This window comes from Paramisgurnus dabryanus, chromosome 17, assembly GCF_030506205.2.
Source record: "Paramisgurnus dabryanus chromosome 17, PD_genome_1.1, whole genome shotgun sequence".
NCBI lineage: Eukaryota > Metazoa > Chordata > Actinopteri > Cypriniformes > Cobitidae > Paramisgurnus > Paramisgurnus dabryanus.
The window spans coordinates 32,770,476-32,914,654 of record NC_133353.1 but is presented as its reverse complement, the minus strand read 5'-3'; the positions used below and the strand labels follow the sequence as shown (position 1 = coordinate 32,914,654).

Genomic DNA, 144,179 nt, shown 5'->3' with positions numbered 1-144,179 from the left:
GGTGCATCACTATGAAAAACGCTTTGAAAAATACTAAGGGGACTATTTTCGGCTGCTGCGTAATATCATTGTGCCTCCTGCAGCGATGTTACAGCAGCAAAGTTCTTGATTATTACACCAGAAATTAATTTTCCGTCTATCTTAGTACACGATGTAAGTACAGAAGAGTCAAGTTTTAAATAGGAAAAATATCAAAACTTTTTGGTTATTTTTTAGCCCAATGCTAATGGTCTAATCAGATTCAGTGGAATATGCTAAGCTATGCTAAAAGTGGAATTAACATATTGTAAGCAAAGCTATTGCATAAGTTAATCAACTATTGACAAATTTTACAAAACTTTTTTGAGAATTGAGGAGCTCAGATGCAAAAGCCACTAAACGCCTCCTTTGTCTAAAATTAGATAATAATAATAATCAACCGAATGCGCTCAACACATATAAATTAGCTTACACTTGGCCTCAGGCCATTCAGAAATACCGGTTTGTTGGCGGAATCCATTAAGAGTCTGATAAAAAATGCTCATTTACAAGAAAACATGTCAGATGCACTTAAAAGGGTTTTGCATCTAAGCTCTTTAAAAACTCTCACATACAGAGATGTATTACCGTGTGCACAGAGGATGCTAACTTTTTCACAAATGGATTCAGATTCTCTGCAGCTTTCAGTCCATCCTGAAAAAAACTGAAATACCAGAAGAGTTTAGACCATCTAACAAATCAATGAAACCACAACACACACCCTCAAACCCACATAGTCATTTCATTTAAAGTCTTCTGTTGAGATACAAGCAGTATTTAAATCTTCACAGTGCAGTCACCCATATAGGGTGGATCAATGGAAATGAATAACAGAGACAAAATGTGTCCCTTAAAAAACTGAACCAACTTTAAATCTAATGTGTTAGACATACTTGAGTTGAGCGTGGTAGTACTTGATCAAACTCTGCAGCAGATCTGGACCTTGACGAACTTTAAGCTCCTGAATCTTCAACAAATACTGTCAAAACAAAGGACAAACGTCAAGGACAAAACTACAATAAACGCTAATCTGTAATAACGATGACATCATGTGCATGTGTTTAGTTTATAGGCATGCGCAAGTATAACCAAAACAACAATGGCGGCCTACAGGGCTGTGTTTGTGATGCTGAAGATACTAAGTTTATTAACGCTTTACCAACAAAATTTTGTCGCTTTATAGTCCAGGGTCACTTGTAGTAAAATTGTAGGGCCATCTTGATTATTTGTATTTATGACTTTGTAGACTGCAAATGTGCGCAGGCATAAGGCTTTCTTTACAAAGTAACATCGCCATCTACTGGCCTGACATACAAAATAGCGTTTTTAGTTGCGGAACGGTTTAAACGTATATCTTTTTGACAACGTTGTAGTGCGTATGTTTAATGTAATTAAATTGTATTTTTAACTGCATCGTTGTTGGGTAAATTTAGCCTTAAAAATAAGCAAAAGGATTTTTTACAACTTCTAGTCTAAGAGAAAATAACTTTATTTAAAAATTTAACCAGCAACTCCTGTGTATTCGGTATCATAAAAATCATTATATACGCACAGTATTTACATATTAATGGATACTGGAAGTTTCCAAAGTTAATGACAGTCACATGGTCAGTCAGTTTTTGGAAAAAAGTCTCCACTATAAAAAGAGAACAAAGTGGAGACATCTGGAGCTCTGCGGCTAGAAAAGGGATCAGTAAAGGAGACAGAAAATCCCTCCTTTCTCTCTCTCTTTTATTATTTCTCCACCTTTTTTCTTATTATTTCTGTTATCACAGCTGGGTTCAAGCGGTGTAGCCTAAATTTCCCCTGCCCCGCTTACTGCCACACGCACGTGGTATTGGAGTCGCCGTTACCGAGACGCGTGGTGTGAGGTCATCAACAGCCGTGCACAAACATGCATTGCACAAAAGTGGTCTTCAACCGGCTTGGATCTAAAACACCATCTTCAGAGAGCACCACACGCTTACTAAATTTACAATGAGTGTATTTAACACAGCAGAAAGTTTTACAATCTGAGGTAACCCAGTCATGACCTTAAGACATACACATGTGGCTGTACTAAAAGAGACATACAATTCGGTTGATTTAAGATGTTTTAACAGCATCTTTTTTTTTGAGATACCTCGCACATCTGCAGCTGAAAGTTCCTCCTCTCTCTTTCCATGTCCTCCGCTGTGTCCGACCCTTCCAGCCGGATCAACCCATGCTGTTTTTGTTTCTCTCTCTTGTCTTTCTCCAACTTCCCTCTGTAGACATAAACAAAATTAAATGAAAAACAGAAAAGTTTTATGAAAAATCGGATAAAAATGTGCTGAAATAGCACTGGCCCATTTTAAATGACACCATTTATTCGGCGCAAATATGTGACCCTCTTTTGAAATCCAGGCTATGGTCTCATAATCTAATGTTGAAAATAGGAGCATCAAATTTTGACTTCAGTCTTGAATCCACATTGATTTCGATCTTTGATATGACCCCAGCAAACAAAAAATGTTCCCCTAATGTTAGTTTTTGGTTCCCTTTTGGTTATTTTTAAACCAAATAATAACCTGCTGAAATCATTCTTTTTTTAGGTTTTATTTTTTGCAACCATAAATAATGTTTAATTTTTGTAAAGAAAACTTTCCAGGCTTACAAAAAACAAATCTTGAAAAATAATGTTCTGGAAACCAAAAACTAACGTTAGGGGAACGTCTTGGGAACTAAAAATTGTTAGCTGGGACCGTATTCACATTGATTTCAATCTTTGACATGACCCCAGCAAACACAAAATCTTCCCCTAATTTTAGTTTTTGGTTCGCTTTTGGTTATTTTTTGAGAACCAAATAATAAATGGCCTAAGACCGTTTTGTTTTTTTGCAACCATAAAAAATGTTTTATTTTCGTAAAGAACACTTTTCAGGCTAACAAAAAACTAATCTTGAAAAATAACGTTGTGGAAACCAAAACTAACGTTAGGGGAACGTTTTGGGAACTAAAATTGTTAGCTGGGACCTTAGTCACATTGATTTCAATCTTTGACTTGACCCCATCAAAAACAAAATATTCTCCTTATGTTAGTTTTTGGTTCCCTTTTGGTTATTTTTTGAGAACCAAATAATAACGGCCCGAGATCGTTTTTTTAGGTTTTATTTTTTGCAACCATACATTTTTTTTTCGTAAAAGAAAACTTTGCAGGCTAACAAAAAACAAATCTTGAAAAATAACGTTGTGGAAACCAAAGACTAACGTTAGAGGAACGTTTTGGGAACTAAAAATTGTTAGCTGGAACCTTAGTCAGTATTAAAGATATCAAAGTTATATTTTCACAGCATTTTCTTTACATTATTTTATGTAGAAAATAGTAAATCACAAAAACTGACTTTACCTGGCTTTTCACAGACTGTTACTACTTGTATTATTTAGGTTTCACTATTGTAGTTATTTGTTTGCTGCAAGTTCAGTTATATATCCAGACGTGCAGGTTAGTCAAGCGTGTTACAGGATTTTAAAGAGTTAATCCAGGTGTCTGGGTTGCAGTATCAGTATACTGTGCAAAAAAGCATTAGACTGCTATCTTTCACATCCTTACATTCAGAGTCAGCCCGCTGTGGAATTGCGGTGCACATATTGCGTTCAGTGCATTTTTTATGCAATTTGCATTATTCCTTTCATTAATGAAAACTCAGACAACATGTGCAAACTAGTAGGCAAAATTCATTCTTTGTGATTTTAAGATACCAAGCTAACAAGCTTACTAACTTTGGAAACTCACATTTTAGCATCGTAATCCTTCCAACTTTTTTCCATCTGTTTTTTCAGCTCCTAAGAGAGAAAAATTATAAAGAGCATTTCAAAACACAGCGGTGACTTACAGACATACGCACACTAAACGTAATTGCTTAACGCAATCAACGCAATGACGAAGGCCACACCACCTCATTGTGAAAATGAATTTGGTGTATATAACACTGGTAGGGTGTGAATCATAACTTGATCTTAGAGAGTTGTTCCTGTGTCACCAGTCATCATACAGGTTTAACACAGACGAAGGTGTGGCGCAGCTATTGTGTGTATGACATTACAAAATACAAGATCTCAAAAACAACTTGTTGTCTGCCACCTGTTACAACACTTTATCCATTGGGCAAAATAACGCATTGTATTTGGATTTCCTGGGCTTTATCATTTTTAAAATGATGAATTCAAATGAATGGTTATGTTTTTACATGTCCAGTAAAATGACACAGATGTCGGCCTAACTTACCAGCCTGCTGTCTCTCAGCTCGGCCTTTAACAAGTTCTCCAGAGGAAAAGAGATGATGTTGTTCAGATTTTGCACCTAAAAAAAAGACAGAAAAAATTCAGCCGGACAAACACTCAAGACCATTTATAATTGAATAAAGACAGAGGTCAAAGAACGTCAAAACAACATTACATTAGCTGGGTTTTCAGCACACATTTTATGCGCATTTTGAATTATTGCATAAGAAACAAGCGATGGAAACACCGGTTTTTTTATTTTAAAAAATTAATGCGCATTGCGCAAAAAAGTTTTTACGCTTGCTTGAGATGGAAAATTGTAAATGCCAATAATGGGAGATGGAAACGCATTTGCCGAATAAATTCTGATCGTCTAGCTGTATCAGCTGACGTTGTCTTTTCCATAAATGGGGCTTGACGTCGTCGCAATGCCCTTGCTGCTAGTGCCTGCATCAAAAATTAATAAAAACACACCTAATTCATATTTTTACCTTTTCTATGTCTAAACTTTTACAAGACCAGTTTCTGGCAAAAGGAACCGAAAAGCTGTTTGGGATTTCTCCTCCCTTCCAGTATATTAAAATGCTGAGTAGGTATAAATCTTTGATGGAAAGAATGTAAGAAACACTCAACCCAAAAAAGAGAGATGAATCAGACAGACTCGTTTAAACTAAAGGCGACTTTTCCCAAAACTGAACATATGAACGAACATTGACAATTTTGCAAACCAAGCAAGAAGACTATGGTTAATATTTAACGTGTATGCAAGTGTCTGCATACATTTTCGTACTGTACACACATCGCCGGGTTTTTGAAACTCTGCGTACGCGTAGGCCCTACCCTCCTACGACAAGTCGTGTTATTGTCACAAAATATTTGATTAATTTATTCATGTTATTGACACAATTTTCCACTCTTTTTCGTGCCACTGAAGCACGAATGTCTTTTTCGTGTCACCCAGCACGAATTTCTATAAATAGTTTTTCGTGTCTGTGGCATGACTTTCTTTATCGTATCATTTTATATATTTTTTTCTCATTGTTTTTTCCTATTTTTAAATCATTGTCGCTTGGGGTTAGATTCGGGGTTTGCGTTAGGATGTAATTTTACGCATTGGTTTCTACATGTTTTTCTTCCCCTTTAAAAACTATTCTCACCTGGAGTTGGGGTTAGAGTTGGGGTTTGGTTTAGGTTTGGATGTCGCAGAAAGTGATTCTAACCCCAACCTCAAGCGACAATGGTAAAAAAATAAGAAAAAACAATGAGGAAACAAAATATAAAATGACACAATGAAGAAAGTCATGACAGAGACACAAAAAACTATTTAAAGAAATTCGTGCTGGGTGACATAAAAAAGACATTCCAGCTCCAGTTGCACGAAAAAAAAACCCCAGAAATTTGTGTCAATAACACGAATACATTAAACAATTATTTTGTGACTATAACACGAATTTTCATGAGATTGGGTTGGCATAAGCCATACATGCGCCTACAGGAGAATGTAGTATGTATGTAGCCTAGGAGATGCATTGCGTTTTGTCGCAAGGCGCATGCATCGAACATCTGTGTGCACGTATGAGTAAAATAAACTATACTTTGCAAGGCTATGTGTCCACCGTGTGCGTACGTTTGCGTACACATAAAAAAACACAATACGCCGTGCTTAATGTACAAACCCAAGCGAACATACAACCACACTAAGACATTACGTACACTTCCCCTAAATAGTCCTACATCACTACGAAAACATATTACATAGATGACAGTCATATAACAGTGATGGGTTTATAACCTTTCACTGTTCAAGCAAGTGAAATGGAAATCATATATAAATCTTCATGAATATGATAAATGGGCCTGGCTCTGAGGGAAAGTCAAGGCCCCCACACAAGAACGCTAAATCAAACAGACTTTATTTTCATAGCAGAGTTTCTGTTGCGTTTTTTAAGCTGAGGTTCCGGTCCCTGCTGATCATTTGATTGACAGATTCGCGGTCAGATGGTGTCCATTCATGCACTCAGGTCTGGAATAAATTACCGTCACCATGGAAACTATCAGTGGGAGGGTACCGGGCTCTGGGGTTCGAGGGGCTTTCGCCTGCAGCTGTTGGACCCCTGATGACACATAACCAAATCTACCCTTCCCAGTCCCCTGTGTACCTTGACCAGCTGGAAATCTGCCGTTACTTATTCAAAAACATATTGGACACACGTGCAAAGGTGCTTTTTGAATATAACTGAAGAGTCAGACTGGAAAATCTTCACGTTTGCCTTGAATTATACAAGTAATTAAAATCTTCACCAAACTTTAGGCCGCACCTGGAAACTGACAAGCGGATGCACAATGGGTTTTTCAATTGCCAATGCCTTATCTAAAGTGCGATTTTATGGCTAATAATCTTCTTTTTACATTATATTCAGCAAAATTTCAGGTTTTTGTATGCTTACCAAGTTTTTAAAGAGCGCTGTGATCTCCCGTGTGAAGACAGCCAAGTTCAGGAAGCCTGTTGAGATCTCATTGTTTTCCTGGGTCAAATGACTGTTTCCCAGATTCTCCAGAACCTCTATGTACTGATCCTTATTCTCGACATGATCTAAAAACATTAGAAAATCAAGGTCAAGACAACCAATTCAACAGTACAGCTTTATTAAACAGTACATTCAACCGGAAATTAAAATTTAGGCTTGATTATATTCAACAGGAATTGACCTGATTATGAAAAGTGATTGGAAGGAAGGGCTGAAAAATAAGAGGGCTTGGTTATTACAATTTGATGAAAGACTTTGATATAACGATAAATTGTATTTATCTTTAAAACCGTGACCCTCACTGTATGACCAACTGAATAGAGGAAAACAGGATTTTAATCGAAAATGATAGCAGCTGAAGCACAGTGAGCTTCTGGCAAAAAGACTAAAACACCACAGGCTTAGATGCCACTACGAATCAAAAGCTTCATCTTTTAAAAAATAAGAAGGTACATGTGGATCAAAGACCACAAGCAGCAAAGTCTCGACTATCTTTGCAAGAATACATAGTGGAATGAGCATTAACATAATTTTAACTTTACTGATGAATGATCATTACCCTTTGAGGATCAGGGTTAAAGGGATAGTTCTGCCAAAAATTATATAAAACACATGATTTACTCACCCCCAAGCCATTTGAGATGAAAATGTCAATCACTTTTCAGACAAACACATTTTCAGTTATTTTAGAAAATGTTTTAGATCTTTCAGTTAATCGAATGTAAAGTTATGGGGTCCACTCCTTCAAGTCCAAAAAATGTCCATCCATCCTTCACAAAATAAATCCAAATGGCTCCACAATGATAAGCTAAGGCCCGCTGAGGGTAATCCGTGCCATTTTGTTGGAGAAATATCCATATTTAAAACTTTATAAACTAAAATAACTAGCTTCTGGTAACGACACCATCTTGGTTGGGTCCGCATTCAAGCCCTCTGAATTTGTCATACATCACCAAGAAAAGTGCGTACACTACGCTGATACTCTCTCCTGAATAGGGATGTTAACCGATGACCGTTTGACCGATGGTTGACCGTATCAACGTTAACCGGTCAAAGTTGTCGGTTGTCGGTTAAAAAAAGGATCTGTAAATTAGGCTATTATAGACAGTGGACTAAACCCTACTACAGTTAGTCATCTCTTTCTTTCCAAGATCTTTTTGTGTGAAGTGAACAAATCCCTCACACTCGGTTTTTCATAACTGGTCTGTTTGTACTTTATAAACCAATAAAAAAACATTTGGCGCGAGGTCACTGCGTTTGGTTTCGCATGCTCACAAGGTTTGCGAAAAGTAAATGCTACAGGCTATTTTTTGATAAATTCCTTTATTCGAATAGTAAATAAAATACAGCAATAAAATAATTAAAATTAAAGTCTCTCCTGGTTGTGTTCCAAATTATTAACATTTATGTCTTTTAGGCTAACAGTAAAGTGCAGAGTAAGTTTTGTTTCTGTAAATCCTTAGCCATGATTTTTACCACTTTATTAAGTTTTGCTTTGTAGAAAGCATTTCTTTAAAGTGAATTTCGTTTTGTATAAATTGTATCTTAATTTTTATAAATGTTTCATCAACCAAATGCATGTATTTAATAAATAAAAAGCAAATATAGCAGAGTATATAATTACCGGTCCGTGCATGAAGGCGTTCACTTGCATTGCATTGTTAATTAGAACGCACCTCATCATAAATAAATAAAACTCAGCGTAGGCCTATATGCCTCATACATTAGCATTAAATTTCTTTGCTGCATTTGTTCTAGAACAAACACAGTGCGAGACCTGCTTTGGTCGGTGCGTCTTTTACACATTCTGAAGGTGCCCGTTAAATCCATTGGTTTTATCGTGTTGCAGTCTATTAGGCAACATTCCGCATAAGATGGGTTTAGATTTGGAAATACATTACATCTATATTTCAGTGGTAACAGAAAAGGTGATGATGATCATCCTATGTCTTTATTATTACTACCCTAAACTAAAGCGCAGTCTCTTCGGAACTGTCATTTTCTTAAATGAGCCGCGGCAATTTTCAAAGGAGCTTCACAAACGCCTTTATTTTCAAGTTCAACGCGATCACCTAGTACCTAAACTATTTCGAAACTAAGCACGGCGCCGCGTTTGCGGGACTTATGTTTCGCGCTGTAGGGGATTTAAAAAGTGTTGTGAGGTCTGTGTGTGTGTGTGAGCCGGAGGCAGAGCACAGAGAGATGCGAGTTGCGAAATTGCAGGCGCGGCTCGAAATGGCTGTTATTTTAAATAGCATAGCATATTTTAAACTAATAGGCCTATCGGTTAACCGGTTTCAACCGGCTAATGAGGCTCGGTGGCCGGTCAAGAAAATTTTTCGTTTTCGCCATCCATACTCCTGAATACAGAGGAGTTTAAGACGGCGGCGTTACTGGAATTAAGTTATTCTTGTTTATAAAGTTTTAAATATAGATATTTCTATAACAAATAGGCACAGATTATCCTTAGAAGACGTTGGTTTATCATCATGGAGCCGTTTGGATTTATTTTGTGATGGATGGATGCACATTTTTTGGACTTGAAGGAGTGGACCCCATAACTTTACATTTGATTAACTGAAAGATCAAAGACATTTTCTAAAATAACTGAAAATGTGTTAGTCTGAAAAAGGATGGACATATACATCTCGGACGGCTTGGGGGTGAGTAAATCATGGGTTTAATATCATTTTTGGCCGAACTATCCCTTTACGGCTTTTACTGGTTGACAGCAGGGGCGGGTCTAGAGAATTTTTCATGGGGGGGCCGGACTGGGGCACAGACTTAGAGAGGGGTGGCACATTTAAATACATATAAACAGTGAATTAGTGCAACTTGCCCTACATTGAAGGTAATAATACTGTATCCTGATACATTCAGTACATTTAAACCTCCTGATGTGTTTTTGTTTTAACCTCCCTCTGGTCTCTGCATGTAATACACATACCTTGGTTTGCAGAAAAGTCAGTGGACTAATGCTGCGTCTTCCTCTCATCCCTCTCCTCATGCCTTTCTGCTTCTATCTCTCTTTTTTTCTTCAAAATGAAGAAATTCTGAATTTTTTGAGACCTTTTCATTGGTCCTATTGCCTGTATCTGACTGTCTGTCTGTCCCTAAAGAAATAATAATGCATTTTTCTCAGTTACTTTGTCAAGTCATAAACTAATTTATTTCCTAAAGTTGAATGTGGTCCGCATATCATCTTAATAAAGATATTACATTTGGTTGTATTAAATGGCATATTGCACAGAGCCCCAGTGAGTTAATGTATAGAAAAAAATAATGTTTATGTTGTTTTCTTTAAATATGCTTCTGAGGCTGTGGTCTGTTGCATGAAGCTATTTGAACAACAAACTCTTAATTTTCAAAATTCAGAGTAAGTTTGGAGTCCAGATAAATCCAAACTGGTTTAGATCAGGATCAGATGTTGGACAATGCTTGGTTTAAACTTTGTGTTTTATCTAGAGTTTGCAAAGACTGTGCACCTGAAAGTGAAACCTGCTTCATGCAACAGAAAATGTACTTAACAAAAGGAAAACAGTTAATAGCAATGAAAGTTTAGAGGCTGAGGAAATTTTAAACGTTTATTCATAGTCGTATGACATGTTAATGTTTTTGCATGCGCCGAATCAACGCAAAGCTCTCTCCGTGTGTGGACTATTGAGGGCACTCGTCTCGTCTTAAATAAACCCATGCACACACAGACGGCGCAGCTTAAACAGTCACTCCACATAAAAACGTTACGTTGTTTTTCATTGATCTATTCCATACACTATGAGATACAATAGCGCAACTCTCCCTAAAGTTTACACATCAATATTTGAAGGATATAGGGAGGATTACGTCTGATTGGAACGGGACCGAACACATTCAACCTGTCTTTGCATACAGCTACTCACTTTGTGCCTTTTTAGTGTTAAATTGCTTAAAAGCACTTGAAGGTTAACATTTGCAAGATTTTAAAACACGTGTAAATTATAAACTATCCCTGTTTAATCCGCGATCGAATCGCATGCGGGTCGAAACGTGGGTTCTGATCCGTATGGATAAACTGCGATCTAACACACCACTATTTATTACAAACGCAAAGGCAAACGTGACTTTATATATTCTTTTAACGTACCGTTAGGTTGTCTTCAACTTTAGTAATGAGCATTCTCGACAGTAACAGAGAGGAGCTAGCTCTAACTTACTAATCGCAGGTTTCCACATTTAAGGAAACATATCAAAACTCAGCTGACTCACCTATGACTTTGTTGTCCTTTTTCACTATCTGCATAAAACTCCTTTCTCCGTCCTCTGTGTTTTTCCTTGCTTTTTCTTGGTGCCACCACCGTTCGTTACTATAAGTGTGCGCCTACTAATTGACTCCGATAACAACATGTCACGGTAGAGTGGTTCCTCGGGTCTAGAGGCGGAGCCTCCACAAAAATTTATATTTTAATATTTTAAGCTAATAAAAAAAATGTAATATAAATAAATCAAAGCCCTGTAAAATATGAAGTTTAATTTTAAGAAAAGCAAAACCACTAGTACATAATTAATACTGACGAGACTGATGGTGTGGGAGGGGGGGGCACTTGGGGTGGCCAATCAAATTGTGGGGGTGGCCCGTGCCCCCCCTGCCCCCGCCCCAGGTTGACAGGAATGCTGTTTCAAAAACAAAATCACCAAAAACCAATGAAAATGTCATACTTTTATACATCACATGACTTTAGCATAATACACTGTGTTATTTTTGGAGAAAAGTATGTGCTAGAAATGTTTCAAATGTCTTAAAACATAAAAAGGAGGTTTAAATCACATGCCACTTAAATGGAAAAGAAGAAAATACAAGTTTGATACAGGTTTGTGTTGCATCCTATTCTCTTTCTTATCTACATAGTTTTCTCCATTTTACTAGATGTGTCTTTGCCCAAAAAAGCCCTTTCAAAATAAACATGTTAAATCAGACAAAGTCAGCATATTGATTTCTACATCAGGAAATCATTTTAACAGCTTGGACTTAAAATAGTCTGTGAATATAAAATCACTGCCTTAAATGGACTTGCAGGGTTTGCAGGTTTTGGGTTGAAGAGCTAAAACATTCAGTCTCTTAGGAGTAACAAAACCACAAAGGTTAATGCAAAAGTTTTGCATGACGTACTGAAAACTGAAATTTCAGTGTCATCTACATTAACGGTCAAAAGTTTAAAAACACTTGCCTGACAGGTTTCCCATGGTCATAGAAATCGTGTGTGTTAAAATTTTTAGATTACTTTTGTAAAAAAATATAGTTGTTAGAAAAACTAGAAAAAAAATACACAATTTAAATACACATTTTTTAAATGGATGACGACTTATAAAAAAGCAGCCAATAAGAGGCCAGAATAGATGTAAAATCCTTCGATATTGTTTAAAAAGTATGATTTTGCAAATTTTGGGCAAATGGTAACTACACTTCAGATGATAAAATATAACTTAGCTTACATTTTATTCATTATTAAATGCTTTGTCACAACATAAATCCTATAGTAACATTTGTGTTATTCCAATATTTTCGATGAGTTTACTATTATCCAATACACTAAAAAAAGTAAGAGTTTGATCTATTTAAAAATAAATTACTTCAACTGGTAACTCTTCAAATTTATCAACGTGAAAAAACTTTAAAAATTACTTCAATTGGTGAAGCCTAAAAAAATTTAGTGAAAAATGTAAGTAATTTTTTAAAGTTAATCCAACTTTTACATTTTGTGCAATGTGAAAAATAATATAAATAAAGAATGAGTTAGTTGTTTTCAAACTTTTGACTGGCACTGTAGATAACAATTTGATATAATAAAACTTGAGTTGGATAACTGAACATCTAGCAGTCACTTCCACTTCCGTGGAAATCGTCAAACGTCTTTAATCTTCTGTGTTTTTCAGGGAGACAGGCTGCCTTAAATAACATTCATGGGGCAAAACACGAACTTACTTGATCTGGAAACATTTAACTCTATCCACAGCCATCTGTGAGCACTTTCATAAACACGCGTTTAATTGGTATAGTTAATTTATTTCGCGACAAGTCTGAAATCTTAATCTGTTCAAGAGATGAAAGCTGAAACTTAAATAAGCCTCATTTCAGATTCTGTTCATGGATTAGAGAAAATGCACCCATTTAAAGCACCTGACACATCTGTATTTGTGTAAGCATTTGCTTAAAAGCAATATGTACACTGACAGTTAGGTTACAGAGATATGCACACAAACAGACTTAGAGACGAAATATACAGCTCTGTAAATAACCTGCAGAATGTTTCCTGTTACAGACAGATGCAGAAAAGGGTAAAAAGGACCTAGATATTTATATTTTTTCACTATTTTTAAAAATGTTATTGATGCTTGCCATAAAAAAAACTTACAATGCCAGGTTGGCGATTGCTAGGCAGTTGCAAATACTATGTGGTTACTAGAGTGTCCTTGCCGGTTACTAAGTGGGTTGCTAGCCCAAGTAAAAACAGCCTTTAAGAGGGTCGCACACCGGGCAAGAAGCACACAGCATGTCTTAGAAAATAATGTTTTAGAATTTTTTTGAGTATGCACACTGTCTGCGCCATTTGATGTCTGTACACAGCGCTTTGCTATGAACCTGGGTGCTTCTCAAAATCCTGCTGCACTAAACAAAAACACTCGCGTAGATTAAATTCGTAAAAAAATCGTAAATTAATGTAAAAAACTGACTTCACCTTTGACTGCAAGATACACTGATCTGTTTGGGATGATCATCCAACGCTATCTCGTGGAAATTCATAAGTATTTTACGAGCTAATTCATATTAATTCGTATGACCACACTTGTACCACTTTTTGTACGATTTACTTGTGACGTTGGTGTTAGTTAGGGGTAGGGTTTCATAATTGTTTATTTTATGATAATCGTATGTTTTTTGTATTAATCACTTTTATTAGCCAACTCATAAAACACATACAAATTCCTGTGAGATCAGGCTGCTGCACATTAATACAGCAAAAGCTGTAAGAGACTTATTTAGCAAATATGGCAATACAGTGACGCGACTTCCTTAAAAAGACTTTGGCGATACACATCAATTGTCCTAGATGCAACAATGTGCTATTAGCTCTTTGTGCAACATCCTCAGATATTAATTCGATATTGCATTTTAATTCAATAAAAAAGGTTTAAATACAAAAATATCATAAGTGAAATCTTTGAGAAAATCCTATATATACATTTTCCCTAAAACTGTGCATGACTTGAGGTACAGCGGGGAAAATAAGTATTTGACACATCAGCATTTTATCAGTAAGGGGATTACTAATACTGACAGATTTAAGGTGATCTCCTGGCTTTCTATGCCATTTTGCACTTTGTTCTCTTCATGTATTCAATACTTATTCCCTGTGTCATTTCATTTTATTTATTATGACTCAACTTGTATACTTAAATGTTCTGATTTCTTTGTATGAATTCAATATTTGGCTTGATGGCTACATCTGGTGGAAATTTTGTCTCAATAGCAAAAATGCTGATGTTATATTTTCCCGCTGTATCATTCATGCCTGTAGCACAGATTTTGGAGGGATTAACTGCAATTTTTAGCATATGAAATTCATTCTGACACTGCAAACAACAGAATAATATTCCTGATGATTCGGTTTTGATTAATGATTAATAACAAAATACCTAAACATATAAAAATAGTCAAATATATCCTCTAGCTGTGAACCTTGTGCTCTAGTATTGACCCAAAAGATTAAAGTTCAAACATCTCTAATGATCAGACGTCTTTTTACATTAAAATATGCATATTCAACTAAATTTAGCATGTAGTGAAAGAACACATGCTTATGTTTACACTCTTCTGTGTTTACGTGCATGTGAATGGCAGCATATGAAGTACAAAGTCTGGTGTGACTACAGGACTGAGGATTTGAACAAACACCACAAGTAAAAGTGATATTGACTTTAGCATGCAGCACTAAAAATAAACAGACAGATGTTTCTCTTGATAAATCAGACCAGAAATGTCAAAGTCGGAAGGAATTTGGAGTTTCTGGTCTAGTTGTTTTCACAAAGTTGATGATTATCATTCTAAAGAAATTAGTCTATCTTATGCTATACACAGTTAACGGATGAACTGGTTGTGAATCACTGATAGGACCTACAAAACCGCATTTCTCACAGTATGCTGTACCATTTCAGGGAAAAACAAGAGGATGGAGGGAAGTGGTGAATCAGAAAGATTTAATCTGGTTCAGGTAAAAACTAAAAACAAGAGTTTAACTCCACCAGATTCCCCACATACAGAGGCAGGAAATTGAGGCCCCTTACAAGTAATGTTACCACAATGAAACATCTGATTTGGGTTAAGTGAGAGAGAGAGAGAGAACAAGAGAGTCAGCGAGAGAAAGAGAGAGAGAGAGAGAGTGAGTGAGAGAGATGTGGGGTCTCCTTTGCACTGAACTGAATTATGACTCACAGTATTGAGAAAGGGGGAAAGGGCCCTCAAAAACGAGAAGCAGGCAGTTCTGAGACACACTTCCCAGAAACCATCATCATTCCAGTCAAGATTGCACACTAGCCAGGTTTGCGGTACGGTTTCTCATTTAATAGAGGAAAAGCATATGTAAACAAAGCTATAACCCCCCTATGATGTTTCTGGGTCAAGCAAGTTTAAGTGATGCAAAAAACTGAGCACCATTTTCTGCTGTCATTTGTCTGACGCAAAGATTTTTTTTCTAGAAATATGCATTTATGAAACAAACTCCAAGCTAATGAAACATTTCTGTGTGCATTTATAATTTAGCTACATGACCAAACAATTGGAAATACAATGGAAAGTGTTGTCGTTTTTTTGTATAAGATCAGGATCTGATTTAAAAGTGAATCAAATGTGTTTCTGTAATTGGTTGAGCATGGTGCTAACAACCCTAAGGGGATGGGTTTCATAGTCAAATGCAACACACAAATTTACTAAATGTACTAAAAGTCCAATCTAAAATCTCTAAAGTATAAAGTCTGTAGTATAAAGAGCTGTGGTGAACCAGACCTCCCGAAGACCTCCTAAAACTCACCTCATATTACCCCATGCTCCCCCCACAGTCACAGAACAGATGTTTCTGCTTATGTACATTGTTATGATATAAATCAAACAAAACAAAGATCATACAGAATCAGAGTAGATATTAAAACAACACTCACTAAGTCCAGAGTTGTGGATGGCCTTCACAATTTTCTTCATCCTCTGAAGGGACATCTGGTCCTGTTCCAGAGACTGATGCAGAAGAGATAAGAATATTAATATAAACATGATATTCTGCTGCCAATTTACCAGTAAAAGAGGTTGTAAGTATTTTTGGTAAATTCATAGTAATTTACCGAAATTACTGTGTGAAAGAGGCTATTGATGCACACACAAACACTATAAAAAAATAAACTAGAAAAAAAAATTGAATATATGGCCAATGAAAACACATTAATTTTGCAAAAACTCCTAAATATTGTAAAAAAAAAATTACGCTCGCATGAGGTGGTTTCTCAGGCAATTCAGAAAAGGTGTATTTCGCAAAACTGCAATGGAAACAGTTTATTTGTATTTTCAGGTAAACTGATGTAAGTAAGTCACATAATCATTATTTGAAGATGACGCGGTATGTACTAAAACCTCCCAGAAACTACTCAATATGTGTTTGCTCACAAGTATAAGAGGCTTTCCTCACAAGTCAAGCTGCGATTAAGTAAGTACAGGTAATTAATGACATTCAGGTGAATCAAATGAGTCTTACAAAAGACTTCCTGACGATTCATGAAAGACGTTGTTTACAGTAAGAATAATTATGACAGAATGACACACCTCCGTGTGAATCAATTCTGTTTGAATTTACAAACAATTGAAACCTCTGTGGTTTATGAAGGCTGGCTGCAGGGTTTTTTTTTTGGACAAACTAGTTAAGGTGGTAGGGTGTCCCAGCTTAGGTGGGCTGCCCGAACTGAAAAGTGCTGTGGGAAACCCTGGCTGGCTGATAAAATATTATTTTGGTTCGGTAAGCTCCCATCAATCTGTTTTAGATTTGTGGCTTTACTACAGTATAAAACACTGACAACTGCACAGTACTCGTGCAAATCATTTACCTTCAATGATATTAACTAATACTGTATATTTTCTTTACTAAAACACTTTTAATTGTTCACACTGGGGGGGGGGGCGATAAATTGCCTGCGATTCTTATGCATATCTCATCAGTAAAGCCGGTTTCATGATTACTAGTAAATCGCCATCACCTGCTTTCAAATGGAGCTGCATTAACTACACAGAGCCGTATTTCACAGAGAAGCTAGGCACTATCACATTCATAATCGTAGATAAATCACCTCCGATAATGTCGTAAATGCCACTCCATCTGAAAGCAGGTGATGGCGATTTACTACTAATCACCCAACCGGCTTTACTGATGAGATATGCATGAGAATCGCAGGTGATTTATCGCCCACCCCTAGTTCCCATGTCATTAAATGTATAAATATGCTGTTCTTGTTGCATTTACACAATGGATATAACCAGCAGATGTCTTCAACACGCCGCATTTGCTTAATTCTAAACAGTGAATCTCATTTCAATGAATCTCATTTATTGTATCCTTATCGTCATAGTTTTGGTGCTATTCTCTTTAATATAAAACAATTTTTTTGTTATTGTTATAATGTGAATGCACCTTAAGAGGAGCTCACCTTAAACACTTAAGCTTATAATTTCATTCAGTATTTTAATGCTGCATACAAATATCCCGTGTTTTCTGTTTATATTCTAATAAACAGACAGAAATATATGATTTAAATTACATTGCAAAAACTACAAATCTAATGGTGGTATGGTGACCCAAGACTAGGGCTGCTTAACGATTAATCGCGATTAATCGTTAGCAGAATAAAAGTTTTTGTTTACATCATATATCTGTGTGAACTGTGTATAATAACTTTGTATAAATAAATGTACACACATGCATGTATATGTTTTAGAAATGTTTACATGTGTATATACATTTGTATATTTATGTATAATTTATATTATATTTAAATATAAATACTTAATATATAAAAAAAATTCTTAAAATTATACATGAATTTGTTCATATTTATATATATACATATTTATTATACACAGTTTACACACATATGTGATGTAAACAAAAACTTTTATTCTGCTAACGATTAATCACAATTAATTGTTTAGCATCCCTACCCAAGACTTTTGCAAAATACTGCATTTCTATTTCACTTTCAATCAAATGGCATACTTATTAAATATGGAGTTCAAAACTACTTTTACTGTAAAAGCATACAACACTTAAATCTTTCCTTTTAAACTTTGCATGTTTATTTAGTCAAAGACAAACATCCTTACTATGTTGCCATATGTGGTTAGTTAGCCAACATCCAGTACTCAGACAGGTTAATATTGTGTGGACAGACATACACATAACTTTGTTTACATTTGTGGCAGAAATATTTTCCTTTATAAATTTAGCCTTTTAAAGAAATAAATATGCTCTTTGTGTGCATGCGTGTGTACGTGCGCCCCAAAATGTCTAGACATGCAGGTTCTTCTAAAACATTTTACACCTTGCTATGGGTCTATTTATTTCCTTGTGTAACATTTCCCAGTTTCCTATTAAATCAGTTCAGTTTTTCCAGTTTCTCCCTCTGTCAGTGCAAAAGCTGAGCACCAGTTTACCTCTGGCTCGATTTCAAAATCTCTGCTAAGCGTTCTTTCAACAACACTGATGAAACACAAACAAATGAAGGACAAGGGCACTTCCCACATACTAACTCGGTCCCAGCCAACAGAAAGGTATGCATATATATTAGCCTACATGCTTGAAAGTGCCCGTGTTGGTCCAGAGCATTAACAATATCTGAATCTAAAATGACAGTCAGGCCTACACAAAGCATCAATAGTAGCAAAATAAAAACAAATGCAGGCAAATAGTTTCCAAACCTTGTTTCAAAAACCCAGTTTTCGAGAATAAGGGCACTTTTTAAAATGCACTGTCCCTACTAGGGATGCAAAACGATTAATCGCGATTAATCTATAGCAGAATAAAAGTTGTTGTTTACATCATTAATATACAAATGTATATACACATGTAAACATTTCTTAAATATATACATGATGTGTGTGCATTTATTTGTACAAAGTTATTACACACAGTTCACACACATATGATGTAAACAAAAACTTTTATTCTGCTTTAGATTAATCGCGATTAATCGGTATGCATCCGTAGTCCTTACACATTGTGATCTACTGTATAGCAGATCTTGACCATGTGTACTTTTTGTGAACTACTGACACTAAGATATGTGATCTTGCAACGTCAGGGGAGTCATCTGTATTACAGAGTGAAGACAGCTGTAAACAACATTAGTCACATCAAATCTGCTGACTTATGATTTCACAGAGGAATGCATAAAAACATTTCCTAGTCTGCATGATAAACAGAAAGACAAACAGATTTGTACACAACACATGAATGCAGGTCTTCAGCTGTAATCTCCTGACATGAATTGTGTGTGTGTGTGGTCCATGCGTTTATCTATTTTTTGTCTCCTCTTCCAGATAATTCAACATGTTGCAAACCCAAACAAGCCTTCAAAAGTTGAGCTTCTCACAAACCCACTCATATGTTGCCCTCTGGCCTTGAACATACTTCCACTTTGAAGGTTTGAAACCTTCACAACCTAAACGCTTACTTGATATGTTAAGTATTCTGAACATCCAGGACATATTCATGGCATCAGGAACTGAGCTGACTGAAATTTCATAATCCTAAATAACGTTTACCACACACACATCTCTGAGTCATTCAAGGAAGCTCTCGCTTTTAAAAACACCAACACCGTTCCAACGGGAAGTTTCCATGTACGTTTCTTTCAATCTTTAAATCATCTTGAAGAATATTTCCATAAACTCCTTAATGTTGCTTAAATCCTGGATATAATGGGAAACTGCATGCATCACATTGAGTACTGAGCACTGAAATGCCAGAAAACTTTCATTCCTTAAAGCATTTCCCATGAAACTAACAGCAAAATCAGAGGCTCCAACAGTCCTGACATGCCCAAATTTATCACCATTGGCAGAGTTACTCTGTTTTCCATTAATATCCACACTAACGCCAGCAGATGAGCTGGCAGCCAAAAATTGTAATTGGGTTTATAAGACATTGTAACATGAACTGTACCTAGTAACTGTGCCCCTGCTACACTGTTATAAACTTAATACACACAGTACACACTTAAAAGAAGCATTTTTGGTTAGTTAACTTAGCCATAAAAATAGTTTTTTTCTTGTGTTGTGAATCCTGTGCCATCTTCTAACTTTGCACTTCAATACCAGAAGCCTAAAAATGTGAAATTGACAAGTTGAACAACTACTATTTTGAAGATGTACAGGTATAGTATCAACAGTTTACTGATTTGCAGATTTTTTGAAAATTAAACATTACACACAGTTCATGGTTAAACGTCTGATGATTAATTATAATTACTTGTGTCTGCAGTTATACAATATTTATTTTAGTTAATTCACATACAGTCATACTTGTCCAGATTATCCTCAGACAACGCATTATTGTACATTATAATAAACTTTTATAATTTAAATGATTGTTCAACTGTGTAATGCTGAGTTCACACCAAACGCGAATAGAGCGTCAAATTCGCGTCTATCGTGTCTAGACAATATCAGTCGTTCCTCCATGTTGAATGGGTGAATCCGGGTGGGCCTGACATACAAGTAGCAAGCAGGCTCCTGACTGGTTAACGCGGCATGAATTAACACCAAAGTTTAAATTTTTCAACTCGGGCGTCAAACGCAAATTTGTGTCTACTGTGGCAAGAATGAGGTGTTTAGCTCGGCACGGTAGATGCAAATTCGCGTCTGAGTTGAAAAATTTGAACTTTGCCGTCAATTCACGGCGCCTTAACCAATCAGGAGCCTGCTTGCTGGTAGAGCTGGGCAAAAAAAAAAGTCGCCTGAAATTCTCATGCGTGCCTCATCAGTAAAGCCAGTTCGGTGATTAGTAGTAAATCACCATCACCTGCTTTCAGATGGAGCGGCATTTACTACACAGAGCCTTATTTCACCAAGATGCTAGGCAAAATCGCGTTCATAATCGGAGGCGATTTTCCACCATTATGAACGCGATTTGGACGTGCGTAAACGCGTCTTTACATTGACTTAACATTAAATTCATCTGCGTCAGACGCTCTATTCGCGTTTGGTGTGAACGCAGCGTAAGATTTTATTATTAAGGAAGTAAATTTTTTGTAAAACAGTGAGAGCTCCAACAACATCATCATATTTCTGTGATAAAACAATTCCTTGATGTTTAGCTATTCAAGAAATAATGTAAAGTCAAATAAGCCAAATAATCCAAAAGACTGTAGTCAATTATTTTGCATATACCACAGACATTGCTAATTTCACCCAAAAATGATAATTCTCTCATCATTTACTCACTTTTATGTTGTTACCGTATAAATGTCTTTGTTCTGATGAACATGATAAAGGAAGATATTTGAGGAATGTTCGTAGACAAACCGTTCAATTGCCCCATTCACTTCCATAGTATTCTTTTTTCCTACTATGGAAGTGAATGGGGCTCACGAATGGTTACAAGCATTCCTCAAAATATCTTCCTTCATATTTATCAGAACAAAGAAATGTATACAGGTTTGTAACAACATGAGAGTGGGCAAATTATGACAGAATTTTCATTTTGAGGTGAACTATCCCATTAAGACCTTATTGCTTTGACAGGTTAGGTGTGTGTTTATCGAAAAATAATGCATACCCGTGAAACATTCCTCAGCCAATCAGAATAAAGCATAAGGCCTGATATAAACTAAATATAAACAGATGCCAGCATACTATTGGCAAGACCCACATTTTGGCAAGGCAAATATTAAAATAAACACTATCGCTTTCCAAAAAGGTGCAAGTGAAACTTTAGCAACTCAGTTAAACATTTCTGTAGTCTGTGTCAGTGATTTATCTTCACTCAGTTAAGTTTTCAGACAATAAGTTTTATTCAGGTGCTCGACTTCCACCACCTCAGCACAGGTAAACACCGCGCGTGCCCGCGTACTCACCTCCTCGAGCGCTGCCACGGTGCATCGACAGTCGCTCATTTTTGACTGAAATCCTGAACTTCCAGGGGACGTCAGGTCTTCTTTCGCTAGGGAAACGAAATCCAAAATACTTATTTTCTCCGGCATGTTTCGTTACAAATCCAACGGAAGAGCTCGAATGTTTAGCAAACTTATCAGAAACAGAAACTACTCGAGATCAATCAAAGTGCATCTTCCCATAAACGTCCTTTAAATCCACTCCTGAGCGTGATTCCCAGGCTAAGAAATGTTGTTGTTTCATATCTGCGAGGTAAACGTGAGTGTCAATCGTCTTGGTGGTCCGCCGTGTGTGTCTGTGTGAGAAACTGAAAAAAGTTTCTTGATCTGCTTGCTTTCTTTCTCTGAGAGGCGCGAGACTTCACCAGCGCGTGCCGCGCTCTGATGGTGCGCGCGCTGGGAGGGAATCATTCCATCATCACGTGAGAATGTTTGTATTCATTGGCGAAATGAATAAGGCGCACGCAGAAAGTGAAAAGTGATCGTCTTTGGATTCATTGTTTGTTGAAACCTAAATTCAGTCTTTCATTCAGTGTGAATTAACGAGTGTGATTTGTGCTTTCGGTTTAAGCTTTTTGAAATTAAACTTTGTTTAAATTTGATAAAGCTGACTAGTTATATTAAAACTCCCACATAAAAATAGGCTACTATAGTTTAGTATTTATAAGCTATTTTAAATTCCTAGACACTACAGTGTTTTGACTCTTACCATAGTAAATATTAAAGACAGTATTAAGCCTACTGCAGTTTATCAATTCACTATAGTTAATACTACAGAATACTGTAAAAAGACTTGCTGTAGTTATGCAGCTGTTTTCCAGTTACTTACTGTAGATTTAAAGGGCACCTATTTCATTGTTAAAAACAATGTTATTTTGTGTATTTGGTATAATACAATGTGTTCATGTGGTTTATAGTTCAAAAAACACATTATTTTCCACATACCGTACATTTTTGTATCTCCAGATATCCCTGCCTTCCTCAAATGCTCTGATTTTGTACAAAACTCATTGATCTAAAAAGAGCTGTGTCCCTGATTGGCCAGCTAATCTGTACGTTGTGATTGGCCTTAATTGCCTCTGGCGTCAGCCGGAAATGTAACGCTCCTTCGCATGTTTGAAAGATTCACTCCCAATGCAATGCTAACAGGAGTTAACTTACACTCTGTCCGAAGCGGGAGGAATTATGATTATGTAGGTCTTGTCTACATCAGTGGTTTTCAAACTGGGGGCCGCGAGATGGTGCCAGGGGGGCCCCAGTTTTATGACATTTTATGAAATACATTAATTTATCATGAATTCTGTGTAATTAAACCAAACTAAAAAATAAGGCTACTAACCAAAAGCACTACTTTTTTGTATAATTGAATGGTTTTTTTTATTAAAATGTTGAGTTTAGAACAGTTTTTTGTCACAAATTTTCTATGGGGGGCCGCAAAGGAATGCACCGTACACAAGGGGGGGGGGGGGCGCATGCTGAAAAAGTTTGGGAACCACTGGTCTAGATCACCAATCCTAGGAAGTAAACTGTTGCTTACAATCCGGGATTTACGTTGGAAACGATAACTTGCGTCATCGTTTACGTTGGGGTTTGTACCTTTTGCATTTTGATAACATTAACTAATACACACCTACACATAAAAGGAAATGTAAAATCGTGAATAGGAAGAAAGGTGCTCTTTAAATTCATGTTATTTACTGCCAACAATCTGTTAAATGAACATTAAACATTAACAAGTCTTTATCTTTACAGAATAAAACTAACATAACAGCCTCATGCAAAGCATTCTGGGAACCAGAAATCTCCATCAACTTTTTTCTGTTTTATCTTTCAGATTTTGGTTCCCAGAATGCTTTGCATGAGGGTGTTATTTTAGTTTTATTCTGTAAAGATAAAAACTTGTTAACGTTTAGTTTTCATTTAACTTTGAAGAAACAGTAAATAACAAATCTACAGTAAGTTACTGGGAAACAGCTACAGTAATATTGCAATTTTATACATTAATAAAGTGTAGTAATTACTATAATATCTTCAGTATACTAAAATTTGCTACAGTTTACTATGGTACACACTAAAGTATGCTACAGTATTTTTTCATGTGGACGTCTACTTTATGTATTTTACAGTAATTTAAGTAATTTTCTTCATAAATACATGCCATTCTTTCTTTTTTTGGGCAATTTTACTACAAATAAGATGTTATTATTTCGATGTAGCTCTGAAGATGTATGATTTACTTTCCTGTACGCAAGTTTATATAGTTTTTATTATAAAATGAGCTTATTGTGTGCTCCACTTAGAGTCGGCTATGCTTATATGGAGCAATGGGAGATGATCGGAAAAGATTAAATTGGAAAAATTGCCTTTTATTCAGGACTACGCAGTGATACGGCATTTCTTTAGTAGCCTGTATTTGTGCGTGAATGAACATGCATTCTTATTCAGTCGTAAGTTTAAATGAAACTCACCCCAGAAACAAACTAAATCTCAAGTTTGCTTCACAAAAACAACTGGCGCCTTTCTCCAGTCAATTGAGCCTTTAGATTTGAAAAGGCATGAATAATGGTGCTTTGTTGACCCGATGAGGCTTTATAAAGGCTAGGCAATAAAAACATAACACTAGCACTTATTTGTAGGATATGAGTTTTTCCAGAGTCCTCTATATATCACATTGACAATGAAAAATATATTTTTATACCGTCTTTCCCACACTGCAGGTGTTTTTCCAAACTCTTTGATCATATGCTCCACTTACCTTAGTCTTTAACAGTGCAGTATAATGTTACATCTGATCTCATGTGCTGGACAGGTGCCGGCGTTTATCCCAGTAGGTATGCATAAGAGCTGAGATGCTGTAAAACTGGATTACTACCTTAAATAAATCCTATATTTTGCAAGTTGCAAGTAAAAGCCCTATTAACCCTTTAAAGACAACATCATTCCTGTCGTGTGTGTGTGTGTGTGTGTCATGTATCCATGTCTCTACCTGAACATCTGCAAAGTTGCTGCGAGCATTTAGTAAAGTTGTTTCATGCTTAAATTAGGTACAGGTGTGCAAGTAATTGAAAATAATTGCACAAATAAATGGAGTTTATTTAGATTTTTGCCAAAAACACCCTATCTTCTTCACGCACAATGCATTCCCATATACACAGAGTATTCCCTTCATGTGCTTGGCTTCATGAGTTATTGTTGATGTAATGGTGGTTTTGTGGCCAAACAATACTTTCTTTCTCCCCCCGGCTGTGGCCCCTCTTTGTGTCTCTGCTTGTGTTTCTGTATGAAAGGGTCTGATCTGAAATGTTGAGCTTAACCGAGTGCACGTCACCATTCTGGGGGAGGAGGAATGAGGTCATGGCAGGAAAGTGGGTGAAAGAGAGAGAGATAACGTGTGTTTATGTGAATGTGAGAGGAAGAATTATTTTTATTTTCTTTCAACAATTTTTGCATTCATGCATTTTTCCCATATCTTTCCTCTACTCCTTATCTTAAAATTGTTGTTACCAGCCTGTGTATTGATTTCTTTAAAATCAGCCAATCACACATGTCTGGGGGCGGGTTCTGCCATGCAAACAATCCAATGGGATATCAAACGGGGGCGGAGACTGTGTTTGAGGCGTGTTCCAGGAAAGGTTACAGCACAGACCAGAAGGATTCCCAGCAGTCGGCTCCTCCTACCCGTGCTGCCAAGATCTGCTGACCCTGGAACAGGAGAGAAGCTATAATTTATCCAGTCATGTCATTCCAGGGAGGCCACGTTTACGGTAAAGGAGTGAAAAAGAAAGATACCAGTGAAAAGATGAAAGAAAACTTTGATTTAAGATGATAGATGTGCCAAGTGCAAGCAGAGTAAGGCTGTCCTGTCTTCAGCCCGGGCATAATAGATGGTTACTACTCATCAAAATCATATTTTAAAACAAGACATAGATCCTCCCTTCATGCCTTATTGCAGCAGTGTTTATGAACTGGTTAAGAATCCTGACTGATATATAAACTGTTACTGTTTTATTTCATAGTTGCAAATGTGTTTTTCGGTGAGGGTGTGACAGTCTGTCTGGAGCAATTCAAATTCCTACCCTGGAAACTCTCCTGTGTAATGTTTGTGTGCGAACCTATTTGATGAAGCCTTGCTTTTTTTCCAATTGAATAAAGCTGGTTTATGAATTCAAAAGACATGCATGACAGTATAAAGCAGATGTTACAGATTGTTTAAGAAGTGCATTTCACAGACGAATTTAATTAAAAATGTATTTTTCATAACTAGAACTACAAAAGCTGTTGGTGGGGTGGGACCCTTTCAAAAACTTGTAGATGGTAAAGGTGCATATTATTCATATTTTTAAAGTGTATCGTCAGTGACGGCTTTTTACAATTTTCTGACAGTGTAGAATATAACAAGGTCTGTAAAGATCAATATGAAAATAGGTATGCTGGTAATACTGCAATAATAAAACAGTTTTAACTAAACAATTGTTCAAAACATTTGATTTAGTCAAGTTTTTTAATACAAGCTGTGGTTTTCTTAGGCCTTATTGAACTGTCGACATTTCAGCATTAAAGTTATTTAAGAAGATGTGTGTGGTTTTTTTTTATGTAAATATGAAAAGCAGAGCACACCTGCCTGCCTATAACAGAGATTTATAACATTACCATTACTTTAAAAACCTCTTAACTGGCGCAGCCCTTGTTTTTGCGGGGTGGGTGAAGTGGTGATCTACACCTTCAAATGAATAACTCATGTTTGGTCTAGAAGCCTTATCTTGGTTTTTTGAAGACACTTTAAAGTTTTTTTCACCAGGTGTCTGGAGGTGAAAATGTTAAATAAAAAAAATTGTTATAGCAGTTTACATTTACTGTAATAAATAAAATAATGCAATTAAGGGGACACTCCACGTTTTTGAAAATATGCTAATTTTCCGGCTCCCCTAGAGAGATTTTTACTGTTTTGGAATCCATTCAGCTGATCTCCGGGTCTGGCGGTACCACTTTTAGCATAGCTTAGCATAATCCATTGAAGACCATTAGCATTGCGCTAAAAAAATAACCAAAGAGTTTCGATATGTTTCCTATTTAAAACTTGACTCTTCTGTAGTTACATCGTGTACTAAGACCGATAGAAAAATAAAAGTGCGATTTTCTAGGCAGATATGGCTAGGACTATACTCTCATTCTGGCATAATAATCAAGGACTTTGCTGCCGTAACATGGCGTAACGTCGCAACTTTGAATTTTCTGTCAGTCTTAGTACACTATATAAGAGTCAAGTTTTAAATAGGAAAAATACCGAAACTCTTTTTTTTTTTTTTTAGCGTGATGCTAATGGTCTAATCAGATTGAATGGATTGTGCTAAACTATGCTAAAATTGGTAGCGCCAGACCCGGAGATCAGCTGAATGGATTCCAAAACGGTAAAATTCAAATGTTTAACTCTAGGGAAGCTGGAAAATTAGCATATTTAAAAAAAGTGGAGTGTCTCTTTAAGTATATATTTTATACATAAATTATCACAAAAAATTTGAATTGTGTTTTTTCCACTTTTAGTGGTTTTACCAACAACGGCTACTAGGTGTCAACGGTTTGCTGCATACTCTTGTCACAAATTAATAAATTACTGTCACAGCATTATCATTACTACTAAAATGTTTTGAAATATGAAAACTACATTCTTAGATGGTAGATAAAAATGTACATGCAAAATATTGAAGTAAACGATGTCCCGCTTACAGAACAGGGCCAGTTAAGGGGTTAAAGGTCACGTGTGCAGACTTTCAAAGCAAAGTGTGAAAGCCAAAGACTTTGTGATGATTTTATATTGTTTAACTGCAGTGGTGTAGTGCAGAAAATACGGTGTATACCCACTTATTTATTATATGGCATGGGGTATACCCACTGGGGGCATATACCCACCTCTCCAAGCACAACTACTTAACTATATATTGTAACAGGATAATTGATTTAATTTAGCAAAGCCAGAGTGACTGTAATGATCTATTAATCTGAGGATTTTAAATCAGTCACTTATCTTTACCCAGCAAGCAATTTTGCATTTAAAAGACGTCTAATAGCGCCCCAAACACACACCAAACGTCTAGGCTATAGCCTATAATATAGGCTCAATATTATTTAATAGACGTCTAACTAACTATAGCCCAAAGAGAAATGAAAATAAATGAAAGCAAACACTTGTAATCACTTTTGACTTTGTTTACATGATGGAATATCATCTTAAGTTATTTAGGCAAAAACATGTAACCGCGTAACCAAATTCAAGTGTATTTTGGGTTACTCATAGCCGGACTATATTGGGTCTAAAGTTAACCTTAGCAGTGAAATAACGGCTATCGCTTGCTGGGTATTTCCTTATTTGACAAATGGAGCTAAACTAAAATGTAACTGCAGTGCAAGTTTGTTTTCACATCATACTAAAAAAGTAACATTTATCAAAACATACACAAAGCAGAGAGTATGACTTTGAGCTTAACACCGGGGCTTTATTTATTTAAACACCACAATATCAAATCTTAAGTGCTGCCTGTTAAACAGACGGTCTTTTAAAAATGATACATCCTGAGACAATTACCAAATTCCTTCGAATACAAAACCTATAAATACAAAACCATTCTGTACAATTTCAATAACATAATGCTTAGAAAGTAAACGTAAAATAATGCCAGACAAACACTAAAGACTACAATCAAATGCACAAAACTGTTAACATGCCTCAGCACACTCATGCATACACACACGCACACACATTTTTCAAGTTTGTTAGGACAGGACATATGTCCGCATACGGGACAGTTGCATGAAATGAACCCCAAATTTGTACACACCCCAGATAGCATCTATAAATTATACAGACAAATATTAAATCTGATTATAGCTGCTTTAAAACCAAACTCCAAAAGCACCCTCGACAAATGCTGATCAGGATTGAAAAACACTAGGTTACAAAATTTTAAAGTCCAAGATTACAAAATGCTGGTAGATCAACATGTTTTTATTCACATTTGTTTGTGTGAAAAAGATTTGCTCTGAACACCGAACAACCACAACTGGGTGTGGAAATGTAGTTTTTAAACATCAATTTCAAGTCGTATTGCCTCCCAAACCAAGCGTGCTATGCACTAAAGATGGGTGTTTTCAAAGTATGTAGTCTATAACTAGTTTTACACATGCCAGATGTAAACAGTTAAATCTTGCTTTGTCTAGGCAACCATAAAACCCACCATTCAGGTGGGGCAACTCCAAAAGAAAACGCTAGAAACTTTGTGTTCCCGTGTTCAAACAGTATCAAAGGTTTCTGACAGATCCCTTTAAACATCAGAAGTAGAAATAAAGCCGTGAACCCTGAGAGCACCATTACCTTAGTTTCAAGACCTCGAAATGCATTTGAATAATACATTTGGAAATGTAAAATTTAGCTGCCAAATCTGAACAATCCCTGAGGCGATGGTGTCATGTCAGTGATTAAAACCTATAACCAATTTTTAAGGCATTGTATGGCACGACATCATTAGTCAGTGCCATGGGAAAGGCCACTGTTCACCACCTCACCATGGCTCAAACTAAACAATGGAGGTAGAGCGAACAAACAAGCACCATTATTTAAAATCTAAGCACTGATTTACCCAAACACATATATGGATTCATTTTGTATGACTGTTTTACTAAAATTGTTTTTAGAAAAATTGATCAAGTCTGGTTATGACGCAAAAGTATAAAAGTTTTCTGATACATAACAACTTTCAATGGTCACACAGCCCTCTACTGGCAAAGTTTGACAATAACAATTATTAAAGCTCTAGCTCTAGTAAAGCTTTAATATTTACCTGAGTTTTACACATCCTAATCAAGAATTGCTGCTAATAAAATATTAAAACAGTACTTTCTACATACCTAGATACAAGGCAATTACAAACGTCTGACTTCAAAAATCAATTGAAGTTATAAAGACCACTTTACATTATTGCCCATATGCAAACAAATCAATTGAAATAATTAATATCACAAGACAAATCCATTTTTTGTTTTGTCAGAAATATCTATAGCTAAGCTATACATACAAAAATACCTTACTATTAGGGATGCATAATGATTAATTGCGATTAATCTATAGCAGAATAAAAGTTTTTGTTTACATCATATATGTGTGTGTGAACTGTGTATAATAACTTTGTATAGATAAATGCATGTATATATTTAAGAAATGTTTGCATGTGTATATACATTTGTATATTTATGTATAATTTATAAATACTTAATATATATATATATTTTTTCCTTAAAATATATACATGCATGTGTCCATATTTATATACATAATTATTATACACAGTTCACACACATATAAGATGTAGACAAAAACTTTTATTCTGCTATAGAATAATTGCGATTAATCGTTATGCTTCCCTACTTACTATTTATATGGCTGATGAAATAAAATAATGGCTTTATAGCTTAATAGTGTACATAGATCACCTCTAGAGGGCGCTTGTTCACCTTTTAAATCTAAAACGTATTTAATTCTAACTAGAGGTCCGTTCCAAATTTAACCGGTCAACATCTGGAATGGTACCACTTGAGCCAAATCAGTAGTGCACTTATACTAACAACTATTTCATAATGTAAGGTGTAAACTAATTACATGAACTTTTGAAAATGATCTGCTATTGTTTCATCGAACTGAACCAGGACTCCTCATGTTTTAAGCAGATCTCCGAGATCATACGTGTCAAAGAAGTCAGATACGCCTTCTCCATCCTCCAGACCCCAGAGGTAGTCATCGTGAGTTAGCTGAGGAGAAAAACTAACAAAGGGCGCTGAGGGGTCCAACGTGAAGGCGGTACCAGGCAGCTGATCTTCTGTCATCTGCAGAAGGCTGGGAGGAAGATCCAGAATCCCTTCCACGTCGAGGAGGGAGGCGCTGCCATTGGTGTTTGTCGACGACGGCTGAGACTTCGACATCAAACCTGTGGAGACGGAAAATAATTAGAGAAAAACATTTTATTTAAATGTGAACATTAACAGTTTTAACTTTGAGTTCTTACCCTCCACTGGCTGAGGCTTGGCTGGTGGGATGACAGAGGGTATGGGGAGACTGGGGGTTTGTGGGTAATCTTTTCTGGGTGTGGGATTCTTGATGGGACTACTGTCCTCTATAAACTCCTCGGGACACAAGTATACCTCGATCGGGCCGTTTTTGCTCTTCAGGTAAATCTGCAGTAAGCCCTAATGATTAAAAATTTCATTTAAGACATTAGGGCTGCACAATATTGATACACAGTAACTATAATATTATAATAATGCAATAAACGACAATTTGCAAAATGCTCTTGGATTACAATAAAATATATTCATAAATATTTAAAATGATATAACAAACATATATTTCACATTCTTCTGTCTCACAAGTCTCTATACAAGGGGTGCCCAAACTTTTTCCTACCAAGGGCCAAAAAAAAAAAAAATCAAACCTGGCTGAGGGCCGTGGGCCGAACGTAAATGTTGCTGTGTTATATTAAAATTAAAGTTGCCCTAATTCTCCTAAATTTATAATTTCCTAATATTTAAAAAATAAGTAAGCAAACATTACTCTGTTTATGCATAACTTAAACTGTTGTAAAAAATAAATCATTTTGCAAATAATTTTTAAATTTCTTTTTGTCTGTGTGCCAATGCCTCGACCTCTCCATTATTGGCCTATAGTACCCGAGTTTGTTGAGTTTTGTGATGCATGCTATACACCTTCAAGTATGCATGTTGTACATTAAAAAATATTCACTGTAATTCCTTGCATTTAATTTCAATGTACATTTTTGTAATGTACAAATAAAACAAAACATTTTACATTTTAGAAAATGTTATGAACATCTGCGTCAAATGATGTTTTTCCTTTTTCTTTATCTCACGTGGCATGAGCCGATATAAGATTCTTGTGGTATGATAACCTTTAGCAAAAATACCACGTTGCAACACTAAAATGTGTTATTTTCAAATGCCAAGTAAAAATAAAGCCTTTAAATTATAATATGCTTTCAAAAAACATAATATATTTTCGTAATGTATATTAAAATGTAAACATCATATCAATCACATGACTTAATGATTTAATGAATTTGTATAAACACAGCTCATACCTTGGAGACAGTATCACAGAATATTTTAGTGGTTTTGAAACCTTGACTGATTAAAACTTTGGTATACCTTGAAACCGGTAACCGACCCATGCCTAATTTGTGATATGCTTCTTGGCGACATTGTGGTAATTTTAATATATCTTAGTGTCTTGAAAAGAAAGAGACTTTCCTCCATGCAGAAATAAGCAGCTAGACAGTGCTGGTGAACTGCCTGATTGAGCATGCCCACCAAATTGGAAAGCACCAAACCAGCTTGGTTATTTTTATATAGGATAGCTTTCGACCAAGACAAATATACTAACCTCAGATGCCTCTGGAACTTCTAATTTGGTCTCGGATGGTGCTTTCACAGCGATCACGGTTTGCTCTTTCAAGCTGGCTATGGTGCGGATGTCTTGGTAGGTCACATATCCAAATGTATTGTTGAGTTAAGGACACACCAACTAATCATTTAAACTTTCGCTTAACAAAGTTGACAGTATAGGTATCCATGCATTTTCTATACAAACATACAAGGCACAGTGATAGAGCAAAGACTGAAAGGATATCTTTGGTTGTCCTTGTTCTCTGTGAGATCTCGTAGCCGTGTCGAGCTGGATTGAATGAGGTCGTCTAGAAGTTTCTCCTGTCTGTCAAGCTCAGACAGCTCTTTTCTGAGAGCACTGGTCTTTTCTGAAGTGCTGTTTGATCCTTCAAACACACCATTGATCCTGCAACAAAGATCACAATGAAATGAGACAAACTTACTAATCAATGCTTAAAACAATAACGTGGATTAAACACCCAATGAAATTGCTTGATGCATTTTCGTTAGAAGCAGAACATTTAGATGCGACACTTCAGAAAGTTCCTTGCTTTTTTATTATAAGAAGGGTTTATTTATGACATGATGTATGAACCTTTGTATGATTTGCTTTTTGACAGTCAGGTCCAGGTTGTTTAAAGAAAAAAAAGGGGATTCTTAGTAAAGAAAGCATTTCATTGGACAATAATGCGTGTAGCGCAAGATAAGTCAAATTTAAATTGAAATTGTGAATTGAAAATACGTTCATGGAATTGGTCACTTTCGCAAAAACTCCCATATAATCGCAAAAATGTTTTTACGCTCACATGAGGTGGTTTTTCAGGCCATTTGGAAAAGGTGTATTTTTTACAAAACTGCAATGGAAACAGTTTATTTGCATTTTCAGGTCACCTGATGCCAGTAAGTCACATAATGATTATTTGAAGATGACGCGGTATGTACTAAAACCTCCCAGACACAACTCAATACATATCTGTTCCCAAGTATAAGCGTGGGTTCACACCAGATGCTGTAGAGGCGCTATTCGCGCGTAGTTGGACGCTTGAACACTTTGAGTTTACTCGCTTCATTCGCGCATGAAATTCTAGTCATTCGAAACATTCACGTGGAAATTTGCGTCATGGTAGGGGCTTCTGCGACTCCGCTCGCTTTCTGTAATCATGTCACTACTAGAGCAAGCTCCTGATTGGTTAATGCAGCACGTTTTTCCACCAAAGTTCAGATTTTTCAAATCACACGTTTCCTGCGACAACGCTCAATTCACGTCATTCGCGCGCGCCGCAAGATCTCCAGACGTGGATAAACGAGTCTTTACATTGACTTGACGCCACGGCTGATGTGAACGCAGCATAAGAGGGTTTCCTTGCCAATAATGTTTGTATAACACTCCTACATCTCTTCTGATGTAAAATAATGTACTATTACCTCCAAAAAACACCTATACGTTGCCGCACCCAAGTATAAGGGGCTTTTCTTGGCATTAATGTTTGGATAATACTCTTACGTCTCTTTCGGTTAAAAATATTAACTAGTGTGGCGGATGTGATATTAGTAAACAACAGTCACAAGAGGAAAAACTACGTTTTAGTCACATATCATGGAAACGACGTCATTTCGCAATAGTCTTTTGTCGACATTTAGAAAATAACGCTAACATTTTGCGCAAATCTGCAATTGAACTGCAGCTAGTGAGCACAATCTTAACTCTTTCACCGCCAGCGTTTTTTTTAAAAAGTTGCCAGCCAACGCCAGCGTTTTTCATGATTTTCACCAAAGTTTAATGCCTTCCAGAAAATGTTCTTCTTTAAATATATAAACATACAATATACCAAATGAAAGAACAGACCCTCTGCTTTTAAACAAAAAAACCCCGTTTTCATCCTACCTTCAGTGGTTCTTTTGTAATCAGCTTTTGAATATGGGTAGGTTTCTGCAAAAACACCACATTTTGAGCAAAAAGCAGAGATAATTCCATTTTTGTGACGGACTTTTCATAGAGATCCCATTCAGAGCGATCTTTAAAACAGACACGGACATGCAGCAGCTTGTCATAGGGCAATACTTCCGGGTTTAAAAAGTTGCGGAAGGCGCCACCTGGTGGATAATAGCGGTATTCCGGAAAGACGGAAAATCTCGTCATTGGCAGGGAAGCGTTTTCTCTTAATTGACGAGATATCTCGTCAATGGCGGTGAAAGAGTTAAGCTAGAAGTATAGTTCCCGTTCCTATGCATATGCGAAGGTCCACGTACAGTGTGCGTGATGCAAATTTCGTCATAAGAATAGTTTGCGCACTAATGATTAGTTTGCGCACCACCATTTTTCTGTAACCGTCTGTTCTTTGTACGCGTAGGTTGCGCATGTAGTATGTAGCACAAGAGATGCATTGCATGTTGTTGCAGTGCGCATGCATCAAACATCTGCGGACACGAATGAGTCAAAAACAATTCTGTATTCGACCGTGTGCGTTTGTTCGCGTACACACAAAAAAAACTATACTTCAGCCTTTACTCCAATTCTGCTTAATAAACTGATAATGTCTAAGCTCATGTAAACGCATAACCAGTTTTCTTTAATCCGGGAAAGGTAAAAATCTGATCGACACAGGTAGATTTCTGCCAATTACCCAGATGTAAACGCGTTAACTGGCTTTTTTCGCAGTTTTGTTTATGTGCTCATGTCTCTGTGTGTAAATAATAAATGTCACAAACAGAAGTAAGTGTTGAGAAATGCATAAAAATCTGCTCTTAAAAATAAAAAATTGCGTTACATTTTGCAGACATGAGGAGACAATACGCAACAGTATATAGCTTTTGACAGATTTCCCGCCGACATTTTCAACGACAAAAAGCGGACTATGACAATGACATTCCGAGAAACCTGACAAATCCCAGTTTTCTGCGTATCTGGTGTTATTATTTGCACGTAAACAATATAAAACTGGTTTCGACAATAAGCAGATTTTTCCTGCTTATTTTGTGTATGCACTCATAGTAATAAGTGAATACAAACACCATCTCAGCATTCATGTTACGGTTTAACTACGTTTATCCAAGCCCCATAATCATCCTAAACAAGTGTTTAGTCAATAGCAAACTGGTTTACTAAACATTCAATCTACCAAACACTCACAGCCACTGGATGTTGTTCTTGGATTTCTTGCGAATGAGCTGCACTCCCTCCAGAACGTTCGTAATATCGTAGATTCGTCTCTTCTGAACTTCCAGAACCTCTGCAGCCCAGTTCAGATCCAGGACCCCATCGGCCGATTCGCTCAGTAATCCCACAAACTTTTTAGTTAGCAGTCCCAGGGATGTGTCGTAACGAGTGCGCTCTCCGGGAGATTTGGGAGCTTTAGAGAGATGCAAAAAGGAGGTTTTTATTATAGTTTAAGTATTAATGTCTGCAATTCTAATCAGGGGAGCAATAAATGCTTAAACAGGTGTTTGTAACAGGTGTGTTTGCTTTATAAAACATTAAGGAGTGGGAACACTAGATTTTTGCGTTGCCAAGAGCACCCTTTGTTGTTTCACTCACTTTTGGGACTCTGTACTCTCACAGATGCCGAATGTCCTTTTCCTTTCGGTGTCCGGAATTCGGGGAGATAAAGCGGCTCTTCCAGATCTAGTCTCCGTTTGGCCTGAGAAAACAAGATGATGGAAATGTAGAGGTGGCAAGACAATTTCCTTAAACGTGCTTGTAAGTAAATAATTATCATTTGCTTGAATAAAAAATTATTGCTGTGACCTGATATAAAAAACATTTTATGTTTTTATGCATGCATTTTTCCAACAAACCATTTAAACAAACATAGTAACATTGTTATATTTGATAAGCTATCGGTTTAAGTGTTCTCCAGATGAACAGATGCACCCTCAGACACAAAAGTTTGTGGTTAGCTGCAAGTCTGAATTGCTCAGCATTTATTAAAGACGCCCCCTCCATTGGTTTCAATCATTCTTTGCTTTCTCAAGTGCCCAAATACAGCCTGCCACTTAAAAAGCAACCCTATACAAAAAAAAACAGGAAGTTCTTGCTCTCTTTCTGTATCATCTTGCATTCTCTCGAGCAGAGGGTGGTGTTCATACCCTTTTTTCAAAAGGTCACCTCACCAAATTCTAATCCTATTCATACAACGATATAGAGTAACAAATGCAAACATTTCAACTGAAATGTTAACAATGTGCTTCTGAAAAGCAAGATACAGTACACACACAACCACACACACACAACATATGAGAACTTGTTTCTTTAAAAGACACAAGCACAAAATCTGGTGTGGGTGGTTTCATACTGTAGTATCATAAAATAACTAATTGTTTTAAAATGGCTTCATCCTTTAAAACAGGGGTCTTTAAATACTTCAAATGACCTTCAGGCCAGGTAAACATGATTAGAGGGCCGCATTTGGCCTGCGGGCCGCCAATTGACTTGCCCTGCTTTAAATGTTTACACTGTAAAAAAAGATTTGTTGGTATCTTAAAAAAGTAAGTTACTTTGTTGCCTTAAAATATTGAGTTAATTCAACTTTAAAATATTAGTTGAGACAACATTTTAACACTACTTTGAGTTAACTAATATTTTTAAGTTGAATTAACTCAAAGATGTTAAGGCATACAGGTAACTTACTCTTTTTAAGTAGAACAAACTTTTTATTTTTTACAGTGTAAGGGCATGATTACACATTTCTCAAATCTTTAGCATTCCACACCGGGCAGATGGACTAGTTTCAGCAATAAAACACTACTGGTTTAGTTCAAACTGGTTAAAGAGGCCAACCGACATGAAAACATTTATGTTCTATGGAAGCTTGCATTCCTGTTTGATCTCTAACTGTATTCAGGACTTCATTCCTCTCAATAGAGCGTAAAACCAATCCTGCCTAAAACAAACTAGTCTCTGTCAGGCATTTTCTGAACTACAAAACAGTGTAATCATGAGCAGGTAAATATTTATCAGATTAGTCATTAACAGCAAATACATTGGACATCAGTTTCATCGGACGTATGCGCGGTGATGAGATTACGCGTCTGGTCCGAACTTTACTTCCGGTTTCTGTTTGTTTAATGGTCTGACTAGTTGCTAAACTGAACTCTTGAACAAACACCTCATCAAAAATAACAAATGTTTTGGTTTCCTAGGTAATCTATGTGTTGTTTATTTTGCTTGATATATAAATAATCTACTTTAAAAAGGACTTTGTTATTTATTCTTAGCAGAGTTTACCGGAAGTTACGTGTTGACCACGAAAGCCACTTGTTTATGTTGTTACTGCTGAAACCCTCTATCATTTTAAGTAAGACAGAATTTGTAAAGCCCAATTTCATCCCATAGAAGAGGAGTTCATGCAGATGCATGTAAAAAACCCGTTATCCACAGGCCAGTAGCCTAATTTATAAAGCGTGCATATGCACAAAACATTGCTGGACACTTGCATATGCCAGTTCCCATGCAAAGGTTGTGATATATAAAAAAACTTGAGGACTTGGCGTTCAATGCAAAAAATTGATGTGGCATTTAACGGACTGCAAGTTATAAACCGGCATTTCTGAATGGCCTGAGGCCGGGATTAAGCAGATTTGAAGCGGAAGTATTTGATGAACGTATTATACTGTGAGCATTCAGATTAATATCATCATCTCATTTTTGTCAACAATGGCATTTAGCTGCTTTTGCATCGGAGCTCTTTATATATTATATTGCACACTGTAGTGTAGAATGAATACGTTTTTAAAAACAAGGCTATGCAAAACACTATCAGAACATTCCTAATTTTTACATCGATTTTTTTTTAATCAGTTTGCAAATAATCCTTGTTCGTAAGACACAGATTTGATGTTTATATCATATCATACATACAATATACTGCTACATGCATAGATCGCTTAAATGGCATAAACTGTGGCGTAGAACATAAATGGGCTCTGTATTAGACACTAAGCATGTGCTAACATAACAGCAGCTCATCTTGTGTATGTGTGTAAAAATGCTTGCATTGTCCCGAGCTGAACGACATCTACACCTGTCACCGACATCTGGAACTACTGAGCAGGTGGTCGGGGGAGAGACGAAAAATCTTTCGTCCTTTTTCTGTCGGGTTCTTATCACATGCTTTCTTTTTCCTTCTTTTACTGATCACTCTTTCCACATTATCCACACCTAACCTCCTCGACCTGTTTGTATATTATTATGCATGCATGCATGACGTTTTATTAGTTTTGTGCATACTTGCATACACTACTCTGTAAAAGTTTATGGTCTCATAGGGTTTCCCATGATCTACAATTTTGGAGCTAGGCTTTAAGGTTTGAAATTACAAATGCAATTGTCGCAAAATAAAAAAAAATAAAAAAATTTATATATATATATATAAAATATATGCTCCTGATTAGCTCAGTGGTTGCACAGCTTTAACAGCACAAAAAGCTTTTTAAGCGTGCTTCACATTTCTTTGCATAAAATCCCTAGAGAGACGGATTACGTAAATCATGGCACTTCAATATCTTTAGTAAACCGTTGGATGAATACACACCCATCTGTGTGTGGGAGAGGAGGGAAGAAATTTGTATGATTCGATTTCTCAGAACAACATCTCGTATGTGTAAGAGCTTGTGGTTGGCTCTGCCCGTTTCCTGTGTCAATGGGAAATGAGAAGTCAGAAATGCTGGCTCAGAATGCAGAGAGTGAAAGCTGACTCATTTACTTCTTAAACACTGATCTGAGAGCAGCTTTACCTTGTTAAACCTTAACTTGACCACTATCAAGACTGCACCAGTTTGCATTCTGATCTGCAGAATGCAAATTCATATAAACTGGTGAATATACTACGAGATAAGGGGTTTCCTAAATATAAGTCTGCAGATTAAATCAACAAATAATGCACAGCAGCAGCTCTACAGGTTAGCACATATACCAATGTGTGGGTCTTAAAGTTCATTGCTAAAAAACAACGTTAATTTGTGTATTTGGTATAATACAATGTGTTTGTGTGGTTTATGGTTAAAAAATCATTTTCCACATAACATACGTTTTTGTAGCTCCAGATTTCACTCTCTTCCTGAAACGCACGGATTTAAAAAGCTCTGTGTCCCTGATTGGCCAGCTAATCTGTACGTTGTGATTGGCCTGAATACCTCTGACGTCAACTTACGACTATAACTCATGGCATTTTTACATTGGGGTTTGTACCTTTGCATATAGTTAATACTAATACAAAACAAAAGAAATTTAAAAACGTGAATTGGACAATAGGTGCCTATTAAAAACCTAGTCTCACATTTTAATGTCTAATATGTGGTCCACACACGATTGCCAAAAAATGCCACAAATGACCAGTGAAGCAATTTAATGAGTTAATGCTGTGCCTTCTATAATTTTTGAAGAACTGAAAACTCTGATCTTGCATTAGACTTTAGAGATCATGATGAAACTATTTAAAATATTTAGCAATCTGAAACAACAGAAAGATCCCACACAAGATCAATCTTGCAAAACTATATAAAAAACGTTTTATTAGTTACCAAGAGGTGTTTCTTAATGTCAAGGATACTTCCTTCACAGCACTGGTCCTTCTTTCAGAGGCTAGGCGAGGCTCCTCTTTAGCATTCGGAGAACTTGTAAATGGAACAGGCTAGCAAGTGCACGTCATTGCGTCATAACGTCAGTGAAAAGGTGTGCATTCGGCGCTGCGAGCATAGAATTGTGGGTAATTTTAAAGTGCAAAGAGTGCGAAGGCTACACACATGCATCCTTTGCTGTATATGGGATATTTTTTGAATGAAGGACTCAGTCCTTGGTTGAAATTCCGAGGATCCTCAACATTGGAACAGTCCTTTGACGGATGTCGATAACGTAGCATCCTCGAAATTCTGGCTTCCGAGGATCATTCTTGACATTGAGAAACACCCATGAGGTGTATGATGATATGTGTGTCGCGTCATGACATATTTGACGACTAGTCATGTGATGTGACTAGTCGATTTACTTACCAACGTGACCATAAATTTGAAAATGAGCCTGTGAATTTTTTATTTTTGTGGTTAATGTTAATTTGATTCATCTAACATTACGGAGATGGAATAAAGACAAAAGTTAGGGATTGCAACTTATCCAAATTATAGGTTTGTAGGTGTTGTAAGACATTTTTTGGCAGAGTGTTGCATTTTCAACAGCTTTTGTTTAAACATGAGCGAGAGAAATGACGGGTTTAAATTGACGCAAACTAATATTAGGTCAGAGTCCACTGCTTGTGTTGTTAGTAAACATGTTGCGCAGCGTTTTGTACGTGTATATGTAAGAGCTTTCCCTGATATTTCAGCGCAATTGATGAAATAAGCTCGCACAACTGTCACACGCTCACAAAATGAAACTTATGAAAGACGTTGAAAGCAGCTGCTTTGGTTTTATTAATGAAAGCCTACAGATGGCGCTGTACCCTTTGGGTTTAAGCTAGAAGTCAGGAAAGATGTAACACATTGTGCTCGATACACCACATTAGATAAATGGGCGAAGAGTAGGTGGTCTTTTGTGGCTTTTCGAACACATTCGAGCACAGGCACGCTTTTTATACCACCAAAGCAATCCGGTCGAATGTGATTTCGACTTTCTCTGAATGTGGTTGAATGTGGACGAGCTGATAAGAAAATAATTTAACTAAAGCACAAGATCAGTATCAAGTATATTCCATGTCGAATCTGCCCTTCCCCTCTTTTCTCAAACTTACTAGCTAAACTGTTACTCATGCAACCTTCAGATTCACAATCATTCAAGAACAGGTTCCTTAACGCCTACAAAGACACACGCCAGAAGAATGACCTGCAAACTCCACACCTGTGCTGCTCCCAAAATATAAAACATACAGTCGCTCCCCACACAGTGTAAGAGTGAGAAAGGTCAGTTTGCTTCAGTGATGACGTAGTCCGAGGTGTCAAAGCGAAAAAAGACACAGGTGAAGGGGGGAAGTCCGGGGGACATTGAAATGCAAAACTTGGCCAGACGGTGCTAAGCAGTGTTTCCGAATTACACAAGAGTTAAACAGCTTGGGGCTTTTTAACTCAGAAACCCATCACCCACCTTGTTGATGCAGCACCTGGTTACTGGATGTCCCAACGGGTGAGACAGGTCGATAAGAGAATGAAATGCGGTAAACTGACCTGAGGGACACTGGGACAGGGGGATGGGCGGGATTTAACAAGGTCTTGGGAAAAACAATGCCAATTCATGTGTTTTTTAACGGTATTAACAGACCAATAACTGATCATTTGATAACAGAACGTATGTTCTCTTTGACCTTTTCAATTTTCAAAGTATAGCTCTACTATATACTTGCCGAAACAACATTTCATCAGCTGCTACTATGCTGCATTGTTTGCTAAATTAATGCGGACTTGACAAGACATTAATTTAACAAAAGAAAGTATGATCTGGAGGAAAACAGAGAAATTTATTATTCATGGCCCATCTCAGGGTTTACTTATAACGAACATTAAAACCCCAAAATCTTTACAATAGCACAAGATTTATGTATGAACATGGCTATATCATTTCAATAAAATATTAATATATGAAACTTTAGTAGCTTCAGATAACGGCCGATGCGCATTTAGGAGTAGGATGTAGCGTACGATACGTAGTGGCGTATATACAATGTGTTTGCGAGGTTTATGGTAAAAAAAAAAACTCAATTTTTTTCCACATACCGTACATTTTTCTAGCTCCAGATTTCACTCTCTTCCTGAAACGCACGGATTTGAAAAGCTCTGTGTCCCTGATTGGCCAGCTAATCTGTACATTGTGATTGGCCTGAATACCTCTGACGTCAGCCGGAAACGTGATGCTCCTTACCATGTTTGAAAGATTTGGTTGCTTACAGGAGTTAACTTATAGGCTGCGAGTCTGATGCGGTAAGAATTATGATAATGTCGGTCTTTACATCATAAATCCCAGGAAGTAAACTGTTGCCTACAATCTGTGTGTTTGTTGTAGTCCAAGAAAAGTCATTGCTTACTTTGGGGTTTGTACCTTTTGCATATAGTCAACATGTACTTATACACAGCAGTAGACACAGCAAGCGCGAGTGATTGACATGTTAAGTCAATGCAAAGATGCAATTAGGTATCCTGTGGCGCAGTACACGCGGTAAGCGCGGCACGAATGGCGCGGAACGCGTGAATTGAGCATTGCCACTAGGGCTGCAACTAACGATTATTTTAATAATCGATTAATCTGTCGATTATTTGTTCGATTAATCGATGAATCTGATAAAAAAATAGAAATAAAAGTACAAAAGTTGTCACTGGACCCACCTTTGTACCCAAAAAGTGCATATTAGTACTTCAAAAGTACATATTGGCAGTTCAAAGATACATATTTGTACCTAAATGGCACATATTAGGACCTTTTATAAATGGTACTGCCCCAGTGACAGCTTTGTACCTTATATTTGACTTTATGTGTTTTCTCTGATCGGATAGCTATCTCATTTGTTAAAACTGTTCCATTTACATTTGGCCACATAAACGGAAAATGCATCTTCTACTCCCGCACAAAATGCAAATACACCATTCATTACTTCGCCTTAAAAAATGTAAAACGATGTTTATGCAACAAAAGGCGGCACTTAAGGTATGTTGTACTGTATGTTGGGCCGGGCACGCGCGTCTCCTTGCTCGGCATGAGCTGGAGCGCGCAGTACAGAACAGCAGGAGAGTGACGGCGCGATGATTTAACATACAGGTCCATGACGGGGAAAAGCGTTCATACAACTCTCTCTCAACGTATTATTTCTTTGTTTAATATCATTGGAGTTTTTTATTCTAGAAACTTTTTTTACTGGCTGTCGTCGCTCCATAAAGCATAAGCGTGTCGTCTTGGTTTGTTTACCTCTTTGCCGGCTATAACTTCCAGGTGACGCGCTTACGTTTGGGAGGAGTAAAACACTGACATGTGGTTTTCCTCTACCTTTGCTGTTTTTTTATCTCTTCTCCGCCCCATCTATGAGGCGCTGAACTCTGCAAGCAACAGTGCGCGAGAGAGACCGACGCTCCGTCCCAAACCACATACTTCCATACTATATAGTAGGCGAAAAGCACTACTTCTCGTACTCTTTGCCTACTATATAGTATGGAATTAGGCGGTTTGGGACGCAGTGCGAGTGTGTTCACTCCGCTCCGCGCTTAACTGAAGTTTTTCCTTTTTTTTTAATTAAATGTCACGCGACACAAGAAATCGATTATGAAATTCGTTGCCAACACTTTTAGTAATCAATTTTTATCGATTTAATCGATTCGTTGTTGCAGCCCTAATTGCCACGGGAAACGCGCGAGTTGAAAAATCTGATCTTTGGCGGATTTCCGTGCCGCGTTAACCAATCAGGACCTTTCTGTAGTAGTGACGTTATTACAGGAAGCGAGCGGAGTGGCAAAGTCTCAGCGAAGTAGCAGAAGCCCCTCCCATGACGCAAATTTCCGCATGAATGTCTCGAATGACTAGAATTTCACGCATGAATGAAGCGAGTGAACTCAAATGTTCAAGCATCCAACTACACGCGAATAGCGCGTTTTTGCCGCCTCTACTACGGCTGGTGGGAATGCTCCATTACACACCAAAGGAAATGTAAAATCATGATCCAAACAATAGGTGTTCTTTAATGTACGTGAAGAACAACAATCATGGTGGAACGCTAAATCTCATTGGTTCTTTTGCATAACGTTTCGAAACAGGCCATGATAACCAGACAACATAACGTACTGATTACTAAATAAGGAAAAAAATATATTTCATTTTCTAACACAAACTTACAATTTATCTTTGAATCGTATGTTTTATTTGCTTTGCTTGTTTTTTTTTGTTATATTGTCTTCTCTTTTATATTTGGTGTTTTTAAATGTGCTTTTAACCAAACGTTGTATTGTTTTTTGCCTCAGACAAATCCTATCACAATGATCGTCGCACAGTAAGCCATTTTTGGTAATTTTGCTGTAAACGTTGCATTTTTTAAAACATTGTTTAAGCATTTTGACCATAGCGGCATCTAGAGAAATTGAAAAACCTGAAAGAAATCATTATTCCATCTGCTGATGCTAGTGGCACTTAAAGTCTATTTGGAAAAAAACGAGCCCCAGGTTAACTATAGATGTGTCTTTAGTTTATTGGTTCAGCTATCTAAGCAGAGGTTCAACAGTCTGATAACTGAAACGTGATCTTCAGGTGTGTCTGTCCTGTCAAACTGAAAGTGTCATTCAAAAGAGGGGAAAAGATTAAACTCTATATGACTGTAGCATGCTGGCGCGAAAAACCGAAAAAGGGGAAATTTGTGATGTCACTTTCCTGCGTGTTTCAGCCTTTGTACAAATGTATGTATAATTGTATATATATATATATATATATATATATATATATATATCAGTATGCATGGTAGGAAAAAACATGCCAACCTGTATTTGCATCATACGTGACTTACACAACATGCTTTTTATGAGAATGTGTGTCCCGAGGATCCAACCTATGACCTTTGCGCTTAACACAATGCCCTACTGACTGAAATACAGTAACACCAGGTTTCTGTTGTAAGTTTGAAGCATGTACATGAAATCCTCCATGCAGACGCTCGGTCTGTTATCAGCACTAACCCATGTATTGCAATGCAAGTCTGTGATCATTCATTGCGTTTATCAGCTGGAAGCACACAGAAGAGTTCATTACAGTTCCTGGATATGGTGTGACCTTCTCGACCAACTGGTTGAGCATGCACGGGGGTCGAATGGATTAGCAGGTGTACAGTGGCACAGGAATAGAGATGAATGATAACGTCTGAAGGGTTTAACCTGGTCATTTACATTTATTGATTTGGTAAATGCTATTATCCAAGCAACTTATAATGCTGTACATTTTCACTATGGGATCGAACCCATGACCCTTCACACTCATTACACAATGAACTCAGTAACAGACATTTAAATGTATTAATAATAGGTTGGGGGGGGGGGTTAATAATGTACCTTAGGAAGCCTTAATTCATGTTTATCACATATGTGTGGCACATAGGCTGTGAATTACCAGTATGTTAAGGTTGTAAAGCACCCTCCCCCATCAGCTTCACATCCCCCTCCTAAATAACCCCATTACTTTAAATGTCCTGCCTGTCCTTGTCTTACTGAAATGCATTTACATGACCATACTCTCCAAATAGTGGCCTGTTTCATTCAGTATAAGATATGTTACAGCAAAAAATGACCAAGATAACGCATTCACGTTTAAAGGAAGATGTACGTTTGTAAACTACATGTTATTATTGCTACGTCACGTTACAGCAAGTATGCAACTTCATAGCGTACTAATATGAGCCGGCGTTTGAAAGCAGCTTACCGGTAGCCGGCCAGAGGAAGTCCGCACAGGCTTAGGTTCAGGCCCGTGGGGGGTCGCATACAGGCAGTTGGATCTCTGCTCCGCAGCTGTCTTGTTCCCGATTTGAGTGAAGTATCCAGCCGGTACCGAATTCATCGGTGGGCTTGCGAGTCCCGTGTTGAAGAAATCCGTCCTCATCCCGGGTAGCGTTTTCTTCTGTGGACACGAGAGCCCTGCGACTGCGCCTCTTCCAGAAGCAGGAGAAATCCCTCTGGGTATCCGTATCATTTTGCGCACAAGGTGACGCTAAAGAAGCACTTTGAATAGGCAAATGCGAGACGAAACAACCGGTAAATGTACAAATATATGGTAAGTTATAGTATATACTATTATGCGTTCAATATCAGAAAATAGAAATAACCGACGTTGTTTGCTTTGGCTACTTTCTCTTTCTATCTCACAGTACTCTTTGTCCACAAGATAAGTTGTTATGGCTCAATAAAATAAATAACTTAAATAAATATATTAAACTATTCAAGGTTATTAAACTTTACAAATGTACCCCTCAACGGCAAAACGCGTGAAATTTGTCTTCTTTGTTGTTCCTTCTCAAAGCCGGTGATGGTGAGAATGTTCCTGTTTGTCTGTAATCCCTCTCCTTCAGAAGAGCTTTGCTTTGACAACAGCTCGACAGAGGGGTGCTATTTTAGCGCCAAATTACGTCCCGCGAAATTTGGATCTCCCGCGGTTCAGGTCGCTCCGTGATTGGCTGCTGGCACGCCTGACTCGTTCCATACTGAATAAATTTACATGTAACAGTTGGTGCCTGGCGTTCTTCCTCTTAAAGCGACAGCGCATTTTTTTCTTTGTGAACATTATGATGACGTTACAGAAACGGCGACAATATACATAGACTATTCATATTTAGATTTAGTAGCCAATAGCCAAATATATTTCATGATATTTAAACATGTTTAAGGATCGCAAATGATCGTGTCAGTGAACTTATAGGCTAAAATGCAGTAACAAAAACAACAAAGATAAATATAATAAATATCATCAAACACAAAGAGTATTAAAAGTTAAAACGTCACAGACCATCAGGACCTTCAGTATTTAGAGCCTGCCCATGTTTCAATGTTCACAAATTTGTCCTTGTCATATAATTATTAAAAATGTAATATACCATGTCTGTTTCCAAAAGCAACTTATAAAAAGTATATGACACTCTTGTGGCCAGAAAAAGTAAAAAAAAACACCTAAAATAACAGAATCAACATAAAAGAAGCCTTGAAAGAGATCTGATCTTGTGATACAAAGGGTGACCCCCCCACACACACTTCCACCACCATTACCACCATGTTTTTGATGATTGTTAAAGTTTCCCACCTAACCAGTGATTTGTTAATGGCTTCACAGTGTTCTTAAGTCAGTCATTCTTTCCAAATTAACTATTAATAGCTTTAAACAAGTACAAGATCTTCTATATTGAGTCAACATCTTTGTTTAATACAACAGCATGCATACTAAACTTACTTTCCACAAAACTATGATGACTACTTTTTTTTTTCTCAAAATTATTTCAAAGACAACAAAGGAATAAAATGCAAAAAAACTATTTTTTATATTATTTATTTTCAAAATAACATTTAGGTGTAATGTTACAAGACAGCCACCTCTCAGAAGTATCCATTAAATCCTAATAATATATTTATATCAAGCTTACTGGTATTTGAAATATTATTGGGGGTTTCACTAGATAATGTAAAGATTTGAATATGATGCATTTAAAATGTGGTTTTAGGTTGTGGGGTTACACCAATTCTGTAGAATGGACCATATACATAGAAAATACACAATAAACATGTAAAGTATTGACTGTATACATAATACACACTACAGATGCAGATATATAGGTGATTATTGCCTTAAGTGCAGTGCATGTTACATTAAAGTTCAGCTTTGTTGAAATTGGTGGTTGCAGTGCAAACATGTCAGTTGGGTTATGAATACAGTGCAATGTAAATATACTACGATCAGCTTTATGGGTGAAAACTGAACCTAATTAAAAACTTAGTCAGAAAGTCAACATTTCTGTTGAATGACCTTGTGCTGATGTTTGTTTAAATATAACATGATCTCATAGCCTATGGAGAGCACAGAAGCTTCAGATTGTCTTCTTTTGGTGACGTTTAGATGGAGTGCTGTAGTGCGCCATCTTCTGGAGAGATGTTTGACGTGCGAGGATCAAAATGTTGTACATAGCCTAATATGCAGAGGTGTACTCAAAAATGTTACTTAAGTACTGAGCGTAAATTGTACTCAATTAAAAGTAAAAGTATCTGGCCAGAATCATACTTAAGTAAAAGTAAAAAAGTACCACATTAAAATTGTACTTGAGTATTTAAAAAGTAAAAGTAACAGGAAGAATGAAAAAAAGAGATTCTTGTTTAAGCTTTTAATCTCTAAAAACATAAAGTCGATGAACCACATAAAAGGTTTTATCCTGCTTTACAACTGTTTGCATTTAATTGTTTTTATTAACAAACTATAAGACTACTACCTAATTTCAGTATGCAACATGATACTCAAAGTTGTAAACCCTCGAATTTAACTTAAATTTCAAGCTCTATCAAGCCTCTCACAGGCAGCCGATGCAGGAAGAGATGTATTAGACCTTGTTCACACTCTCAGTCCAAATCCAATTTTGGTGCATATCCAAAAGGAATCCAATCAAATTTAGAACGTGTTAACAGCCAAAAACCACATGAAATCCTTTTTTTTCTATTCCGTTTCAGGCTACATCCAAAAATCCTTTTCAAAATCGCATTTTCGGAAATCCATTTCAGTCTGACCGCCCTGATCGCATTTGTGTAGCTTTTCGGTTACATCATGCTGTCGCGTCACGTAAACATGTCAGACGTCGAGGCAGTGTGACGTCATTGGCATAGAAGCAGTGCAGATAATCCCGAAAAAAGCCGGAACGCTACAGGACACACAGATCTAAACAGTTCTGATACACAATGTGGACAGCGAGTCTGTCAAATTGGATATGGACCAAAATCAGATTTGGACTGACAGTGTGAACAAGGTCTTAGTCTTGATAGAGAGGCTACAAATAGCAGGGAGTTTGTCACGTGGGAACACACTTCATTTGTTGTCGGTTTCAAGGAAGCGAAAAAAATCTTCATCATCAGATAAACTGTTAGCCAATTCTTTAGTGTGGTCCAAAGGCTCCAAAATAAATAGCATTTAAAGCAACACTATGTAGTTTTTTACCTTTAAATAATGTCTCTAAAATTATTTCAGTGATAGAACAAGTTTTACCTGGACAAATTGTACTGTTGCTGCAACCTGAGCAGCCTCCTAGCTGCTACAAGCACACTCTGAAAGTGGCGGTGGAGGGTAGGAAACACAGCCCCGCCCCTCCCCCTGCCCCTGCCTGCAAAGAGTGTCTGATACCAGGCACTGTTGCGCTTTTAAACCACATGGGGGAGCTGTAAGTCATTTTTACATGGAAACTACATAGTGTTGCTTTAAATCAAACTGGCCATCAGCGCAATTCAATTGGTTTGGTGCGAGCAAGGGAAAATAGAATAAAGTGATCTCTAAAAAAGAAGTACTTTTGACTGTAAAGAAAATTGTAAGGAGTAAAAAGTACTTTTTTTTCTTAAAACATGTAATTAAGTAAAAGTATTGATTTTTAATTGTACTCAAGTAAAGTAAAAATACCCAAAAATAAAACTTAAGTACAGTAATCAAGTAAAATTACTCAGGTACTTTACACCTCTGCTAATATGCACCCAATAATTAATCTCATTCAACTAATATGAATCATAAACTCAATAAATAAATAAAAGAAATCAGAGTATTTGTTTGTAAAGATAAACAAATAAGGATAAAAAGTTTTTTTTATACATCTACAACAAATGAGTAGATAATAATTACAGTAGGTTGAGTTTATCTTTATAATACAGCTCGAATCTATTATTAAAGATTTTTTTGAGAAATAATAGATTAAATGGAAAATCTCAGAAGTTTGACAAAACTTTTACACGGGATAACACAAAATACGAGAGCCACACGGTGGCGCCAATGTATTATATTTTGGGCAAACTGATGTTTGTGATAATGTCTTTCTTTGAACACTAGATGTCGCTATACGACCTATTATGTATATACATAACACATATAATTCATATTTAAATCTTAATAGGCAAAGTAATTTGAGGACGATCTTTTTTTAACGATACTCCTTTTAAGAACCGTAGAGATAGATGGGTTTGTATCATTTTGGGTTCGAGTCCACTTTTAAACTAAACTCCAGGTATGAGAGCAAATCGATGTATTTTTGAAAGAGAAAGCGACCACCTACACTCAGGGTGGCAGTGGTGCTATTTTTAAATTCAAGTGACTCACATTTAGACATTTAGTTTATATGCTATTCACCAAAAAGTCCATGATGACTCTGTCATAGGGGAAATGGACAACCAATTAATTTAGCTTTTTATTCGCCATAAGTACTTTTGGTTAATTCCAGTCACATTCAGTTAATCCATTAGATGTTTTAAAAGTAAAATGATGTATGTGTTGTTTAATAGCATAACATATTAGCAACCACTTAAACTGAAACATAAAAAGTGGAACGTGTGACGAGTGAATCACTTTCTATTTTCTCCTAATGCTAAATTTGAACAGAAAACCCCTCTGTGTACATCTCTATATCTATTCAGGAAGCTAAAAGGACAACAAACAGCACACACTAAATTATTTAGCCTAAATGAAAAATAAGAGTAAATAAAAGTAATAAACCACATTTTTTTTTCATTTTCATGAATTATTTATTTTCTTGTGTAAAAAGAATGAGTGTACAAAGAAAAAAAAAATCTTAAAGGAGTTTATGAAACTCGTTGATCCGACAGTCTGTAGAAATAGACAATCCCCACAAACATATACAATCCACTCTATATTATAGAGTTCAAATTCTAATCCACGTCTGTATTCCCACTGTCCAAAGCCCTTCCCACCCTACCCCCCAAGCAAAATATGTACATCATCCCAATGATGAAAAAAATCACTGAGAAAACGGCAGCCATGCTGAAATGTGTAAATGTTTTAAGGGGTGGAATAAAGGAGGAGGGGGTATTCTCCAAGCATGGCGGGGAAGGAAGGGTGTGTGAAGAGATATTAGTTAGTCCAAATAGTCAGGAATGTAGCCAGTACAAAATATACAATGCTTGATTGTTGCCACACAAAAAATAGGAATGATTAAGAAAAAAATCTGAGGGCTTTCTTTCTTTTCGTGATCTTAAAAACTCCTCGGCTTTGGTTTGTTCAAGTGTCCAGTGACCAAAGAATAGACTGCTCGAGAGGGGCGCAGATTGCTTTCCCACACTCTGAATAGAGCCTCACTCCTTCACCCGGCTCACCCCGTCACTCTCTTTTCTTCCATAAGTAGAGGAGAAAAGTTTCTATCCCGCACCTGCAGCATAGATGAGAGGGAGAAAAGTTAACTCAGTGCACTCACACGCACACACACGCGCGCGCGCGCACACACAGTGTGGATTCAGGCTGTCTACAGACAGTCTGGCGCCAACTGGAAAACATTCATTTGCTGGAACTGATAGGGGAATCCGAGCTTGTTTGCTGATTGGCACGATGGCCAAAAGAAAAACTGACGCTAGACAGACTTTGTGATAACATTTACCGAAAATCGAGACTATAACAACATGATATAAATAAGTAACTGATATTATTTACACAGTATAAACTAACAATACCCCACTGTACTACAATGCATAAAGACAAACGAACATAATAAATACATTTTAGCCCTAAAAAAAGTAACGTTACCTTTGAACATTCATCGGTCCTAATGACACAGAGCTCCATCCTCGTTGGAGAAATTACGCGTCATCTCTGAGTTCTACACAATGAAAAAAAAAAAACACAAAATATGTATTAAATATAAACATGATCATAAGTACTAGTTATATTTATATATACATATAGTAATGATCAACACCTTTTGCGCGTGTTGACTCGCTCACCTTTATTGACATAAACATGTCGGGCGTGTTTTTGGTGTCCGTCTCCTTTTCCAACGCAATCTGTAAGTCGAAGATGTAATCAATAACGTGTTGAAGAATCTCCATTTGGCTCACTGATTTGTTTTGAGGGATGCTAGGCACGAGCTCTTTGAGTTTTGAGTAGCAGTCATTCATGTCGGACAGCTCCTCCGTTGGACTCTTGCAGCGCGTGATGGAGATGCTCTGCTCCGAGATACAGCAGACTGCTTCGTAACAGCTTCTGACAGACCGAACCGGACTGATCGCTTTCATTTTGTAAATATGCTACGAATCCGCTGCGACAAATTGCTAAGATGCCTCTGGTCAAACGTATCTAGTTCTCCAGGTTTGTTGATATCCGACTGCTTTCACTTCGATCGCTCATTGAATGATGGCAGCGCAGACAGGCACGCAACTCCTTTTTAAGCGCTGCTAAGTGTAGCCCCGCCCACTCCAGAGCAAAACAAACCCTCATGTGCCGCTCAGCCAATCATTAGAGGGCTACGAGACAGCGAGCTCCGCCTCATGCTAATAATTAACCCATCATTGGTAAAGTTGTCATGTCTCTCAAACAGACATTGGTGGAATGAGGAAGAGCTGTCAGATAGAGATAAATAAATATATTTTAAAAAATCGAGTGAACATTTGAGGTCAGTGAACCTGCGCGAATGTTATATTAAATATAAACTTTACTTAAAGCTACTTAAATTGCCTAAATCATTAAATAATTGTATACTTTCCAAATAAAATATTATAAAATATTATTTAAGCCGTTTTAAAACACACGCGCAACATTTCTGAAGGGAAATGATGCAAGGAAAATATAATCATCCGCTTAAAATCGTTTAGCACATCTCTCAGCTCAGGCAGAGATGGATGATATGGATAAAAAACATAATCTGGTACACCCGTGACCAGCAGACACACTGGCGTCGGGAATTAATTCTCTTAAGAGACTGCAAAACCCATACAACGAGATTAAATACCTCTGGAGGACGCGCGCGTAAGACATAAACAATCGCGCAATAAAAGTACAGTTATTGTGGCTAAAAACTACCTTTAAGTTCTCATGCTTTGATATTAGCACTTCAAATCTTGTTAAATATAGTATAGCAACATCTCTCAAATAAAAATATTAATAACCAACTCAGGAACTTTTTGGAAACCACAGTGCGCGCGGTTTTCGTGCATTCTAAAAGTGTTACTCGTTATCTATAAATAGATCATAACTTGTCTCTCATGGGCCTTTATATAAAAAGGAAGCTGTGCAAAATACAGCTTAACTAGAGGCTGACTCTGTTTCCAGTTTTAACCCAGCGCATTTTTAGTTTACATCAAGATGCGTCCCCTCTTTTCTCACAGTACTGTTTTTGTGAAGGAATGCGCTGGCGGGCCAGCTGTGTGTCCTGTCCCGCTCCAGCTGTGTTGATCTAACGCGCGAGTCCCAGACAGCCTGGCGCCGGGCTCCCGACGTCATCCATTCACGCGCTCCGGCGCGCACCCCTTCAGTGGGAGAGTAGTCTCGGCCGTGGAGCCGCTCTCATTGGTCAGTACAGCTGTCAATCGAGCTGCCCTTAGCCCTCCTCGCACTATTGAACTAGACTCGCCCGCACGATTTATTTGCCCACACCTGGATTTGCATTCAGTGCAGAGTTGCGTGTGTAAAGCTCTTCAGTTGGGCCAGATTAGTTAAACTAATACAAAAGTATCTCTGTTTTCTCAGACTGAAATGGGATAATAGTTTTTAAATAAACGACACGCATTCCTGTCTTGCTTGAATGGTGCATGTGCCTATTCTGCACTTTTGTCGTGTTCAAACTGGTGTTAAACTGCGAGTGGCCTGTTAGATGTTGTCGTTACTGGCCTTTTCACACCTTTTATTTTATGTGGGCGCAACCGGATAAATGCGCTTCTTTGCAGGCCGCTTCAAGCGCTACGATGGTGCGCAAAAGTGGCCTCTGGTCAAAGTGCACTCCAGCAACACTTTAACCATGAAAGATGTCTCTTCAGCACACGAACCCACTGAAACCGTGTTAATTATTATTATTAATCTGTATGGTCTTCATAATAATAGCCTATAACCTTTCTTAATATTTGCATTTCTAAATTTAGTCTGCACTATTCTTTCTTTTTATTTAACTTCACACTATTGTTTAATCTTTAAAAATCAGTTTAACTGTTGTTTTATTGTTAGCTATTTATTTCAGCACTGTTTTGGAAATACAAATTATTTTTCCTAGTGCCAATAAAATACATTGCATTTGTCCTCATGGCACGTGTGCTGACCAACATTAGTACACATTTATTCATTTAGCAGAAGTTTTTGTTTAAAACCACAACAAATTAGACATTTTGCCTTCAACTAGAGCTAAAATATAGTCATATAATCATAAGCATATCGCGCGTAAACAGCATGTTTCCAATTTGAAATGCGCTTTTTACGTGTGTGTGGGGGGAGGGTACGGATAAAAAACTAAACCATGTTAGTTAAAGTTTTTGGTGACTTTGTTGTCCATAGGTCAGGTGCCTCGCGCTGGCGGGAAGAGGCTGGGCACAATCGGCTCTATTTTTTCAGCGCATGGGAGAATGTGGCGACTGGCGTCAGTGTGTCTGCCCTTCTCCGCGTCCCCGCCCTCTGCTCCTATGCTCGCCCCCGCTCCTCTGTGCAGCTGGACGCACACAATCAAGCCATCAACAATCGTCGTGCATAATTAGCGCGACCCTCCAACCCCCTCCCAACCTCATCACTCCCAAAGAAAATCTTTCAAGGCGTTTTTTCCCTCTTCGTCCACAAAGCCTCTCTATTTGTCCAATGGCATTAAGAATATTGTCAAGATTATTCTCCAGATATAAAGAGTGATAGAGCAGATGATGTGTAACTGAAAAATTAAATAAAAAGCAATAAAGAACAGATTTTGTATGATATTTAAAAAAAGGCTGTTAAGTTGGTTAAAATGTAACTTTTTATAAGGAAAAAAACTTTGAGATGCTTAAAAGGAGTGATGTCATAAAATACAATTTTTTTGTTTTTCCAAAGGTTTTTAAAACAAACCATTTAAACAATAACAGTACAGAAAGGCATTATTGGGAGGAAACAAGCAGCCAGATGTTTCTGGAAGCGTGTTTGCTCTGGCCATTGCATGTGACTCTGTGTGTGCATGTCAGCAAAATGCATCTTGATTCATAAAGACATATCTTTGCTTTCTTGGAAAGAGTGTTCATCAGACCGGTCGTCGTCGTGTGTCAGTCTTTGAAGAGCTTTACTGACAGAACCAGGACATTAGCAAAGCTATAAATCAACGGCTTTGTACTCCAATTACATAACCTATTATGTTCACATTTTAATTTCAAGGTTATTCCGGGGTACACAGTAGGCTCTTACAGTACCGGGGTAACACACAGCATATGGACAGACTATGAAAACATATCGAGACAGGAGTTGGATGTAGATAACAGGAGCAGAGAAAAAGAGAAGGGATGAAAGAAGGATAAAAGGAGACTCGGTATCCGAATGTTGCGAGAGAGACGATCCCAGGCCAAAAGACCCCGTGTCCCTCGCAGGCACAGCGTCTGAGTGTCTGCGTGTAGATTAGATGCGATGTGGACACATATCTTTCTAGGTCACGATGCTCCGGCATAACTAAAGGTTCTTTGGTCTTTCAACCTCAAAGTGCATCTGCGCTCTTGCGATCATTTCAAGTACAGATTATGTGAAAATGTGACATTGAGAAACTAACAGCTGATTTCTTAACGCATGCTCTCCCTCCTTTTGCTGCCCCGATCCAGGTCAATGCCTCTTCATCTCATACTTCAAGATGTTACTCACATGTGCCCATACACACACACACAATAAATGACCTGGTTTTAGGCCCCAACATAGATAGACAGTCAACTAATGAGACATGACCTCCTCCTATTTCTTACCATTTGTCACACATACATTTGTTTCGGATTCACACAGACACACAGAGATGCATGAGACCCAGAATGTGACTTTGCATTGCTATAAAAGGGTCCTTGGTCTAAGTAGGGGTCATAAATAGATAAATAAACCTTGATATCTTTAATATTGACTGAGTAAGGTCAAATATTGAAACTTTGATGCTCCTCATCATTATATTATGAGTCTTTAGTCTGGGTTTCACAGACAGGGTCAAAAACATGCACAGCAGTTATTGAAATTTTATTTGTCAATAAAAAATGGGTTTCACAAGTGAACAAATACAATTTGTATAATTATACAGAATACATTTTTTGTATTTTCTTGAAAAAAGACGGCAAGCACTTTACAGAAGACAGAAAACTATACATGTTTAAAACATTCAATGTCTTTCATGTGAAATGTTAGAGAATTTGGGTGAAATATTGCTTTCAATTTTTGTGAATCACAGATATATCAAAACTAAAACTAAAGAACAAGAGACAGCAGCTAATTTGGGTTAATTTACATGACCACATTTGAGAGGTTTTGTGTGATACATTCGGTTTGTTGGGTCAAAAAGAGACAAACCCAGCCCGTTGGGATGTAATTTAACCCATGCTGGGTTGTTTTAACCCTTTGTCAAATTAAATTTAAACATTTTGGGGTGGTTTCCCAAACAGGGCTTATATAGTCCCAGACTAAAATGCATGTTTGAGCTGCTTTAATTTTAAAAACACCTTGCACTGACATATTTTAACATATATCAGTACCATTGTTTAGTCTTAAAATGCACACCAGTATAGATTTTTTGTAAGATTTGTTTTTATAAACTACTTAAATGTCCTAAAATAACTAAGGCCTAGTCCTGGATTAATCTAAACCCTGTCCGGGAAACCCGTTCGGGGTTAATTTAATCCAATGGTTGGGGTCGAGCATTTTTGACCCAACACTGGGTTGAAAAATGTTTTGTAGAATTTTACTGGAGATCAGGGCCTATTTTCCCTATATGTTGTGGCATGGTGTACACTGCACAAATTAATGTTTTATTTAGTTTTTTCTCTTGATTTTCAGCATAAATGTCTTAAAAATTCTTGAAATGAGATACATTTACTTGCTAGGCGAAAATAAGCGTTTAAAGGGACACTCCATTTTTTTAAAAATAGGCTTATTTTCCAGCTCCCCTGGAGTGAAACATTTGATTTTTACCGTTTTGAAATCCATTCAGCTGATCTCCAGGTATGGCGGTTCCACTTTTAGCATAGCTTAGCACAATCCATTGAATCTGATTAGACCATTAGCATCGCGCTCAAAAATGACCAAATAGTTTCTATATTTTTCATATTTAAAACTTGATTCTTCTGTAGTTACATTGTGTACTAAGACCGACGTAAAATTTAAAGTTGTGATTTTCTAGGCCGATATGGCTAGGAACTATACTCTCATTCTGGCGTAATAATCAAGGACTTTGCTGTCGTAACATGGTTGCAGCAGGCGCAATGATATAACGCAATGTCCGAAAATAGTCCCCTGCTATTGAAAGTAACCAAGGGGACTATTTTCGGACACTGCCTAATATCATTACGCCTGCTGCAGCCATGTTACGGCAGCAAAGTTTAAACTCTTTGGTCATTTTTGAGTGTGATGCTAATGGTCTAATTAGATTTAATGAATTATGCTAAGCTATGCTAAAAGTGGTACTGCCAGACCCGGAGATCGGCTGAATGGATTCCAAAAAGGTAAAAATCAAATGTCTCACTCTAGGGGAGCTGGAAAATTAGCTTATTTAAAAAAATAGTGGAGTGTCCCTTTAAGGGAATGTTAAGAAAATGTTTTTATAACCAAATAAAACGTTAAAAGAAAATTTATATAACTAGTAAATAGAATGTTTCCATAACATTGTCACTAACGTTCTTATAACCAATAGAGAACGTTAATACAACGTCTAAAAAAGGGCACTTATTACGTTTTCTGAACGTTCACTAATAAAGTTTTTACAACTAAAATGTAATTAGGGAATGTTCTTAGAACATTAAATTGTTAGCTGGGAAGACTCAAGATATTAAGTTTTGTTTTCAAAAAAAAATAATAAAATGAGTTGACACTTAAAGTTTATGCCAGTGGGGTTAGAAAACATATGTACTGTATTTCTATATAGAATGACAGTATAGCCTTAGCGCTTATGATAAAACAGTTGAATGTAAATGATATAGTCAAGGTCATTGCATTAATTAGCTTATAATTACAAGACAATTAAACAGCAAGCCCCGATACAATAGTAAGACTTAAGAGGCCATTAACTCTGATGTAATTGTCTCCTAACTAATGACTGAACGAGATTATGCGGGTTTTGGTAAAACTAGTTTACATCACTACTGGATTCCCTGTTTGAAAGGTGAGGGGGTGGAGAGGTGATTTCTTCCAGATAGAGAGCTGATGACCTTTGACTCTCAAGGAGGCCGTATAGAGAGAAGCACGGAGCAATTAAGATAAGACTCACAGTGAGGAACGTCTCCAGTAAACAAACAACCCACCCGTGTCACAGTGTGAAACACTTCAAATAACATAAACAACCATTTGCACTATGAGTTAAGATTATGAGATACTCACGATGTGAGAAGATGCAAATGTGTGATTCAGATCTTTGTGATCTGCAACATTTGTGTAACTGCAGGATTTGGTGTGTGTTGGTTGGTCTGTAACGGGTGTTAAATAATCACAGAGAGGCTCACCTGTGTCAACAGATTGAGTTAATTATCAGCCTTCAGACGTCTACCAAGGTCTGACCATCAGTAAGAACAAAAAGAGATAAAAAATGTGTGATAAGCACGGGGAGCGTCATAACTATCGAGTTTACAAAGAACACAAAAATGTTTGAGTAAAAATATGACCTGGTATGCTAAAGTCATTTATTAAGGTTTTCTACATAAAATCAGCCTTAATAAAGAACATTTTGTGAAAATATAACCTTGATATCTTTAATATTGACTGAGTAAGGTCATGTCAAAGATTGAAATCAATGTGAAATCAATGACTCATCATTAGATTATGAGACTTTAGCCTGGATTTGCAGACAGACGTATACAGCCATTGTTTTTACGCCCTCTCTTCTAAGGTTGGAAAATTTTAATAATTTGCTGATTTCAAAAACTCTTATGTTACGTAAAAGTACTTCAATAAGCATAAAAAACATCGCATACAAATAGGGTGACCATTCATGCCATTTTTCCGAGATGCGTCCTTGCCAGGATTTCAGGTGCGTCTTCCAGAAATCGTATTTGTCGACCGCATACGTCATCGTGGTTCTCACATTTTCATTAAAAAACATATACAATCGTAGTTTCATTCTTACCTTGAAATATAAACTTCAAATTCAAGAACCTTTCAAGGACTTTCCAGATCCAATACCCTCAAATTCAAGGACTAAATGTGGGGACACATTTCAAGTGAGAGCAAGGTTACATCGTGTTACCTTTAAGATACATTGTTACAGTTCCCTTTCGAGGGAACTCGCGCTGCGTCACTGAGGTGACACTTTGGGGACGCCTCCAGGGGTAAATGCATCTGAATGTGTATATAAAATTCAACCAATGGTGAGGTTTAACGACAAAGACAGGGTGACGCGGGAGCCAGGAAGTATATCGCTATCTGAAATATTGCCAAAGAGGGCATTAAAGGGACGCAGGAAGTATGGCAAGGGAGACGCAGCGTCTCGTTCCCTTCTCAGGGAACAACAGTTACATACGTAACCAGAGACGTTTTCATGTGTCAAACACAACTATGCAAAAAAGCATTTTGGTATAAATCAACATTCGCACAAAGAAGATATAAGCATTTAAAGTGAACAGTTCAGCTTAAAAAGTCTAGAATTTTTATGATATTATCCTACACTACACAGGGAATAATATGGATTTTTTTCCAGAAAACTTCTTGCATAAAATAGATTCAAGCACTTTCGAAGACCTGTATTTATGTATGTATATTTTCAAAAACTTCGCAGGGCCTTGAATTTATTCCCCCAGATTCACAAACTTTCAAGGATTTCAAGGACCCGTGGGAACCCTGTGTAATGTTTGCTTTCTTTAAATAGAACCTGAAATAATAAACCTCAACGACGTATGCGGTTGACAAATATGACTTTTAGAATCCGCACCCGACATCCTGGCAAGGACGCGTCCCAGAAAAATGGCACGTATGGTCACCCTACATTTACAAATTGTAGGTACGTTCATTTGTAATACATGCTGAACGACTTTATCACCTTGTTGGCCATCTTTGGATCATTTTTTTTCACTTAGCTTGTCGCAAGGCATTCTGGGATTGCATTTTCCATAAAGTATAGTTTATTTGACTCGTACATGCATGCGCATTGCGACAAAATACAATGCATCTCCTGGGCTATACATACTACATTCTCCTGTAGGCGCATGCATGGCCAATGCATGCAATGTATGTGGGATTTAAAAAAATCTTGCAATGCTCATACAGTCTGTATCTCGAACAATCACGTGCACTCAAAAAAATTGACTATACTTGGGCCTTTAGATTATGACACGACTATCTTTTCACTTTCAGCATGCAAAATATCAATGCAGATGTTTATGAGCAGTAACTGGATATATCATCACGCGCTAAAGTGTGTCCATTCACACATCATGGATTTTGTAAATTGTTAGTTTTGTAGCTATTTTACAAAGTGTAGGATTATGATTGTGCGTTACAGTTATTTTTCCTCTATTTGGAAAGGTCATGCTGTGACGTATTGATCATCTATTGGTCACTTGTCTTTATGTGATCAACTTTGGGAATGTGCCGACATGCAAAATTATTTTGCATGAGATTGCGCTTCCAGTCTGTGCAATAGAAGTCAAAGGAACCACGGCATTAGCTTTCCAAATCACGAGCACACAACTAAGATGCCTTAAAATGTAGCTGCCATAGGAGGATCACTAGATGTTGTTCACACAAAATCACACAACACACTTATTGTGGGAACAGTCGACCATTCTCGAAGACTTTTATAGCATTTCACACCTGTGTACGAAGCAATGAGTGTGTGAGAACGGCCTTCGGCTCTGCCGTATTCTACAGGCACCTGCCCAGCTTTAGGAGCCGTTGGATATAGACGTGAAAGTTGCCGTAATCCCAGCTGCGGTTTGGAAATGTGGGTGGTAGAGAGAAGATTGCTTAAGGTTAAAGGCAACCTTCAACCCGTAAAACATCACCATATGATTTGTGGTTCTCATGCACCGCTTGAGCTTCTGTATCACCGTAACCTCCGAATGACATCCAGCTAACATCTGGAAGATGTTATCCGTCACCTGGCCCGGGCTTTTGTGCCGTAATTCGATCTTAAGTCGCGAGCGGCGCACGACTGCGCCTCAAAATCTTCCTGCTCTCGACGGGGCCGCTCTCGCTCAGCAGGGAACCTTAGTACGGCACGCACAATAGCCCAGATACGGTATTTTGTACGTTGTGGATTTATTGTGTCTCTGTCTCTCATAATGGCCCATAATAAGCACAGCAGCACAGCTGGCGTGATTTGGAGATGGCACTTCCTGAGGGAGTGTACCGCCGAGAAATAATGACGGCTTTGATTGGACGGTGGGGAGAGAGTGGCAGATCCTGCTCTTTTGTTCCATTGTGCCGGAGACGGAACGGAAAAAAGCGTGTGCCGGGAGATTGTACACAGCTGTTGGAGATGTCATATTAAAGATATACACACGTGCATATCTGTCTACCCTCCTGCGGGCAAGGCCAACACCCAAAAACTGACAAACATTCTTACTTACTTAAATCAACACGAACGCACAAAGAGTCTACAAACGCACAGGACAGGTGTGTGCAAATAAACAATATAGTAACTGAATGCTTGAGATGTTATTGCGTGATCTGCTAATCACTATGCAAAGGTACTTGATGCGTAAAAGCAGCTATACGTGCCGCACGCCCCCACAAAACAACAAAACTCAATGCGAGAGACGATGAGTAGGGTTAATTTGGGGTTGAATGACGTTAATACAGCGAGCCGGTATGCTTTATACGAATAAGGCTTTTATATTTAGGTGAAAGCGGAATAAAATTTCTATGTAACGCACAACCAAACATGCATATTTTTTTCTGTCTGAGTGAATTTTCCATTAGAGTCTGCAAAGATCACAGGTTGGTTTGTTTCCTGCAAGTGCAAGAGTGTAACCACAGCAGCAAACCAGTATCTGCTCTCGCTGCAGCACACGGGGCATTAATAACACACACACAAACACACACACACAGAGATACGTACACAAACACTCTGTTTAACCTCAGCTGCAACTTCTGCCTCTCTAAGATTTTCCATCTCTGCTTCACAGGCGACTGCATTACTCAAAAGTGGCACCGCATGCATGTACGTACGTAGACGGGTTTACCATTAAGAGCTTCGACGTTAACCTGTTTCAGAGCATTGCGATAGAGGCACAAAGGTCACAGGTTTGAAACCCAAGGAACACACATTGAATGCACTTTAACCTCCATAAAGTCCCGAGCTTTGGTTTGGCGTGCATTTTAGATTTCTTTATGCTTTTTGGGATTAGGAAGAACCAGTAAATATAATAACCAAATATTTTTCTTTAAACATGAAGCAGTTTAATTGTCCAACAGGTTCCAGTTACACAGAATTATTAAGTATTATGGTGCAAACAACAAAAAATGTGATGTCCACGTATGTAAACACACCAGGTCTTAAGTCACTTTGGATAAAAGCGTCTGCCAAGTGCATGAATATAAACAAAGGCTGGTTGAGCTTGTTTGTGTTTATGTGAATGAAAGATAGATATGTGTGCAGTATATCTCAAGGTGAGACAGTTATGGGACATCTATATATATGTCTATATTAGGGCTGTGACAATTAATCGTGCAAATGTGCATTTTCTGAATGAATCAATTTGAATCAATTACGGTGAAATGCCGCCACATCCAAAAGCCAAAGGGCGCTCTTGTGTAGAAACGCCATTTGTGCCACAGAAGAAGTAGCATTATAAACGTTATTCCAGGAAATGTCTAAAGGGATATTTATATCGCCTTTCTTTAGATTGTTTCAGGTATTTTCATGATAATACAAATATTTTGAATGATTGTGTTTGACCAGTGATTTTAGATTGATAAGGACTTCCTACTGTTCACAGAGCCGTATTACACGGACAAGCTGTGCATGAAACACAGAATCGGGGCCTTGCGATTCAGAATCGATTTCAGGCAGGTCTTTTTAATGGGGAACGCGATGTATCGTCACAGCCCTAGTCTATATCACACTTTCCCCCTGTTATCTATCTCACGATCAGTGTTGCATGTAACTAGTTACTAAGTAATAAGTTACTTTAATTTTTCAAAGTTTACTCTTATTTTTCCAGTAATTTAATTAAAGTTACATCAGATGTAATTTCTCTAACTGACTTTCTTTTCCTTGTCAGTTTCACGTATTGGTTAATCAAATGATTTTCCTATTTTCTTACCATTGTCCCTTGGGTTTGGGGTTAGAACAACTTTCTGTTACATAAAATGACATCCTAACCCAAAACAAACTCTAACCCTAACACCAGGCGACAATTGTTTAAAAATCAGAAAAAATAGTATAAACCAATAGTTAAAGCAGAGCCGGCGCCAGACCATAACTAACAGGGGGGCACTTGGCTTCCAACAGGGGGGGGGGCATGCAATAGCAACAATAACTTGCAAAAACAAGACATTAAAACAACAAATACAGCAAGCAAACACTCATAAAACTGGTACAGACTGTTAGCTCATTTCCCGTATAAAGTGCAAAAGACCACAAACTATGCGCAAAACTGCGCTCGCGCTTTGCTAACACAACAACAAACCGCCCTCGCGCGGCGCAAGCCATTGAAATTAATGGGTTTCATAGCGCAGCGCACACCGCGTCCTAGCTTTAAAAAAGCCGCTTTACCATAATCATGTCATAATGCTGTTAACGGTCTATAGCCACACTTCACATTTAAGCTTACGTAATTTAAAACAACGCTAACTTACCTTTGAAATAGCTGAAGACGGTGTATACGAACATTAGATTTGTAAATTCCACCTCGACCTCTAATCTCTGAGTTTGAGCCAGTCTGTGTTTGCATGAAGTCAGATGAAGCAGGCGCTGCTGGTTCGTTCTAAATGTTGTAATATCTATATTTTACACGATCCATAAAATGCAGCGAACAAACACGTTGCTAGTATCAAGTCACAAATATATGCTAAAGACGTAAGACGGGTGAGACGCGGCAATACATCCAATCAGAGAAACTGGTCTATTTTAATTAAAGAAAACATATATCAACTATATTTTCCTAATTTTATTACATTACAAGTCATGAAACATTCAATGTTTAATTTATTGTAATTATTCTTGATATATATTAAATTAATAAAAACTTCATGCACGCGAATGCCCCCCCTTGACGCCGGCCCTGAGTTAAAGTGACATCCTAACCCAAACCCCGAAAATGGTTTAAAAATTGGAAAAACCAATACGTGAAACTAACACAGAAAAGAAAGTCTGTGGTACGGACACGGAAAAATGCGGAGATCCGTGACAATGACACGAATAAATGAGAAAATGTTTTCGTGACTATAACACGGAAGTTTGTGACATCAGGTTTCTATATATATATGTATATATATAAAAATGTAAAATCTAACGTTAGAATGCATGTTTTTGTATGTATCCTTCTCACTTTTAATACTGTTGAGTTAATAATTACACTTAACAACTACTTTACAAAGTAATAATAAGCAGTAACAAGCACTATACTAAGGCAAAAGTAGTTAATAGTGAGAATTGGACCTTAAAAAGTGTGACGAGAAAAATGTATGTACTTTTATACAATTTATTTGAGCCGTTTTAAGCCTTTCTTTGCATCATTTACTAAAAAGGATTTAGAAAGTAATAAGTAATAAGTAATCAAATACTTTTTGGAGAGAGTATTTTGTACAGTAATAGAATTACCGTAGTTATGCAGGTGTTTTCCAGTAACTTACTGTAGATTTAAATTTATGTTATTTACTGGCAACAGTTTATTTAAAGTTAGTTAAACATTAAACAATACATTAGACATTAAGCAACTCTTTGTCTTTACAGAATAAAACTATAAAATAACAGCCTCATGCAAAGCATTCTGGGAAACAGAAATCCTCATCAACCTTTTTAATTTTTTTCCTTTAGATTTTGGTTCCCTGAATGCTTTGCATGAGGCTGTTATTTTATAGTTTTATATAGTTAAAGACTTGTTAAGGTTAATGTTCATTTAACTTTGAACAAACTGTTGCTAGTAAATAACATCAGTGTAAATCTACAGTAAGTTACTGGAAAACAGCTGCCAGTAATACTGTAAATTCTACAGAAATGTTTAACAGTGCATGAATGAAGATGTAATTAGTAACTAGTAATTAATTACTTTATTGAGTAACTTACCCAAAACTGTGTGTGAAACCCATAATGAAATAATGAGTTTTGACTTAGTCAATATAATAGATACATATTCACAGAATGTTCTTTACGTTATGCTTTTATGTAGAAAATGATGGTACATTACAAAAAATGACCTTACTTTTTTATTTTAGTGCATGGACAACATGTACCGCTTATTCCCTGGTTTTGCCTCAACAAAAGGTCAAAGATTGTCGAGTCACGCATACAATTATTTTCTCTCAATCTTACTACCACAACAATCACCGTAATCCCACAATCCTTCCTTCCTGCATCTCTCACTTTGTCTGCCCCCATCAAAGTGAGCAGAAGATGACTGGAGACATTTGGTCATTGTGATCGTCCGCCGTGAAATTGGCCCTTGGGCACGGATGATCGAACACAAGTCGCACACGGACGTCGGCGAGCTGTGAGGTGTTGGATTTCTGCGTTTATTACTGATAAGGAAGGAGTGGGAGGAGAAACCAGACCCAGCTATGAGAACTAGAACAAACCTGTGTCTGTCAGGCAGAAATCACAGTCAGACCAGTATGGTAGAACGGGAATCATTGTTCAAGGAAAAGTGATGAAGAAAAGTAAAGTAAAAAAGAAAGGTTTACATTTTCAAAGTTTGCTTAAAGTTTGACATTTATAGATGACAGAGAAACAGACTGACTGACAGACAGAGACTGATAGATAGGTAGATAGACATACAGACAGACAGACAGACAGACAGGAAGGCTATAAACAATGTGCAAGAGTTTCTCTCCCTCTTTTGCTGCCAGATGATTCTCGTTTTTTCTTTTGATCTTATCTTATTTGCTTGACACCCTCCACTACTTTAATTTTAATTTGTCTGTTTAAAATTGGTGAATCTACGCTTAGAGCAAACAACATGCTTGCAAACTTCCTAGACAAAAGTCATTCTCTCATATGTTGTCATGAATGGGGAACCACACAATAATTATAATCATTATTATACTCACAATACTGTAATTGTGAGTATAAACAATGACTTTTTTGTAGCCAAGACAAGGCGTGTGGTTATACAGAACTATACTTACCCTAAAGTATTCACAAGAGTATGACAACTTGCCCCTGTCTCTGCTTTAATTTTGCATCTATGCATGTTTACATCTATGCACTTTAAATGCTAGCAAGCATTAAATATAAAGAATAATATTAGAGAACTAAAACGGCATCAAGTATTTCAATAATGCAATAAAGTTTCTACTTTAGAGCTGTAGTGAGAGCTATGGTGTTTTTATGGGAGCATTGATGTTTACATCGTGCTCTTAATCTCTGAATCTGGTTGTTCTGTTTTGTGTAAGCTCATTTTACATGGCAGGTCCGTCCTAGGTTTCAGAATATCCCGAGGCCTCAGTTGTGATGTATGTGTGACCTCTCTACCCCACTGGTCAAACCCAACCTCTCACCTTTAACCTATCAGGTGACCGGGCCTAATGGCTTTTTGTAGCTTCTTCTCTGAGCTGTGAAATATTAGCTTAACTAAATCTTTTTATCTGTCTGTCTATCTATCTCTCTCTCTATCTACAGTATCTTATATCATTCTGTCTGTCCGTTCATCCATCCATCCATCCATCCATCCATCCATCCATCCATCCATCCATCTATCTATCTATCCATGTACAATCTTGTCTGTTTTCCTGTGTCCATCCATTCTTTCTGTCTGTCCATCCATCCATCATGTCTGTCTGTCTGTCTGTCTGTCTATCTATCTATCTATGTACAGTATTTTGTCTGTCTGTCTGTGTACATCCATCCATCCATCCATCATGTCTGTCTATCTATCCATCCATCATGTCTATCTATGTATCTGTCTATTTATGTATCTGTCTATGTATGTATCTATCTGTCTGTCTATCTGTCTGTCTGTCCGTCCGTCCATCCATCCATCCATTCTGTCTTTCTGTCCGTCCATCCATCCATCTATCTATGTACATATCTTGTCTGTCTGTCTGTGTCCATCCATTCTGTCTGTCCATCCATCCATCCATCCGTCCATCCATCATGTCTATCTATATGTCTGTCTGTCTGTCTGTCTATCTATTGTATCTTGTCTGTCTGTCTATGCCCATCCATTCTGTCCTTCCGTTCGTCTATCCATCTGCCCGTCTGTCCATCTATCAGTCTATCCGTCCGTCCGTCCATCCATGTACATATCTTGTCTGTCTGCCTGTGTCCATCCATTCTGTCTGTCTGTCCATCCATCATGTCTGTCTGTCTGTCTATCTATCTATCTATAGTTTCTTGTCTGTCTGTCTAGGTCCATCCATTCTGTCTGTCCGTCCGTCCGTCCATCCATGTACATATATTGTCTGTCTGCCTGTGTCCATCCATTCTGTCTGTCTGTCCATCCATCCATCATGTCTGTCTGTCTGTCTATCTATCTATCTATCTGTTTCTATCTATCAATCTATCTATCTATAGTTTCTTGTCTGTCCGTCCGTGCGTCCATCCATGTACATATCTTGTCTGTCTGCCTGTGTCTATCCAATCTTGCCATCCATCCATCCATCCATCCATCCATCCATCCATCCATCCATCATGTCTATCTATATGTCTGTCTGTCTATCTATTGTATCTTGTCTGTCTGTCTATGCCCATCCATTCTGTCCGTCTGTCCATCTATCCGTCCGTCCGTCCATCCATCCATGTACATATCTTGTCTGTCTGCCTGTGTCCATCCATTCTGTCTGTCTGTCCATCCATCCATCCATCATGTTTGTCTGTCTATCTATCTATCTATCTATCTATCTATCTATCTATCTATAGTATCTTGTCTTTCTGTCTATGCCCATCCATTCTGTCCGTCCGTTCGTCCATCCATCTGTCCGTACGTCCATCCATCTGTCCGTCCGTCCATCCATCCATGTACATATCTTGTCTGTCTGCCTGTGTCCATCCATTCTGTCTATCCATCCATCCATCCATCCATCCATCATGTCTGTCTGTCTGTCTGTCTGTCTATCTATCTATCTATCTATCTGTTTCTATCTAAAAATCTATCTATCTATAGTTTCTTGTCTGTTTGTCTAGGTCCATCCATTCTGTCTGTCCGTCCGTGCGTCCATCCATGTACATATCTTGTCTGTCTGCCTGTGTCTATCCATTCTGTCTGTCTGTCCATCCATCATGTCTGTTTATCTATTTATCTGTCTGTCTGTCTGTGTCCATCCATCCATCCATCCATCACATTTTCTCCATTTACTTCAAGTGATCAATACGTAGGTAAAGCAGACGTTTTCAGCTTTACAAAATCTTAAAAGAAACTCAGCTTATTGTTTTGGAGCAGAACGTCTTTCAACCAGTCAGTGAATCCTTCAGATTTTCCCAGCTGTGATTATACAGCAGACGAGAAACAATGTTGTCTGCTCTCCGCAGCATTCCAAAGAATTTTACCAAGATCCAAAGTGCCCTCTACAGGATGCCGGTGGACATCACTCGTACCTGCAGATCCACACATGTACTGAACGAATGCTGTCACTGAACAGATATCGAATGTCTCAGTCAAGTCAAGGTTAAAGCTCTCCCACAGACGTACAGAAGAAACAAATCCATTTAATCACTTTACAGCTGACAGCCGCTGTTCAATTTGTGTATGCTCCCACTTGGTCAAATAATGAAAAAGAACCGAATTGCTTACCACAGCTATGTAGATAACATCCAAAAATACTTAGCCCTACCACAATGACAACTCCCTAGTACTTTGTTCATGCTTTCATCACCAGCAGGGAGGATTATTGCAATGGACACCTTACTGGGATTCCCAAAAAAACCAATAGACACAAGCTTCGAGGGTGCAAAAAAATCAAAATACTAAGATTTTTTTTAAAGTTGTTATATATTATATTTACTCAATATCTCCATCAAATATAATCTTTACTTAATATCCTAATAATTAAAAAAAAAAAAAAATACTATATCACTATAAATTTGACCCATTGCAAAGTGTTTTTTTGGCTATTGCTACAGCTATACCAGTGCTACATATGGTTTTGTGGTCTGGGTCACATATAAATAAACTTGCATTGCCTTGCCTTAGTCAGATTAAGCTTTAATGTATATGTCAATGAAAAATGTTCTCGCTTTGGCTTTCTCAACAAATCATACAACTGTTTATGTTGTCTAAACAACGATTTACCTGTTTAATTCCTCTCGAAAACGTAAACGTTGATGTTGAATTACATTTTCATTGTGTGATTAACTCAAATCTTGGCAACAGATATAAAAATGAGCAGATGCACATATAAAACACACACACACAGAGTTTGTGATAGTGCAGGACCTCATTTCCCTCCTCCTGCTCCCCTCTGTTAGGAGACCCACAGCTGCGCAAGCCAGGTGCTATCCACACTAACACACACATACACACACACACACACACACACACACACACACACACACACACTTCCACCCGCCATCGAACCCAGCAGGAAATGCCTAATACCAGTTTTAGAATGATGCCACTATGCCAGCAGATGAGCGTGTTGCGCTTGCTGACGTTCCCTTGAGGCCACCATAGCATGGAGATCTTCAACAGATAGCTGCGATGGAGATGACAGATACATATACCAGCATGTTGGACTTTGTGTTAAAAAACACGATAAAGTTACACACGTGCTGCACCTGTTTGTCTAGTTAGTGTATTGCACAGTACTCAACTATTAACTCGAAGTGTTAAGTAAGGGATAGTGTAGAAGCAGCAGGTTGCTATCACAGAAATAAGACCGAAGCGGTGGGTCTTGTATCACACTACACTGCAAAAAATTTATTTGTATTTTTGTCTTGTTTTCCGTAAAATATCTAAATTAAGATGCTTTTTCTTGATGAGCAAAACGACCCAAGAAAATAAGTCTAGTTTTTAGACCAAAAAGATCAAATTTAAGTGATTTTGTGCATAAAACAAGCAATAAACTCTGCCAATGGGGTAAGCAAAAAAATCTTGAACATTTTTCAACACTAAATTCAAGAAAATTTCAAGAAAAATTAGCTTACCCCATTGGCAGATTGTTTTGCTTGTTTTATGCACAAAATAACTTAAATTTGATATTTTTGGTCTAAAAACTAGACTTATTATCTTGGGTCATTTTGCTCATAAAAAAGCATCTCTCAATTTAAGAATTTTTAGATATTTGTACTGAAAAAAATACTAAGAATTTTTTTTCTTGAAAATAATTTTTTGCAGTGTAAAGGGGCTTATTTTTGATAACAACCTGAACTTCCTGTACATTATCTGGCTTATTACACGCCTATTTACCTCATAAGTCAAGTGAGGAACATTAAATATTGATTTGAAATAATTAATTTGCTCATTTTTAACTAATGCAGACCTTTTATCTTGTTACTTCGGGTTTTAAATGAGACGTTCAAATGTCACGGACACACTATTTTGTTTAATAATTTGTAAATATAATGTCATATATGTTATTACATATTTATATTAAATTTTTGTGTATTATAAAACTGTACCTATCAATGACTTGCAGCATCTGTGTTACCGTGTGTTTTTAGGTATGAGCGGTTGTTATCTGGGAATAACAAATCTGCAAATGTTGACACTGGCCAATCAGAATCAAGCATCGCAATGAACCGTGTAATAGGTAATAAGATACTTTAAATATAAGTGCAATGTAACAACACGCATGTGCACAATAGTTACACTATATATTCATTTTCCTTTTTACGCAAAGACACAACAATGTGACCAAATAACTTCAATGGGACATTTTACAAAGACTTTTTAAAGTTGTCAAATAAATCTTCAGTGTCCCCAGAGCACATAATTGCAGTTTTAGCTCAAAAAATAAATAATTTATTATATCATGTTAAAATTGCCACTTTGTAGGTGTTTGCAAAAATGTGCCATTTGTGGGTGTGTCCTTTAAAATGCAAATGAGCTGATCTCTGCACAAAGTGGCAGTGCCGTGGTTGGATAGTGCAGATTAAGGGGCGGTATCATCCCCTTCTGACATCACAAGGGGAGCCAAATTTCAATTAGCTATTTTTTCACATGCTTGCAAAAATGGTTTACCAAAACTAAGTTACTGGGTTGATCTTTATCACATTTACTAGGTTGACAGCAGCACTGGGGACCTAATTATAGCATTTAAACATGAAAAATGTCTTTTTTTACTATTTTTTTTACCTGTTGCAATTATTTTCAAGCAGGTTTCTCAAACACCCCCTATTTTCATTTGCTATACATATACAGTCACGCCCCAACTGCAAACCATTTGTTGCAAACAATGCAATGTTTAAATACAAACGGTTACTAATAGTAGCCCCCTAGCATATTTACAGTAGCCAGGATAGGACAAACTATTTTATTTAAACTTTAATTAATAAAATATATGTTATGATTACAAGTATGCTACTATGTTACATCGACCCCCACCTCCTGTGTTCTCTCTCACACAGGTGAGACCCGGGCCAAAGTACATCAAAAAAGTACATCAGCTATTTCTGTCTGTGGTTTACCAGTGGTTTACTGACGCTGTACCACTCACACATTTCTCAGTACTCATGTAGGAGTAAAAAAACACACACACAAGGATCGAAACGCACACCAATGCGGATATAGCCGTGAGCAAACCCACACAAAATACTCACATATACAAGTACACATTTGACCCTGCCTGTGAAAACCCATCTTGAGTCATTACTTTTTCCTACATAATGTGAGGTCATGTCAAAGATAGAAATCGAACTTTGATGCTCCTAATCTCAAAATGAGATTATGAGACCTGATTTCACAGACTCAGGCGCACAAAGAGGAAGTTCAAAAGTAAACAGTAAGCAAAAAACATTGCTGATGCGTTCTGGATTCATTTCTCAGAAGCCTTACAGGTATAACAAAAGACATGAAATTTTAGTCAATCGGATACGACTGGATCACATGGTCGGAAAAGACGTTGCCCAGGAAATGAGGCTTCATCGGAATGGAAACTTTAGTGCGGCCCACCACAACAGAGATACCCGGTGCGTGTGTGTGTAAACAGCATGATGCATCTGAAAACCTCACGCTGAGTGCGGTCACACATTCACCTCTAAGTTTTCCATCCACAAGATGTCAGACCAGTATTTTAACCGGATGTTTTTCAAGGTCAGGGGTAAAAAAATAGATTCTCTGTCTCTTTATCTCTGTGCACCTGTCGACCTTGGGAGCCATTGGAGGAGAGCTGCGTGGTGGTACTGCTATTTACAACTGCGGCTTTAATGAAATTTATTTCAATGAGAGGCTTGCAAAACAGCACATTGATGATCTCAAAGAATGATGTTTTTTTATTGATTATTTCAAAAAGACTTGAAGGGACAGTTCATCCAAAACAAAGGAAGATATTTTGAACATTTCTGAGCACCACTGAACATTTCTTCCTACTATGGAAGTCAATGGTGCTTCTGTTTCCTGCTTCATTACAAAAATATATCATCCTTTGTGTTCAGCATTCATACAGGTTTGTAACAACACGAGGGTGCATAAATGATGACAAAACTCTCATTTTTGGGTGAAGGATCCCTTTAATGCCCTACTATTAATAATTTGGGGTTTTAAGAGAAGTACTTGGATGAAAATATATGGTCTCGGTATAGGAAGAACCTTCAGATTTAGACATAGATTTGGTAACAGCTGCAAGAGAGAGATGTCAAATGTGGTTTCCTTCTATGATGGAAACAAATCTCTCTTGTCTTATTGGTTAAACAGAGATGTGATCATGGTGTAAAAATAACCAGATCTTGAGAAACTATGGCACAGAATAAAAGTTTTACCCGGTTTCCCATTAGGTTTGTGTCTGGTCAGTATGCTGGCCCAAGCCTTTGTGGGGCCCTAAGAAGAATTTTACCCTTCGGTGCCCCCGATACAAATGACTATTGCCAATGCTTGATTTTTTTACTCATTTATGTTAAAAATCTAACACACCTATCAATAGGCTTTATGCCCAGCTGCACTACTTCCTGAACTTCAGCCAGCTCCTTGTTTCCTGTCTGCCATTATTGGACAAACTGATTAATCCAGGTGTGCCTGACCTCAGTAGTCACAACAATAATAATCAGACACACCTGGATTAATCAGTTTGTCCAATAATGGCAGACAGGAAACAAGGAGCTGACTGAAGTTCAGGAAGTAGTGCAGCTGGGCATAAAGTCTATTATGATAATTGCAGCTGTATTTGGGATGTAGGAATGTCATAAAACACCCACACACATAATCTGAGCATGACGAGTATTTTGTGATTGTCAAAAATTTTTGATAACATACTTTCAGTTCTTTCAATTTTAGGTGAACTGTCCCTTTAAATTTGAGCACAGACCACACAGGGACATAAAAATGTTATTAAAAAAATTTTGTGTTGGCCTTTTCTCATTGTTATCCTTCTTCTTTTTACTATTTCTGCACCAGAATGATAGACTCATTTGATTTTTTCTATTCCAAAATAAATCCAAGTCCTAGGAAGGGGAAGGTGGCGGCAGCGGGCCAAGCATTCAAATGTCGGCTACGCTAGGTTGTTGCCAGTTTACCATCGATCAAACATCAACATTCATTGGGTTGCTCAGGTCAGTCGGGTAATGTCACAGGTCAAGGTCGTTTGGGGGCCGCCTAGTGGTGGCGGGGCCCCAAGCAGCCGCTTAATTTACGTAGGGAGTGCCGGCTTTGTTTGGATGGGAGACCTCCAGTGGAAACCTAAAGTTCCTGCTTGGATATGTGTTCATGCACAACACAATCCTGTGGTGATTCTTATGCATTTTACAAGATGGCTATGAATTCGTATGACTAAATTTGTACGATTGCCCTGTGATGATAGTTTTTTTTTGCCCTAATAATCGTACGTTTGTACGAATAACTTTAAGGAATTCATACAAATTAGTCGAACTCGAATTCCCATGAGATCAGGATATCAGTCATATACTACTGCATGTATGTGAATACCAGACCGATTTTTATTTAACTGATCAGCATTGTAGTCAAGATCTAAACTGAGACCAAGAAAAGACCAAGACTTTAAGGGGCCGAGGCCAAGACAAGACCGAGACCAAAGACAGTTGAAACCGAGACAAGACCAAAACCATCAAAACATTGTCTCTAATGTTATGATATAAATCAACAAGATCTCATTCAAGTACCTTTCTGCAATAACATCTTGAAAATTTTGAACAGATTTATTATGAGAAATAAGTCAATGATTAATTTGTTTTACATCCAATCACATTAATGATGTTAACACATAAATCAGACAATGCACCATCAATTTAGTGTAATTCCCGCAGTTGTGGTCTCGACCTCAATAAAATCCTAAGACCACTAAGTCTGAGACAAAAAAATGGTCTTGGTACCGGTCTCAAGCACTACAACCCTACTACTGATGCATAAGCAGTGTACAAAGTCAATGTTCATATTAAAACCTGCAAAAAATGTCACTAGATGTTATATGTTGTCACGTTTGCCTGCTATTACAGGCAAAATGCATTTAGTTTGAGGAAAATAACAAACTTTGATTGTTTTACTTTAATTCATTCAAACCCTAGATGACCCTGTCGGCCAATGGAGCGTGAGGATGGAGGAGGCTGGGGTTTCCCTATGAAGAAATCTGATGACATTAAACAGGCCCCTCAATAGACGGCCCATAGAACTCTACAGATATCTCGGGAAATTAAACATCTGTCATTCACAAAGTGACTAAGATCCGCTTTCATTGTTGTTGAAAACTCTTGCATCAGTGAGAACCGGCAACTGAAATTGGCAATATATGGGACACACTTGCATGAGTAGGCCTATTTGTGTATATTGGTTATACATTGGGGACAAAGCAATCATAATCTGGATTTTTTTTAATATAATGAATAATAACAATAATAAAAACATAATTTAAAAAGTTTTAAACAGCAACACATATTTGGGCAGTTTCCCGGACAGGGCTTAGTCCAGTCCCAAACTAAAATGCATGTTCGAGCTACCATAATTTAAAAACATCTTGTACTGACATGTCTTAACATCATAGTTTTGTCTCAAGATTCATAAAACTGCACATTTTCCAATGGCCTTTTATTGTGGCCAGCCTAAAGCCCGGTGCACACTGTGAGATTTCAGCCACGATTTAGCTGTCTGGAACAAATTTTGAAATCCTAAAAGATTTCTGGAATCCTAGGCTAAAATCTGCCATCTTTGATCGCTAGTTTGACATGTTCACAGACAGCCGATTAATGACCGTTGCGATCAAAATTATCCTCCGACAAAATTCTGGCAGTGTCAGAAATTTTGTGTTACAATCCTGCTGTGTGACATCTCCCTACGACAACCGGCAAATCAAGACCCAATAGAAGCACAGAACCAGATGACGCAAACATAGTGCGTCAGAAAAATGGGGGCAAAAACAAAAGTGGCAAGTTTATAATTTTGTTTAGTGTAAAAACAACTTGCGCTGGCATATCTTAAAGGATTAGTCCATTTTCTTAAAAGAAAAATCCAGATAATTTACTCACCACCATGTCATCCAAAATGTTGATGTCTTTCTTTGTTCAGTCGAGAAGAAATTATGTTTTTTGAGGAAAACATTGCAGGATTTTTCTCATTTTAATGGACTTTAATAGAGCCCAACATTTAATACTTAACTCAACACTAAACGGTTTTTTTCAACGGAGTTTCAAAGGACTCTAAATGATCCCAAACGAGGCATAAGGGTCTTAATCTAGCAAAACGATTGTCATTTTTGACAATAAAAATAACAAATATACACTTTTAAACCACAACTTCTCGTCATGTAGATCCAGTCGTGATGCGCCAGCTGACCCTACGCAATACGTCATGACGTCAAGAGGTCACAGAGGACGAACGTGAAACTCCGCCCCAGTGTTTACAAGCGTCTTGAAAGAGGACCGTTCCTACGTTGTTGTATGTCAACTGATACTAATTAATGTCTTTGTGACAGTTTATTGTTTAAAATGGTCCCCAAATGTGTGTTTTATATGTAACACGTGACCTCCCTACGTCACTACGCATTTACGTTAAGTCGCGCTGGACCGGACCTACACGAAAAGTTGTGGTTTAAAAGTACATATTTTTTATTTTTCTTGTCAAAAATGACAATTGTTTTGCTAGATAAGACCCTTATGCCTCGTTTGGGATCGTTTATAGACCTTTGAAACTCCGTTGAAAAAAACTGTTAAGTGTTGAGTTAAGTATTAAATGTTGGGCTCTATTAAAGTCCATTAAAATGAGAAAAATCCTGCAATGTTTTCCTCAAAAAACATAATTTCTTCTGGACTGAACAAAGAAAGACATCAACATTTTGGATGACATGGTGGTGATTAAATTATCTGGATTTTTCTTTTAAGAAAATGAAATATTCCTTTAACATATACCATGGTTTTCTTTTAAGATGTACACCAGTAATGTTTTTCTAAGGCATGTTTATAAAAGCTAGCTCCATGTCTTACAGCTTAACCAAGGCTTACTCTGTGAAACCAGGCCTAATTGTCGTTTTTTTAAGGATTCAAATTAAATCATGAAATTATCAGAAATAATTGACATGAAGAAAATCAAGTGAGTTTATGCTTAATGTAAACTTAATTCAAATCTCAAAACAATATCTTCACCAGACTCAATATATTGGGCCATGTTGCTTATCAAGTAAATGCATCTCCATTTAAAGGAATTTTTAAATATTTTTGCTTGAAATCAAGACCAGAAACTAGTTAAAACATACATTTTTGCAGTGTAAGTGTATGTGTGCATACAGGTGGCGAGATGCGGAGGAGAGGAACATGGAAATGAGTCATTGCGGGACAAGCTGTTTTGGAGAGGTGCATTTTCTGCACCCATCCTCAACCTGTCCTTTGCACACACAGAAACACACAAACACGTTGCCTGTCCCATGCAGTTAAAAGCTACAGCGAGGTTCGCCCACGCACTATTGCAGACTGCACTCTGCGGCCTGCTGCAGTAAAACGTGTGTATGTGCTGTGAGAGAGCCCTGTTTAACCACAGAGTAAAAACAACATGTCTTCTGTGTACTGATATTAACATTTCGATGCTTTCTGCTGGGCTACACACATCAACAGGATGCCCAGGTTTCTAGATCTGCTTAAAAACAACCTTCTTCACGACTTGAGCAAAACACAAACCGACATCTACAGCTCATCGCAGGCTTATAGATCTTTCAGCATCTTCTTTAAGCCCCACCCATGCAAAAAAAAAAAAAAAACATTAAAATGTACTACATTAGATAGCAGAGCATACAGTATTACGCTTAAAAAAATATATAAGTCGTAAACAGACTAAAATATTAAAGTGAACTTAAATGAGCGCTAAACTATTATTATACACAGACTGCAGATTAAATGGAAAAAACTTTCCTGGTTTTCATATTATATTCATGTGTTTTAGGATTTGTAAGATCCTAAGTCTTAAATTAAACATCAGGGTTTTTAATATGAACTCTTTCAAGACTAAATTGTCTGGGCTGTGATATTCACAGTTATTTTATAAGCTCACTGAGCTCAAACCTTACATGTTAGCAAAATAAAAGTGTATTTATTCAATCATCCTAAACTTGCATTATTCATAAACTATACAGAAACCACATTTAAATTGAGAATACAAAACAAGAAATAAGATCTTTTTTCTACTGACCTAAGGTATTTTAGGAGAAACATCTGAGACTTTGAAAAATAAACTACACTGAGAACTCCATCTAGAGTCAGTGGCAAGCCGTGACGTCTTTTCCAAAGAGACACTAATGTAAAATTAGTCAAAACATCATCATGTGTGTGGATCGTCATGTCAAAATATGTGTTTCGTGTACGTCATGAGAACCTGTGCGTTGCGCGTCAATTTTTTTATCATGAACCCTTTTTACGTGTTTGCAGCAGCCATGTATTTTGACATGACACGCGATGCACATAGGTTCCTATGATGCACCAAACACATATTTTGACATGACGAGCCGCACACATGACGCACCGAACACATATTTTGCTTTTTTGGCTCCTCGGAAAAGAAGGCACCGGTCTAGAGTCACAAAATAACAAACCCTACCAAAAACCTTTCTTCCCACCTTAATGTCACAATGAAATTGAAATGAAAACCTTTTATTTTGGAATATTGTGGCATTTTTACAAATGAATAATCTTTGAGCTTCATTATTTAAAAAAAATGAATGTGCCCTCAAAAAAAGCAAAAGCAAATCAACTCTTTACTTCAGGTCACAAGGAAAGGCAAGAGGGCGGGTATTAGGAAAAGATCGCAGCGATAAGCAATTGGCAACATGACATAACTTCCAACGAACCAATGACTTCTCGATGGACGAATTCAAGTCCAGTTCTAGCTTTTTTCAGAAGCCGTTTAACTTGGATATACCTCACAACGGGGAAGAGCTAGTGATGGGGACGAGACCACCTATGCCGAGTCCGAATCTAGACCAAGTCTTTGAAGGGTTGAGACTGAGTAGAGACAGAGTCCGTTGGTTTTCAAATTCAGTTGAGTCTGAGTCAAGACCGAGTCTTTAAGGAAGCAAGTCCGAGTCGAGACCGAGTCCTTTAGGAGTTGGGACTGAGTTGAGACCAAGACCATGTCAGTTTTCATATTCATGATTTAATATCACCCCAGTTAATAATCAACAGTTAGACCTTCAGACTAAATTAGATTGGGAATTGTTTAGAGGAGCAGTCTTAACGTCTTAATATGGACTATGTTTTTACTATCATTAAAAAAAATCCCTACCACATGCATCATCTTCTGCCTATTTTTCGAGAGATAAATAAACGGCTCTGATGGCAGTATCTTTGCATTGCACCATGGGATGTCATTTTCAAATAATGCCTGTCAACATGCCATTTTATTATTATTGTTGTCAAAATGCGTTGGTCTCGAGGACTCTGTCTGAAATTATGAGTCCTTCTCCTCCCATTGTGTTCCAAGACCGAGTTTTTGAAGGAACAAGTCCGAGACCGTCTCAAGTACTACATCACTAGGAAGAGCAACCAGGCACTTCAGCTTCACCCACGTCCCGCCTCTTTACCCATTTTCGGCTATCTGCGAGTAATGTGCGGTGACGCGATGTCAAGGTGCTGATGGCAGTCCCTACCAACTATTGGCTTTTCACAAAAGCTCTTCACAAACCTATGGTTGAGGTCAGGGACACTACGTCAATATATTTTACATGCTATGGTTGACACACAGTAACAATGGTATTTTTATATAAAACAATTCATGATAAACTAAAGAAAGAAAGTTAGGCGCGAGGTTGAGTAAACTATGAGAATTTTCACATTTGGGTGAACTATTCCTTTAAAGTCCTGTGAACAGGAAGTCGCAATTGACATCTGTACTGTGAGTGAACAAGAATATCACACAAGGAAAAGTTGCAAGCTTGGCTTGTGTTTCCTACTTGGAATTGAATGAATAAAGAAAAGTAGGAGTTTCATTTAGAAATGAAACTCGTAGCAGACTGACAATTGGAGGAGGCGGAGTTAACGGATGCTCCACCCAAGCCGTCAAGCTGACATCATCAGAGAATGATTGGCACAAGAGGGCGGAAGTACATTTTTAGTTTTGATTAAAGTTTGAGGACACATGAATAAAAAATAAATGACCCATACAGTAAAATTGTTTATAATGAGCACTGCAATATTCCATAAAAAAAATAAGAAGTGTCAGTTTTGATTTCATGGGGACTTTAAGCGCAACAACAAGCAAGTTTCTCTCATATGGAAACAAAAGGAGTTTCTCAATCTGCAAATGAAGTTTCTCAATCTGCTGGTTCTCAGCAGAATTTTGTCTCTTTATGTCTCTGATCTGACAGTGTTTGGTGATCTTCTACACAGATTAAGAAAAGCACATTCTGATATCTGTCACACGCACGTTTTCCTCTTCCTGTTGACACAGCGGCTGATGGATGACAGCAGTGGACACAGTGACCTAAAAAGCTTTGTGCGCAGTAACACCTGTGTCCTCAGATTGTGAAGTCATTATCAACACAACCTTCAAAATATAATCTGCATTTTTGGATTAAATTGCACAATTATTGTAAAACAACAAAAGGCATTTTAACACTACGGGGCGGTTTCACAGACAGGGATTAGACCAGTACTAGACTAAAATAAATGTAAGATTTTATACCAAATCTGTGCGTTTCAGCAAGAGAGGGAAATCTGGAGCTACATAACTAATGTGTTTTGTTAACCATAAACCACGCAAACACACTGTATTATACCAAATACACAAAATAACGTAGTTTTTTAGTAATGAAATAGGTGCCCTTTAAAGGTGCTGTATGTAGATTTTAGTGGCATCTAGAGGCGAGATTGCAAATTGCAATCAGCGGCTTAGTCCACAGCTCAGGCCCTACCTTTCGTAACGTATACAGATGCTACGGTAGCCGCCACATAAACAAACATGTCATCGTCTGAGACAATGTAGTGACAAAACACACTTTGTAAAGCCGTTTATCCGTTTAGGGCTACTGTAAAAATATGGCGATGCAAAATGGCGACCTCCATGTAAGGGGACCAGTAATGCGTGGGTCAATGTATAAACAACCCAGACCCGACCGATGTTCTCAGCTAAACAGCCCGCAACTCCGGCTGCAAAAAAAAAATTATTGTACCAGACCCGCATTTTTTAAAAGTAGTAAATGCTCATCGTAGCGTCATTGCGGCATAAATGTAGGAACCAGGGATGCGGGGGTGTGTAGTGCTATATAAGTTACAAAGGTTTAATTGGCGACCCAAATATAATTAAAAACATTTTTGGATGACTGACGTTAAACGATAATGAACAAAGAAAATAATTAGTATTTTAAGCAATATTTAGCAATCGATACATCGCATTTGAATGCAAACACATCTAGATAAAAAATGGCGGCTTCACGTCAGTATGCAAGACATTTATGCAACCAATGATCGCCGTACGTGCTGACGTTAAACGATAATGAACAAAGAAAATAATTCGTATTTTAAGCAATATTTAGCAATCGATACATCGCATTTGAATGAAAACACATTTAGATCATAAATGGCGGCTTCACGTCGGTATGCAAGACATTTATGCAACCAACGATCGCCATACGTGCTGACGTTAAACGATAATGAACAAAGAAAATAATTAGTATTTTAAGCAATATTTAGCAATCGATACATCGCATTTGAATGCAAACACATCTAGATAAAAAATGGCGGCTGCACGTCAGTATGCAAGACATTTATGCAACCAACGATCGCTGTACGTGCTGACGTTAAACGATAATGAACAAAGAAAATAATTCGTATTTTAAGCAATATTTAGCAATCGATACATCGCATTTGAATGAAAACACATTTAGATCATAAATGGCGGCTTCACGTCGGTATGCAAGACATTTATGCAACCAACGATCGCCATACGTGCTGACGTTAAACGATAATGAACAAAGAAAATAATTAGTATTTTAAGCAATATTTAGCAATCGATACATCGCATTTGAATGCAAACACATCTAGATAAAAAATGGCGGCTGCACGTCAGTATGCAAGACATTTATGCAACCAACGATCGCTGTACGTGCTGACGTTAAACGATAATGAACAAAGAAAATAATTCGTATTTTAAGCAATATTTAGCAATCGATACATCGCATTTGAATGCAAACACATCTAGATCATAAATGGCGGCTTCACGTCAGTATGCAAGACATTTATGCAACCAACGATCGCCGTACGTGCTGACGTTAAACGATAACGAACAAAGAAAATAATTCGTATTTTAAGCAATATTTAGCAATCGATACATCGCATTTGAATGCAAACACATCTAGATAAAAAATGGCGGCTTCACGTCAGTATGCAAGACATTTATGCAACCAATGATCGCCGTACGTGCTGACGTTAAACGATAATGAACAAAGAAAATAATTCGTATTTTAAGCAATATTTAGCAATCGATACATCGCATTTGAATGCAAACACATCTAGATAAAAAATGGCGGCTTCACGTCAGTATGCAAGACATTTATGCAACCAATGATCGCCGTACGTGCTGACGTTAAACGATAATGAACAAAGAAAATAATTCGTATTTTAAGCAATATTTAGCAATCGATACATCGCATTTGAATGAAAACACATTTAGATCATAAATGGCGGCTTCACGTCGGTATGCAAGACATTTATGCAACCAACGATCGCCATACGTGCTGACGTTAAACGATAATGAACAAAGAAAATAATTCGTATTTTAAGCAATATTTAGCAATCGATACATCGCATTTGAATGAAAACACATTTAGATCATAAATGGCGGCTTCACGTCGGTATGCAAGACATTTATGCAACCAACGATCGCCATACGTGCTGACGTTAAACGATAATGAACAAAGAAAATAATTAGTATTTTAAGCAATATTTAGCAATCGATACATCGCATTTGAATGCAAACACATCTAGATAAAAAATGGCGGCTGCACGTCAGTATGCAAGACATTTATGCAACCAACGATCGCTGTACGTGCTGACGTTAAACGATAATGAACAAAGAAAATAATTCGTATTTTAAGCAATATTTAGCAATCGATACATCGCATTTGAATGCAAACACATCTAGATCATAAATGGCGGCTTCACGTCAGTATGCAAGACATTTATGCAACCAACGATCGCCGTAGGTGCTGACGTTAAACGATAACGAACAAAGAAAATAATTCGTATTTTAAGCAATATTTAGCAATCGATACATCGCATTTGAATGCAAACACATCTAGATAAAAAATGGCGGCTTCACGTCAGTATGCAAGACATTTATGCAACCAATGATCGCCGTACGTGCTGACGTTAAACGATAATGAACAAAGAAAATAATTCGTATTTTAAGCAATATTTAGCAATCGATACATCGCATTTGAATGCAAACACATCTAGATAAAAAATGGCGGCTTCACGTCAGTATGCAAGACATTTATTGGTTCTCACATGTCGCGTGAGAACCAATGATCGGCTTACATACAGACGTCGAGTCGGCGTGCCACCGTTTTTTCACAAACGTATCATTTTGCTTCAAAAGACCCACCGGAGTCATACAGATTCCTTATTTGGATGATGAATGCACTCTCTTGTAAAGGTACAAAAGTTGTCACTGGGACAGTACCCTTTCAAAAAGATACACCTTTGTACCCAAAGAATGCATATTAGTACTTCAAAGATACATATTGGCCGTTCAAAAATACATATTTGCACCTTAATGGTACATATTAGGACCTTTTTTAAAGGGTACTGCCCCAGCGACAGTTTTGTACCTTTATTTTTGACAGTGTGGGCTTCAAAAAACCCTAACCCCCAATCAAAACAGGTGCATGATGAACCAGTTTGTGTGTGCCTTGGGTCATAGCTTAGATATCTGACAGGGATGTGTACTATACACTCCTGGGTGTGTCTACGCGTGTCACCGGAGGCAGTGTGGTGTCTAAGTAAGCTATAATTGTGCGTTCGCAGCTGTAACAGGCACAGCTGAGAAACCTCCTAATGGAGCAATCACGCCTGGTTGCGAAAGTGCGTATGTGTGAGTTCGCATGTGTGTGTCAAGGGCACACTGCCGTCTCTGTGCTTGCCCAGTAAGCTTCAGTGTTCTTCAGGCAGCACATCTGCGAGATGTGGGCGCTGTGCTGCGCCGGTACGTCTCCGCCCTGCTCTACACATCTTCCCTTATAGGGATTTCTGACCTCTGCCCTTCAAGTGATCGCTCCGCCCACCCAACACATATTTTGAGGGTGGGAGGGGAATATCACAGCGTGTCATCGTGTCCGGTCGCACACACGTGCATGTGACTGGCTGATGGTCTCCCCGCTGAGTGACTCTCCACTGCACCTGTGTGTGTGTGCGGGACCCATGACAGGAAACACAGAAATAACTGCCGAGTGTCTTCATCCTGTGTGTGAGAGAGGGAGGAGTCAGTCACTTGCACCTGGACAGTTTGGCTCTGTCACACTCGATGCCTTCATACTGTTGCACAAAGTCACCAATATGATCAGAGAATCTCCTGGAGATGATGAAGTTTTATGTCTGTATAGTTTTCCTCTAGCCCAATTGGTAGAGCAATAGCAGTGCACAAGTCACAGGTTTGATCCCAGGATACCCACACACAGATCAAATGTATTGCATGAATAGGTTGCTTCGGATAAAATGCGTAAATGTAAATAGCAATTGCTGATGCTTGGCTAGCAAGGTTAAATGAACTTAATGGGTCAATGATGGGTGAACAACATTTACAGACCTTTTTATAGCACACCAAACCACATTTTGCTAAATTAATTATGTGATGTAGAGCAGTGGTTCCCAAACTGGGAGGCGCAAGATGGTGCCATATTTTATGAAATTTTGTAAAATACATTATTATCATAAACCTTAAAAATATAGCTATCAACCAACACACTACAATGTATCATTTAATATGTTTTGTTTGAGATTGTTTTATGTCATGAAATTTCTTTGGGGGGCCGCTAAGGGATGGACCCTACACAAAGGGGGGCGTACTCCAAAACGAATGTATAGTTTTATGTCTATATATATTTTTTATTTGTGCAAACAATTTACTCTGCTTTAGCCAAATTTTATACTGTCCTGTTTTCCTTCATCACAAAACATCCAAATTTAAAGTCAACATTAAGTCCTGGATTTGGAGCAAAAAACTTTTATTTTTTATATTATTAAAAAGTATGTCCAAAAGTATGATATATAGTAAATGTACAGTAAAATCCAGACTTTTAACCCATGGTTGGGTCAAATATGGTCATTTTCTGGATTAATTTAAACCATTGGTCGAGTTTGTCCTTATTTTACCTAACCATGGGTGGAAACAACCCAGCAATTATTTGACTGTACTACACTTTAAAAATAAAAGGTGCTTATAAGGTACTTAACAGCGTTGCAACAGTGGTTCTCATGCTGCGTTCACACCAGCCACGGTAGAGGCGTCAAGTGTGACTGATTCGTGTGAAGATGCGTTGACGTGCGTCTGGAGGTCTTGCGGAGCGAATGAGGTGTTTAGCGCGGTAGACGTGATTCTGCCTAGTTCGCGCGAATGGTGCGAATTGAGCATTGCCGCGGCAAACGTGCAAGGTGAAAAATGTGAACTTTGCCGGAAAAACGCGCTGCATTAACAAATTAGGAGCTTGCTCCATGTCGCAGAAGCCACTCCCATGACGCAAATTTCTCTGTGAATGTTTCGATGACTAAAATTTCACACGCAAATGAAGCAAGTAAATTAAAAATGTTCAAGCGGCAAACTAGATGCGGTAGAAGCGAATTTTACGCCTCAAATGTGGCTGATGTGAACCCACGGTCGTCAAGCCCGAGTTGAAAAATTTGAACTTTGATGGAAAAAACACAACGCGTTAACCAATCACGTGCTTGCTCTAGTAGTGAAGTGATTACAGGATGCAAGCGGCGTCATAGAAGCCCCTCCCATGACGTGAATTTTTGCATTAATGTTTCGATGACTAGAATTTCACGCGCGTGAAGCGAGTAAATAAAAAATGTTCAAGCGGCGTAGACGCGAATTTGCCACAGAAGAACCATTTGTGGTTCCTCAAAGAATCATTCAGAATCTTTTGATGTTAAAGGTTCTTTATAAGATGAATTTATATTTATATTTCATAAAATATATAAATCACACATTGTGTAATTAAACCTCAGAAAAATAAGTTTAAAATTATTTCATACGTTTTGTTTGTGATGTTAAAGGACAAGTTCGGTGTTTTACACTTAAAGCCCTGTTTTCAGATTGTTTATGATGAAATAGAATGGTTTTGACTGAAATTTTGACATATGCGGCTGCCCCGAGAATTTTGGGGGGTTTGTGTTTCACCTCCCAGCTTTACAATGGGTTTAATGGTGCACTGGAACAATCCTTCCTAAAATGCATTAAACTTTCGTTTACAAAGACGTGAAACTCACCGAGTGGTCAGGGGTGTTCACTGGTATGCTCACACAAAAATCGCTGCAAAAGACGCATAAGGGGAATCATAGTGGTGAGCATTGTGGTGAAAGTTTTTATTTATTGTGTGGCTGCGTTAAAAAATTCTCATGCAAATAACGATTAAAATATTTTCATAAGTTTGTTGTGTGGCTGTATTACGTTTATTTTATGTAAATAATAAATAAAATGTTTTCATAAGAAACCTTAATGTATATGAACTTGATTTGTAAGAGTACTTTGGGGTTTGACCTTGCTTGCGTTTCTTGGGTCCAATTTCAAAGCCCCCAAACCCTTTCAGCGCTGAGGGTGGACGCAGCGATGTCCTCTGCTGGCGTCTGTGTAGAGGCAGATCCACCTCCCGTTACCCGGCGTGCCCGATCTATGCTGGCAAGCTTGGGATTCCCCCGTCTCCTGGCATTTTTGTAGCGCTTGGCGCAACGATGGGGATGCCAGCTGATGAGACTGTGGCTATTTCCTCTCACGCCTGTTTAACCAACGCTGATTTGGGCGGGTTTCTCCCATCCCCATACAAAACAACTTCTCTGTCTTTGACTGCTCTTACAAGAACGTCAGTCTCCTCAGCTGTGAACCGCACCTGGCGTGCGGCTGGTAAATCCGTCATAATAATAGCAACCCGCCATGGAACTTGCACCCTTGCATTTAAAGGGAATGTTGGATGACGTTCTGATTGGTTTATTTAACGTTACGCCCAAACCACACCTATGAATAATGAACCTACTTCAGACCAACCCCTTATTGATTTGCGCCCGGCGCAAGAGTTATTTCTCACGCCGGGAAAATAGCAACAGCGCCCAAGATCCGCCCACAAACTCACTTGCGTGTTGCGCTTCGCACTTGCGTTTCAGATCGTTAAAATAGGGCCCTTTAAGTCTTTATCTTCTACAGTATTTTATCTGCAACCAGCTGCATAATTACAGCTAATTTTTTACAGTAATATTTTGTGTCATAAATTTTCATTGGGGGGCCACAAAGGGATGCACCCTACACAAGGGGAGCTGCAAGCTAAAAAAGTTTAAAAACCACTGTTTTATGGCATCGCTGTGAAGTACCTTATAATCACCTTTAATTTTTAAAGTGTAGTACTTGTTGCTGGGTTGATTGAGTTTGTTTTATGCCAAATAATTTTGGGGCGGTGGGGGGATATACCGTACACAAAGGGGGGCGCATGCCGAAAACTTTGAAAACCAGTGGTCTATGGCATCGTGATGCACTTTCATTTTTAAGAGTGTATATTTTTGTCCAATTACCAAAAATTGGTTCGTTTAATATTCATTTCAGATGCTGTTTAAGTAAATAAAGCTTAAAATCACGGTCAAACACAATTCATCTTATAAGGTATGAGAAAGGCAGTTTTACCAGCGAGATAGTTTTTCAGTTTAAAGAACTAGGCGCTGATAAAGCTTGATCTTTCAGATAGACAGGCAGCAGTAACCACAGGGGGACATACCCACAGCCGAGCTGATTTTTATAGCCATGCGGCATATACGAGCCAGAGAGGCACATGTGTACAAATGCAAAAAATATCTCCACCATACCAAAATAACCTCACGGGGGGAGGAGGAGCGCGCGCGCGAGAGAGAAAGAGAGACAGAGCACCTGCAGCACGGTCCACACCTACACACAGGTGTCAGGAAGAGATAGACACAAAGAAAGAAAAGAAAAGAGAAAATAGAGCAGAGGAAATCAGACTGCGGTCAACAAAAAAGCTTTTTCTAGATTTGTCAGTGTGTCAGGGTGTGTGCGTATACGTGCATGAGTGTGTCTGGTTGAATGAACACAACGCTACACCTGTGCGGCTGCGACTTTGTATTTGTTGGTATATTTGTGGCTGTACTGGACTTAGTAACTGAACTCGAGACAAATTGCACTTAAAAATAAGCCTTACATGAGTTTAAATGAGATATGGTTTACAAGATTTCAATTAACAAAGCAACACAAATTCAAATGTTTTGGATATCTATTGTGAGACCATTATTAAACGTGGTTATTTTGCCAGGACACCTGCATGTATCTGAAAGAAACTGACATCCAGTAAACATGACCTTGGCACCACAAGTTCATTGTAAAAATATCACCGGCATTAGTAAGTTACAATAACTCTGACTTCTGAATGATCACATTAAACTATAGAAAGATAAGCTAGCACAATATGACAAAACCAGACCCGAAGATCTTACATGCAAGCGTGTATGCGCTTCAGTAGGATCTATACATGGAAATGTGTTCATATAACCCCAATGTATGTCTAGTGGTAAACACACAGCTATGTGCATATAGCACACATGTGGGAGTGTGTGCAGCTGAATGTTTCATTTCCCAGAAATCTGTCTCCTCATACAGGTGCTGTGTGTGAATCATGTGTGCGTCTCATCCCAGAGATGACAGATAACACAATGACATCACCAGACGACAACACACCACATACAACTTCCAGAATCATCACTTCTGCTGGTTTTGTTGACCCAGTTTAAGAGCACACGGTGGTCCTCAATCTAGAACCACAATACCCACTGTACTGCGCTTAGGGACCTAAACCAGATACTTTAGGTTCTTATTCAACCTAGCAAACATGTAAACAAGGAGATTACCATGGCATCATTATCTAGTTGTCATGCAAGTCAGGAGACCAGCATGTCATTAAACATCTTTTCATTTTCTAAAACGAGCAGCTGACTCTCAGTGTGTACAGCTGAGATGACCCATAGTGAAGCCATCATAATTATAGCAGCATGTAGGTGGTAACATTCAACTAAATAAACAAACATAATATAGATTTCAAGAAACAAGCCTTGTTTCCAAATAAATGATCGGAATTAACATCTTGTTGTTGTATATTATGCATAAGTTTGAGATTTTGACACTTTAAGTATTGAATCAAGTCTAGCATCCACAAAAACCCTCAAAATCCAAATAAAACTAATTTCTAACATATTGTACTCTGACTGATCCATTAACTCTTTCACCGCCATTGACGAGATAAGAGAAAACGCTTCTCTGCCACTGACGAGTTTTTTCCAGCCGTCCATAATTCCGCTATTATCCACCAGATGGTGCTCTTACCCAACTTATAAAACCCGGAAGCAACCCATTAGACCCCAGGGGGGCCGCGAGATGGTGCCAGGGGGGCCCCAGTTTTATGACATTTTATAAAATGCATTCATTTATCATGCATTCTGTGTAATAAAACCTAAAAAATAATAAGCCAACTAACCAACAGCACTACTAGGTATAATTGTATATGTTTTGTTTAATTAAAATATTACATTTTAAAACTGTTTTTGTCATAAATGTTCCTTCAGGGGGCGTGGAAAAATGCACTGTACACAAGAGGGGCCGCAAGCTGAAAAAGTTTGGGAACCACTGCCTCAGACCAAACAGTTCAATCTTCATGTATATTTTGATGATCGCTCTGCATCTAATCTCTATCAAAAGTCCTTCACAGCAAAGCAATTATCTCAGCTTTTTGCTCAATATTCTGTATTTTTGAAGAAACCTACCCATATTTGAGAGATGATAAAAATAGAACAAATAAAGGGTTTTATTTGAAAGCTTTCATTTGATATATTCTCTCTAATGTCATTATAAAGCTGAAAAGAGGGTGAGTAAAATACAGCCACATTTTTTATGTACAAATACAGCGAGGAAAACGTGATAAACAAGTCTTCAATCAGTTATAAACGCAAACAGACAGCAGGTGGCGATATTTGGTCTGTATTTCATTAAAAAAAGCATAAGGTCTTCTGGCAGCCCTTTCATAGAGAGTAACATAAATGAAAAATAATACAGAAGACTAGTTACAGAAGATCAAAATAAAAGCAAGAGTGTGAGTAAAAAATTCTCACATAAAAAACTATATAGTATTTACTATAGTAAACTGTAGTAATATCCCACAACAACCATTACACGTAATCAATTTCAGAACGTGAAACATAATGGCGGCCTCTATAGGTTAAAATGAGTATTACACACTGTCAGAAAAAAGGTACAAAACTGTGACTTTGTCCGTGTACCTTTAAAGGTATATAAACATAATACAACGTTGTACCTTTTGGGGTACATTACTGTTCCTTAAGGATCTATTTTGTACCTTTAAAGGTACAGTTAACTGTTTGAACCCTTAAAATTGAACTGGTACAAAATTGTTCTTTAAGGTATACAATAGGTCCTTAGAGTATAATATTTTACCCCATAAGGTACAACATTTTAATGTGTTTTATACCCATAAAGGTACAAAAATTTACCTTTTAGGGTACCACCCCAGCGACAGAAAAAGGAACAACTTTGTACCTTTTTTTCTGACAGTGCATGTTGGGTTTTTTGACGCAATGAAAATATTTATTGTTTTTCTATCGATGAATATTAGTAGTTGAAGGCAAATATAAAGTATTAAAGCATACAGGTCTTCAACGTCTCGGGGTACCTCTTAAGTAAGTCTTAATGTATTCAAAACCAATGCTAAACAAGAACACTGTTATGTCTTAGTCATGTCTGATAGTGATTTGTAGAGCTAAAATTCACAGATCTTTTGCTAAAAGTGACAAATAAGACTGTAAGCAGTATGCAATTCAGCCTGCCATTTTTAGTATAGTATAATGTTAAACAAGTAAGTATAATGACATTATCTGTGCTGCCACCTAATGGTACAAAATCGATTTGAGAGTCGTCGCACAAATTATGTTTTAGTCGCACAACATCGGTTAATGGAAACGTGATTTCGCAATAGATTTTTATCAAAATTTAGAAAATGATGCTAAAGTTTTGTGCAAATCTTTAATGGAAACCAGGCTCATAACACGCTAAGACCAGTTTAAACATTTTTAAATGCATTTCCAATTATTTCCACACAGTTGATGGCACCCATCAACTTCCATAGCAGGAAAAAATACTTACAGGAAAAAACTTTGACGGCCTCAGTCATCAATTACTTTCATTACATAAATAAAATATGCTTTTGGCATATTCTTCAAAAACTCACCTTTTGTGGTCCACAGATGAATCACACACGTGCAAAAAAACCTGAGGATGAGCAAATGATAACAGAAATGTTCTCTTTGTCTATTTGTTTTGATATTTATTTAAGATATTTCTATCAAATCAATAGAAAAACTATTATTTAAACATGGCTATATAACATTAAACTGGGCAGCAACCCATGCATAGCGGCACAGATAGCCTTCTTCAATAAAGGCTTTTTATAATATTTTTTGAAATACGAAGAGTGCCTTGTATTTCCTTTTTTTTACGTTTTGAATACCCTTTTTACCAAAGAGCACTTTCAATTTTTTCTAAATAATTTCTTCTGCTATTTCTGAGCACTTTGGATTTTTCCTGATTTCGCAATCAAAAAAGGAATTGACTTTTTTGTTCTTTAGATACAAAGACCTCATTGACACTCAGTTTTAAACAGTACACAATAATGTGTCAAAGTTCATCTTTTTCTTCTCCAAAAGAGCAGATGACCCCCGTGCCCTTCAACCCACAGTAACCTTTAGGCACCTTGTGCAGGTACTGCTGATGATAGTCCTCAGCATAGTAAAAATCGGTGTGCTCCCGGATCTCTGTGGTAATGTCACCCAGGCCTTTCTTAGTCAGGGCCTAGAAAAGCAAGAAAAAATTTAAATGATGGCAAATTTTGACAGAATCCAAACTCTGTCTAGGGAGAAGCAATATTATTTTAAAGTTAAAGCCAGACAATGTCCAAAACTGCTTTGAAGAGACATGAATGTAGTTCTGTCTCCCTCTAGGGGCCACACCACAAAACTCCAAAAGCAAAAAATATACCGGGTACTACCAGACCAAAGAGACCTCCTTTGAACATCAAAAATGTAAACTTGAGGGAGATATACCATAACAAACAAACAAACAAGGTTTATTTTACCTTTTATGTGCCTCTGTAAATGTAAAATTGTATATTTCAAATGTTTATATTTCAAAGTCTATTTTATATATTGTAAATATTCTCTGAATATATTTAATTTTATTTTATTTGCATTAGTACTTAATTCCACCTTAGATCTTTGGTGTCCCCAGAGTACATATGTGAAGTTTTAGCTCAAAATAACATATAGATAATTTATTATAACATGTTAAAATTGCCACTTTGTAGGTTTGAACAAAAATGTGCCATTTTTAGGTGTATCCTTTTAAATGCAAATGAGCTGATGAAATGCAAACATTGATCGCCATAATGGTGCTTTGTTGAAATTAAACTCAATTGTGCTGTCAATTATTTTCTCTCTCCACCAAATGCAGTGCTGTGGTTGGATAGTGCAGATTAAGGGGCGGTATTTTCCCTTTCTGACATCACAAGGGGAGCCAAATTCCAAATTAAGATATTTTTTCACATGCTTTCAGAGAATGTGAAACAAAGTTACTGGGTTGATCTCTTACACATTTTCTGGATTGATAGATGCACTGGGGACCCAATTATAGCACTTAAACATGAAAAAGGTCAGATTTGCATGATTTTTCCCTTTAATGGTTGCTATTATTGTGTTATTACATGTTTCTTGTTTTATGTATATGCTTTGGCAATGTACACACAATCATGCCAATAAAGTTCCTTTGAATTGAAAATTAATAGGGGGGAGAGAGAGAGAGAGAGAGAGAGAGAGAGAGAGAGAGAGAGAGAGAGAGAGAGAGAGAGAGAGAGAGAGAGAGAGAGAGAGTGAGAATTTCAAATGTATGTAATTTTAGAGTCCGACCACCAGGTGGAGACAGAAGTCTGTGTCATTTACTCTTGTTTTCCCTGAATGACCAAAGAGCTTGCAGAAACAACACCATGCAGCCTTGATATCAATAAAAAGAAAATGTATCATTTCTTGTCCATAAAAAAAATTGTGAATTAAGTTTTATCCGGTGATAACCTCTTTAACATTGTATAATGTTGAAAGCCTATTGTAAAATCTTAACCACTGGGTTTCAGATTCAAGCACAGTTGTTTCTTATGAACTGTCATCTTACACTTGCTAAAGATGACAGAAGACCATTTTATATTTATCCTGGAGTAAAAAGAAAGGACAATTTAATCTAAATTAAAGTATGTGGAAAAGAAAGGTGGTAAAAATGAGAGAAAACTTAAGGATTGGAGCTTAACCCCGGTGCCAATATGAGAAAGACTTTGACCCAGCTGTGATGTCAACAACGAACACTTACTGATCGTAGTATTATGCATTAAAACATTTAGCTGTGTTTCTGCGAAATTGTCCCAAATGTAATGTTAAGCTAGCACAGATAATAGGTTTTGTCAAAATGGCAATGATTTGTAAAGAAATTCGTAAAAAAACAAATCCTAGCAGTTGTTGTCACATAGCAAAAATGCTGCTAAAAATATTTTTTATTGACAGGTGGAATATAAATCTGAACTTCTCATACGAAGACATAATAAAATTATGTTAATAAATTCTGTTAAACAATTTCAACTTGTTTTTAAGTTATGTCAACTCATCACTAGTTAAAAACCTAAAATTGACTTGCATAACCAATTTTATTGCACTTGCATGCATTTTTTTAATAGTGTGTGAATTTCGAATAGTTCGTTTCTGTGTTTGCGAATTTGTATTTAATAACTTTTACATGTCCAAAGCAATTTATATGATTTAAATGAGTAAAACGATGCAATTCATTTTAAATATAGTCTCAAATATCTGTGCCTATCCACGACGGCTTGTGTCTCTGGTAAAGGCAAACATTTCTGTGTACAGTCAAGCAAACACAGCAAGAAAGACAGAGAGCGAAAGAGAGAGAAATTACATAAGTATTTGCATATTTGAATATGTTTCATATGACTGATGACTCAACTAGTGGCACTAAGTGTTCTTGCATCCTCTCTCTCTCTCTCTCTCTCTCTCTCTCTCTCTCTCTCTCACCATTGCCAATGTTATTATTATTCCAACCATTTCCTGTATACTTCAATCATAATTCATTTTATTTTCCCATCAGCTTTAATTCAATTTGTACTTCACTGTGGGTCTCTGGAGGAAACTTAACTTACGTATCAAACACTTTAAACAAATACACACAGAGTTATGCACTAACGCAGTCTCAGTGTACATTTTTACCGCAACTTGTCCTATTTTTACCATTACAGCATAAATAATAGACAGCAAGGTAACTTTGTTTATAATGATAAAGCTGCAAAATAACTTGAATGTAACAAAGATGTCAAGCCCATAAACGCTAAATACTGCTGCTTCAAACAACTTTCACATATAACAGTCCTGCTCCATGTGTAGGTGTATACAACACACACACATATATACACACACACACATTATATGTGATATACAGTATATCCACTTATAAGAGACTTACAAAGCATATAAGAAATAAAGTGTAAAGGGCCAAGGCTGCTTTTTAATGCATCCATGTCTATCTTCACGCACATTTGTCAGGGATTATTTTAAATGTCTGAGCGTGGATGTGCACGTTTGGATACAGTCAGGAATCCATTTTGTCATTCTCGACTGTTCCTGCATTTTGTGAGAGAGCGAAAAGGCAGCAGCGGAGGGTCATGTGACCTGTGAGAGAAGACAGATCAAAGTGTGCGCGTATGATGTACGTGTTTGAAATAACACCCGACGTGACACAGGGCTAAGATTTTGTCATAACAGCGTTTTGAAGACCTGAGGTGATCGTGTGGCGATTTAAACCAGGTGATTTTGCAACCTTTGACCAACTAATACATTATTGCTCAATATCACAATCTGCTAACATGCAGGAAAAATAAAGAAAGGCTGGTTCGAAAATGCATGCTGGATTTTTAAAGTAAGTGTGAAATGTTGTTTGCAATCTATTTCACTTTCGTAGTTTTCAGTGAAATAGGAGAGTCGATGGGAAGTAATTTCGGGCCGGATTATATCCATCGGGAATGGATGCAATTGGGTCAGTGGGTGTTACGTGCCGGAATCGAGCCGGGTGGGTGGAGAGGAGAGGTTGAAAGTCTGAAAAGCAAAGTAATTTCACTTCAACTGGGAGAGGATTATTGTATATTTTACAATTTGAAACACTACACACTGTATTAGTAAAACACTGTACACAACCAGACAAATAACATGCGTTTAAAAGCAAATAAAGTGAATTTTGATTTCACGTCCACTAGAAGCTTAAGAAAAAGCAATGCATAAATGTGACGCTGGACCACAAAATGGCATAAGGGTAAATTTTTTGAAATTGAAATTTATACATCATCTGAAATCTGAAAAAATAAGATTTCCATCAATGTATGGTTTTTAGGATAAGACAAAATTTGCCCGATATACAACTATCTGAGGGGCAAAATATTGAGAAAATGGCATGTAAAGTTGTCCAAATAAAGTCCTTACACATATTACTAATAATAAATACATACAAATATATACAATATAGAATTTATTAATATCTCCATGGATGATGATCTTTTTATGCTAATATTTTTTGGCATGAAAGAAAAATCAATAATTTTGACCCACAATGTAATCAGGGTTCCCACACCTTAGTTACCTTCAAATTCAAGGACCTTTCAAGGACTTTCCAGGTCCAATACCCTCAAATTCAAGGACTAAATGTGGGGACACATTTCAAGTGAGAGCAAGGTTACATTGTGTTACCTTTTAAGATACATTGTTACAGTTTCCTTTCGAGGGAACTCACGCTGTGTCACTGTGGTGACACTTTGGGGACGCTTCCAGGTGTAAGTGCGTCTGAATGTGTATATCAAATTCAACCAATGGTGAGGCTTAACGACAAAGACAGGGTGACGCGGGAGCCAGGAAGTATATCGCTATCTGAAATATTGCAAAAGACGGCGTTACAGGGACGCAGGAAGTATGGCAAGGGAGACGCAGCATCTCGTTCCCTTCTCAGGGAACAACGGTTACATACGTAACCCGAGACGTTTTCATGTGTCAAACAGAACTATGCAAAAAAGCATTTTGGTATGAATCAACATTTGCATACAGAAGATATAAGCATTTAAAGGGAACGTACAATTAAAGTAAATTAAAGAACGTACAATCAAAGTTAACGTAAATACGCCAGATTTAGCACAATGCTTATTTCCATCCGTAGTCCCAGATATACAAATAAAAACAAAAAACAAACACCTGTACAAAAGTACCTGTGCTACTTATGGTTCAGGGTCACAAATGAAATTACATATTAGATAGATCATCTCTCTGTAGTCTTTAATCTGGACCAACACCCCAAAATATACCTAAATACCTAAAAATAAATCGTTATATCTACAGCAAAACACAAGCAAATATAAAACACCTCAACCCTCGAAAATAACTTTGAGAAATTGCGTTACTGCGGTAGAAATGTACTTTCCACCCTCCGTGTCTCTCTTTCACACAAGTCGGCTGAATAAAAACTCTTTGATGTTCTGCAAATTTCTACATTTTATTAGCGCACCCCTCCCTCGCTCAGCTCCAGCAGTTAAATGAGCATCTCCTCTCCATGACCACCATCACTGATGGGAGAGTTTCGAGAGACTCTCGATGGGCGCTAATAATTCATTTCCCATCTGTCTGTGATGTCGGTCTGATTCATCATCTAAAGTTAACCCGGTGAAAGTGTCCTCAAAAAAGCTTCATTTTTCTCACTTTGCACCACTGCTTTTTACTGTAGTACAACAAATGCAAATGCAGACGCATGTGTCCTTCTCAAACTTAAAAAAAAATGACTCTGGGCTAACATGTCTGCTCTCATCACTGTTGCTTATGAAACATCGCCGTTCTTCGAAACCACCTCAGATTTTCTCCGCACTGCTTTTCAACTGCGATGAATCGGGAGAGACAGAGGAAATCTATCAGGAGTAATTGATTAAATTTGTGTCGCATCCAGCTACTGTTCAACTGTCTAGCTACGATATACAAACAACACCAAACAGAACATAGGTCATTTTCTCGAGTGTTTCGAAAATAAAGTTAATATGGATGATTATCGTTAGTAGCCAGCGACTAGTGACAGCGGAGCAACACAATCTCAAGGTTTCAATGGAAGCTTGGTGATTTTCGGCGACACATGCTACCATTGGCGACAAGAAGTGGCCGTGTCCAGCTACGCGACAAAGTTGAAAACAATGAGACTTTATGCAAATGACAAGCAACTTTTGGGAGCTAAAAACAATGAGTGGAGTTCACGGCATCTGTCTTTCGTAATTTACGAGGACGGTTAATCATTTCTTTATAGTTGTTATTAGGAACGCCTCCTAATGGCCTCATTGGAAGTCTAGCGACATGCAACAATGAGGTCGCTTGCGGTGTGCACGCACAGTAGGTTAGGTCGATCCTATTGATATACATTAGGTCAGTCATATTAATTCAATCAATTAATCAATCAAATCAAAATGTATTTATATAGTTTTTTACAACGTTTAGGCCAGAGTTTTCTTTTTTTAAACTATTTTACGCGTACGCGCGGGTCAGTGTACAGTGCGCATGACAAATTCCGTCATCAGAATTGTACTGTACGTGCCCTGGCGGATTTTTGTAACCGCGCATACTTTATATTAAGAAATTTTTTAATAAAGATGCGCTAAACTGGCTACATGATTCCATGTTTGACTCAAGTTTAAATATATAATAATGTAAAGATTTAAAAATACTTTTATTTCTATTGTCCGTGTTATTAGTAATGAATAATGCTTTTATTACTTTTTATACGTTTTAGTGAAACTGGTGAGTAATTCGAATACAATATTGACAATTTAGTAACTCAAAACTAGGTTGTCTTTCTCTTTTACCCAGAGTAATGGGTTCAAATCACTAAACCTAGTAGAAGCAGTAACAATCATGATAGTTTATTTGGTTAACACAACACTAATAATATTAATAATAATAATAATAATAAAATATGCATTAACATGATTTAAAAAAAATGTGCTGCCAGATTATCCTGCATCAATTAATTTTGCCCAGTTTTAGGACAGAATCCACCTAGAAGGGCGAGCAGTCTGACCAAATCACAAAATCTCATTTTAAGTTAAAATAAGAGTACATTTTAAGTTAAGAAAATTTTTTATTCACTCTTTTTTTATTGAGAAAGATGCTATGGGACCCCTAAAAAGTGTTTGGTGCCAACATCTCTTGTGCATATTACATATTGTATGGCCATCAACAGCACGTCCGTTTTGGTCGCCCAATCTGATTGCGTCTTTTAACCACAGCTGCCACCCACAACCGTGACCTCTCACCCCTGATACTCACAAGGCCAAGGCCAAACGGGCTTGCTCGACCTCCCGACACCACCCCATTAACCTTACCCCAATATCACATCTGAGCCTACAAAACACGACCTATGGCCTGAGGAGCACTGGGTTACCATGGTGATGGATTACCCAAGCATCTGCATCTCACAATATGAAGCTAAGCTACACCACGCTGCTGTAAGCCACCCAAATTTTAAGGCGAACTGTCCAGCCATCAAGACGAGCGGCGTAAATGAGCGTCCATATTTTTCTGACAGGAGTGTGTGGTCATTATTTGAGAATGAAGAACATTTAATGTGAGGAGATGACAGAACTAGGTTCTTAATTACATCTTACATTAGAAAAACAAACATATTCTCCTCTACAGCTCAGTTGGTAGAGCATTGCATTTGCAGTGCAAAGGTAATAGCATCAAACCCAGGGGAAAATGTATAGCTTGTAATGCACTGTAAGTAAAGTATATCTCGAGATACTGCACCTCTTGGTATATTTGCTTGCTCCTCATCACCAGCTCCTGCTGTTCTGGGCTGTATGTGTAGATGGCTGAACGATACTGTGTGCCATGGTCATTTCCCTGTGCCATTCCTAAAACAATAAAAAAACACTTTTAGAAAGATTCTTGGGACCACAGGTATTTTCAAAAAAAATTTAAGAAAAAGACTATAAGAAACTCTGGTTGCAGCGTCGTTGTGTAGCCGGTAAAACTGGAGTTTTGGCCTGTGACGTTGTTGTTTGTGCCAATGCGAGACTGCAATGGTTTCTAAATGGCCAACATGTCTTTACTAGAGCTATAAAACGATTAATCGCAGACAAAATAAAAGTTTGTATTTGCATAATATATGTGTGTGTAATTATTATATATAAATATACACACATTTATGTAAAAATGTAAGAAAATGTTTATATATAGTTTTTTAAAATGTATATAAAATATAAAAATAAATAAATATATATTTAAATGTAATTGATTCTTAAATATATACATGAATGTGTGTGTATTTATATATACATAATAATTACACACAGTACACACATACTTTTATTTTGTAAACAATTAATCGTTTGACAGCACTAGTCTTTAACTTTAGGGATATGTTGCCTTCAGTTGGATTGGCATGCTCTTGACAGCGCTTCATACAGGGGTTTTGCATGTTCGTGTGGACGTGAAAAACTGTTTTAAACAAAGGAGGGAAAAACTTTTTTTAAATACCAATGAATGTGTGGACTAGGCCTTTAGACTCTTTATACATATGCCAACTTTTCAAATGATATTTGTGACCCTATCTGAGAAATCCATCATCCATCTAATGATTTCAATTATTAATTTAAATATCTGACATGACCTTAGTCAATATTAAAGATATCAAGGTTATATTTTCACAAATGATGATTTTATGTAGAAAACCATAAATCACAAAAAATATATGATGGTTTTTCACAGGCAGGGTCACATTTGACCATATATTACCCAGCAATTTTGCCATGAGGTTTAATGTTAAAAAATAATTAAAATAGTTTTGTTTAATATTGCTCTGTCATTTCTCTCAGCAGTACTGAATGTCGGCCATCTTGCCATGAGCTTTCTACAGCACAGTGCCTTCTGTACAGTAGCTCCCTCTTCAAAGGCCAAAGCACTGCGCTCTGATTGGCTGATCCTAAAAAAGTCCCAAAGCGACAGCCAATGACCTTCTCTTTGACCCTGAGGCTGTATGGTTCTTAATTTGACCAAATGCATCATACAAGAAGAAAGCATCATTCTTATGAAATTGAGATGTCTCGAGATGTGCATTTTTTTAAGATTTGGAAGTTAAAAGAACAGGTCACCATTAAATAAACAATCTCTCATAATTTAGTCACCCCCATGCCCATCCCAGATGTATAAAACTTAATTTCTTCAACACAACACAAACAATTTTATAATAAAATGCCATCATGTTATCTTCCGATATGGTACTTAAAGAGTAACTAAACCCCTGGTGAGAGCGTGACTCCACCCACTGGCAATATTTGAAAAATGCAAGAAAAGTGGGCAGATCCCAACGAAGATAGAGGGGACGAACTAAGCTCGTATCAAGTGTGTGGTGAGATCGTAACAAGGGCGTGGTGAGCTTGAACCTGCTTACGTCACGAGTCATTTTTTGGACCCAACATCCAATAGGAAAATTCAACTGCAGTAGCCACCGTTCAACCTGAAGAGGGCAGCAATCAGACGTTTTTACACTATATATTGTAGTATTGAAACACTTTATATCCAAATGTCAAAAAACTTACTAAAATCAATGAACAGCACTAATAAAGCATCATTCTTACAGATCATTTACTAAAAAAAGTTGGTTTAGGGTTTAGTTACTCTTTAAAATGGTATCATTAAAGTAATTCAAATGACTCGGGTGGCTTAATGAATGTTTTCTGAAGTGAAATATGTGACCCTGGACCACAACACCATAAGAGTCCATTTTTGAAATTGAGATTTATACATCATCTGAAAGCTTAATAAATAATCAATCTTTAACAATATTTGGTTGAGATACAACTACTTGAAACCTGGAATCTTGAAATATTGAGACAAGTTGTTCAAATGAAGTCCTTAGCAACACATATTACTAATGATAAATACATTTTTATATATTTACGGGAGGAAATTTACAAAAGATCATGGAACACAATTTTTACTTAATTTACTAATGATTTTTGACATAAAAAAGTATAACTTTGACCCATACAATGTATTGTTGGCTATTGCTACAAATATACCCATGCAACTTATGACTAGTTTTGTGGTCCAGGGTCACAAATTAGAGAAAGATTAATATTTTGAATCAATTTGGCAAATCTGAAATGTGAACAAAGATATCTGAGTGATGCATTCAAACATTCACGTATACAGCAACTCATCACTTGTCAAGATAAAAAAATAGTAAGTAAAAAAGACATAAAAATTCAACTTGACTATACTTAAAATTTTAAGCCAAAGCAACCAGAAATTTCATACAGTGTATGAACTTCACTCCTCGCATTCCCAAATGACAAATAAGCACCATAAAATCAATCCATACAACATAATTTGATTTCCTAATACGAAGACTTTGTACACTGCAAACTTTTTTTTTAATTCTCAAACTTAACTCTTTCACCCCCATTGACGAGATATCTCGTCAATTAAGAGAAAACGCTTCCCCGCCAATGACGAGATTTTCCGTCTTTCCGCAATACCGCTATTATCCACCAGGTGGCGCACTTCTGCAACTTATACAACCCGGAAGTAGTGCCTCTCGTGAAAGAAAAAGAACTCTGTGTATGTTTTAAAGATCGCTCTGCATCTGATCTCTATCAAAAGTCCTTCGCAAAAATTTAATTATCTCCAAAATTTGGTGTTTTTGAAGAAACCTACCCATGTTTGAGAGGTGATTACAAGAGAACTAATGAAGGTAAGATGAAACGTTTTTTTTTTTTTTTTGAAAGCAGAGGGTCTGTTCTTTCATCTGATATATTGTTTGTTTATATATTTAAAGAAGAACATTTTCTGGAAGGCATTAAACTTTTGTGAAAATCATGAAAAATGCAGGCACTGGCTGGCAACTTTTTTTAAAAATGCTGGCGGGGAAAGAGTTAACAGCCCCCATCCCAATTCACTTTCAGCACAGGAAAAGTGTTGCCAAGAAAGCGACAACTTTAAAACAACACAAGTGTTGTAATGATGACAGAATTTTGGTTGAACTATCCCTTGAATCCTTCCACTTTCACATGACGGGGCTTAAAAAGTGGCAAACACACACAAAAAGGATGAGCACTCCGTGTACTCCACCCAAAAGAGTGCTGCACTTCATTTTGAGCCTCTTTCACAGTGCTTAGTTATTATTGATGATCCTCCCTCTTCAAGCTGAATAATACACAGAAATCTATCCGCTAAAAACGCATGCAGACGACGACAGAAGAGGATGGTGCAGACGCACCGGGTCAGAGCGGAGAGCTGAGCAGAATCCGACCCCAGAAATGTCACACACAGCCTCCCGCAGGAAAACCGCTGCTGTTAATGCAGAGGTCAAGAACCATCACCCTTTGCTTTAGAGAGGAAAGGAAGAAAAGATTTACTATGTGTACTTGCGAGCGAATAAAATGGAGGTGTGCATGTGAGAACATGTTCGCAACATCATCCTGACAGATGTCAATACATCCATGCTTCCATGACCTGGACATAGGGCTGTGACGACGGTGGCAATCACCGCGTTGGTTATAAAATGTGCATGCGCACATTGATGCATATAGGTCTTGTATATAATGCATTCATATATTTTGAAATATAAAAATGTAAACGAGTATCAAATATATGTTTCTTAACAAACGTGCAAGTTCAAAGGCCAATTTCTTTTTCCACCGGTGGGTGCTCGTTACGTCAAGCAATGCTTAGGTCACTTTTTTTATGTACAGTATTGTGCAAAAGTCTTAGGCCACCATGCCACCATTAGATATGTTGTTATTTGCAATGGTATTGTGTTTATTATCAATTTTCTCTATCGCAGTGTGTTGAAGGGTGTAAGAAACTCAGTGGACGTTACGCAGTTGTTTCTTAAATTAAAGCTGCACAATTTGTTTGTGTAGACTGACTGCCGTGTGGCTAAGCCAGAGATGTCGGCATCATTCTGAATCTGAAGTTTAACAGTCACACCAAATGTCAATCATGTGTCACGTCAACGCTTCAAGACTTCAGTCTGCTGGGTTTATGGCTTTGTCTTTTACTCCATGTCTCCTTGATAAACTTACTAAACTGAGGAATCACAAACGCACACTGACAGAACTCAAACTCGCGTGCGTTGCATATATTTGTATTTTATTAGAGCATGTTTGATAATGATGTCCATTCGAGTGTGTGAGGTTATAATGTGTGTGCTTGAGATGAAGAGTTAAAAGAAGATTGTGTACGACGTAGGGTTATGGGTTTGTGCATGTGTGTGCCCTGTGGGTACAGTGAAGCGGTGTGCGTGCGAGAGCAGCCAACTAAGAGGAATGGTGCAGAGCGGGGTCTATTTTTACACCTCTTATGTAACACACATATACAGATCCTCACAATCTCTTTCGCACACACAGATATTTGTACGCTCTCTTTACAAAGAAATATTTATTATCTCTTGTACATGTCAAATATATTTTTTGGACTTTTTAATTTATTTATTTTGAATGTAAGTGATATTAGTTGTTTTCCAAATGACATGCACTTTGTTTTCCCCTCAAGTGCGAAGGTTTTTAAAAAATGTTGTCAGATGAAACCACTTAACCTTGATTATTTACTTGAAGTACCTCGTGAGATTTTAAGGTAACGTTTCAAAAATGTAATATTTAAGGACACATTTTTTTTTTCATCTGTTTTAAAGTTTTATTCCGTAGTATTTTATATAGTTATTCTTATTATTTTCTTGTCACCAGACCTTCATCTGGTTATTTTCTTTTAATGGTACATAAAATTTTTTGCATGAATTCTCAGTTTTATATTGTAGTGTTGTGTAATGGTCACATGGCATGCATATTAAACAAATAAAATTGATCCTTTTTATTTTATTAAATAAGTGTTTTATTTATATTTTGTGATTTGTAAAATGTGTTTTGTGAGTTGAAAAGAATAAGAAACAATACATATTTTATCCACCTTGATGGCAAGTAAGCATAATCATCAAAAAATAATTTTAAAATATCATTTTATTAGTTATTTCTAAATTTGAATGTGTTTTTCTAATATTTGTCCTGACATATGCTGAAAACAGCTCTGTTTTCTAAATAATCTGTAACACATGTAAAAATGTGTGTAAAAAAATCATATTACACTAAACTAGATGATTATATTTGATTCCCCCTTTTTTTTTAAATATATTTATATTTTAAATACTATTTACACCAATTGACACAGACCAGTTACATTGACATTTTTGGAATTATCACCCAAATATTCTTTCAAAATGAAATCCATTTTAGATTTTTAGGTGGTGACCAATTCTAAACCCAAATAATTGGCTCTTATTTTTCTGAATACTACATATATAACCCCCTCCAAAATATTGAATTATATAAGATTAGAAGCACTTTTGCATCATTGTTAAACATACGATGTTATCCGTAGCCTGACGTGCACCTCGGCAAATTTTTAACACCGCATCAGTTCTACGCAGACCGCAAGCGCTGTGATTGGTCCACTAGAACCCCTCCCGTCAGATAAAAAAACTGCGTCATAGGTATTATTGTTTGCGACGGTGAGAACAAAGATGGACCAAGTTGAGGAGTGATTTAACTCAAACTGCAACATTAGTCACTGCTGGTTATCTCATATGGGTTAAACTTGCCAAGCTGCTTCTTCATTGACGGTCGCACTGCTACTATGGTAACACGCGTGGATACTGCCTACCAACGGTCTGCATGTGTTTTTGCATGTCGACACGAACGACGACGCAAAAGTATAAATAAAAACTGATGCGTAACCTACGCCGTAGGACCTACGCACTATAATGAGCCCTTAAAGAGTACGTGATGCGCTGTTCAGTTATGCAATGATCTTAGCTTCAGTGCAAATAGTTACGAGCTTCCTTATCTCTGCTTCAGTCCAGTTTGCCGACATTTCTCTTTGTGAATGTTGATCTGCTTTAAAGGTGCAGTGTGCAATTTTTAGAAGGATCTCTTGACAGAAATGCAAAATAATATACAAAACTATATTATCAGTGGTGTATAAAGACCTTTCATAATGAACAGTTATGTGTTTATTACCTTAAAATGAGACGTTTTTATCTACATATACCGAGGGTCCCCTTACATGGAAGTCGCCATTTTGTGCCACCATGTTTCTACAGAAAATCTTAAATGGACAAACTTTTTTTTACTTGGATGTCTCCGATGACATGTTTGTCCGGTGGTGGCTACCGTAGCTTCTCTATGTGATTAAAAAACGAGGGGTAAGCAATGGACTGAGCCATTGGTTGCAATTCACCAGCACTTCACCACTAGATGTCGCAAAAATTTTACACACTGCACCTTTAAATCCCTGTGTCAAAGGCTGCGTTAACACTTGGCATTAACATGCGACCTGTATCCGAATGTTGTCCACATACACATTGAAAAGACAAGTGTAAACGCGTTTGTGTTTGGAATGTTATCCGATCTGTGTGTCCTGATGCAGAGGTAGTCGAGGACGCTTTGTGATCGGATCTCAGTGTAATGTAAACGCAATCCAGCCATCGTATCTGCATTTGCAGGCCACACACGTCACACAAAACCCCACTATCATCTCATCTCACTGACAGCTGTCAAAAATAAAGGACGTTATGTCATGGAGCGCAGGTGAGAGACGCACAAATTTATATTTGTGGAGAAATGCTAGCTAGCTTAAACGTATCTTGAAATAAATCGATATACAAACGCATTTTAACACTGTTGACTGTATTTAACTTATTCAGTCATATGTTTAACATGTTTCCACTATTTATGGAGGGATTTAATATTTAATGGCAGAATTGAATAAATCGTTATAATGTTTGAGTTTCCATGACGACATATCAACGTGAATGTTGCGCTTCTTTCTGGTCAGTTTTCTATCTCTATTTCTAGTTTCTATCTCATTTAACACATTTTAAGTTACTTGAAAACACTTACAAACCATAATAACATTAACCAAATACATTTATTCAATGTTGGTTTTATACAAAGGAAGTTACTTATAAATGTGTTTGTAAATTACATTACTATACGACTATAGAGGGAGACATGAACAGGAAATTTAGGAAATTGTTAGCTGTTTTAGTCAAATCATATTCGTAAATTATAAATCAAAAACGTATGAATTCAGGCAGACTAAAAAGTCGGGAAGGTCATGTTTCACACGGATTTTGTTGTTGATGAAAAGTATGCGGGTGAAAGTCAAGTTCAGGTAACGTTGGCTGAAACGTGCATCCTGGCGCGGACGTTGCAGATAAACAAAGATAAAGCCTTTAAAGCTAAAAAAAAAAAAAGCTTAAAATGTGAACATCGGTTTTTGGGTTTGCTAGTTGTTCTCTGCTGTTTGCTTCTCAGTAACACTGTACAATACGGGATTGCGGTTACCGCGACAACCCTAAATCACGTGGCGAAAGACAGCTGTAGCCATCTGTGATTGACAGCTATCCACCCAGCGCGCGTCTCCCTGAACGGGATCCGATCACACATCCAGATACAGAAGCCACATTTATGTGACAAATGTAAACGCGCCGTGTCCTGATATACGGATGATCGGATCTGCGTGAACGGATCACCGAGATCGCATGTTAATGCAAAATGTAAACGCAGCCAAAGAGCTAAACCAGGGGTGTCAAACATACGGCCCGCGGGCCGCATACGGCCCACAAAGGTGTCCAATCTGGCCCGCGTGATGATTTATACAGTTTTATTAAATATGAAATACATATTTTAAAAACCCTTTCAGGCGGGCGTGTAGTTCGTTTTTAATATGAGAGACTTGCGGAAAGCTGCAAAACGCGGAACATAGACTATTAAACACGGTGCCCAAAAATCTTGCCGTTTTATTGTTACTGCTCCGCTAAAGATCCACTGATTCCGGTAATCCACTTCGTGTTTTCCCGCCCGCTCCGCAGCATCTCTGTCCACTCTCTGCCTGGAGAGCGAAGACGACAGTTTCTGAAGTTCATTGCATTAACAGGTAGATTCATTACATTAAATCCGTTGTTAAACAACAGAATTAGTAATGTGGAAGTTTGTTTATGCATTTCTTCCGGTAATGATTTGCTGTCGTTGTTCTAAAAGTGCTAACAACTTAGCAAGCAAACAACAACAAAATATTCACGTTCTTAGTATTAACGTTACAATGCTTGTCCAATCGATTTAATCTTCCCGATCAGATCTAAGTTAATATAAACACTATACTTGCTGTTGTTGGCAAACTTTTTTAGACAAAAACACCAATGCCTTGACAAAATAAAGACAGAGAACTGAAAGAGGGGCTGCTAAAGGCAGTTCAACATTACAAACATGGATTCAAAGCTCCATCAAGCCAGCAAGTAAATCATATTGAATATTTAGCAGATTGTCACACTTTAATTCGTGTTATTATATTTCCCATTATAATCACTTGTCTAAGTTGATGCTGGTAATATAACACATCATATTTATAATACTTTATTAGAACCATGATAATAGTACCACCCCCTTAGTGCCCTTTTTGGTTTGGGCCACTGCCCTATCTAGCATTTTCATTTTCTAAATGACTGTTCTCATTACAAATCTATTCCAAATAAAAGTGAATGGTTTATAAATAATTTTGGCATTAAGGAATAATGCAAAAGAAGTTAAATTAAGGCTTTTCAACCTAAGGCCAGTGGATTTTGTACATAAATTTGTGTGTATAATATGTACAGTATGAGTGTGACCTTATGAAATGTAGTTTTCACAGAGCTGTGTGTTTCTCTAGTTTTCTTGCTGGACAAACTAATTCATTGGTTTGTTTAGTTAATATTAACACAATTATCAGCACACTAAGGTTTAAAAAAATTATCCGGCCCTCACATCATGCCATTATTTACCATCCGGCCCTCAGCCTAAAATGAGTTTGACACCCCTGAGCTAAACCATAACTTCTTGTTGTGATGACCATAATTACGGCACGTCCCTTACGGCATTGTTTTTTGCGTCTTTTCACACAGAATGCATTCCTTGAATGTTACGGCAATGTTACCAGGTCCTCTTTACGGGATTGATCCCAGAACATTTACGGGATGTGTTTGTGTTCACAAAGAAGCCTCTCTACCAATTTTACGGAAATTTTCTGATACCAAAGTGCAGTGTAAATGGGGTACGATGTGTTCTGAAAAACAATAGTGCCCGTAAAATAACAATAAAAAAAACTAAAGTGAAATGTTGCTTTATTAACCTCTTAAACTCTGCCACCCCCGAGGACTAACCAGTGGGTCCAATATTGCGTCATCACATTTATTAGAAAAAAGTGGTGTGCACAAAACTAAAACTATATTGTGTCTTTTGAAAGCTTAGAACCTAAGCTTTCTAACCATTCCGATAAATTCTGCATTTATGTTACATAACTTGTGAAATGTGCTATTCATACTCAGCCATTATGCATTTACTTCACAATAGAGAAAGGGTAAAATAACAGCAGGGTTACAGAGAGTGAGTAGGATTAGGCTGATCACGTGATCTTAACATGTCAGCCCCCACGAGGCGATTCACTCCATGTAAAAATAAAACGGCTTTTTTTAGTCTACTTATACCACTAGTTTTCATCTTCTGTATGTGTTCAAAAAGAAATGATTTTGTTTAATACAAACACGTTTTATGAGGTTAAACCTTTCGAAAAAAATGCTGGGTTATTTTAAACCCATGCAGCATCGGGTCAAAAAGGAACAAGCCCAGCACACATAACCAATGCTGGGTTGTTTAAATCCAAAATGCTCGGTTGTTTTAACCCATTATATTTTTATTACAATTTCATCCCAGCTGCTGGGCTCGTCCCTTTTTGACCCAACGCTAGGTTGAAAATAACCCAGCTTTTTTAGATCGTACCCTTAAAAAAGACAACAACAACAGAAGTGACCATACAATAATCTGCTTCTGCATTACCCCATCAAAATGCTTTATTCCACTAAAATCAAACGCTCTTTCATCAATCAGATCCACTTCTTTAACCGTTTCTCATCCACTCGCTATAAATGACCTCTGTTGGCCCCTCCCCCTCTAGTTGATTGACAAACTCTAATGAGCCTCCTCATCAGGGAGGGGCCAGGGTCAAGGTCACTCCCCAAGAGGCACGTGCCCGTTACAGACCGAACCCCACAAAGACTCATTTAGAAACACAGCCTTTTATTCGTGTCCCATTTGGTGGCTTGTGCACAAAACGGTGCAACTGAACCCAATAACCTTTGTTTTCAACAATAAATCAAGAGCGTTTGAGGCCTGCAGAGGGATTATGAAGATGACACACAATTAGCTCGGGTAACGATGTTTTGCCCTGCGTGGCTCAATATACTAAAATGTCAGTCACAGGTTACACATTGAGAGCAAGCGGATTTAACATCTGGAGTCGAAAAAAGTCTGAGATCTGAGCTCAGCTGGCCTTGATGCTTGTGTGTGTGATTTATTTTTACATTTATGCATTTGGCAGATGCTTTTACATTTTATCAGTATGTGTCACCTGGAACCCCAAACCTTTTGCACTGCTAATGCAATTAATGTAGAAACAAGTTGTTTAATTGCATAATAAAAGTAAACAAATAGGTGGCCGTATTTTCATAAAAAGGCACAATGAAGGATTTTGGCAAACAAATAAGAGCTTGGTTAGCAGTTTATGCTAACATATTATGCACCAAATTTTAATGCCTACAGTCAAATATTTTGGTTTGCGTGACTAACAGTCTTTGTATAGTCAAAGCGACAAAAGTGCAGACTGTCTTGTCGAATAAGACAATAAGACAGAATAAGAAGTAACATCGCCAACACCCCATACTGGTGACTACCGACCCTCTTCGTGTCCGGTTTGAGTTAAAACCATAACCAAGTGTTATAGATGTTAATGAGACACGGCGAGCGCCTGTGTCAGCCATTTTGTCTTTTAACGTAAAGTGCGCGTTGATGCATCTATCTGACGCAGCAGCTACATAAATACTGCAAATCGAAAGGAAGAAAGCATGACAAGATAAAAGATTAAAGCGGTAAGGCCCAAAAAAATGAGGACAAAGGAGGGGAGAGTCCCGCCTGCTTTCGCATCATTCAAACGAGGTAGCGAACGAAAGATAAAAGCGTATGGTGAGAATCATGCGAGTCACTGCGGAAACGCAGAGAGGAGATGATGGTGAAGGGAAGCGAGGGACGATGGAGAGAAGAAGACAGGGTTGGGGGAGGAGTGGAAAGAGGGGAAGAAGAGGGGAAAGATAAGATGCTGTTATCCTGTACACAGACTAAGAGCCCCGGGGTCCACTGGGAACGAGGGAAGGGGGGCTTTCTTAAAAAGGAAGTAACAAACTGCTGAGGCGCTCATGCGTGTGTTTTACTCATGTGTGTGTGTCTGTAGGACCGCACTTCTTCACTTTACAGTTTGCCACAGGCGATAATATTGTTAAACTGGCTTCAGTCATTTCTCCCAAGAACCCAATTTTCCTGACTTGCCTCTCTTCAGGCTTCTTTTACCGTTTTTCAGGATGGGCCGAGATGTAGCATGCCTGCATGAAATACAGCCCAACTTGATCAAATGCACGTTTTCAATACCATGACCCAAAGACTCTGGCAGAGCAAGTGTTGCTGGGTATGAGATGGGGGTACGAGATGGAAGCATGCTTGGGAGGTCTGATTGGCTGTGGATGTTGCTATCCCTGCCGTGATTGGACAATCCCAAAATCATGCTGCTGAAAGCAGAACCCTTTGAACTATGAGACAGCAGATGAACACACAGGTCCCCATGCATTACGGAAACAACCGCAGCATACATACGCTGACATTCACATTCGTGTACCAAACCTTACGTGCATGATTTCGTGAAGGTATGTACGTATAGCCTTTCCGATGAAGTACACTAATGAGGCGCACAGATCCAGTGTCAGCGTCTGGGTACGGACAAATGGAGTGCGCATTAAGCAGGCATGGACGAATAGCCTACAGAGATGTTCCTGGTTTTCCGTGGCCAATCGCAGCGCAGAAGTCGCCGCCTAAAAAATGCAAACTGACGCTTCTGTCATGCACACGGGCCGTGCTCGTCGTGCTTTCAAACCCAAACTCCTGCAGGGCCACAGCTGAAACATGCGAAATGAGACAGGAGAACGCAAGTTCTGGTTGAATGCACAAAATCGCTACTTTGATAACAAATTTACCAAATTGAACAATACATTTCTAAACGCTTAAAGGGACATATCATGAAAATCTGAATTTTTCCATGTTTAAGTGCTATAATTGGGTCCCCAGTGCTTCTATAAAGCTAGAAAATGTGTAAAGGGACAACCCAGTAACTTAGTTTTGGTAAACCATTTTCTGAAAACATGTGAAAAAACTGGTCATTCAAGTGGATTCAAGTGTGCAGACAGTTAATTTTTTTATGAGATTTTCAGTCTTGTTTTTTGGCATCTTGGTGATCTTGAGTGCAGTGCAACTCCTTTGAAAAAACAGGTAATTGAAATTTGGCTCCCCTTGTGATGTCAGAAGGGGATAATACCGCCCCGTAATCTGCACTATCCAACCACGGCACTGCCATTTAGTGCAGAGATAAGCTCATTTGCCTTTTAAAATGCATTTTGAGGCCACTGGATACTACATTTACTTTTACATTTATGGGTGATTCTCACAAAATCCAGATTTAGGTGTCCAGCATCAGAATTTTTAACAAGCCCTTGAAGCCAATTTTTTTGCATATTTAAGATTAAGGTCTGAACTTACTATAACCATTATTTTTAGAGGATATAGAAAATATTTCCTATAGAATTATTTACATTTTTAACATTATCATTATCAAAAATTATCATTACCACAACATGGTATTACATTAAATATATGCATTTACAAACTAATGTTTCGGTAATGAGAACTAAAAAGTTGTCTAGGTACTATGACAAACAAAATTTAAACTTTTATCTGGAGAGAAAAAATAAGAACTGCTTACCTGGTAGCCATCTTGAGTGTCACAGTCAATTATGACCTTCCAAACTATTTTTTTTGTAAGTTTTTATGTAAGTTCCTTGAGGGCTTAAACAATGATTGAAAATTGTTGCGGAGGATGAGAAAATTGGTCTTGGACACATTTATTTTCCTTATTCTCTACATTTACTAATGATCACCAAATACCACATGTTTCTTTATTGTAAATGTTTATAGTATAACATGCACTGAAGCTTTTTATTTATAAATATTTCCATGTCAAAGAACCCAAATCCAGTCATGGACACGTTGCGGTAATGAAAAATTTTCCCTTAAATGTGGAAAAAACAACAAAATTGGTTTGTATGATGTCATTTGAAATCATGTGCAAAATAGTACGTGAAGAGATGTTTGTAACTGTATGCTTCTTATTTTGATACTCTTACTTTGCATTTACTTTTTTTATCAAAATGTTTTATGACACCTCATAAGTCTAATTTCGTGAGAATCACCCTTATGCATTTGGCAGGTGCTTACATCAAAATGGACTTTTGATTTCATTTGTTTACTTATTTTGCTTGATTAACTCTTTGGCTATGGTTAGACATCTATTAAATTAAATTAAATTAAATTTTGCCTTAGTTTTGACATAGACATCTGTGCTGTGTTTCGATGGCTATTAGACATCTTTTAAATGCAAAATTGCTTCCTGTGCATGTTTTTTAACGCAAGAACGTCAACATGTCCATCTGATCGCAACCAGGCTTTCTTTTTTTGAAAATATGCTCATTTTCCGGCTCCCCTAGAGTTAAACATTTAAACATTCAGTTGATCTCCGAGTCTGGCGGTACCACTTTTAGCATAGCTTAGTATTCTCCATTGATTATACCATATATCGTGGTAAAAAATAACCAAAGACCTTCTATATTTTTTCCTATTTAAAACTTGACTCTTCTGTACTAAGATCGACGGAAAATTAAAAGTTGCAATAGTTGCCAAATAGTCCCCTGCTATTGAAAGTTACCAAGGGGACTATTTTCGGGCACTGTGTAATATCATTGCGCCTGCTACAGCCATGGTACAGCAGAAAAGTCCTTGATTATTACACCAGAATGAGAGTATAGTTCCTAAACATATCGGCCTAGAAAATCGCAACTTTTAATTTTCCGTCTGTCTTAGTACACGATGTAACTACAGAAGAGTTTTAAATTGGAAAAATATCGAAACGCTTTGGTTTTTAGCACGATGCTAATGGTATAATCATATTCAATGGAGCTAATGGTCTAATCAGATTTAATGGATTATGCTAAGCTATGCTGAAAGTGGTACCAACAGACATGGAAATCAGCTGAATGAATTCCAAGATGGTAAAAACTAGCATATTTTCAAATAAATGGAGTGTCCCTTTAAGGCCAACTAGATACAGGTAGCTCACCAACTAGTCGAATTTATAAACATGTACTTTTGCCCATCCCTATTTGTGTGGGTGAAGGAAAACACATCAAGCTATACGTTTCATCACGCTATTTCTGACAACCCCGGCTCTTACGAGTAATTTTCTGCACTTTGCTTACTGGGGCATTCCAGCTGACAGGGTGATGGCGTTCTGGGTGACTTTTTTTTTTAAAGCTTAGACACCTTCAAAACATGATGTGAATTAGAGAGCCCAAAAACACAGGGTAATCATGTCAGCACAAACTGACAATTTGACATCTAAAGGATGTTTAGGAAACCACTCTGCAACCTTCAAAAATGCACTTCCATACAGATACGAATCAGGGTGTTTTGAATAACAGATCTATAATGGATGGATGGACGTATGGATGGACACATCATTGATCATTTAAAAGATTAATCCTCAAGATATTGGTATCTTATAGGATGAAAAAGACATTACTGTGAAGTTATTTCTGTATAAAATGACATCACTCAAACTATTTAGGCACAAATTGCCGGCTCAGTCAATGTGATGTGATGGAGAAGCTGAAGCGTGGCGTGAGCATGTGTGGCCTCAGATCCTCAGGGTCAGCCTTTATGGATGTTTCACAGGGGTGTCTCTTCCTCTCTTCTCTCTCTGTTTCAGGGTGACTGAGCACAGAGAGCCAAAGAGCATCTTCATGCATCAGGCATACTGTTACATCAGAGAGAGAGAGAGAGAGAGAGAGAGAGAGAGAGAGAGAGAGAGAGAGAGAGAGAGAGAGAGAGAGAGAGCGAGTGAGCCATAGAGAGAGAGAGAAAGATGTTGAGGCTGTCTTTAGTGCTGGACCACAGGCACACAAGCAAGCCTGATTTGTTCTCAAATGAGGACTTAAACAAGCAAAAATCAACCACAAATATCTGCTGTGTTCACTGTTGGTTCTGGCAGATTGCAGGAATAGGTGATGCTTGCACGAATGCTGTGGCTCTCTCTCCTCTCATGGTTGAATTGGTCTCAGACACATTAACATAGCCTGTCTGAGGCTGTTTCAGTTCCCGTGAGATCATCCTGACCCTCCAGCATCACACGCACGCAGGCCGGTGTGAACGCACAGATGCAGCCGAACTCGTATTTTAACCTCATGGGGCCGTTTGCTTTTGGACCACTGCATCTCGCACCCATGGGGTCTTTATGTATGTGCATGTGTTTGTGTGTGAAGGTTTTTTTGTCTACCTTGAGTGGGGTCATGGCTTTCCCAGAAGACTTTAAGAAGTTTATCTAAACTGACGTCTTTAGGAGAGAAGACCACTCGGACTACCTCTGTGTGGCCCGTTAAACCTGGAGAGAATAAGAGATAAAGAGAGGAGATTTTAAAGGGAAAATTCTGTCATCATTTATTCACTCTCATGTGGTTACAAACCTGTATAAATGTCTTTGTTCTGATGAACACAAAGGAAGATATTTTAAGGGAATGTTTGTAACCGAAACGATCTTGAGATCCATTTACTTCCAAATTAGGAAAAAAGAATACTATGGAAGTGAATGGGGCTCACGAACGGTTTGGTTACAAACATTCCCTTAAATGTTCTTCTTTGTGTTCATCAAAACAAAGAAATGTATACAGGTTTGTAACAACATGTGATTATTATAATGAAATCGTCCATTAAATTGAAACTAGATTAATTAATGTTGCTAGTTTTTTGATGATGACATAGGTTTGATTCCCAGGGAATGCAAAGACTAATAAAAGGATACAAGATGTGTCCCAAAACCCTTGTGTAAAGAACTACTTTAAAACAACATGTCCAGGATTAGCCACTGCTAGTTTGAAAAATGCACCCAAACCCCTGTTACCCTTTTAAAGGAAAACACCACCGTTTTTCAATATTTTACCATGTTCTTACCTCAACTTAGACTACTTGATAGATACTTATCTTTTTTCAATGGGTGCATTTAATCTTTGTACAGCACGTCGTGAATGTGTTAGCATTTAGCCTAGCCCCATTCATTCCTTAGGATCCAAACAGGGATGAATTTAGAAGTCACTTTAAACAGGGAAAACATGGAAGCGTTCTAAAGACTGTTACATGAGTAGTTACACTGAGTAAGTATGGTGGCACAAAATAAAACGTGGCAATTTTTTTAACGGATACAAATGAGGACTATATTGTATTTCGGAAGAGCACACAGTTTTCAGCACTTCGACCTCGGCGCACAGTAACATCATCAATCCTGACTACTCCCCATCTCGCTCAAACTTCTTTCAATATTACTGCACCCGATGTCGAAGTACTGAAAACTAAGTGCTCTTCCGACATACAATATAGTTCACGTTTTATTTTGTGCCATCATACTTACTCGTGGGATAACATGGAAGTGTTTGGCAACTTCTAAATTCATCCCTGTTTGGATCCTAAGGAATGAATGGGGCTAGGCTAAATGCTAACACATTCATGATGCGCTGTACAAAGATTAAGTGTATGCATTAAAAAAAGATAGGTATGTATTAATTCGTCTAAGTTGAGGTAAGAACATAAGAAAATATTGAAAAACGATGGTGTTTTCCTTTAAGGCCGCGCAATATTTTAATAACATCGGAAAAACTACTTTACAATTAGTGAATTTGATTTTTCACATTGAATAAATTTAAAACTCAGTTTGTTTGCATCCTTACTTGGAGTCGAAGTCCATGCATTTTACATATAAGAGTTCATATGCAAAAGCTGCTAGACGGCACCTCTATCAAAAATGAGAAAATGGTATTGACCGAATGTTCTCTGCACATATTATATGTTCATCAAATACTTTTGCTTCAAATCTGCATAATCCTGGCCTCAGGTCATTGAGAAATCAGGTTTGTTGGCAGAATACGATTTTTCAGCAAAGTCCTTTAAGTGCACGGAAACTGGATGAATGATGGCACGCATAATTCAAGGTGAGTTTTACTCCGTTAAAGGAGGTTTACCAAATATATTAGGATATTAACTCATTCCAAACCAGCCATTTTTTTAAAGGTTGCCTGCCAGCATTTTCTGTGATTTTCACAAACGGTTCACAAAATGCCTTCCAGGAAAATTTTCTTCTGAAAATATATATTAACCTTCAAATATATTAAATGAAAGAACAAACCCTCTGCTTTCAAACAAACAATAAACAAACAAACAAACAAAATGAGTACTTTTTTCTTTAAAAATACAAAATTTTTTTAGCAAAAAGCTGAAATAATTGCAATTTTGTGAAGGAATTTGTTAGAGATCAGATTCAGAACGATTATCAAAACATACACAGAGTGTAAAATTATGAAATAAAATTTTGGCTTTAGTTTTTTTCATAAACTGGGTATGGATAATCGCGATATTGCAGATTAACATAAAATGTAAATTTTTTATGCAAATGTTTTCTCTTAATTGACGAGATAACTGAAATTTTGAACCTTTAACTTAGCAAAGCGTGACTGGGGGCTTTTTTAGAAGTGGGTTTTGAAGCGAAAGACATTAAAATTTGTTAAATACCAATGAAATGACTATGAAATCTCAGTTTTGAAAATAAGGCATTTTATGTACTGAGTAATAAACTTTTCATTCCCATTAAAGTGAAATTACTGAACATAAACATAAGAGCCTGATAAAAAGTGCATTTAAAAGAAAACAGGTTGGACGCACTTAGAGGGTTTTTTATCTGAGCTTTTCAAAAGTGTATTATTAGACATTTAATAAGCATATATGAAAAATCACTATATCCAAATATCCCCAAATTTATGTGTGTGAAAATATCCTCAAATATGTGTGTGTGCGTGTGTTGATGATGGTGATAAGCAATGATTAGTCTGCACACCCCTCAGGCGGTTCAATTTCCACTCTTCACCCAAAAAGCCCTTATATTTCAGGTAGTTTTCTTACTCTACGTCTTCAAGAATTTTCCAGGCTCAATTTAAGCCATGCTATATACATAATATTCTTATATGGCATAAAATATGACAGCAGGGGCTGCGATCCTGTAGCAAAGAGGTAGAAGGTGCAAAAGGTTATGGGTCCAAACACATACTGATAAAAATGTATACCGGGCTTGTAATGTACTGTAAGTGGCATTTTGTCTGGGGTTTTGTCTGACAATTAAACCTCTTCACACTTTCTCTTTATGACTGAAAGTGTGAGAAAAAGTGACAAAAGCGCTGAAGCATGTAGATTTTTTGTCAGTTACACACAATAATAAATAAATGATAAAGCCCCTTGGCTATCCAAAAAATGCCATTGCCAAATGGAAAACAGCAGCATAGATTATTTTGTAGCTCAGTTAGTAGAGCATTGTGCTGGCAGCGCAAAAGATCAAGTTTTAATCCATATATAAACACATACTATACTGATAAAATGTATAGCTTGTAAAGCCGCATTGAACAAAAGGGTTTGCAAAATGCATAAGGGTGATCCTTGCAAAATTAGACTTATGAGGTGTCATGAAACATTTTGATAAAAAAAGTAAATGCAAAGTAAAGCATACAATTACAAACATCTCTTCATGTACTATTTTTCACATGATTTAAAATGACATCATACAAACCAATTTTGTTGTTTTTTTCACATTTAAAGGGAAATTTTTCATTACCGCAACGTGTCCATGACTGGATTTGGGTTCTTTGACATGGAAAATTTATAATTAAAAAAAATCTAAAAAATAAAAAGCTTCAGTGCATGTTATACTATAAACATTTACAGTAAAGAAACATGTGGTATTTGGGGACAATAATAAGGAATATAAATGTGTCTCATCCTCCGCAACAATTTTAAATCATTGTTTAAGCCCTCAAGGAACTAACATTTTAAAAAAATTGTTAGAAGGGACATAATTGACCGTGACACTCAAGATGGCTACCAGGTAAGCAGTTCTTATTTTTTCTCTCCAGATAAAAGTTGACATTTTGTTTGTCATAGTACCTACTTTTTTAGTTCTCATTACCGAAACATTAGTTTGTAAATGCATATATTTAATGTAATATCATGTTGCGGTAATGAGAATTTTTGATAATGATAATCTAAAAAAATGTAAATTATTCTATAGGAAATCTTTTTAAAATCCTTTTAAAATAATAGTTATAGTAAGTTCAGACCTTAATCTTATATGTGCAAAAAAATTGGCTTCACTGGCTTTTTAAGAATTCTGATGCTGGACACCTTTTAAATCTGGATTTCGTAAGAATCACCCATAAATGTAAGCATGATTCTATAATACGGGATCGAAGTTTGCGTACATACTGAGCCGGTCTCTAAATAACAAAGCTATATATATACCCAGACACCCCATACAGTTTAAACAGTGAGTGGTCATCGTCACACCTCACACTGAAGTGCCAGTGTCCGTGTTTGTTGTGAGTCCAGCTCTCTGCAGAGCTACAGATCAGAAACTGCAACATCACAGCTGCATCCCTCCCTTCACATCATCTCGTCTGAACTGTCTGGCTACAAGTAGGTCACACAGAAGAAGGGGGAAGAGCTGCGGATCTTGAAGACAGCAGTGCATTCTGGGTAGTTCACTGCAGATGAAGGGAATGTTTTGGTAAGGGGTGCAGCAAAGCATTAATATGGGAACAGCAAAGCTGTCAGAACAAATATTTACTCATATTTTACTACATATTAAAGCATATTTACAGCATATTTTACTGATATGCAATAATAAACGCACATTTACACTATAATTATTGAATGAATATTGTATGAAAAGATTTTTGCAAAATTTTGCATACATGCCCAACTGGGTTTCCATCGAAACGTGAAGTAAATCTTTTCAAAATTTGCAAAAAAGAAAAACATACAAATGTGAATTGGGTGCATTTCCATCAAGCTGTTAGAGCGAATGACGGTGGTATTGGTAATTTTGCCAGGGCGTTGTGATGACGTCGAGCCCCATATATGGAAACGGTATTTCATGCATTAACACAGTTTAAGAGTTGGTTTCTTCATGCTTAACAAATGCAAGTGTCAAAAAAGCAGTTGGACGTGTTATGTGTTGGAGTATTTCTGTGCCGAATGCACTTTGCCAGGGTTCGTACAAGTTTCGGAAAGTTTTTTCGATTACGAGTCCAGCTGACGTTTAGGGGTACGCTATACGTATCACTTCTTTTTATGGGCAGTTCCCCTGGAAAACCACACCACACGTCAATCAGTGGGAGAGCGAGAACAGAGGACAATGGATATAGTTTGGTTATCCGGGATAACAGAGTTTTGCTTTTGTGTTTGTTTTAACACTGGATTTCATTGAAAAGTCCCAACCGGGTCATGAGTTGCATGCCCTGAGTAAAACTTCTGTGTAATGTTGGAAATAGGTGCGTAAGTGCATATTATATAAACGACACGAACATTTAGTGAATCATAGGTATTCCAGTCAGTGTTGTATAAAGTGTTGACTCGTGACTCGCTCCTCCCGCAGTTCGTAACTCCTCCTTCCGTTTTTTTTTTTGTTGTACATAAGAATTGTTAAACCTAATCTGTCTTTTATAAATCTGATAAAACTAAAAACTCTTGGGAGATATGAAGGATGTAATACTACTCTATAGTAGGGGTGTCAACAATAATCGATTCGGCAATGCATCGCAATGCGCACATGCACGATTCAGCATCGATGCAGCAAATGCCATAATCGATTATGTCACTGTTTATTTTCTGGAGATGACCGTGATAGACGGGTAAATAAAAACGCACCCTTTTCCATGGAAAGTGGACATATGGGCACATTTCGGATTCTATGAAGTTAATGGGGAACAAGACTTACGCTGTGTGTAAAGTTCTCATCTCGGGCAGGGCTCGCAAAATCGCTAGCCCAACGTCTCGTTTCTATTGTGAATTCCTGTCGGGGTACCAAAATGTATCTCCACCCTGCCTGTCGGGCTATCTTGGGGAGGAAATAATATTTTAATGTTTTTGCTTTGTCTAAGACTTTGGTTAGGTAATTATAGTGTATGTATTTCGGTGTCCTCTTGTCAGTCATTGTCCTCACGTATCAAGTGAAACTGTCAGGAAATGAAGTGAAAGCATAAATAAACTCATCCTCTAATGTGCACGTCTGATATATGCGCGTGACCCTCTACACGCGCTTCTACCGGCTAGATTCTTCACGAGCACCTGCTTGCGCAAACTCAAGTCATTTAATAAAATAACGTCATTTCATTTTTACCTCATAGACTAACATTTTTTTATCGTATTTTTTTCTTTCTTCAGTTAGTAACTTAAATATGTGAGAAGGAAAATATGCTTGAGTGATTTACGTCTAGGCTATTGAGAGTATGATGTTACAAGCTGATAGGTGACTAAACAGCAGTGGTAAGATATGTTGTTTACCTAAAGCGAATAGAATGTGTGTTTGTCATTTCGTTTTACCTCAGAGTCTAACATTAGGGGAACATAAAGGGAATTATGTTTATTCCTTTTTAATAAATATCTGCTTTAAGTCTTCTATATTGTGTTAAAGTCACTGGTTGTTTATATATTTGATAAAATACCATGTTATCTAAATACAATGTGTGATGTGTTGAGGTATTTTTTATAAAAAATAACCTGTGTTATAATACATTCATATAATATTTCAGTAATATAACAATTCAATTATTTTAACGTTAGGGGAACGTTAAAATAACCTAAAAATAACATTAGGGGAATGTTTATTTTCTTAAAGAAAACATTCCTGGCTAACCAAAAACCTTGGAAAATAGGGGAACGTTTTGGGAACCAAATTGTTAGCTGGGATGGGCAGGAATATTTGGCTTACATGGAAATCCAGGATTTATCAATATTCTACATTAAACAGTGTATTTTTTTATTCTGGCTACTTATATTCATTTCGGGCTACCAAAAATTAAAGAGTGTCTGCCCGAAGGGCTACCAGGGATTTTAAAATTTTGCGAGCCCAGGTCAGCTTTCGTTTTTGTTGAAAATAGTTGCACTTAAGTTTACTACTTGACTTATAAAAAATTTGCCTTGTTGTGTACAGTAGAATTCTGATGCATTGCAATGCATCGTAGAATCGAATTGAATTGAATCGTTACCTGGTGAATCGTAATTGAATTGAATTGTGAGGGCAGTGCCAATGCACACCCCTACTCTATAGGTACTCCAGATTAACATCAGACTCACAGAAACAGCGTGTGTTATGGACGCTTTAATATGCATGTGAATAACATCACCGCTTTTACAGATTTTCATTTTCACGGCTAAACTTGCCCTTTAAACCATAGATGGCCCCTTATGCATGTGCGTAGTGATGTATTGTATCAGGTATAATTATTGTGTGTTTACGGGACTCACCTGAACACACCTCTTGATAGGTGGGATTAGGTGTGAATCCACCTGCGTAGCCAACCTGTGTAGAGAACACACCAGGAACTTTCCAAAAGCGCCTCTCTGCTCCCCAAAAACAGCCCATTCCTAAACAAGAATGGGACATTAGATAATACTTCTACCTGTATAAACCATCCCAAAAGTCAAAATTACAATGCATGTTCAAATTGTAAAGGAGCAGTGCATGCATTCTTTTTACATGTGGCAATCGCACAATGCATTGCAACAAGCTCTGTAAAACATATTTTCAAGATGATGTGTCAGGAGATTATTATTTTATTATTACTAACATTTAATATTATTATTTAATCAACATTTATAACTAAGTATTGATTACTAGTTTATAATTATTACTTCAACTTTGGCCCAGTAGGTAGCTGTCTACACAGGAAGTAGGGCACGAAGAAAGCTTACAAGCTTTTGGAACAAAGCTAAATTGTTTTGACCCAGATCTCGAAATAAAATCATGATGCATTATTTTCACCCAAAGACGTCTGGATGTAATTTTCTTTACACTCACCAAACACGATCATCTCCATGCCATCAGGAAAAGGCTCTACTGTAGGGTTCCCATTGGCGGCGTGCATTGCTGGAGATAAGGTGACACAAACACATCAATATAATTTTTGCGATTATTAACATGTTGTGCATATCAAAGTGGCACGTGGTGGCGCTGTTCCAGGTGGTGGGACTGTCATACTTTGGTTCTGTGTTGAGGATTAGTGCAGATTTGCCTGGTCTGCTCAGGCTAAGCTGAATCACTGCTGCTGTTTCTGCAGTGGGAGACACTTAGCAGATTATACCGCTGAACCTCCGCGCACCCAACACGAACCTTTAAACCAGGCAGAGAAGGTCACAAACCATGTGCGATGCAAAAGCATCAGGAAAACACACCATCAGCTTTCTAAACGGCCTGCGGGATGAACTGAAGTGGGTTAGGCCACAGGAAGAAATGTGGCGGGCAAACAAAATGTTTGGACGGATGGGGCCAAGTGTGCCATACTGAAATGAGAACAGTAGAGAGGAAGAGAGAAAAGGCACAGATGTGCTGAGGATTAGAGCTAAGAAGACTGAAGTGATTTAGCAGTTAAATCTCCAGGCAGCAAAGGATAGTGGTTTACACGCAGCATACTAATATTAGCATACGGATGAAGAAATGTGTCACGGCATCACACACAAATGTACACAAGAGTGCATTTAGGCCAGCACACACCCCTCTTCCTTTAAATTCACACTGAATTTAAAGACTATTTGACCTGAATAATGAAAAATCTATTGACTGCAAAAGCTTTGTATCAGTGTTACAACCTGGATGGCAAGGAAAAAGAAGCCACGTAAAAAAAAGAGAACAGTCGCAAGCTGTCACTGGGCATGCGGTACCCTTTGACAAGGTCCTAATGTGTACAATTTATGGACTGTGCAAAAGTCTTAGGCCAACACCACCAGCTTTGTTGTTTTAGCAATATGCATCCATATTTATGTGTCACTTTTTTATTAAGATACAAACAGAAAATACAAAATAAGAAATATGACAAAACAATTCTCAGAACTAAATGTCTTCTTCAGGCATCAGTCATTATTTAGTGTGACCTCTCTTGGCACTAAACACATCTTGAGCTATTTTGAGGAGACTGAAGTCTTGAAGTCATTCGATTAGAAATTAGGATTTAATTCAATTTAGGTTTAAGAGATCCTGCAGTAGTGGAAGGTGAGTTTACCCTAAATACTTGACACTTTAGCTGATACTTTTATATTGTTTTATACTACATACACATTTCATGCATTTTCTGGTTGTAATCTAATAAAGAGACTGAGAAATAATTATATATAATCACTATACAATTGCAAAAACAACAAATCTAAGCCTAAGGCTTTTGGCACAGTATTGTATACATTTTTGAAAGGGTCCTACCGCTCCAATGACAGCTATGGATCATTTTTTCTAGCAGCGTAGTAAATAGCTTTGTTGTAAACACCTTACCCTAATTATTAAACTTGGTTTGTACTAAAGATATAAATGCTATGTGTAACCGGGTGTCAAGAGAAGAGTTTTACTGTTTGTGTCTGAAAAGGTAAGACATAATATTTATGTCTATTATTTTAGTTTTTTTATGCAATCGACAGATGATTTATCATTATGTGTTTTCTATCGGATTCGAACGTTTGACCATTGCACTGACAACGCAATGGTCAACCAACTGCACAATAGGAACACCAGATAATACACAATAAATAATTGATGACAGGACGTTGAATTATACAAAAATAATGAACACCCAAGGTGGTAATGGGGCATAGGGGGAAGCGGAGTATGCATTATTTGCAAATAATTTAAAGGACTGGAGTCAATTATTCACCACAGTTACCACAGACATTGCATAATAATGCATCCCATGGAACATTTTTCAACCAGAATAAAGCATTCAACAGCCCGGTGGTATTACCAGGGTTCCCACTCTAAGCCAAATGTCAAATATCCTGACATTTCACTGACTGTTTCACTGAAGCTAAAGTTTCAGGAGCTGTTTGAGATGTTGTGAGCCTGAAAATGTAGTGTTCACTGTAAGTTTATATAAAAATGTATCTTAAATGCGTAAAAACTAATAAACTATGTCAATAAATGGCTGTTTAGATTGTAATCTCACTTGAAATCAGTGGAGGGTTGGACCCGAAAATCGCATTCCTTAAAGGGACATTTTTTTTTAAATATGCTCATTTTCCAGCTCCCCATAGAGTTAAACATTTGATTCTTACCATTTTGGAATCCATTCAGCCGATCTCCGGGTCTGGCGTTACCACTTTTAGCATAGCTTAGCATAATCCATTGAATCTGATTGGACCATTAGCATCGCGCTAAAAAATAACCAAAGAGTTTCAATATTTTTCCAATTTTAAACTTGACTCTTCTGTAGTTTCATCGTGTACTAAGACCGACGGAAAATTTAAAGTTGCGATTTTCTAGGCAGATATGGCTAGGAACTATACTCTCATTCTGGCGTAATAATCAGTAACTTTGCTGATGTAACATGTGACATGCAACATATTGATATTACGCACTGCCCGAAAATAGTCCCCTTGGTTACTTTCAATAGCAGGGAACTATTTTCGGGCAATGCATAATATCACTATGGATTGGATTGTGCTAAGCTAAGCTAAGTGCTATAGTACCAGACTCGGAGATCAGCTGAATGGATTCCAAAATGGTAAGAATCAAATGTTTAACTCTAGGGGAGATGAAAAATAAGGATTTTTTTTTTTTTAAAGTGGAATGTCCCTTTAAATCACAACGGACATTTTAATAAAAAAATGTAACCTAATTTTAAAGCGACAAACAAAATTTCTAATATTCCATAACTTGGACAAAAAAATATAAAATTCCCTGATTTCCAATGTCTGGAATAGCCTTTTAAAATTCCAAGATATTCCAGAAATTCCATGACTGGGGGAAACCATATATAACAGACAATAAATCAGGTAACAAATACAGATTTACACTGAAAGAGGGGCTCAAACGATAGCCAGATACAAAAATGTCAAGAAGACTCATTTTTGGGCTCTTTTTGTCTTTTATGTTAATTTAAATTTTTACTTATACATAAAGCTCATTGCAAAACCAACAAACTAACTAAGAGATGACAACAAATTCATGTCATAAAATTTTTACAGAACAGCAGCTTGCTTTATCACTTTGACAACCAAATCTTCTTTTTCTCATTGAGGTAAAGATTTAGGTGTTTGTACACACACACACACACACACACACACACACACACACACACACACACACACACACACACACACACACCTCTGCAGTCATACCCATGCCAGCTCTCACTATGTTCAAACAGACCACCTGGCACTGACCTGCCAGCCAAGTGTACAATTATGCCATTTCTAATTTCTGCCAGGCAGGATCTGCGAAGAAGAAAAAATCATTTTCTAAATAAAGAAAGTGAGAAATGGAGAAGAAATGTATTTAGGAGTGAGCGATGAAGACAGGAATGGGCAGAGGAATAAAATTGAGAGATGTGCAACAGATTAGAACGAGCTGAAATATGAAAGTACGAGTTTTGTCTTTCATTCCTCCATGCCTTTTTGGCAGCGCGCGAATGTGCAGTCGCCGCATCCAGAGAGGAGTGAAAAACCATAAATGTGCCGGCCAAAAACACGCCAACACAACCATCATCCACAAAAGCTCTGGCACTGTAAACCTAGTGTTTTCTACCTCACCATCACTCGCCAACCTCCTCCCTTCATTTTCATATAATACCATTCTCATAACTATCTCTCTCTCGCACACTCACCGACCTCAGCAGTGGGTATTTCTCCTGAGGAGCTCTGGCAAAGGTCCAGGTGGTGCCAGTCTGCCTCCTTTAACTGTGCCCTGCGATTGTGCCAAGATACGCCTTCGCCAACACCGCAACACCTTACCAGCCACTCCGCCAAAAAGGACAAAGGGGGGAGAAGAAAAGAGGAAAAAGGAAATGAGGAGGGCGAGCTTGACAAAAGAATCAGAAGAGGACTTTTTGTTGGAACGGCGAGACTGGAAATGGGATTTTTCTTTTACGAAACTTCGGACAGAACGGATCTAATTGGTGTTTCATTTGCTCCAAAAAAAAAAGAAAGAAGCAGAGGCAATGGTCTTTTCTAATATCAGACGCAGGAACTAAACAACATTCGCCAAAATGACTTTGGATTGAATCTTTGATCTAGCAACTCTTCAACTACCTTATGACCCCAAAACCTGGAGTATTACAGCACGTGTTTTGGTCGTCACTGGCATCTACTTTTGAAGACACAAGGATGTCGCTACTCTTTAAAGCACACGCCCAATAACATGGACATATGGGTGAATTCTGATTGGTTGGAAGCATATCACAAGTGTTGGTGTTGAGCCATGCTTACTTTGCCTAAATGCCATGGCACCTTGCGTTGCCATTGCATATAAAAATACTTTTGTAAAATCATCAATTTTTGCAATAAAAAAACGTGCAATTTTTTCATTAGCTGTTTTAAAATTCAACTTGTAATAACCGATTCCATATCAACCATACATTTCTCCTGACAAGAGTAACAAACCTACTGTTGAAAAATCCTCTATACTGTGTATATAACCCCTGCATGCTGAGTTTATAACACTGACTGAATATAAATGAAAAACAAAGAAATCTTAGTCTGAAGGCGTCTTTACCAACAGGCCTTCACGTTCTTGTTAAACATTTCACATTCAACATCGTATCTATTGGACCGTTGCAACACAAGCTCATGCTGGGTCAACTTAAATCAGCTCAAGACACTGGAGTCACCGACAAGTTCAAGTGCCCGTATGTCCCCTGGAGGCGACTGCTGATGCATTCATACCATACTTCTATTCAAACCTGTATCCAAGCAACCATTTCCGGTTGCTATGGTGAGGACAGGGCCCCCATCATTGCTATAGTTTGCAAGTGCATGTAATCTATGAAACACCTCCAGCATTCTGATGCCTACGCCACGGAGAACAAATATAAGCTAGATACAATAGTTAACACAACAGTAGAAATTATTAAGTAAACTTAAGTCATAGTTTTGTGGAGCACTGAACAACTGCCTTGGAAAATTATTGGTGAAAGAGTTAATGATGGATAGCAAGTGTGGGTCAACACAATGGTCAACTACTTGACTAGTCATCTAACAACCAATTAATGAATGAAGTTGGCTTTATCATTTTTTCATAAATATGTATATAAAGATATTGGGCCCTATTTTAACGATCTGAAACGCAAGTGCGAAGCGCAACGCGCAAGTGAGTTTGTGGGCGGATCTTGGGCGCTGTTGCTATTTTCCCGGCGGGAGAAATAACTCTTGCGCCGGGCGCAAATCAATAAGGGGTTGGTCTGAAGTAGGTTCATTATTCATAGGTGTGGTTTGGGCGTAACGTCAAATAAACCAATCAGAACGCTAGCCAACATTCCCTTTAAACGCAAGGGCGCAAGTTCCATGGCAGGTTGCTATTATTATGACGGATTTACCAGGCGCACGCCAGGAGCGGTTCACAGCCGAGGAGACCGACGTCCTTGTACGGGGGAATCCCACGCTTGCCGGCATAAATCGGGCACGCCGTGTAACGGGAGGTGGATCTGCCTCAGGACTTGACGCCAGCAGAGGACATCGCTGCGTCCACCCTCACCGCTGAAAGGGTTTGGGGGCTTTGAAATCGGACGCAAGAAACGCAAGCAAGGTCCAACCACAAAGTACTCTTACAAATCAAGTTCATATACATTAAGGTTTCTTATGAAAACATTTTAATTATTATTTACATAAAATAAACGTAATACAGCCACACAACAAAGTTATGAAAATATTTTAATCGTTATTTGCATGAGAATAAATAAAAACTTTCACCACAATGCTCACCACTATGATTCCCCTTATCTCGTGTAATATTTTTAAGTGTAACAATTTATGATTTGCAAAAATAACTGTTGCATCTGTGTAGATTAGATAAGCAAAGTGTATGCGCGTTGTGCACCCTATACATTATGGTCAAGCATGCGCCCTTAAAATAGCATATTGAACAACGCGTAACGCGCCACTGACTTTAAACTTTTTTTTTCTGGTCAGTGGCGCAATTGTTTTTTGAAACTGCAAAATAGCATCAGGGATGGTTTGCGCCGGAACACGCCTCTTTTTTTGCGCTGAACCACCCAGGGAGCGCAAGTTCATTCCCTAGTTTGCCGACGTGCTTCTGTGACGGGAAAAACCCGCTGTGCGCCGGGGCAAAATACGAATGATAAATGCGTCACGGACAAAGTCAATTGCGCTGGGTGCAAGATAGAGCCCATTTGGTTTTTTATTAACAAGTTGCATAAATTTGTATTAATACTGTTTTTATAATAACTGTACGTTTGGAAAAGATTAGCTATGTAAGAATTCATAGGAATTAGCCAACTTAAATGCGTACAAATAAATATTCGGTGAAATCACGATGGACACCTCTGGTTGTTGCATCTCGTGCGGTTTTATGAGCATCGTGCTTATAGACGGTTTCAGCAGTAACTACAAAACAAACGGCTTTCGTGGAACAAACATAACTTCCGATATACTCCGAAAAGAATCAATAACAAAAGTCCTTTAAGAGTTGTTTATTTCTAATAACAAGCTAAATAAACAACAAGTAGATTACCTTAGTTCAAATCCTTACTTAAAGGGATAGTTCACCCAAAAATGAAAATAATGTCATTAATGACTCACCCTTATGTTGTTCCAAACTCAAAAGACCTTTGTTCATTTTCGGAACACAGTTTTAGATGTTTTATATTTAGTCCGAGAGCTTGCTGATCTGTCATTGAAAATCTACTGTCCATGTCTAGAAAGGTAATAAAAACATCATCAAAGTAGTCCATGTCAGTGGTTTTCAAACTAGTTTTATGGCATTTTATGAAATACATTAATTTATCATGAATTCTGTGTAATTAAACCTAAAAAAATAAGGCTATTAACCAAAAGCACAACTTTTTTGTATAATTTAATGTTTTTTTTTTTTTATTAAAATGTTGAGTTTTAGAACAGTTTTCTGTCACAAATTTTCTTTGGGGGGCCGCGCAGGAATGCACCGTGCACAAAGGGGGCCACACGCTGAAAAAGTTTAGGAACCACTGGTCCATGTGACATCAGTGGGTCAGTTAGAATGTGTTGAAGCATCGAAAATACATTTTGGTCCAATAATAGCAAAAATTAGGACTTTATTCAGCATTGTCTTTTCTTCCGGTTCTGTTGTGAACTGCGTGCACAAGACTGAAGTCACGTGACTGTAGTGACGTGGCTGGGGCGCACCAAATAACACGTCAGCCGCGTCACTGCAGTCACGTTAATTTAATCTCGTGCATGCGCTTCACAACAGACGCGGAAGAGAAGACAATGCTGAATAAATGTATAATTTTTTTTATTTTTGGACCAAAATGTATTTTTGATGCTTCAACACATTCTAACTGACCCACTGATGTCACACGGACTACTTTGATCATGTTTTTATTACCTTTCTTGACATAGACAGTATACCGTACATAGATTTTCAATGAAGGGTCAGCAAGCTCTCTGACTAAATATAAAACAACTTAAATTGTGTTCTAAAGATGAACGGAGGTCTTACAAGTTTGAAGCGACATGAGGGTGAGTCATTAATGACAAAAAAAAGTATTTTTGGGTGAACTATCCCTTTAAGCGTATCCCTTTAAGACTACTATAGTCAGACCATTAAACAAACAGAGATCCGTCCAGACGCGTAACCGCAACAACACACACGTGCGTCCGATGAAACCGTCTATATAATGGCATGCAGAAACGTATCTTGACTCCTGCATTCTGTTCATTTACATTGAGGTCTGTTTACGAACACAAGGATATCCAGAATCAAGAAAACTGCTTAATTATGAATTGTACAATTTCAAAATTGCGGTATTTCAAAGTAAAGCGGCTTAACAAACAAGATAGAGAATGTGTGGCAAGATTTGGTTTCATTCACCAATTGCTTGAATTATGTAAAGTTGGTGCTGCATTCCAAAATGGCAGCAGGTCTAAATGTGATAGGCTTAAAAGCTGTAAGTTTGCACAGATCTGTCTTAAAAAAAAAAAAACTGTGTACTTGTTTAAATGTGAAAATAGGGAACGCAAAGGTTATTTCAGACAGGGAAAGCTGAAGAACAGAAGAGCTACTGTGATTACAGTTGTACTCAAGTCACCATTGTGCCCTTGAGCAAACCTTTTAACTACAGCCTGTTCATGGTGAACTGTGTCTCATATTTATGTATTCAATGTTGCTTTGGATAAAAAGCATCTGCTAAATACTGCTGTGAGGAGGGGGTGATGGAAAACCACCCAGTCACTCTTTACCGAATTGTTTCTTCCCCAAGGTCACAAGAAATTGCTCTTTAAATGGCATCGAGTTCAACTGCACACCCCTTCTTAGGATACACTTAAAAAAGATGAATTATTCCTCTAAACAAGGCCTATCTTAGTCAAAACCAACACTAGTGAAGTGTGTGAGGTGTGACGACAAACTGGACCGAACTAATTTCTATCACAAATTTGTGGCTGCATACATGCATGGTTTACAAACTTGCCCTAGGGCTGGGTGGTATATCGAGGTTTGGTATTATATAGTCATTTTCCCCAACAGGATTCCGGATGACAAAATATCCGCCTATATCGGAATGGCCTGATATGACCCTCAAGAAGGAAAACCCTGCCTTTCAATTTTATTTTCATCATTAATGTTTTAATAAAGGTAATTGTGACATCTTGCATGAGGCTTTGACTTGCATGTAAATTTTTATTCCACTTACAGAGAAACTATTTCTGAGATATTTATCATATATCGCCATTCATCCCAAAATTTGGGCCAGTATCACCCCAACTTCTGGGTATTTTCCTAGTAGCTCTGCCCACCTAATATAAAAAAAAATCTATATTTTTATGAGATGCTCTGCACAAAAAGAGAATAAAATGCATATAACATCTGTCTAATAAAGACATTTAATTAGAGAGGCGTGACTATGACAATGACATCATCAGATTTTCTCAGGCTGTTGGAGGATAAACTATGCCAGGATTGCAACAGCAGGTACGGTTTGATCATCCTCCCCAAAACCTTGTTCCTACCCCCCATAGACGCAGAGGCCCGGAAGCTTCCGCCATGCCGTGACAGCGAGCTGCTTCGACAGAAGGGCCGGGAATGCGTGACGGGGCGGAGCTTTCATGCGCATAATGCACAGATGGGCCCCTGGACACTGCTAGGGCACCAGATCTCCCAGGATGCACCAGGCCAGAAAAACTGTCATGTTCCTATCCAAGGGAACAAAATCACCTGATTGATTGTTTGTTGGAGATGATATACTTACAGTACATTAATTATTTACAGTACACAACCTCGTTATTGGAATGAGCCCAGGGAGCAATTGTGCCTAGTTTTCCTTTAAAAGACAAACTCATTTCTGCCAAGGGGCAATACATTTTTTATGACTTGGTACATCTAACCATAGCAGACAATAAAATAAGTGAATCTGGGCTTCAATAATGCACTAAAGTTCTTAAGTGCTTTATCTTTATCCCTCATCAGACCATTCAAGCTTAATAACAGAAATAATGTTTGACATCACAGAAAATCAATCACATTAATCAATCGGAAAAGCTGTTTACCCACGGTTCTCTCATTAATTATTTTTATGGACATAAATGTCTTTATGTCAAATTTAGGACAGGTATTGGAGGGGATTACACAATGACCTTGTTGGGTTCCTTGCAAACTCATTTAAATACGGTTACATTTTGTTTTTATGTAATGATTATTATAACTTACTTATGCAATTTATTTTCATCAACCTTAAATAAACAAAAGCTTTTAATCTAATTGCATTTTTTTGTGTGACTTTAATTCAGTGTGTAAATAAATGTGCTCTAGGTTGGTCCTATTACAACATTCATTTACAAAGGGTAACAGAGACATATTTTAATATTTATAATTAGAGATTGCGTAGTTAGTTGTACTTTTGAACCTTGAGGGGATATTAGCCAACACTGTCATAGAAAAATAAATGAAAGAAAGGTTAGAAATAATTCTGACATGAGGAAAAATCCAAAGTGCCCAGAAATAGCAGAAGAAATTCTATAAAAAATTGAAGGTGATCTTTGGTATACAAAACATAAAAAAAGGGGATTCAAGGCACACTTCGTATTTTAAAAAAAATGTTAAAAAAGCCTTTATTTAACCGTGGCTATATTACATTTAAAAACATTAAACTGGGCAGCAACACATGCGTAGCGGCACAGATAGCCTTCTTCAGGGTATGAAGTGTTTAAATGTACTATAGCCCTGTTTAAATAAAGGCTTTATATAACATTTTTTTTTTACGAAAGTTCCTCGGATCCCCTTTATTTTTTATAAATAATTCTGTTTGAAAAAATATAATATGATCCTATCAGTTGCGCTCTTCCGAGAGGCGCGAATTCAAAATATGTGTTCGGAGTGTCCTGTGTGTTGCTCGTCATGTCATAATATGTGTTGGTTGCATCATGTAAACAATGTGCATTATGCGTCATTTCACTTTCTGCTAAAAGGGTTTATGAGACCATCACGTTCACAAAATTTTTGCAAGACACTAAACACTGATTACACATGAGAATTAAACAAGTATCTAGCAAACATAAGCATCTATTTTATCATAAACCCCTTCGAAGCGTCTTCAGCTGACACATATTTTGACATGACACGTGATGCACATGAGTTAACACGCGCTGAGCACAAATTTTGAAATCATGAGCCACACACATGCCGGGCTAAATACATGTTGTGAAGAGCTTCGCATTGAAAAAGAAGTCACCGGCTACCACTGGATCCTATCATGATAGCAAAGGTATAAAAGACCTGCTTACAGATAACCCTTTGTCCATCCTACATAGCATTCGAAATAAGAATTAGTATGTCATAAATAATACCATGTTGAAATGAGTATTCTGAAAAAGTTCTGAAAGGTCTACTATTTCTAACAGGGCTGCACAATTAATCGAAAAACGAATCAGGATTACGATTACAGATGAGACAAACATGATTGCCAAAATACTCAAATACAGTTGTCCATTGTGTGCATTTCACAAGTATATTTGGGCATCAAATACAGTAATGAATCAGAGATTTTATAATTGATAAGTTGATGTGTCCTTTAGCCATTCATTTAGGATTTTTTTACTAACAACATAACTTCCAATTATTTGTGATTTACATTATATTATTTAGCTTTGGATGTTAAGAATTGACCATGCAGCTGCTTCTCAGAAAGTTATAAAACATTTCAAAACTTCAATGTAAAATCTATTAAATCGACAATTACAATATCAAGGTGAATAATCGTCAATTATGATTTTTGTCCCTAATTTTTAATGATAATTCAAAGTGCAGAACCATGGGTGCTCCTCCCCTTCACACTGTCACAGGACTAAGTTTACATTTACATTCAGGCATCTGGCAGACGATTTAATCGAAAGCAATTTACAGTGCATTACAAGGTACATTTTAATCATAGTGTGTTTTCAAACCCATGACCTTTTGTGCTGCTAATGTAAATGTAATCTAATTTCACACAGTATTATGTAAAATGGATATATAACATAGATTTGACAAATAACATATACATTTCACAGTACTTTTAAGCACATTTTAGACTTTCAATTTTATTGTAGAGGCTACTGTATGAAATCTATGGGGCAGTTTCCTGGACAGGGATTACCCATAAATGAATGTTTGAGCTGCCTTCATTTAAAAACACCTTGCACTGATATATCTTAACATATCAGTGCCATTGTTTTGTCTGAAGATGCACACCTGTATTGTTTTTTGTAAGGTTTGTTTGTAACAGCTATTTAAATGCCCAAATATAAGGCCAAGTCCTGGATTAATCTAAACCCTGTATGGTAAACTGCCCCTATATCACGTATGCAGCATTTTTATGTTATAATATTTTTAATGTTCAAAATTAAAACTTCTGAATATTTAAAAACAGAGTTTGACTTTATATACAGAGCAAAGATTTCACTTTGATTTCTTCATCTTCACATCCTTCCCTTAAGGAGAGAGTTTAGGAAGGCTAGTTACACTGAATTAAAAAAAATTATAATAAGTAATTCTTCAAAGAATAATAATTATATAGTGTTATATATGAAATAATATACAAAAAATTGAAATGCAAACAGTAGGTGTGTGATTATATGCGTACTCGACTGCAAACGGAGCTGCGCAGACCGATTTGCATATGACATAAAGTATCGCGAGAGTTCTGACGTGAAGTCAAATACAACTTAAAACCTCACGTCACTTCCTTTATGCGTTAGTATGTTGCAGTAGTGATGGGAGAAACAAAGCTTTTCGAAGCTTCGAATCAATTGAACCAATTGCTTCGAAAATTGATTCAGTTTTTCGAAGCAGTTCGAAACCCACACACGCCGGCGACCCCTGCTGGTCAAAATAGTGTATAAGCAGATGTGTCCAAACATTTTACACTTTTCTTTACAAAATAATAGCAAGATTTTTATTAAAATATGTTTAAAAAAATTATTTAACTTAATTAAGACATAGTTAAAAGTGTATTATGTGTTTTTAGTTTTATTTAGGGCAAACAAATGAATAAAACTAACTACCCTTTTAATTATGCACATTTTTGTCATTAAATCTGTCTATAAACAAAAAGTAGACAACATGGCAGTGTTATTAGTCAGAAGGATGAATGTTTTATGAACTTTCATAATAAAACTTACCCGAGTTCACCTAAACTTATTAGACACTGGTCATGTGATCAACTCCCCCTAGTGGTGAACCATCGGATTTTCGAAACGTTTCGAAACAGTTATGACGTAATGAAGCCGCGTTTGCTAAAATCACGTGACTTGGGCCAGTTTGAAACAAGCTCCGAACCACTGATTCGAAACAAAAGATTCGTAAATGTTTCGAAGCCTCATGAAGCAGTGCTTCGAAAACGACCATCACTATGTTGCAGTACTTACTGTTTTCTTACGAAATGCACATTGTTATATCAAAACTACACTTTAAGGGCATCGTTAAGGCGAATTGGGACTCTGGTGATGAACCGGATGTTGTGTAACCGTAGTGTTTACACTATCAGTAATGCATGTTTCCTTACATAATCCGCTGCGTGGCAGCCCTGTTTCATGAAAGACCGAATTTACCTGCCACGACCATTTTCTCCTCTCTGCCTTTCAAAGATCGCTCTTTGGTTGGTAAAGCGCTCATGTTTGACTCACTGAGATGAGCGACTGTCAAACACAGACCGAGCTGCAGGACGACGATGATGATGACGACGTGCGTGCGCACTCCTGCGTACCAAAATAAACACGTCCACTTGAGCACGGGCGCCATGGAGCTGGGGGAGGAGCGAGGTGACGGCCTCGCCTACCTTGTGAATATTCATTAAATGCTGGGGGGATTTCGCAGGCTGAATATTAACTAGCCAGAGGTTAATGTGACTTTGCCACAAAGCCTTCTGTGCAGTATGCGCTGGTAAGAAATTAAATTAAAATAAATATCCACATTAAGATAGCTGTTCGGCATGCAAATGAGCTGCTAGCTCCCCGTCACTTCGTCTGCAAACTGAGCATCTGTGTGCTGTCGTAGACGGCGCAGGGCTGCATACATTAAAATTAGCATCTGGAAGACATTCATCTTGATTATTGCGATTTCTGCGCATGTAGTACTTGCATTAGTTCCTTCCATTGCAGTTTTGGTTTTATTTAGTGATAAGTGTCAAAATAAAAGCCTTTTTTTAAATAAAATAAAAATCTTTCAACCCTGTTAAAATAGATGCCCTGATTATTACCCCCCCCACACACACACACAAAAATCTAAATAGATGTTTCATTTGGCTTTTAGTATCTATATGTTAGCCTTTTAATATCTTTAAACTAGTTGCTCCTGAACATTGAAATTTCATTAAGCACTTTCAGTAGGCCAGTACGAAGTAGCTTTATTTATGACATCATTCGGCACTTCAACTTCTCAATAACTTTTAGGCTGTGAGGTACACTAAACACTAATGGCTATTTTAAAAGTCCTACCCTAACTTCCTGTTTCAGTGGAAATTACGACGTCGAACAAAGCTGTGCCTTTCAAGGCACTTAAGTGTGCCTTTAGGTCCCAAATTTAATGTGGAAGGCAGAAATACTTAAAATAATGTAAAATTAATACAAAAATTAATATATTAAAATAAATAATTAATACATTTATACTTATGCAGTGCTTCAACCTTTATATCAAATAGGCATATATTTTCTGTATACAGAAAAAGCATGCGGACCACCAACGATCCATTAAATTCTATGAAATTTCTTCAAAATCTAAAATGTGGCCTTTTATTTTTATTTGTTTGGATTGCAGGTGCACTTTTATTTCCTATTTTCAACCATGTTCAGGCTTGTAGAAGTATGTAAAGTAAATAAAAATGCTTAATACATAGTCATAAAGGTATGAAACAGAATGATTAGGCATGCTTTTCATCTGTTGCAGCCTCTTATCCGACTAAAGGAATGAGTATGATGTCCCTTATAGAGGTGCCTTAAGTTTAAAGGGCAGTATGCAGTCTTTGATATTGCATTGCAAATAAGATATAATTACCAAATGCATGCAGGTGCGAGAGACAGCTGCGTTAAAACAAAACCTGGGAGGGAAATTACTGGATCATTGTATCTGTAAACAGATATGCTGATAGAGAAATACAGAGAAAGACAGAGATGAAGTGATATATATCCTTGAAGAAGCCCGGAAGAAGGTGCTTTAACCCTTAAAAATCTTAATGGTCGAACTCCAAAGGTCAAAAAAATTGGTTTTCACATCTATTCATTTCATAGGAGGTCTGCAATTTTGCAACGCTTCTGAGTAATGCCTAAATATAGCCGAGACCTTTTTTGTGCAATTATGTTATTTTCTATAAATATATATACAATAAACACTTATCAACCTGACAACAGGTATCGAACTATAAAGATATAGCTTTAAGTTTTCTATATGGAATTGTGAAGCTACTTTTTTATACTGTATAAGTAAAAATGCTGGGTTAATTTCAACCCAGCATTAGGTTGCAACTTATTAATGCTGAGTTGTTTTAAATTGTTTGAAAATAGTTTATCTAACATATGTCATGTCATGGACAAAAAACATAGGACTTTATAATGTTGTATTGCATTCAGCTAGGAAATCTCTCTCTCTCTCTCTCTCTCTCAGTCATTTGGTGTTTCGTAATTCTCATAGGTCTGTGAACTTCAGTGGGTGGTGGAATGCTGAACTGGTATTTCTTTAAATGGCAAGAAAAACTGTTGTTAAGTAAAAGACCGTGTTTTAGATCGGAGCAAAAATGAGCTGATCTCTCTCTCTCTCTCTCTCTAGTAAGGAGCTGGGGATAGATTTGCAGCTTTATGCGTTCCTCTCCTTTCCGTTAGAGGGCCATTAACAACTGATCGTTTACATTTACGCTCCTGGCAGATGCTCCTCGTACCAGCTGGATATTCAGATCATACGAGCTCGAGTGTGCAGCGATGCCAAGAGGGCCGAATATATGGATTTTGTTAATGACAGATTACAGTAGGTTGAAAGCAAGAGAGAGAGAGAGAGAGAGAGAGAGAGTAGGGGAAATAGGTAGATATTCGGAGAGATAAAAAGGAGTGTGAGAGATAAATGGCTTCACAGGATGTGTTAATCAGAGATTAATTAAGGCCATTTCAGAGGGGATTGGCCTACTATTTTTTGGCGGAGGTTTGATGGGTTCACTTTAAAAGTTGATTCGTTTCATGAAGGCATCTATGCCATAGTGGAGAGTGTTATAAAGCTTTGACTGCACACGAGCATTTTTCTGATTAACATGAGAAAGAAAAGAGGCAGTCGACTGTCGGGTGTTTTAGCATAATTGTGGCTTTGCTGGTCTCACTCGAGTGAGATGCCTAATTAAAATAATAAATCACGCTTCTGCGTAACAGCTAAAGAAAATCTTTTTTTTTGCTTTTTTCACTTTGTTCGCTTACATTTTCACTCAGACGCTCGGGAATGTATCGTGTCAGTGTCGCTTTGAAGGTCACAGTGCATCCAGAATGTCCAATCCGATCCCATGTCAACCCAATCCCACTTCAGGATTAGCTGGTGAACTCATTAACGGTTGGTAGATATCATCATCCCCAATCACCGTAGCTGTTTTAACCTTAGAATAAGACACTCTTACCCCACATGGCATTGTCGGATTACAGTGTACCCATAATCCTGCACAGACTACATAAACGTGCCCGTCTCTCCATCTCTCACTCTGTTGCTTTTTTCTCTCTCTTGTTCTCAGTCCCATTTCTTTTTTTCTGGTTGTTGCTTTCCATTTTACACACTTTTAAATGATCAGGAATGGAACTGCATACAAATTTGTTGTGGACTTAAGAGGGAGGCAAAGTCCCTTTGTTACTTATTTAGTCCAATATGATGTTTAGACAGTTTCTGTCTTAAACTGAATATTTATTTTCTATTTTAATACTTTTGATTATATTAAAGGTGACATATCATGAAAATCTATTGGGTCCCCAGTGCTTCTATGAACCTAGAAAATGTGAAAAAGATCAACCCAGTAACTTAGTTTTGATAAACCATTCTCTGCAAGCATGTAAAAATAGGTCATTGAAATTTGGCTCCCCTGTGATGTCAGAAGGGGATAATACCTTCCCTTAATCTGCTCTATCCCACCACAACACTGCCCAAAATGGCACATTTTTGCTCACACCTATAACAAAGTGGCAATTTTAACATGCTATAATAAATTACCTATGATATTTTGAGCGAAAACTTCATATACGTACTCTGGAGACAACAAAGATTTATTTGGCATCTTAAAAAAGTCTTGTGAAATGTCCCCTTTAACAAATAATGTCATATAAGGTTTAACCATTTGGATTTGTACATATTTTCCCAACCATGGGTTGAAACAGCCCAGCATTTTTAAAGTGTAACTAATCATACAGTAACATGTATTGTTTTATGCAGAATTCAAGCATTAGGATCTACACTCTGACCCAGCATTGGGTCAAAAAGGGATGAACCATTAACCCATTGGGTTAAATTAACCCAGAAAATTCGTCCCTTTTTTACCCAACGCTGAAATAACTAAAAATAATAGTTTATTTTTGTATTTTCAATTATTTCTTCAACTAAAAATTTTGTGGAGGTAGTGCCTACCTTAAGTTACCTAGAAAATGTATGCACACATCACTGACATTTAATGACAATTATAAGTTAAACCCATCTTTTATTCTCATTTCAGTGGGCATTATGATATTATTGGGCAAATCCACACACACACAATTTCTCACTCTTCCTCGTCTTTCATCCTTCTGGCTTCATGTTTCCTTCCACCCCCCTTTCATCTTGTTGGAGCTTCTTTCTTACCTGAAGCTTGGTTTGGCACCCTGTGCTTAGATTACGTTTAATCTGGACACGTGCCACCATCACCCCCGCCCTCCCTCACTGCTCTTGTGCAGAAATCTGTGGATGGAGGCAGGGTCATAGTAAGGAATTCTGGTCTCTGTAAAGTGTATTGCTCTGCGTGCATTAGCTTATTAAAAATTTAATTATTGTAGGGCCCACATTTGGGATTTAAAATTCAAATCTAGAAATCAAACAAAACATTTTGGGATTTTTTATAAAACATAATATAAAGTAAAATGAATGATTCTGTACTAGTATGTCTATCTCACAAATCAAATGTGTAACATTGACCATGTTAACTCTGTTAAAAAGGTCAGATTACCTTATATTAAAGCAAGATGATCTTTGGAAATGCTCAAATCATGCTGGATCACAAAGACTCCTAAAGTTATTAAAGTAACTGTGTTATGCCAAATTTTATGATAACAAATACCAAATACTAATTGATAACATTGATAATATTTAGTAATGCAAAATATGTTAAATCATAATTGCCGTTTTGAACACATAAAAAGTACAATACAAGAAGTCTATAGGGAATGTGAAGGTGACGTCACACCGTGTTGCATTATGGGTCCTCCGCCATATTTGCAGGATCTATGCACTACCGCTGTATTTGAATTTGTGTTGGAGGCTCTGTTTGGATTTTCTGTCGAGATTTTAATAAACGTCAATATGGTTGGTCAGTACTGATCGATCATGAACTGCCATAGCAGGTCACGCGATCGTTCAGGGAGTAAACTGAACAACGGAATACGTTTTTTCGGCTTTCCTTCCTGGAAAAAAAACAACAAGGGAGCAGGTGGAAGAGTTGACGAAAAGATCCCGGATCGCGTGGTTTGCCGCAGTCAGGAGAAAAAAAATTTACTTTTCAAAACATCCCTGCATCAGCGAGAGTGCGTTCGCATTTTCAGTCATTCAGTAATTTGCGATTTATAAAAGCAGAACTAACCCCTTAAATTATTTTGTTTTTATGGTAACACTGTCAAACTAACTTGTAAATGTAAATTATGTATTTCAATTTAAAAATAATGTAAAGAAAATTATTGATTGTAAATTATGTAATCATTATTTCTAATCAACATAACCACATGAGTTACAAAATTAAGTTTGCCCACCACAAGCAAAATAAAACTGGGTTTTTAGACAATTTTGATGATTATAACAAAAAAATTATTAAATGCAACTGCTTAAACCCACTGCTTATGACTCTTTATAATAACATAACTTTAGCTGAATACTTAGCATTTTGTTTGTTTTAATAACTTGGCCAAAAACAGAAGTGCCATATTATGAACATGCGTTGATTCATTGCAATCATTAAGATATGTAGGTATTAATACATTGTTAGTAAATAGCATATTTCTGTTAGCTGTTTGCCAACCGTCATAAAACTGAGAAAGAAGAAGTGCCATCTTACTATGAGCTTGAAGGGATTTATAGCTCTTAAACTCCTTCAAAGTGTGTGCACTCAATCCAAAAAGAAGGTAATTGACCAGATATGTGAGCGGAGGTAGTGCGTCTGGATCCGTAATCAGTCTTGGGCTGCTAAATCATATGGATCTATGTTGTCTATCTCGGACAGTTTGTCCAAATAAAGTTTTTTTGGCAGTGATATTTAGTTTCTCCCGATAGGGTCCCCTCTCTTTTTCATTCAACTTCGCCATTTCTTCCATTATTCTTAAATTTTACCTCATTTTAGCCAAACACACCCACAATTCAATGGCATAGCAAAGATCAGTGAAAGAGATCGTGCTTCTATACATGGCGCCCACATCCCATAATGCAACACTGCATGACGTAACTTCACATTCCCTATATCATAGACTGTAAAAAATATGAATGACGCGTCTCCATAGACTTCCAAAATATCTCAAAAATGGCCGAAGACATAATTTGAAACCAGAGTCTGCGGAGCGATCGTGAGGTGGAGCCATGACATCAGGGCCCCGCCCATTTGACACCAAATCAAGTACGTATACATTTGAAAAATTTATACGTACATCAACATGATAAGAAATAACTAAAATAACAGTAATCGTCATTGGGAAATTTGGCGTTTGGCTCATGTCCCATTCATTTAAATCAGGGGTGCCCAAACTCGGTCCTGGAGGGTCGGTGCCCTTATGAGTTTAGCTCCAATTTGCCTCAGCGCACCTGCCAGAAAGTTTGCTTAGTAAGACCTAATTAGCTGCCTTAGGTGTTTTTTTAGGGTTGGAGCTAAACTCTGCCGGACACCGGCCTCCAGGACCGAGTTTGGGCAATTCTGAAGAGGGTGGGGTTTATGACCTATACTGAAGCCATCCCCCAGGGGGCGATCAAAATGGTTTGGCTTCACTTTTTAGACTTATCGTTGGCAAATAAATAGATTTGTTCAGTAGTAGCCTACCTAAAAAAGAAGAGACAAAGATAAAGAAAGAAAAAAATAGTATTAAGAAGGGGTGGAGAAGTTAACTAAGGAAAATTAATTGCTGTTATGTAGATCCTGACACCAGTCATTCAAGGTCAGTCTGAACCGCCTGGTTTTCATTTACTGTAGTGCGCACTTACTTTTGGGACTGTAATAATTAGTGATGCACATTTCCTACTTGTTTTTCTTTACTCTAAACGATGCGCCTTTGCGTGAAAGTTTCTAGGGTTAACCTAATCATGAATCAGAGCTTTCAAGTTCACGCAGTAGTCTAATGACGTGTGAAAGCTTTTATAGTAACACCCCCTGAATATGGTGCTTTCATAAGTCTGCCTTAAAGAAAAAATTACACTGTTCACCTGTTAATGCTGTATAAACTCTGAGAGCGTTTATATGGGCGGCCTTATTCATTCAGTAAAGCTGATTATTAAAAATTACCATTTTGTCTCTCTGCTTAAATAGGCCGCAAAATTGATTTGCCTTCCTGTTGCCTTCTCTGACAATCTTTCCGACATGTTCTTATTATCAGCAGTGTGGGCATTATCACGTACATTAATCAGAAAAGAATTCAGCCATTAACTGCGTACTTTAATTACAAATCACGCACTTCGCAGACGAAGAAACCGAAGCCGCAAATAGCAGGAGTTTAAAATAATTACGACTGCAGACTTTCTGTTTGTGGACGATCACGAGAAAACGTCGACCCACAGAAACATTCTTTACAAAATCGCACGTACTGACGTTTTGAGCACTTTCGCAAAGCGTGCCGAGCTTTCTGCCAAAGCCAGACGTTATTACAGAAGGCAAAAAAGCTGCCCCCTGTGCGTTTATTATTAATGTGAAGAATTTTATACTGCCAGCAGTATTTTTCCGTAACCAAACACGCGGGCGCAGATGAAATGCCTCTGCACCTCAGAGCGAAGACACATGCATAATTTTGCCGAGCACATGCGCTAAAGCAGTGCAAAATGTAGAAGTGGGTCACGGAGTGATTTGTTTTAGAGAGGGGGTGGAAACTGGGTCACTGGATGCAGAGGCGGCAAGAGGGGGGTTGCTTTTGGGAGCTTCTGTGTGCTGTTGCTGGGCTGACTATTGGGGCATATTGAGAAAGGAGGGAGGGAGCCAAAGAAACTAAAAGAGAAGTTCCCATCCTTTTAGGAATTAGTCATGTTGTAGGGTCCAGGAGCATCATTATTTTAAGACACACCCGAAGACCGTTCCCAATGCAGCATGAGAGCCTCTGGAAGAAATCTGAGGTATGCCTTTATGAAATAAAACGACGACAAACAATAAAACATCAATTCTGCTCTTCCACTTAATCAGCAAACCTTAACAACTCGGTTGGCCTTTCTATAAGAGCAATGTGGTCCCAGCTAATGAAATTGCCACTAATATTAAGAGCACTGGATGACACAAGTGACCCAGGGGGAGAGAAGGACATTGATCTCTTTACAATAAAGCGCTCATGCTTTTAGCTGTACACTGGTTTGCACTGCCATAACTAGCATTACATCCACTGTACTGTTTGCCAAACAAAGGGTTTTACTAAATACTTTACATACGGTACACGAAACATCACACAGTATTGCATATATAAGCAGGTTGCCTGATAATCTATACAAATCTAGGCTGAGTTTTAAATGGATAGTTCACCCAAAAATTAACATTCTGTCATTTTCTGTCTATACATTTATTTTTTCTGATGAACACAAAAGAAGATATTTTGAAAAATTATGGTAAGCACACAGCTGATTGTAACCACTAACTTCCATAGTAGGAAAAAATATTATCTAAGTATTATGATAAATAATAAAAAATATATTTTGATAAATGATGGAAAGCACACAGTTGACGGTACCCATTGAATTCCATTCAATTTGTTTTTCCTACTATGGAAGTCAATTACAATCCGCTGTCTGCTTATCGTCATTTATCAAAATATCTTCTTTTGTGTTTATCAGAGAAAAAAGAAATTCATACAGGTTTAGAACAGCATGAGGATGAGAAAATGATGACATCATTTTTATTTTTGGGTGAACTATCCCTTTAATATGCCATCGATGTGCTTTCTTTGAAAACAGCAGTTTT

The 144,179-nt window shown here is 37.5% G+C and overlaps 4 protein-coding genes across 7 annotated transcripts in view; all 4 read right to left on the bottom strand.

Annotated features, from left to right (window-relative positions):
* The window catches only part of asap3 (ArfGAP with SH3 domain, ankyrin repeat and PH domain 3), a 41,756-nt gene extending 19,402 nt beyond the window's left edge, over positions 1–22,354 (bottom strand). The window contains exons 1-8 of one of the 2 annotated variants that reach the window (XM_065288253.2): positions 21,930–22,354; positions 15,978–16,050; positions 6,708–6,853; positions 4,265–4,339; positions 3,773–3,822; positions 2,141–2,264; positions 912–997; positions 607–682 (exon numbers count right to left, since the gene is read on the bottom strand). In XM_065288253.2, coding sequence (XP_065144325.2) covers positions 607–682; positions 912–997; positions 2,141–2,264; positions 3,773–3,822; positions 4,265–4,339; positions 6,708–6,853; positions 15,978–16,050; positions 21,930–22,055 — 756 coding nt within the window. In that variant the 5' untranslated portion in view covers positions 22,056–22,354. The remainder of the gene's footprint in view (positions 1–606; positions 683–911; positions 998–2,140; positions 2,265–3,772; positions 3,823–4,264; positions 4,340–6,707; positions 6,854–15,977; positions 16,051–21,929) is intronic. The other variant, XM_065288252.2, reaches the window with a different exon arrangement.
* Positions 22,355–28,452: 6,098 nt separating this feature from the next.
* e2f2 (E2F transcription factor 2) lies at positions 28,453–46,413 on the bottom strand. Its single transcript, XM_073812357.1, has 7 exons — positions 45,772–46,413; positions 35,944–36,046; positions 35,539–35,758; positions 32,653–32,814; positions 32,407–32,521; positions 31,016–31,196; positions 28,453–30,937 (listed from the first exon to the last, which is right to left on the bottom strand). The coding sequence occupies exons 1-7, from the start codon at positions 46,036–46,038 to the stop codon at positions 30,666–30,668; spliced, it is 1,320 nt and encodes a 439-aa protein (XP_073668458.1). The 5' UTR covers positions 46,039–46,413; the 3' UTR covers positions 28,453–30,665.
* A 4,153-nt stretch (positions 46,414–50,566) lies between these two features.
* id3 (inhibitor of DNA binding 3) lies at positions 50,567–52,233 on the bottom strand. Its single transcript, XM_065288255.2, has 3 exons — positions 51,801–52,233; positions 51,604–51,676; positions 50,567–51,232 (listed from the first exon to the last, which is right to left on the bottom strand). The coding sequence occupies exons 1-2, from the start codon at positions 52,089–52,091 to the stop codon at positions 51,623–51,625; spliced, it is 345 nt and encodes a 114-aa protein (XP_065144327.1). The 5' UTR covers positions 52,092–52,233; the 3' UTR covers positions 50,567–51,232; positions 51,604–51,622.
* A 38,770-nt stretch (positions 52,234–91,003) lies between these two features.
* On the bottom strand, positions 91,004–135,610 carry msrab (methionine sulfoxide reductase Ab). 3 transcript variants are annotated; one of them, XM_065288257.2, is made up of 6 exons: positions 135,406–135,610; positions 122,213–122,281; positions 121,660–121,779; positions 114,602–114,706; positions 98,834–98,940; positions 91,004–91,760 (listed from the first exon to the last, which is right to left on the bottom strand). In XM_065288257.2, the coding sequence occupies exons 1-6, from the start codon at positions 135,593–135,595 to the stop codon at positions 91,587–91,589; spliced, it is 765 nt and encodes a 254-aa protein (XP_065144329.2). In that variant the 5' UTR covers positions 135,596–135,610; the 3' UTR covers positions 91,004–91,586. The 3 variants fall into 3 exon arrangements, with proteins under 3 accessions (XP_065144329.2, XP_065144331.2, XP_065144330.2); XM_065288259.2 differs by lacking the exon at positions 135,406–135,610 and adding an exon at positions 125,997–128,411; XM_065288258.2 differs by lacking the exon at positions 135,406–135,610 and adding an exon at positions 126,001–128,411.
* Between the last annotated feature and the right edge of the window lie 8,569 nt (positions 135,611–144,179).

Excerpts from the sequence above, each read along its gene's own strand:
- id3 (XM_065288255.2), bottom strand. The coding sequence starts at position 52,091 with ATGAAAGCGATCAGTCCGGTTCGGTCTGTCAGAAGCTGTTACGAAGCA. Across the intron at positions 51,677-51,800 it reads ACATGTTTATGTCAATAAAG|AACTCAGAGATGACGCGTAA; the intron begins GTGAGCGAGTCA and ends TTCATTGTGTAG.
- e2f2 (XM_073812357.1), bottom strand. The coding sequence starts at position 46,038 with ATGATACGGATACCCAGAGGGATTTCTCCTGCTTCTGGAAGAGGCGCA. Across the intron at positions 36,047-45,771 it reads CTTCCTCTGGCCGGCTACCG|GCCAAACGGAGACTAGATCT; the intron begins GTAAGCTGCTTT and ends TTGTTTTCTCAG. Across the intron at positions 35,759-35,943 it reads GAGAGTACAGAGTCCCAAAA|CTCCCAAATCTCCCGGAGAG; the intron begins GTGAGTGAAACA and ends ATCTCTCTAAAG.
- msrab (XM_065288257.2), bottom strand. The coding sequence starts at position 135,595 with ATGGCGCCCGTGCTCAAGTGGACGTGTTTATTTTGGTACGCAGGAGTG. Across the intron at positions 122,282-135,405 it reads GGAGAAAATGGTCGTGGCAG|CAATGCACGCCGCCAATGGG; the intron begins GTAAATTCGGTC and ends CCTTATCTCCAG. Across the intron at positions 121,780-122,212 it reads CATGGAGATGATCGTGTTTG|GAATGGGCTGTTTTTGGGGA; the intron begins GTGAGTGTAAAG and ends ATTCTTGTTTAG.